Source organism: Callithrix jacchus, chromosome X, assembly GCF_049354715.1.
Source record: "Callithrix jacchus isolate 240 chromosome X, calJac240_pri, whole genome shotgun sequence".
Taxonomy (NCBI): domain Eukaryota; kingdom Metazoa; phylum Chordata; class Mammalia; order Primates; family Cebidae; genus Callithrix; species Callithrix jacchus.
The window spans coordinates 77,891,067-78,035,245 of NC_133524.1; the positions used below are offsets into that span (position 1 = coordinate 77,891,067).

Here is a 144,179-nt window from a genome sequence, read left to right on the forward strand (position 1 = left end):
TCCCTCCTTTTCAGCTCACAGCATCTTAAGCATCCTTTGCATATTTGAGGGAAGTAGAGTTTGGGACCAGAGAATCACAGCAAGATTATCAGAATTGAAAAGAACTTTACAGATAATTTGTCAATCCCCCTCATTTTACTGATGTGAAAACTGAAGTCCAGAGATGAATAACTGAGAAGAAATTGCCGAATATAAGAACAAGGAGGAATTCAAGTCCAGCTCAACTCTTATTGCCCTCTTTGCACTTTAACTTTCATAGGGAATTGCTCAGAATCGGCCCTCAAATGGAGTCAAATGATGAACCATAAACAATTGTTATATTTAATACATATTATAAAATACTTTACTGACTAGTCAGGCCATAAATTATAAGGCTACTGTCAAGTACATTTAAAAAGCAAATCTGAAATATTAATATCTTAGTCAAAATACATTTGTCAGCACTATAAAAGCCTCAGAGACTAAAAGCAATTAGTTCTGCTTTAGGATTTACAGTGATTCAGAAGATTCAAAATGGGTAACATATTTTTAAGGTAGCTGGCAATTTTGCCCACAACACAGTCTCAGCTGTCTGGGTGACTACAAAAGGAAATGATACCAATCTACAACATCCATCTCTCTACTCTCAGAATATCTATAGTACTTATTATCTACTCCGTTGGTTCTTAACTTTTTTCGAGTTAGAATCTCTTAGAGAAAGATGACAGCTATAGACAGTCTTCCCAAGAAAATGTACATGCTATCATAAAACTTTTTCACACAATTTCAGAGCATTTAGCAAGTCCACAGTGGGATCAAGAATTGCTGTTCTACAATTAGAACACATGGGCACAGGGAGGGGAACATCACACACTGGGGCCTGTTGGGCGGATGGGGGGGCAAGAGGAAGGATAGCAATAGGAGAAATACCTAATGTAGATGACGGGTTAATGAGTACAGCAAACCACCAGGACACATGTATACCTATGTAACAAACCTGCACGTTCTGCACATGTATCCCAGAACTCAAAGCATAGTTTAAAAAAAATTGCTGTTCTAGCATTCATCTCAGTTAATATGTGCTTTCTTGTATTGTTATTTATTCCCACCCATGTGTATCCTAGATTCACTAGATCCAAAGCTGCTCAAAGTTGGGGATGGATCTTATAACCCTCTGTGTATCCATAGCCTAGGTGCATTGTTTATTAAATTTTAATAAAAGTTCGCTTATTTTGTGCCCACTACAGGCCCAGTGCCATTCAAGGAAATGAGGATTCAAAGATTATAAATATAAAAGCCATTCTTCAAGAACTCACAGTCCAATGAAAGAGATAAATAAGTAAACATGATTACAATGGTGGGTTTGGGGATGCTACAGATGTTTAAAAATGGGGAAAAGAAGACAGAATAGAAACTGGTGGGAACTGATACTCTCAAATTCCTAGGTTTGGAGGGGATGATACTCTCAAATTCCTAGGTCAGGAGATTAGGAAGATGGAAAACTTGCTCTAAATGAAGCATGCTTGAGTTAAGTCCAACAACAACAAAATGAGTTATGAGTTACCCAAAAGAGAGGTAAAACTGTAAAGAAGCAAAAAAAGAGAAAGCAAGATAGAGAGAGCAACCAGGTGTGTGTCAGAGAGTGAGAGAGAACTTGGACCGGAAAAGCATCCTTTATTTTTCTACTATTGTTTCATCCCTATAGTTAATCTAACCCTAATCCCTAACACCTTGTGTAAATATTGCTCCAAAGACATTAGTCAGAATGATCACACGAATCGAATTGTGTCAGCATAGTTTTCTTATATACTATAACAAAGGTATTTTTGCATTTATAAAGGTGACAAGTGTTACTCAAGATTCAGCTCAACTTATTTATGGAAGACACCTCTGAATCCATATGTCATTCTCATGTTCTATACTCCAAGAAAAAGGTCTGGACTGAACATATTCCACATAAATGAACCAGGATTAATCACAGCCAGATGGTATGAGTCAAGTTAAATCTTATTATTATTATTATTTTGGTAGACTGAAGGGAATTTAAGTGTTTGTTTTTCTTGGGTATTAAACTATTGATAACGGTACCATTAACTTTGATTATAGTTAGGGATTCCTTTCAGTTAAAGAAAATTAGTCAGCATAATAGTTACCTTGTTACCAGAGATTACATAAGGTAGATTTAGAACAAACATAACTTGATTAGAGTAGGAAACAAAAACACTTTTAGAGCTATTACCTCAAATATTTCCAAAGGTTATGGGAAAAGGGATAACAATTTATAATTTATTTCCTCATACTTAAAAGCATGTTTAAAACTTTACAATTTAATAAGCACTTCCATTTCATCTTCACAACACCTTTATAAGGTTGTCAGATCAGTTATGCATTACAGATGAGTAAGCTTTGCATGAGAGGCTATGTAACTTGTCCCAACTCACAGACTTAAGAGAAACTGGGATTAGAAATGGATTTGACTCATAATCCAGTGCTCTTCCCTTTATTATGCTGGTACAACTACACTTCCTTTATTATCCTTTAAACTGTAGTGATAAGGAGGTCTTTTAGTCATCTCTGTTGATGAAATGACCTATCGGTGCCCCTCCTCAAGGGTTCATATTTTATTCTTGGCCAGTCCAGCACATGATACAATGTTAACAATATTCTCAGTGGGGCTTACATAATTGTTTTACCAAATGTCTTTCTATAATTTAGTGTCACCAACGAGTTAAACAAAAAGAGCTTGGACGTGAATTATCAAACAATTATTATTACTCGCATTTTATTATTTTGCCAAGTTTCATTTAATGGCAATATACCAAGCTATTCTATTTTCCATAATACCAATTCCTTAAAGAAGAGGAATTACAGTAACATTTCCGTTGTGGAAAACAATTTCATCCTTCAATTCAGGGCTTCACACAGCTTGGTTCTAAACCCGCACGTCATTTCTTAAGTGGAAACACAGGTGCAACTGATGAATTTTATAGCTTTAGGAAGCCGTTAAATCCTATTATTAAGCAAGCAATCATCTTAGTTTGGAGGCTTGGTGTTAAGCACTTTACCTGCTTACCAGTCACCTCCACCCAGGAAAAGAAGTGCAGTTCAACAAAAGCTATCTGGCCTCGTACTGCGATCAAAACCTACACCTACACCCTAAACCTCTGGCAAACTCCTGTCGCCTTGCCTCTGTTCCCGCACACTTCCCCAACAATTTCAAAGAGGACGAATTCACTAAAGGACAGGTGACAGAAGCTCTCAAAGAGAGAGGACTCGCGCTCTAAATTTCAAACCAGTGCGGCGACTCCCGTGACCATTAGCTAAAGCAGTCCCACCTTCCCTGATTCTAGGATGGCAGCGACTCCCAAGAAAACAAACAAAAAACAGAAAGACTAAAACCAAGCTGCTGGAGCCCACCAATCTGTGCCAGCGCTCTCACTCCTCCACAGCTAGACAAACAAGGTCACTAATAGGCACCTCCCAGGGTCCCAACCTCTGCCCTCCCCCGTTTCCGAATGCCCTAAGAGCAGCTTTTCAAACAGAGGAGGATACTCCCCATATTCGACATGGTCCCACGACGTTTCTCGGGAGGCGAGCGCACCGGGCAGCAGCACGAGCGGGATAGGAAGGCGCCCGGAGTCCAGCGCTAGTCCAGAACAGACGACAAGCGCAGCCACTAGGTTTGCAATCCCATTTCCTGTTTCGGCTCCTGGTCCGAGGGGGCGGGGCCGGGTGCCACCGACGGGCGGGGCTGGTGCAACTTCAAAATGGCTGCTGCAGGAAGCGGCAGTTAGGACCGGCTCCAGTCGCTTGGGGGCGTTAGCGGTACTCGAGGGCAAGAGGTTACGCGCCGTCCCTCCCATCTTGAGTCCTTCGCCTGCACCCAGTCTAACCTGACGCCTAAAGGTTTCGTCCCCCAGCCAACCTTCTAGTTCTTTCTTTTATCCTGCTCTAGAGTCTTCTTAACCTCCCGCCTCACCTCTTCCCTCAGATTTCGCTCTATCCTTGCCAGCTCACCATTGTCTCCGAGCTTAAGCCATAACGGATGAAGGAAAAAGGTATAGGGCTTTTAACGTATTTCTCAAAAATTTATAGTCGTATAAAATAAGGGCTGAAGGGAGTAGCGCGGGTGGTAAATTTGAGTTGTGAAGTTCACTGACGGTGTTAAAAAGGATCGTGATCCTTAAAGTTTAGGCTAGACTAATAGATGAAATTTATGTGAAATATATATTCGCACGAACCGTTTTTTTTTTCATAGATGATATACAAAAATTACTACAAAGTCTGTAATGGGCGAGGAGGTTAATTTAAATACTAGATAGTGGTTGGCGTTTATATGTGACTTTAAAATGTTCCAAAGTTATTAGACCCTATGGATTTATGGAAAAGAAGGGCATCCTGGAAATTGTTTCTTCATTTCAATTCAAAACCCTTGGAAATTCCAAGGAAGAACTGAGATTTTGTTTTGGGGAAAATAATTAGTATGTTATCTTACTAAGAAATTTAACAAGTTTGACGAAATGTTATTCCATCTTTAATATTTCAATGTATCGGGGAGATAAGCCTGTAATGGGATATGCTTCTTTTTATCTTTTTTTTAACCAAAAATGGATCTAAAAGATACTCTTTTACTCTTTTTTTTTTTTTTCTTGAGACGGAGTTTCGCTCTTGTTACCCAGGCTGGAGTGCAATGGCGCGATCTCGGCTCACCTCAACCTCCGCCTCCTGGGTTCAGGCAATTCTCCTGCCTCAGCGTCCTGAGCAGCTGGGATTACAGGCAGGCACCACCGTGCCCAGTTAATTTTTTGTATTTTTAGTAGAGACAGGGTTTCACCATGTTGACCGGGATGGTCTCCATCTCTTGACCTCGTGATCCACCCGCCTCAGCCTCCCATGTAATTGGTGGTAGGCTTCAGGCTGTTACCCTAATTGCAAGCCCTCGATGCTGGAAAAACAAGCCTGGTTTTTTTTTTATTTTATTTTAGTTTTAGTTTTAGTTTTTGAGATATCACTCAGTCACCCAGTCTGGGGTGCAGTGGTGCCGTGAACTTGGCTAACGGCAACTTCCACCTCCTGGTTTCAGGTGATTCTTCTGCCTCAGCCTCCCGAGTAGCTGGGACTAAAGGCGCATGCCACCATGCCCGGCTAATTTTTTTTTTTTTTTTTTACATTTTTGGTAGAGAAGGGGTTTCACCATCTTGGCCAGGCTAGTCTCAAACTCCTGACCTGGTGATCCACCCACCTAGGCATCCCAAAGTGCTGGGATTATAGGCATGAGCCACTGTGCCCAGCCAACAAGCCTTTTAAAATACGAGGTTCTAGGAAAGTACAACCTGGAAACCACTTCAGAAGGTGAAACTGTATAAAGATTGCTTTATTTTTGATGTCCCTATGTATTTGAGAATTAAGACTTACTTTATTTACAGAAAGAGATAAAACTTAGCAGATTTCATTGTTGTTTGATCAGTTTCTATACTAAACAATTTATTTCACTTTTGGAGAATTTCTTTTGGTAGAAAGATAAAAATCATTAAAAAAAAAAAGACTTTCCCTAGACACTTAATAGTTTTTCACACAGCTATTTCAAAACATTCATGTATAGATCAGAACAATCTGCTAAAACTAAACCATTTTCTAGTTTCATATAAAGATTAAATTCCTAGAGTTATATGTAGCTAAGCTCTAAGAATAAGCCTTTTAAAACAGTGTTTTGAAGAATGTTTTGTAGAATTTCTTAAGGAAAAGATCTTTAGGATAGGATCAGTTTTTTAGTAAAGTTAAGCTCTGAAGATATTTGTTTAGGGTATTTGTTGTTGATGTCCACCTTAACTAAAAAAAGAATCACAGCCTATGCGAACCACTTAGAAAATTAAGAAGTGGTTTTTATTTTTGTGAGTTATGAAGTAAATTTGACTCCAAAAATTTCCCTCATATTTTTTCTTGAATATCTGATTTCTTAAAGTGAGGTTTATATTTTTATTAAAACTTAGGCACAGGAATAGCATTATTTATTTAAAGTACATGTGTGTTCAGTTATAACTGCTGTTGTTAAAAGCAACAAACAAATCTATTAAAATAATAAAGCTGTTTATTATAGAGAAAATATAAAAAGGAAAGAAAATATAACATTTTAGTTGTATATTAAATATTAAATGCCTATAAAATATTTATAAAGTATGTATACAAAATAAAAGCAATACAACAAATATATACTTGTGAACTATCACCAAGTTTAAGCAAAAGGTTATTATATCCCTTAAATTCCCTGTGTACTCCTTTCCAATCAAATTTCTTTTCTTTGTTTTTTGGAGGCAGCTGCTGTCTAGAATTTATGTATAATTTTCTGTTTTATAGCTTTATCATAGTATTTGCATCTCTAACCAACATATTTTTTAGTGCTGCATGTTTTTGAACTTCATGTAAATGAAATGATACTGCTTTTCTTCTGTGAATTTTGTAACTGATAATATTCCTCAACAAGGTTATTGTACATAGGTATGGCTCGCTTATTCATTTTTATAGTTCTCGAGTTTTCCACCTTGTGAATATATTGTAATTTATCTGTTCTGATGGTGGACACTTGAGTTGTTTCAAGGTTAAGAATGTATTAGTGTTAATTTAACATGTACTCTGATTAAACACAATATCAGTGACTTATTTTGGTCCTCTAAATATGTTAGGATAAAATCTGGATATGCTTATTTTATCATAGTAATGATTAAGGTTACCTTTTAAAAAGTGAAATGTTATTTTTAAAAATATATGTTTCCTCTTTCACTGTAGGCACAATTATTCATTCAGTTTTCTTGTTTTGGATTATCTTAGATCTTAGCTTTGTTTCTTCCTGTCTACCAGATTTAGCAATACCTTCTACCTTGTTTCACCTAAATAGGCAGCTACCTTTTTCTCCTTTCACCCTTAGAACAGGGCTCCAATAATAGAGACAATAGGTGTAGGGTCTCCTAAATTGTTCTTTTGGGACCTAATTAACTCTAATTATGACAGCTTAACAAAGGTAACGTCGGTCACATATTGATAAATCAAATATGGTGGATACTTAGAAGGTTGTGAATTTGACTGGGATAATTGAAATGTAAAGAACCAATATACTATCTTAACTCAGCAGCTAATGAATATGTAAAAATTTGACATGAGCAAAGCTAATGTGGAAAATTATAATTTCTTAGTAAATTGAGTAATTTATGATTAATTATGCTTAGTTCTCTAAATGTTTTGAATGCAGCGTGTTACAGAGAACAGACTTTGTTTTTTTAAGTTAAAAACATTTATAGCACGATTGCAGTCAAGACTCTAAGCCACTTAATTTTTAATATTTAATTATGATTGTTTTGTGTTAAACATTTTTGTCATCTTCTAAGAATTATTTTTAAGATGATCAGAAAATCAAATGGTAATGGCAGTTAAACTCCCATTTAAGTGAAAAGAGTTCACTAAAAATGAAGAGAGCATAGTATATAATGTTTCTCAAACTTTGATGTCCTTATTAAAAATGCAGATGACTGGGCTTTACTTCTGTAGATTCTGATAAAGTAAACTTGGAGTGAGATCCAGGAGTCTATATTTTGCTTCTGTGTGCATAATGGAAATAAGTATTATAGAATTCTATAAATCCTTTATTGCATAAAGTAGCTTAACTGGGATGAAACTTAATAGTTTACAGAATGCCTTATATACATCATTTCATTTGATACCTAAAGTAATCTAAGGTAACCTAGCCAGGCATTGTCATCCTTTATTTTTAACCAATTAAAAAAAAATCAAAGCGAGGTTGTGGTTTGTGTATATAAAAAATATCCCCAAACAAGCGCAGTAACAACACCAACAACAAAAACAGAGGCTCAGAGAGATTATTTGGTTTGCCTAGGTATTGAACCTAGGTCTTCTTGATTCCCAGTTCCATACTTTTGAATGTGTGTAGCAGATAGACAAGGCAGAAACACAAATAAGACCACTTCTGTTGCTTGCTTTCTATAGCTCAGGTGCCCATTTAGTATAGAAGTAAAATGAGGAATTATTCCAGCTGACTGGCAACCTTTCTACTTTGTATAAGAAGAAATAGATGCAGTTTCCTAAAAATTTGAGAGAGGTGTAAAATGAGGGGGTCTTTCCTACTTAGAAAAACTTGTTTCCCCTGGGCAGGCAGAGTGCACTTTGCTGGTTTCATATTTCTGGCGTTTTAGATTTAATTTGAACATGAGCCTAGCCTAGAACTCTTCAAGTGACAGGTAAAAGAGGTTAGAGCTATGGAAGAGATAAAGCACTATTAGCTAAGGCAAATAGATGATATGGTAGGAAATAGAAGCTTAAAGACAAGAGGAGTGGGTTTGAATGGTTGTCACAGGTGACCTGAAAAACTATCCAATGTATAATTTGGAAGTACCAGATAAACATAAGGAGACAAGATGAAAAGCTGAATGTAGGATTCAAACAAATAGAATAAAATGAAAAAAAAAGTCTTGGAAAATTAGAAAAAAAATAAATCTACATGTTTACCATTTCTCAAAGTGCTAATATTTGATTTTTATTTTAATAATAAATGTCATGTTTGGTGATTATAATATATAGTTATCAGAATAAAAAAATATATAGAGTTATAAGAAAGATTGTATCTCTGAAAATCTTTGATTTTAATAGAGTATCCAATACTTATAATTTCTCTTTGACTGGAAACCTTTTCAAAACTTGAATAATAAAAATGAAGTTTTATTAGTACTCTAGTTGATTGATTATTAAAAGATGATTTGGTAAAAAATAAAACATTCGCTATTATTACAGAAACTTTAGGGATAATTCAAAATTAGGTTTGAGAATTATAGGATTCAAAAATTCTTTAATGTAAGCATAGTGCTCAGAAAACTCACTTTTAGTAAACATTTTCCTTATCTCTATGAATTTACTATCGAAAACTGTTTGAAAAAACTCTTAAGGAAAGAAAAAGCAAAAGTAAGGGACTTATCAGAAGGACAGGTGAGGGCAAGGTTAAAACGAACAAAAAAAATAGCTCTCTTAAAGGACTATGTTATTCTGCACTCCTGTATCTCATTTTGCTGACCATAGAGCCTACACATTTAATTTTAGAAATGGCTTTTATTTACTATTACTTTCTTACTACTCTTCGTCCTGGATTGTTCTTAAGTTTATGTGGTAATTGGTTAGAACAAAGTGTAGCATGCTTTGTAATTTCTCTGTTTTATTACCCACATTCTATGATTTTTTAATATTTTTTCTAAAACTTGCTATAGTGTGTACCAAAACTCTTACCTCCAGATCATAGTTTCTCAACCAGCACTGTAGACATTTTGGGCTGGACAATGTTTTGAGACTATCATGTGCAATGTAATACTTAGCAGTATCTCTGTCTTCTACTCACCAAATGCCAATAGCACCTTCTTTCCCAAGTTTTGACAGCCAAAACGTCTCCAGACATTGCCAAATATCCTCTGGAGAACAGAATCACCCCCATTTAAACAATATCTAGCCATGGAATTATCTAATGCTGCTTTTATATTAAACCAACAGACAAATGACGACAATAGCAACAGAAATATTTTCAGCCCACTCTTTTTCAGGATTAGCCATAACATCATCATTCCTAGCTTTTGAACCAGTTTTATAAAATTGGTAAAATAAGAATCCCAGACTTTGAAGTCATTGTAAAATTTTTCACTTTGGAGGCAGTGGAAATAACAGGGCATTTGGAATCATTTTTGTCTGTGCACATTTGTAAAAAACTCTGTAAGGTATTTACCAGAAGTGGGATTACTGAGACATAGGGTAGGAATAGCTATTTTACTATAAATTAAAGAAAATACTATTTTATATTTTAAAAGATTTTATATATTGCAAATAATGATTCAGAAAGGAGTTAAATTAGCATGCATGTTATGGAAGAGCTGGTTTTTATTTGGGATTTATGCCTTTAAAGTCAGATGTGACTGCTTATTTCAAGAACAGTTCAGTGAAATATTGACTGCCTACCATGTTCTCAGCATTGCACCTCTGACATATCAGGAACAGAATACTGAGCTGGATAGACTATGGGTCTGATCCCAAATGGCTTTTGTTATATTCTTGTTCAGTCAAAAGGAAATATTATCTACAGGACAAGAAGAGTGTATCAGGCAAAAGTTCATAAAGCATACCGGGTTAAATTCCTATCTGTTTTGCATCGCTAGCTCTGCCCTAGAAGGTTTGTAATATGCTTTCATCCTCTCTGAACCTCAGAATTGTAAAGACCATTGTTTGTCAGTTGTAGCTGAGGTATACTGAAAATAATTCTTTTCTTAAAGTGGGTATCGGGTAAGGCATGTGAAGATATATAGATGAAAAATATATATCATTTAACCTACCATGAAACTAAAATAAGAGAGACATTCCATTAAAAGACAAATTCAAAATAAGAATTTATAAAAAAAGGAAATATAAGAAGCCAATCTCATAGGTACCCTTGGCCTTAGATGACAGAAACATATTGAAATGATACTTATCAGATTTTTCACAGAACTTTTCATTAAGATGTTCACTTCCACCACTACATGTCTCAAATTCCATATTTGGCCCCAAAACCATACAATTTTGTTTCACAAATAATTGTGTGTCTAAGTTGCCTGAAAACAAAACAGTGAGAGTCTATGGTAACTGAGTTCACCTGGCCCATTTCTAAGTCAGGTCCTAAACTGAAGCTTAATAAGAATGATGTAATGATCCAGACTATACAGAAATTAATCAGTTTTTATTTCCTTTTTATTTAGATTAATTATTTGTGAAAAGAAATTATCCAATACTTCTCATCTATCTAACTGGAGTTACACCAGGTGGAGGTAAGATACCAAGGTTGGGGAGACATAAATTTATAAATTGCAGAAAAATGAGGGATTATTTAACTTGTTTAAGACTATACATCAGATTAGTGTGTATTAAGCCTTTCATTTTTTATTTCACCTTTCAGATAACATATAATTCAAGATGTATTTATGAATAGGGTAGAAAAGAGTATCCTGAAAACTCTCTTTGACAATTACATTAATAAATAATTATTTCAATAAGCAGTTCAGATTTGTAGACAGAGAAAATATGTACATGTATTTGGCAAGCACATCTTCTTTTATATGATTTCTGCTTTTTTTGTCTTTTGTTTTTCTGTTAGTTTCTCCTTTCTTAGTGGTCTATTTTTAATTCTTGTTTTTTTAATATATTACCATATTCATCCTCACTATAATTCTCTGGATACAGTTAAGTCAACTTTATAAAGGAAACTCTAGTTCAAACTGTTTTCTATACTTTAGACCCAGAATTGGGTCTATAGGAATTCATAGAATGCAGTGCAATTAAGATAAATATTTAGTTAATAGTCTCATATTATATAAAGGGAGCTCATTCCAGGTACAGGAGTGCATTAATGCTATTAAATATGTAGTATACGCCCCATGTTTCTTGATATTTACTAGAAGCCTATTAACTTCTGACAAGGTCCCATCTAAAAATTTGAGGTGCCATCTAAAAATTTGAACGTTCAGAGTGGTACAATCACTGTGGCATCCCCTAGTAAACAACTTTGATTAAAACATAAATTGTCAATTATATTTTAATATGTGTGCCTTATTTAATTAGTTTATAACTTTCTTTAGGACCAGGTCATTTTATTTCTTATATGACTTTGGACACCTGGAACTAACAGAACTCCTTGCAAATAGTTTAAACTTTGTATACTCTTAATGTTTTTTGTTTTTAATTAGTCACCTTTTATTTTAGGTTCAGAGGGTACATGTACAGATTTGTTACATGGGTAAATTGCAAGTTACTGAGGTTTGCTATACAAATTATTTTGTTACCTGGTAGAGTGAACATAGTACCCAGTAGGTACTTTTTTTTAATCTCACCCTCCTTCCACCCTCCACCATCAAGAAGATCCTATTATCTGTTCTCCTCTGAATCAATGGGTACTCAAGGTTTAGTTCACACTTATGGGTGAGAAAATTTAGTATTTGGTTTTCTTTTCCTGAATTAATACTTTTAGGATTATAGCATCAAGATGTATCCATGTTACTGCAAAGGACATGATTTTGTTCTTTCTTATGGCTGTGTAGCATACCATGGTGTATATGTACCACATTTTCTTTAACTAGTCCACCATTGATGGTTACCTGAGTTGATTCTATGTCTTTGCTATTGTGAATACTGTTGTAGTGAACAGAGGAGTACATATGTCATTTTGGTAGAACCATTTATATTTATTTGGGTATATACCCAGTCATGAGATTGCTGGGTCAAATGGTAGTTCTGTGTTAAATTAAAGTGTTTTGAGAAATGTTCAAACTGCTTTCCACAGTGGCTGAACTAATTTACATTCCCACCAGCAGTATATAACCATTCCCTTTTCTCTACAAACTCACCTAACATCTGTTATTTTTTGCTTTTTAATAATAGCCATACTGACTGGTGTGAGATGGTATATCTTACGGTTTTGATTTGCATTTCTCTGGTAATTAATGAAGATGAGCATTTTTCTTACTCTTGTTGACCATATATGTGTCTTCTTTTTCTCCTGATAACACTTTAGTTTAATTGTCACAAGGTTATTAAACTTCAATAACTTTGGTATTCATGGATCATAGCAGAACTTATAGTGCTTTGTAACTTTCCACAAGTAGCACTCCTCTAGGTTAAGCACACATTTCAAAAAGAAGTTTCAGAAATAGTTTCTTAAATAATGTTAAGAATGGAAATGTTGTATTCTCAATTAAATATTATTACTTGTTTTCTTAAGAAACCCCTTCCCAAGCAAAAGATTAATTTAGATACCTTCAAGCCTGTGAACACTAAGTTTAACCCAAGTTAATTTCCAGTGCTTTTGTTCATAGTGCAAACTCACTCAATGTCAGTGACTCTTACATTTGCTCTTATTCTTAGAAGATCTAGGTCTTTACCTGTAACCCTAGAATAAAGAAGACTCACTTTAAAAAAACAGAACTGCTCTCAATAAAATAATGTTTGTTTATAATGAGTGCTAGTACTCAGATATAGTGACAGTGTAAGAAAATAGTGTGGATGCTGGCACATCTGCTGGGGGGCTCTTGGCCAGCAAGAGGGTCCCAACCTGGAAAGGGGGGTATGCGGAAGAGAAGAAGAAAGAACAGACGAGGTCTGGAGGGTTGAGAAGTCAGATGCTTCACCAACAGCTTTATTGAACTCAGGGTCTGGTTATATACATTATGAGTAGAAGTGTTTATGTCATGGGATCAGTGTTTTGTGAGATTAAAGGGGAACAGAAAGTTTTACAATACAATCACAAGTCACCATATTTTGGATAAATATGCTGGGAACAGGGAGATACATAATCAGGTTAAAGCAGGGGGTGCAATTATCAGTCACAAGAGTCCAGGTGCAATATCTAAGTTTAGAAGTTTAAAAGAAATTATTTATCTAGGGCAGGAGTTTCACAAGAGAAATCACAGGCTACATTATAAATCATTAAGTCACAAGCAGTATTGTAAATACCACATCAAGGGTCCAGGTGCAGGAAAGACATAAACAAAGCAATTTTTACTATCAGCTTGCTTTGAAGATTTAAGTCGTAACTTTAAGAAAAAACTATAATGAATAGAGAACCAAAAGTGGACACCGTGAGAACCAAAAGGGGACACCGTGCCTCCCATCACCTCAGCACAATAGAGTAATAACTCATGTTATTTTTTTGTATATCACATAAGCTTTCTTGCAGTCCTCCTTCCCCATAGCTCGACTACCCCCAACAGGGGGCTCGTGTCCGGGATCAAGCTCAACCATATGGTGTGACCCACTACTGGGGGTCTCACATGGGAGCATTCCCACAGTTCCCCCTTTTTTTATTTTCAAATGCAACTCAAGAAGTTTGAGGCGCATTTTTTGGAGTTAGGAGAACACAAGGTGAAAGAGCACTGGAAGAAAGATTATGAGAAGGAGTACAATGACTCCAATGCCAATCAAGGAGAGAGATGGAAGGTGAAGTCCATGTGACCAGGAAAGTATAGCATTAACTATATCTTTTGCCACAGAAGAATTGTCAAGTAACTCTTTACGGGAGAAGTCAACAGCATTAATTTCTTGTTGTAATTTAAAAACATCCAGAGACAGGTCTAAGTAAAGGGGGTCAGGTACATATGCCCATAGTGTCTGGGAAGGTGGTGGCAAAGGAAAGGATAGAGCAGTAGGTACTTGACAGGACAAAATAGCCATTATAGCAACAAACATAATAATAGGAGTACGAGGAGAGTGCTGTCGATCAACCAGTCGAGCAGCTTCAGCACTGAGTCTTCTCAGTTATGCCCACGTCGGAAGATCGCAGCATCAGAAGGCAATCATCGTTCATCTGGTTCTCCATCTGCGGCGTGATGGTGGAGTTGTCAGGTACATTCACCGAAAGCGAGGAATCAGGGTGTTTGATCCGTCCATTGACAGGAAATCCATGCTTGACCAGTCATTCTGGAACCCACACAGGGGCGTCAGTGGACCTAGGAAAGACACAAACATGTCCTTGTCCCCAGATGAGGACTGGATCAGGCCCATTCCGTTTGTTAATGAGGACATCTTTCCATAGTACCCCTGGGTAAGCAGAGGCTTTCGAGTGCCAAAAGCGGTCAGCTGCTGAACGACCTTCAGAGTCAAGAGTTAAAAAATTAAGAACATACAAGGCATGTTTAAGCCAATTATGAGGCATCTTGTGCAATTCAATGCCAAGTTCTCCTTTGCGTAGTTTTTGTAAGGTTATTTTGATAATTGCATGAGTACGTTCAACAATTCCTTGACCTTGTAGGTTATAAGGGAATGCCTGTACGGTGCTGGATCTCAAATTGTGAACAAAAGGAAGAAAAACCTTTGCTAACATAGGCAGGACCATTATCTGTTTTCAATATTCTGGGTGGACCTATTATAGAAAAAGCAAGAAGGCAATGAGCAATGACATCTTTAGTTGCTTCTCCTGTATGCATAGATGCTGCAAGGAAATGAGAGAAGGTGTCAACAGTAACATGAATGTATTGGAGTTTACCAAAAGGAGAAAAATGAGTAACATCCGTTTGATAAATACAACCACTCTATAAACCACGAGGGTTAACTCCAACAGGAAAAGGGCTAGGCAAATGTGGAAGGCAAGCAGAACATTGTTTAACGATCTGACGTGCTTGTTCATGAGTAATTTTATATTGCAATCTAAGGCTATGAGCATTTTGATGATGCAAGGCATGAGAGGCTTCAGCCTGTTGCAATGGAGTCAGAACAGGAAAAATATTTTGTGTTAGTATATCAGCTCGACAATTTCCTTCTGTTAAAGGGCCAGGCAATATAGAATGAGCCCTAATATGTCCAATAAAAGAAGGATGTAATCTTTTTCGTATTGCTTGCTGTAGGGGATATAAAAGGTGAATTATTGGAGAAGAGTCAGAATAGGTTAAAGGACATGTTTCTGTATTTTGTACCAAGTGGACTACATATTGGCTGTCAGAGTAAATGTTCAAAGGAACGTCCCAATTAGAGAGGACATGTTGAATGGCTAGAAGCTCCACACGCTGGGCTGAAGATTCTGATGTTTTAAAAGAAAATGGATTAGCATCAACTGTGCCTGCTGCTATACCAGAAGAAGAGCCATCAGTAAAAGCTAAATAGGCATGTAACGTAGCCAGTGAAAGCAACTTGCCAGTTATCTGAAAATTGCCAAAGCCATGTTTGTTGAGGAGTATTGTAAGGAATAATAATTTCAGGTGGCTCAATTCCAAATAGAGCTAGGGCCCGAATACGACCCTTGGCCACCAAAGTGGCAACTAAATTATAATATGGAGATATAACTTTACCACGGCTTGCGGGAAGGTGAAACCATTCTAGTACACCTTGTTGCCAGAAAAGTCCTGTGCGAGTGTAAGAGGTACGTAAAATGCAAAGACACCAGGAAACATTAGGCTGAATTCTGGTTAATTTTTGATCCAAAAGGGCTTGATGAACTAGTTGTAATGCCTATCTTCCTGAGTCAGTTAATTTTCTGGGAGAAGATGGATTAGGAGAGCCTTTCAAAATATCAAATAAGGGTTTCAGTTGTCCAGTAGTAAGTTTTAAACTGGGTCTAATCCAATTAATATCATCAAGAAATTTTTGAAAATCATTTAAGGTGGTCAATTTTTCTGTAGACAATTTTGAGTTATAAAGGAAACTTGTGCTTCAGTAATCCTACCCAGATATTGATACAGAGTGAAAGCCTGAATTTTTTCAGGGGCTATAACTAAATGTGCTTGTTCCAAGCACTGTTTTAAATATCGAAACGCATTAATTAATAAAGGCTCATCAGGAGTGGCCAGCAATATATCATCCATGTAATGTAAAAGTAAAACATGTTCCAGCCTCTGAGTCATTAACTTGTCTCCCTATTGCTTGAAGCAGATGGGCTGCAAAGTCCTGATAAGGCTCATCAGGTCCTTGTCTTATTTTTGCTAATTCTTAAGTTTTTACTCCAGTGGATGGTAATTGTTTCCAAGCTCTAGTAGCAAGCAAATTAATTTGCGCAAAGGCTTCTGAGGGCAAAGTAGCCTGTGCTGCCAAGGGCTCATAAATTCCCTTTCCTATCAGCATGTCTACTGTAATAGGTATATTATCACACAATTTCTTTCAGCCTGTTCATAAGCAGCATCTTCATAATTAGCTCTCCATAATAAATAATCACCACCAGAGAGACATGCTTTAGTCATACGACCCCAGTCACAAGGAGGAAGAGCCGAAAAAGTCAAATTTTCAATAAGAGAAATAGTATTCGGAGCTGTGGGACCATATTGTGCAACCGCTTCTTTTATCTCTTTCAGAGTTTTTAGTGGGATAGGATCATAGTTTCTAATTGGATTTCCATGATTATCAATTACTTCTATAACAGGATAGAGAGCAGGAAACATATTATCATCTCTATGCAAAGACATTAGAGCATGAGTTAAAGGAGTTATCGGAGCAGCTGTAGTAGATCACAAAGCGACCGGCATGGCTCGGCAGGCACTGCTGCTTACTGCACTACTGGATAAAATTGTTGTTGATTATTAAGTGCTCACGAATAAAATGAAAGTAAATCCTGAAACTGACAAGCAAGATCAGGAGGTAAAGTAAAAGTGACTGGTCTAGGAACCCACTGAGGAGCAGCCTCAGGAGTGGGCATGGCAGAGCTAGGTTGAGTAACAATAACGTCAGTTAAAGGTACATCAGCCAAATTAGAATCATACTCATTATGGTGACTGTAAGATCTTCTTTCAGCAATTTCCTCCTGATCGGGAGGAACAGGCGGTAGGTCGGCACCTGGAGCACCTAAAGGTATGGAAGTATGGGAAGCTGACAATTTACGTAGGGAAGCATAAGATGTATAAGGCGGAGCAGAAGGTTGGGAGGGACAAACACAATCAGAGCTTGCTCCAAACAAATGCAAAATGGTGGCTTGAGGTACATCCTTATTGTAAAAACAGAATTGTTCAATCTTTTCCCCAATTATGGCCCAAGCAGACTCATCGAACGTACCTCCATCAGGAATCCGAGGGCGAATTTCCTGAATGATGTGTAAAAACTCCTCTACTTGTTTTAATTTTATTTCATGACCCTGAGTTTCCATCATTGAATGCAATACAATGATGCAATACAAACAAATTATACCTTTTTTATTTTAACTGCTCCATTTTTACTCCAGATGAAAATTATTCTTAACTTCAGAGAATGATTAAAATATATACAAAATCAACAATACTTGATAATACAGGCTTATTTCAATACTCACTACTGCAGTCTCTCACTGTTTAAGCATCATCGAAATCCCCAATATCCGGTCCCTTCATGGTTGCCAAACTGTGGGTGCCAGCATGTCTGCCAGGGGGCTCTTGGCCAGCAAGAGGGTCCCAACCTGGAAAGGGGGGTGCGCAGAATAGAAGAAGAAAGAACAGACAAGGTCTGGAGGGTTGAGAAGTCAGATGCTTCACCAACAGCTTTATTGAACTCAGGGTCTGGTTATATACATTATGAGTAGAAGTGTTTATGTCATGGGATCAGTGTTTTGTGAGATAAAGGGGAACAGAAAGTTTTACAATACAATCACAAGTCATCATATTTTGGATGAATATGCTGGGAACAGGGAGATACATAATCAGGTTAAAGCAGGGGGTGCAATATCTAAGTTTAGAAGTTTAAAAGAAATTATTTATCTAGGGCAGGAGTTTCACAAGAAAATCACAGGCTACATTATAAATCATTAAGTCACAAGCAGTATTGTAAATACCACATCAAGGGTCCAGGTGCAGGAAAGACATAAACAAAGCAATTTTTACTATCAGCTTGCTTTGAAGATTTAAGTCATAACTTTAAGAAAAAACTATAATGAATAGAGAACCGAAAGTGGACACCGTGAGAACCAAAAGGGGGCACCGTGCCTCCCATCACCTCAGCACAATAGAGTAATAACTCATGTTATTTTTTTGTATATCACATAAGCTTTCTTGCAGTCCTCCTTCCCCATAGCTCAACTACCCCCAACAGGGAGCTCGTGTCCGGGATCAAGCTCAACCATATGGTGTGACCCACTATTGGGGGTCTCACATGGGTGCATTCCTACAAAATAGCTGCTTCTTCAAAGAATAGTCAGGAAGGTTGGAATACCTTTTATTCTTATCATTTCCCCTTACGCCTTTATATAGTTATTTGTCATATGTCTAGTTTTTCTTGCTTTGTGAGCCCTATATCCCTACATCCCTATATCATCAATAGATTCTAGAGATTCCTTCCACTTTCCCTTGAGAGTCCCTTTGTAAAATGCCAAAGCATTTCCCCTTTATCCTCACCTCTTCATGTTGACTTCCTTAGAACTTAATTTTTAAGGGGATCTTGAAAGATCCACCAAACATTTGCATAGGTCTTCAAATTCCTTTTGGAGTGCAGATTATTTGACCTGAGACATTCTTCTTCATCACCTGGGGTTACAATCCAAGTGCATTTCAGGGATGAGGAGTTATGACATAATGATGAGGAGTCTACCTAGCAAATCATCACTGTGATAGAGTGGGAAAGGTCCTCCTGAGGTTTACCCTATTAGCATTCCTTCCTTACTTGTCCCACTTTAATTTCCTAAATAGATGAGTGATTGTTAGTAGAAGGATTCCCTTTTTCCTGCATACTCTCTGGAGCAATAGAAACTAGGATATCCATTTATCATTTTGTCTACAAGCCCTCTCTGAAGCAAATCTTGGCTCTCTCTTTAGCCAACGTAGCTGCTCCTCTTTTCTTTCTGTTGCCAGAGTTGCCTGGTCAGAGGTTCCAGTGGTAATCTGCAGAGTTTCCATAAGCATCCCTTTTGTCCCTGCTCTAATTCTCTTGTCACTCTGGCTTTCGCCATAACCAAACTCTGAAGAAAGACCATTTTGTCCTAATCCAGTGTCTTCTTTGCCTTTTTACGTCTTCCCTCCCCAGTTACTGAGGAGTAACTCCTATATTTTTCATTCATATTCTTGTCTATTTAATAACCCTGTGCATAGATCTGTTATAGTCATGCCCTTTTCATTGACTGATCCTGGAAATCACTGACAGTTATAACCCTTCAAGAATTGTCATTTAAATGGAATCATACAGCATGTAACGTTATGTGACTGGTTTCTTTTACTTGGCATAATTCCTTTGGAATTCATCTAAGTGGTTCCCTGTATAAAAAGTATATTCTTTTTTATTGCTGAGTAGTATTCTATTATATGAATATACCAAGTTTGTTTATCCTTACACCTTCTGAAAGATATTTTGGTTATTCCCAAATATCTTTGGGATATTTACAAATATAACTGCTGTATACATTGATATATCAACAGCCAGGTGTGGGATTACTGGGTCATATGATAAGTGTGCTTAACTTTATAAGAAACTTCAAAACTGTTTTCTGGAGTGGTGGTACCATCTTGCATTCTTACTAGCACTAAAGAAGAGTCCCAGTTGCCACATATCTTCACCAGCACTGAGTATTATTATCTTTTATTTTAGCTATTCTTACAGGTGTCTGCTTGTATCCCATCACATTTTTTATTTACATTTATCTAAAGGCTCATGATAGTACACAGCTTTAATGTGCCTATTTGTCATATTTACATAATCTTTAGACAAGTGCCTGTTGATTATTTTGTTTTCTTTTAGTTTAAGTTCTGGGATGCATGTGCTGAACATGCAGGTTTGTTACATAGGTATACATGTGCGATGGTGATTTGCTGCACCTATCAACTTGTCATCTATGTTTTCAGCCCCACATGCATTAGGGATTTGTCGTAATGCTCTCCCTCAGCTTTACCCCAACCTCCCAACAGGCCCTGATATGTGATGTTCCCCTCCCTGTGTTCGTGTGTTCTTATTGTTCAACTCCCGCTTATGAGTGAGAACATGTGGTGTTTGATATTCTGTTCCTGTGTTAGTTTGCTGAGGATGATAGTTTCTAGCTTCATCCATGTTCCTGAAAAGGACATGAACTCATTCTTTTTTAAGGCTGCATTTTATTCCATAGTGTATATATGCTACATTTCCTTTATCCAGTATATCATTGATGGGCATTTGGGTTGGTTCCAAGTTTTTGCTATTGTAAATATTGCTGCAATAAACATATGTCTAGTTGTATGGTACTTCACTTTGTGTTAGACACATTTTAATAAAGAAACTTTAAAGGAAGATTTTCATGGACATGAACATTATTTATTCTATATCACGACTTAAAGGAAAGAGAAGTTCCATAGCACATGCAAATGTTCTCAAGTAGAAATTCAAAACAAAAATCCAAATGTAAAGAGAATCATATTTAGATTGTACTTAAATTTTTATCTTTGTCCCAAAGAAACATTTCATTCTGAATGTGTAAAATAAAAGGAACTTTGAAAATACAACAGCAAAAGATCAAGACAGAAAAAGATGCTAGATCCCTAACATTTGAAATGAGTTAGCTAACATTTAGAAGGAAACTTTATATGTCAGTTGGTAAATTACAAAGAAAACAGATCAAAATACTGATAATCCCCAAGAGCTAATACGGTTACCTAGAGTATAGCTGACCTTTTCATAACATGGTTTGAATTGCACTTGTTCACTTCTATGTTGATTTAAAAAAAAAATAAATGTAGTTAACCCTCCATACTTGCAGGTTGTATCTATAATCAAATACAGATGGAAAACACAGTATTAGTGAGATGTGAAACCACAGATACATAGGGCCTACTTGTATATATATGCAGGTTTAGCAGCGCTGCTTGTAGGACCTGAATATTATGGATTTTGTTATCTGTGGGTGTTGAGGGGGCAGTGTCCTTGAACCAATTCCCAGCAGATACCAAGGGATTGACTATAGTTTCTTCATAAGCATTTATTTATTTTTATTTTTGTTTTTTAGAGACAGACTTCTGCTGTCACTCAGACTGGAGTGCAGTGACAAAATCAGACCATAGCTCTTTATGGCCTCAAACTACTGGGATCAAGGGATCCTTTCACCTCAGCCACCTGAGTGGCTGGGAAGATAGCCACATGCCACCACACCCAGCTATATATTTTAATTTTTTTAATTTGTTTTTGGTAGATACTCATTGTGTAACATATGCTGGTCTCAAACTCCTGGCCTCAAGTATTCTTCTTGCCTTGGGCTCCAAATGGTAGGATGATCAGTGTAAGCCACCATGCCTGGCCCATAAAACTTTATTAATTATAGGAGGCCAATAAAAAAAACAGCCAAATTGTTTGCATTCAACTATGATGTGGTATGCTACCTTTACATCTTCAGTAGATGATGAAATTATAATATATGTTTTTGACAAAGTACTTTTCTGATTATAAAATACATGTTAATTATTGAAAATACACAAAACCTCTTCTAAAATCACCACAAGATACACAATTTATATTTTTCCCAATAGTTTTCTACTCATATGTGTATATGAGTTTCCTACTTATATGTAAGCCATATATTTCATAATTTGAATAATACTATATGAAAAAGTGTGTGAGGGAGGACTCAAGATGGCGCTGTGAGAACAACCCAGGATTGAAGCTCTCACTGGATGCGCGGAGAGGGTGAGTCAAGGAAGCATTTCCAGATGGATCTTAGTTGCCCACAGAACGGGGAAATTCCCAGGTATAAAAGAGACGTGGGATGCCAGGCAGAGGTCTCGGCTGGGGCAGCCGGCAGCCAGTGCGGCTCCGGCCCGCGCCGGAGCGCAGAGGTGCTCCACAGTGCTCCATACAAAAGCGCACTGTTACGGGTGCCCTGTTGAACCGGCAAACTGAGACCCGAGAGGGCTGAACTTGAGACTGAATGGGTCTTGAACTGTAACCCAGCCCAGGGAATCCCAGAGACTCAGTGTTTGGGGGAGCACAGTGGGACAAACAAAACGATGATTCCAAACACTCCTGGTGAAAAGGTTTTCTTAAAGCGCAGCTCCGCGGGGGAGGGGCGTCAGCCATTACTGAGGCAATCAGCCCCTACAGAGATACACACCCATTGCTGATGCAGCCTGTGGTTGCCGAGGCAACCCGGTACAACAGAGAGACTCTGCCACAGGGTGTAGCCCGTGGCAACAGGGCGGAGACCACAGCAGAGGGGCAGAGCCTGCAGCAAAAGGGCAAACCTCACACCAGCAGGGCGGAGCCTCGGCAGGCAAAAAGTGATGAGACTGCCTCCTAGCTGGGCAGGACAGCAAGGCGGTCACTCATAAAGAAAGCCCAAACCCGCCCCCAGAGCATCTGAGAAAAAAGGGGGTTTTCTTACAAGTTAGGTTGCAGCAGAACTAAACATAACAGCCTAGCAGCCCTGAATGAACAACAGAGCTCACAGCTCAGCACTTGAACTCCTACAAAGTACAGACTGTCTCCTCAAGCAAATCCCTGACCCCTCTATACCCATAAGACTGACATTTGGCAGACATCATCCTGGGACAAAGATAGCAGAAAAATAAACTGGTAACATCGCTCGCTGTTCTGCAGCCGCCAGAGGTGCACCCCAGACAAGCAGGGCCTGGAGTGGACCTCAGCAGTCATACAGCAAAGGGGCTAGACTGGTAGAAGAAAAACCAAGTAACAGAAATACTCTGTCATCAACAATCTGGGTGTCCACTCAGAGACCCAATCAAAAAGTCAGCAACTACACAGACGACAGGTGGATAAATCCACAAAGATGGGAAGAAACCAGCGCAAAAAGGAGGAAAACACCCGAAACCAAAACACCTCACTGCTTAGAAAGGACCAAAACTCCTCACCAGCAAGGGAACAAAGCTGGATGGAGAATGACTGTGACGAAATGACAGAATTAGACTTCAGAAGGTGGATAATGAGAAACTTTTGTGAGCTAAAAGAACATGTTTTAAATCAACGCAAAGAAACTAAGAACCTTGAAAAAAGATGTGAGGAAATGATAAGAATGGATACCATAGAGAGGAATATGAATGAATTAAAGGAGCTGAAAAACACAATATGAGAACTTCGCGAAACATGCACAAGTTTCAATAGCCGAATTGACCAAGCAGAAGAAAGAATATCAGAAGTCGAGGATCAACTCAATTAAATAAAATGAGAAACCAAGATCAGAGCAAAAAGCACAAAAAGGAATGAACAATGTCTCCAAGAAATGTGGGACTATGTGAAGAGACCTAACCTACGTTTGATAGGTGTACCAGAATGTGATGAAGAGAATGAATCCAAGCTGGAACATACACTTCAGGACATTATGCAGGAAAATTTCCTCCACCTAGCAAGAAAGGCCAACACTCTATTGCAGGAAATACAGAGAACACCACAAAGATATTTTGCAAGAGAAACCCCAAGGCACATAATCGTCAGATTCAACAAGGTTGAAATAAAGGAGAGAATACTAAGGGCAGCCAGAGAGAAAGGTCGGGTCACCCACAAAGGGAAGCCCATCAGACTCACAGCAGATCTCTCGGCAGAAACTCTACAAGCCAGAAGAGAGTGGGGGCCAATATTCAACATCCTTAAAGAAAAGAACTTTCAACCCAGAATTTCAAATCCAGCCAAACTGAGCTTCAGAAATGAAGGAAAAATAAAATCCTTTGCGAACAAGCAACTACTCAGAGATTCTGTCACCACCAGCCCTGCTTTACAAGAGCTCCTGAAAGAGGCACTACACATAGAAAGGAACAACCAGTACCAGCCATTCCAAAATCACACTGAATGCTAAAGAGCATCAACATAATGAAGAATCTACAACAACTAACAGGCAAAACAGCCAGCTAGCATCAAAATGGCAGAATCAAACTCACGCATAACAATATTAACTCTAAATGTAAATGGACTAAATGCACCAATCAAAAGACACATACTGGCAAATTGGATAAAAAGCCAAAACCCATCCGTGTGCTGTATCCAGGAAACCCATCTCACATGCAAGGATACACAAAGGCTCAAAATAAAGGGATGGAGGAAGATTTACCAAGCAAATGGAGAGCAAAAGAAAGCAGGAGTTACAATCCTCATCTTTGATAAAATAGACTTTAAAGCAACAAAGATCAAAAGAGACAAAGAAGGCCATTACATAATGGTAAAAGGATGAATACAACAAGAAGACCTAACGATCCTAAACACATATGGACCCAATACAGGAGCACCCAGACACAAAAGGCAAGTTCTTAACGACTTACAAAGAGACTTAGACTCCCACACAATAATAGTGGGAGACTTTAACACTCCACTGTCAATATTAGACAGATCAACCGGACACAAAATCAACAAGAATATCCAGGGCTTGAACTCAGACCTGGAACAAGCAAACCTGATAGACATTTACAGAACTCTCCACCCCAAATCCACAGAATATACATTCTTCTCAGCACCACATCATACCTACTCTAAAATTGACCACATAATTGGAAGTAAAGCACTGCTCAGCAAATGCAAAACAACTGAAATCATAACAAACAGCCTCTCAGACCATAGTGCAATCAAGTTAGAACTCAGAATTCAGAAACCAACCCAGAACCGCACAGCCTCATGGAAACTGAACAACTGGCTCCTGAATGTTGACTGGATAAACAACGAAATGAAGGCAGAAATTAAGAAGTTCTTCGAAACCAATGAGAATGAAGACACAACATGCCAGAATCTCTGAGACACATTTAAACCAGTCTCTAGAGGAAAGGATATAGCAATAAGTGCCCATATGAGAAGAATGCAGAGATCCAAAATTTACACCCTATCGTCAAAATTGAAAGAGCTAGAGGAGCAAGGTCAAAAAAAACTCAAAACCCAGCAGAAGACAAGAGAAAACTAAGATCAGAGCTGAACTGAAGGAGATTGAGACACGAAAAACCCTCCAAAAAATCAATAAATCCAAGAACAGGTTTTTTGAAAAGATCAACAAAATAGACAGACCACTAGCCAGATTCATTAAAAAGAAAAGAGAGAACAACCAAATAGATGCAATAAAAAATAATAAAGGGGTAATCACCACAGATTCAACAGAAATTCAAACCATCATCAGAGAATATCACAAACAACTCTATGCACATAAACTAGTAAACCTGGAATAAATGGATAAATTCCTGGACTCCTGTGTCCTCCCAAGCCTAAACCAGGAGGAAGCTGAAACTATGAATAGACCAATAACAAGGTCAGAAGTCGAGGCAGAAATTAAGAGCCTACCACACAAAAAAAGCCCAGGTCCAGATGGGTTCACAGCTGAAATCTACCAGACACACAAAGTGGAGCTGGTACCATTCCTTCTGAAACTATTTCAAATAATCCAAAAAGAATGAATCCTACCCAAATCATTCTACGAGACCAATATCCTGATACCAAAACACAGCAGAGACCCAACAAGAAAGAAAACTTCAGGCCAATATCCATGATGAACATAGATGCAAAAATCTTCAATAAAATATTGGCAAGCCAATTGCAACAGCAAATCAAAAAACTTATTCATCATGATCAAGTAGGATTCATCCCAGGGATGCAAGGCTGGTTCAACAAACGCAAGTCTATCAACGTAACTCACCACATAAACACAACCAAAAACAAAAACCACATGATTATCTCAATTGATGCAGAGAAGGCATTTGACAAAATTCAACAGCCCTTTATGCTAAAACCCTCAATAAACTCGGTATCGATGGAACGTATCTCAAAGTAATAAAAGCTATTTATGACAAACCAACAGCCAATATCATACTGAATGGGCAAAAACTGGAAGCATTCCCTTTGAAATCTGGCACTAGACAAGGATGCCCTCTTTCACCACTCCTATTCAATATAGTACTGGAAATTCTAGCCACAGCAATCAGGCAAGAAAAAGAAATAAAGGGTATTCAAATAGGAAAGGTGGAAGCCAAAATGTCTCTATTTGCAGATGACATGATAGTATACCTAGAAGACCCCATCGCCTCAGCCCAAAAACTCCTGAAACTGATAAGCAACTTCAGCAAAGTCTCAGGATATAAAATCAATGTGCAAAAATCACAAGCATTCCTCTACACCAATAACAGATTTAAAGAGAGCCAAATCAAGAACGAACTGCCATTCACAATTGCTACAAAAAGAATAAAATACCTTGGAATACAACTCAAAAGGAATGTAAGTGACCTCTTCAAGGAAAACTACAAACCACTGCTCAACGAAATCAGAGAGGACACAAACAGATGGAGAAACATTCCATGTTCATGGTTAGGAAGAATTAGTATCGTGAAAATGGCTATACTGCCCAAAGTAATTTACAGAATCAATGCTATACCCATTGACTTTCTTCACAGAACTGGAAAAAACCACCATGAACTTCATATGGAACCAAAAGAGAGCCCACATAGCCAAGTCATTCTAAGCAAAAAGAACACAGCGGGGGACATCACACTACCAGATTTCAAACTATACTACAAGGCTACAGTAATCAAAACAGCATGGTAGTGGTACCAAAACAGATATAGATCAATGGAACAGAACAGAGGCATCAGAGGCAACACAACATAGCTACAACCATACGATCTTTGATAAACCTGACAAAAACAAGCAATGGGGAAAGGATTCCCTGTTCAACAAATGGTGCTGGGAAAACTGGCTAGCTGTGTGTAGAAAGCAGAAACTGGAGCCCTTCCTGACACCTTACACTAAAATTAACTCCAGATGGATTAAAGACTTAAACATAAGACCTGGCACCATAGAAACCCTAGAAGGCAATCTAGGCAAAACCATCCAGGACATAGGAGTAGGCAAGGACTTCATGAACAAAACACCAAAAGCATTGGCAGCAAAAGCCAAAATAGACAAATGGGACCTAATGAAACTCCACAGCTTCTGCACGGCAAAAGAAACAGTCTCTAGTGTGAATCAGCAACCAACAGAATGGGAAAAAATATTTGCAGTTTACCCATCTGACAAAGGGCTGATATCCAGAATTTACAAAGAACTCAAACAGATTTACAGGAAAAAAGCAAACAAGCCCATTCAAAAATGGGCAAAGTATATGAACCGACACTTTACGAAAGAAGACATATATGAGGCCAACAATCATATGAAAAAATGCTCATCGTCACTGGTCGTCAGAGAGATGCAAATCAAAACCACATTGAGATACCATCTCACGCCAGTTAGAATGGCGATCATTAAAAAATCTGAAGACAACAGATGTTGGAGAGGATGTGGAGAAAAAGGAACACTTTTGCACTGTTGGTGGGAGTGTAAATTAGTTCAACCATTGTGGAAGACGGTGTGGCGATTCCTCAAGGCCTTAGAAATAGAAATTCCATTTGACCCAGCAATCCCATTACTGGGTATATATCTAAAGGAATATAAATCATTCTACTACAAGGACACATGCACACGAATGTTCATTGCAGCACTGTTTACAATAGCAAAGACCTGGAATCAACCCAAATGCCCATCGATGATAGACTGGATTGGGAAAACGTGGCACATACACACAATGGAATATTATGCAGCAATCAGAAATGATGAGTTCGTGTCGTTTGTAGGGACATGGATGAATCTGGAGAACGTCATTCTCAGCAAACTGACACAAGAACAGAAAATGAAACACCGCATATTCTCACTCATAGGTGGGTGATGAAAAATGAGAACACATGGACACAGAGAGGGGAGTACCAAACACTGGGGTCTATAGGGGGGAAAAGGGGAGGGCTAGTGGGAGGGGGAGGTGGGGTGGGATTGCCTGCGGAGCAATGCCAAATGTGGGTGAAGGGGAGAAAGCAAACAAAACACACTGCCATGTGTGTACCTATGCAACTGTATTGCATGCTCTGCACATGTACCCCAAAACCTAAAATGCAATAAAAAATAATAATAATACTATATGCAATTTTGCATATAATTTTAACATCTTGACCGTTTTTTCAGTACTATTAATATTTTTCATACATTTATATATAACAATAACATTAATTCAATAAGTTTTAAGTAATTGTGTTTTCATACATTTTCAATACTATTAAGTAAATATTTTTAAATGCCTGCTTTAAAGTCTGTTATCTAAAATATATGTAACTCTTCTTGTATTAGAGGCTTAAGTTCAGTAAATATATTTGTGTGTAAATCTTTTTTTTTAAGGTTACAAAGGTTCCTCTGTTTATAGGGCAAATTAATTTCAAATTCTACAAATTTAACCCATAGATATACTTGCATATATAAACAAAGTATAGAAGAATACATAGTATATTCTTTACCATTTTTTTGCATTTTTAAAAAATTATTTTACTTTAGGTGCATACTATATCTGGCATTTCTCCCCATGTTATCCCTCCCTCCCCTCGCCTCTCTCTTCACCCCCGCTGTCTCTCCACTATTCCTCCAACCATAAATCTTTTATTTTTATTTTTTAATTGCTACTTTAAGCAAATTTGCTATCTCATTTTTTTTAGTATATTTACAGAATTAATACACATTGGCAATAAAAGATAAATAAGATACATTGTTACCTCTAGGACTTGAGGGTCTAATGAAGGAGACAGACATGCAAACTAATTATATGATAATATAATATGAAAATTTAACAATATGGAATAATATGTTTATGTCAAGGTGCTAAGCAAACCAGAGGAGGAAACAACTATAACCCTATATGAAACTATATAATTCTTTGATTTTACTTGCTCATATAAATTTCACAAAACTTATTCAGCAGTGATAGGGAGAATAATTTCTTGAGTATTTGGGAAATTATCATGAGGACCATTCCAAATGGAAGTGTATGATGATTCCATTTTGTTGAGCTTCTTCTCATCTCCTAAGAGAGATTTTCTCAAAGTATGATCCCTAGACTGACAATCTCAACAATACCTGGGAAGTGTGAAGTACTATTTTGAGAGAAATCTTTTTTTTTTGACCTGTAGGTCTTAACAGTGGGGTTAAAATATTCTCTAAACTGTAGTATAGAGATACAGGCTGTCATCCAGGCTTCTTTTTTTCTCCTTATGGGACACAGGAAGAGTATGTTTTTCATAATTAGTAAAGGTCCTATGATTTTCAGGATGGTAAAAGAGCATTGGCTTCAACTTGAAGTCACCAGCTGCATTATCCCCTAACAATGAGGAGTCAGCCTGTCCTTTGATGCTTTGAGGCTAGGCACTGACTTTTCTTCTTCAGCTGTTAAAGTCATAATTACATCTTCTTCCATTAGAAGGCTTTTTCATCTACACTGAAAATCTTTTGTTTAGTGTAGCCACCTTCATCAATTACCTTAGATCTTCCTGCAGCTTCTCTATCAGCACTTGCTTCACTTTGCATGTTTATGCTTTGGAGATAGCTTCTTTCCTTAAACCTCATGAACCAACTTCTTCTAGCTGCAAACATTTCTTCTGTAGCATACTCGCTCCTCTCAGCCTTCACAGACTTCAAGAGAGTTGGGGCCTTGCTTTGAATTAGGCTTTCAATTAAGGAAATGTTGTGGCTTCTTTGATCTTCTATCCAGACCACTGAAACTTTCTCCATATCAACAATAAGGCTCTTACTCTTTCTTATCATTGCATTTGAATTTCTTATTATTGGTGTGTTCACTGGAGTATCACTTTAATGTCCTTGAATAGCTTTTTATTTGCATTCACAAATTGGCTGTTTGGTGCAAGAGGCTTAGTTTACAGGAGCTTGGACCATCACAATTCCAAAAGACTCAATCCTGAATGCCATGATACCAAATGTTTATCAAAATCCTGAAATGTCAAATGCCCTGAAGTTTAAATTACTAAAGTCTTCAATTTCTGTCATCTAAAATTCCAATATCCCAGTCACAAGATAGTTGCATTATGTTAGGCATAACTGTAATTTTTTTGTTGTCTTTATATGTAAATTAAGTATAGTTTAAGAAGATGTGTAAGGGTGTCAAGTTGATAAGGGGTGAACTTGTGGGTTTAATTTTAGCTGTCAACTTGACAGGAATCAGGAATACGTAGAAACCTGGTAAAGCAATTTGCCTATACTATGTATTTCATCTTCACATTATTTTCAATACTATAGTTATAAATTGGGTAGACTTAGTTGTAATTCATTTCATGTATTTATTTTTGCAAATTTAATTTCACAAAAGTGTCTTTTCACAACACTGGCTGTGTGTAAGCATTGTGGATATATGTAAAAACATTGAAACTTCTTCAATAAATAAAGAAGTCTTTTTTGCATACTGCATTTGTAAGAAAGATAAAATTTCTAGAGATCTTATCTCTTTGGGCAATTGCATATGTAGTGTTGACCTATCATGGTTTTTGATTGATCTCATAAAAAGGATTAGGTTGCTTGTTACTGTATTTCAGATTACCAAAATTATAAAGCTAGGTGCACACAATTATCAACCATAGTGAATGAATTTATGTATTCCACTTTTTGTTTATATCTTAATGAATACAATTTGTCTGCTCCTGTTATACCTACATGACTGTCATTAGTATTGCAAAAATATGTATGTTGCTGTTGCCTATTTCATTATGTAAAGTGGCCTCTGAAGTGTCCTGTCATGTGTATGTTTCTCAAATAAGTTTTTCTTTTAAAATGTAAATATATATATTTTTACAAGAATCTTTAAAATTATTTTTTTCAGAATTACGTTTCCAGGATTTTGATCATTCAGGATTGCGATTTTCTGGACTTTGTATTTTAGGGATTTTGATTTCTCAGAATTTCAATATTTGGCATCTTGGCATTTGGGATTGTGTCTTTTTGGATTACGATCTGCTTCCACTTGTCAACCTGCTGTAGCTTTTGAAATGCCTTCTTCACTAAGCTCAATTGTTTTTAGCTTGTGATTTAAAGTGCGAGACATGTGACTCTTCGTTTTGCCTGACAATTTAGAGACCATTGTAGGGTTATTAATTAGCCTAATTTCCATTTTTATTTTAGTCACAAGGCTGGACTTAGATTTGGATTTTGAGTGAACTCTGGAGAATCTTCTTATAATAGATAACGAAAATGAGACACAGGAAGGTTAAACAATTTGACCAAAGCTATAAATCTATTCCTCTTGGTTAATCCTTTTCTTTACATCTCCTATATATATTTAGTCATGTCATCAAGTGCAATTGATTCTAAAGCCATAATTTTTGGCATTTTCCAATTTTTCTGATTTCTCTTTGCTGTTATTATGCTCCTGGGATCTTATCTGTTACCTCTCTAATATATTTTATATACACTTTTTAGATTAGTCTTCGCGAAGGCATTTTTTTAACTTTTAAATTCAAGGGTACATGTGCAGGTTTGTTATGAAGGTAAATTCATATGTCATTGCATTTGTTTTGCAGAATATTTTGTCACACAGGTATTAAGCCTATACTGATTATTTTTCTGATGCTCTCCCTCCTTCCACCCTCTGAAAGGCCTCATTGTGTGTTGTTTCCCTGTGTGTACATGTGTTCTCATCATTTAGCTCCCTCTTGTAAGTGAGAACATATATTTGGTTTTCTCTTCCCACATTTGTTTGCTAAGGGTAATGATCTCCAATTCCAACCATGTCACTGAAAAGGACATGATCTCATGCTTTTTTTGGCTGCACACTATTTTATGGTGTATATACACAACATTTTCTTTTTTTTTTTTTTTTGCCATCAGTTTGAGCTTATGAGGTTACTCAGGTTAGCCTTGAACTGATGACCTCGCCTTCGCAAGTGCCATGACCTCCGGCGGGAGCCACTTTGGACCCCACAACATTTTCTTTATCCAGTCTACTATTGATGGGCAGGCATTTTGGTTGATTCCATGTATTTTCTATTGTGAATAGTGCTGCAATGAACATATATGTGCATGATAGAAGATTTCTGTTCATATGTACCCAGTAATGGGATTGCTGGGTCAAGTTGTAGTTGCGTTTGTAGATTTTTGAGGAATCACCACACTGTTTTCAACAATTGTTGAACTACTTTACTCTCCCACCAGCAGTGTATAAGTATTCCTTTTTCTCCCCAACCTTGCCAGCACCTGTTTAGTGACTTTTTTTTTTAACTATTTCATAATAGCCATTCTGACTGGTGTGAGATGGTATCCCATTTTGGTTTAATTTACATTTCTCTCATGATTGGCAATGTTGAGGTTTTTAAAATATGCTTATTGGTGGCATATATGTCTTCTTTTGAAAAGTGTTCATGTCATTTGCCCACTTTTTAATACGATTATTTTTTTCTTGTAAATTGAAGTTTCTTGGTATTATATCTATGTCATATGCATAGTTTGCAAACAATTTCTTTCATTCTGTAGGTTGTCTGTTTTCGCTGTTGATAATTTCTTTTGCCATGCAAAAGTTTGATTCAATATCATTTGTCAATTTTTGCTTTCATTGCAGTTAAAAGCATCATTCTTAATGGCTCACCTTCATACTGAGAAACTTTAGATTTCCTGTGACCTACAAGATGAAACCTAACATATAGATACAGAGGTTGAATATCCCTCATAAAAAATGCTTAGGACCAGAAGGGTTTTGGATTTCAGATTTTTTGGACTTTGGAATATTTGCATTAAACTGATTAAGCATCCTAAATCTGAAAATAAGAAGTGCTCTACTGAGCATTTTTGAGTGGTCATGTCAGTTCTCAGAAAGTTTTGGATGCTACAGCATTTCAGATTTCAGATATCAGATTTTTGGATTTTGGATAATCAACCTATATTTTAAACAATTATTCTATTGTCTATATAAACCTGTCTGATTTTTTCATTTTCTCTCAACTGCATTCTTTGTGTGTTCCATTTCTGTTGTTTCATTGCTATTGTCTTGCATTCTGCTTCTACTTCTAGTTTAAAATTTTTTCTTTTCTAGAATATTCACTTCATTCCTGTTATCCATTTACCAGAAATCTACCTATCATTCGAAATAAACCTTTTTCTGATCATACTCAGTCTCTCTGTTTTCTTAGTTGTTATTCTCATTTTCTGTGCAGTTAATCCTATATTGAATTGTATACACTGCTTGTGTTGCTAGTTGACTTTTTTTTTTAATTGCATTTTAGGTTTTGGGGTACATGTGAAGAGCATGCAAGCAAGTTGCCTAGGTACACACATGGCAGTGTGTTTTGCTGCCTTCCTCCCCTTCACCCACATTTGGCATTTCTCCCCAGGCTATCTCTCCCCAGCTCCCCCCCTGTGCTGTCCCTCCCCTATTCCTTCCAATAGACCCCAGTGTTTAGTACTCTCTTCCCTGTGTCCATGCGTTCTCATTTTTCATCACCGTCCTATGAGTGAGAATATGCGGTATTTCATTTTCTGTTCTTGTGTCAGTTTGCTGAGAATGATGTTCTCCAGATTCATCCATGTCCCTACAAAGCACACAGACTCATCATTGTTGATTGCTGCATAATATTCCATGGTGTATATGTGCTACATTTTCCCAGTCCAGTCTATCGTTGATGGGCATTGGGGTTGGTTCCAGGTCTTTCCTATTGTAAACAGTGCGGCAATGAACATTCATGTGCATGTGCCTGTACACTAGAACGATTTATAGTTTTTTGAATATATACCCAGTAATGGGATTACTGGGTCAAATGGAAGTTCTATTTCTAAGGCCTTGAGGAATCGCCACACTGTCTTCCACAATGGCTGAACTACTTTACACTCCCACCAACAGTGTAAAAGTGTTCCTATTTCTCCACATCCTCTCCAGTATCTGTTGTCTTCAGATTTTTTGATGATCGCCATTCTAACTGGCGTGAGATGGTATCTCAATGTGGTTTTGATTTGCATCTCTCTAATGACCAGTGATGATGAGCATTTTTTCATATTTTTTGGCCTCATGTATGCCTTATTTTGTAAAGTGTCTGTGCATATCCTTTGCCCATTTTTGAATGGGCTTGTTTTTTTTTTTTTCTATAAATCTGTTGGAGTTCTTTGTACATTCAGGATATCAGCCCTTTGTCAGATGGGTAAACGGCAAAAATTTTTTTTCATTCTGTTGGTTGCCGATTCACACTAGAGACTGTTTCTTTTGCTGTGCAGAAGCTGTGGAGTTTCATTAGGTCCCATTTGTCTATTTTGGCTTTTGTTGCCAATGCTTTTGGTGTTTTGGTCATGAAGCTTTTGTCTACTCCTATGTCCTGAATGCTTTTGCCTAGATTTTCTTCTAGGGTTTTTATGGTGCCAGGTCTTATGTTTAAGTCTTTAATTCATCTGGAGTTAATTTTAGTGTAAGGTGTCAGGAAGCGGTCCAGTTTCTGCTTTCTGCACATGGCTAGCCAGTTTTCCCAACAACATTTATTAAACAGGGAATCCATTTCCCATTGCTTGTTTTTGTCAGGTTTATCAAAGATTGTATGGTTGTAGATATGTTGTTTTGCCTCTGATGCCTTTGTTTTGTTCCATTGGTCTATATCTATGTTTTGGTACCAGTACCATGCTGTTTTGATTACTGTATCATTGTAGTATAGCTTGAAGTCTGGTAGTGTGATGTTTCCCGTTGTGTTATTTTTGCTTAGAATTGACTTGGCTATGCAGGCTCTTTTTTGGTTCCACATGAAGTTCATGGTGCCTTTTTTCAGTTCTGTGAAGAAAGTCAATGGTAGCTTGATGGGGATAGCATTGATTCTGTAAATTACTTTGGGCAGTATAGCCATTTTCACAATATTGATTCTTCCTAACCATGAACATGGAATGTTTCTCCATCTGTTTCTGTCCTCTCTTATTTCTTTGAGCAGTGGTTTGTAGTTTTCCTTGAAAAGGTTCCTTATGTTTTTTGTGAGCTGTATTCTTAGGTATTTTATTATTTTTGTAGCAATTGTGAATGGCAGTTCATTCTTGATTTGGCTCTCTTTAAGTCTGTTATTGGTGTAGAGGAATGCTTGTGATTTTTGCACATTGATTTTATATTCTGAGACTTTGCTGAAGTTGCTTATCAGTTTCAGGAGTTTTGGGGCTGAGGCGATGGGGTCTTCTAAGTATACTATCATGTCGTCTGCAAATAGAGACATTTTGGCTTCCACATTTCCTATTTGAATACCCTTTATTTCTTTTTCTTGCCTGATTGCTCTGGCTAGAAATTCCAGTACTATATTGAATAGGAGTGGTGAGAGAGGGCATCCTTGTCTAGTGCCGGATTTCAAAGGGAATGCTTCCAGTTTTTGCCCATTAAGTATGATATTGGCTGTTGGTTTCTCGTAAATACCTTTTATTACTTTGAGATACGTTCCATGGATACCGAGTTTATTGAGGGTTTTTAGCATAAAGGGCTGTTGAATTTTGTCAAATGCCTTCTCTGCGTCAATTGAGATAATCATGTTGTTTTTGTTTTTGGTTCTGTTTATGTGGTGAATTACATTTATAGACTTGCATATGTTGAACCAGCCTTGCATCCCCAGGATGCAAAAGCTACTTGATCATGGTGGATCAGTTTTTTGATGTGCTGTTGCAATCAGCTTGCCAGTATTTTATTGAAGATTTTTGCATCTATGTTCATCATGGATATTGGCCTGAAGTTTTCTTTTCTTGTTGGGTCTCTGCCGGGTTTTGGTATCAGGATGATGTTGCTCTCATAAAATAATTTGGGAAGGATTTCCTATTTTTGTATTATTTGAAATAGTTTCAGAAGGAATGGTACCAGCTCCTCTTTGTGTATCTGGTAGAATTCGGCTGTGAACCCATCTGGACCTGGGCTTTTTTTGTGTGGTAGGCTCGTAATTGCTGCCTTGACTTCAGACCTTATTGGTCTATTGATAGTTTCAGCTTCCTCCTGTTTTAGGCTTGGGAGGACACAGGTGTCCAGGAATTTATCCATTTCTTCCAGGTTTACTATTTCATGTGCATAGAGTTGTTTTTGATATTCTCTGATGATGGTTTGAATTTCTGTGGAATCTGTGGTGATTTGCTTTTTATCGTTTTTTATTGCATCTATTTGGTTGTTCTCTCTTTTCTTTTTTATCAGTCTGGCTAGTGGTCTATTTTGTTGATCTTTTCCAAAAACCAGCTCTTGGATTTATTGATTTTTTGAAGGGTTTTTCGTGTCTCTATCTCCTTCAGTTCTGCTTTGATTTTAGTTATTTCTTTTCTTCCACTAGGTTTTGAGTTTTTTTGATCTTGCTCCTCTAGCTCTTTCAGTTTTGACAATAGGGTGTCAATTTTGGATCTATACACTCTTCTCCTATGGGCAGTTATTGCTATTTATTTTCCTCCAGAGACTGCTTTAAATGTGTCCCAGAGATTCTGACATGTTGTGTCTTCATTCTCATTGGTTTTGAAGAAGTTCTTTATTTCTGCCTTCATTTCATTGTTTATCCAGTCAACATTCAAGAGCCAGTTGTTCAGTTTCCATGAAGCTGTGCAGTTCTGAGTTAGTTTCTGAGTTCTGAGTTCTAACTTGATTGCACTATGGTCTGAGAGACTGTTTGTTATGATTTCAGTTGTTTTGTATTTGCTGAGGGGTGCTTTACTTCCAATCATGTGGTCAATTTTAGAGTAGGTGTGATGTGGTGCTGAGAAGAATGTATATTCTGTGGATTTTGGGTGGAGAGTTCTGTAAATGTCTATCAGGTTTGCTTGTTTCAGTTCTGAGTTCAAGCCCTGGATATCTGTCTTAATTTTCTGTCTGGTTGATCTGTCTAATATTGACAGTGGAGTGTTAAAGTCTCCCACTATTATTGTGTGGGAGTCTAGGTCTCTTTGTAAGTCATTAAAAACTCTCCTTATATATCTGGGTGCTCCTGTACTGGGTCCATATATATTTAGGATCGTTAGCTCTTTTTGTTGTATCAATCCTTTTACCATTATTTAATGACTTTCTTTTTCTCTTTTGATCTTTGTTGCTTTAAAGTCTATTTTATCAGAGATGGGAATTGTGACTTCTGCTTTTATTTTGCTCTCCATTTGCTTGGTAAATCTTCCTCCATCCCTTTATTTTGAGCCTTTGTGTATCCTTGCATGTGAGATGGGTTTCCTGGATACAGCACACTGATGGGCTTTGGCTTTTTATCCAATTTGCCAGTCTGTGTCTTTTGATTGGTGCATTTAGTTCATTTACATTTAGGGTTAATATTGTTATGTGTGAATTTGATACTGCCATTTTGATGCTAGCTGGCTGTTTTGCCCATTAGTTGTAGATTCTTCATTTTGTTGGTGCTCTTTAGCATTTGGTATGTTTTTGGAATGGCTGGTACTGGTTGTTCCTTTCTATGTGTAGTGCCTCTTTCAGGAGCTCTTGTAAAGCAGGCCTGGTGGTGACAAAATCTCTGAGTACTTGCTTGTTCGCAAAGGATTTTATTTTTCCTTCACTTCTGAAGCTCAGTTTGGCTGGATATGAAATTCTGGGTTGAAAGTTCTTTTCTTTCACGATGTTGAATATTGGCCCCCACTCTCTTCTGGCTTGTAGAGTTTCTGCTGAGAGATCTGCTGTGAGTCTGATGGGCTTCCCTTTGTGGGTGACCCGACCTTTCTCTCTGGCTGCCCTTAGTATTTTCTTTTTCATTTCAACCCTGGTGATCTGACGATTATGTGCCTTGGGGTTGCTCTTCTTGTGGAATATCTTTGTGGTGTTCTCTGTATTTCCTGGATTTGAATGTTGGCCTGCCTTGCTAGGTTGGGGAAATTTTCCTGGATAATATCCTTAAGATATTTTCCAGCTTGGATTCGTTCTCTTAGTCACCTTCTGGTACACCTATCAAACGTAGGTTAGGTCTCTTCACATAGTCCCACATTTCTTGTAGACTTTGTCTATTCCTTTTTGCACTTTTTTTTCTAATCTTGGTTTCTCATTTATTTCATTGAGTTTATCTTTGACTTCTGATATTCTTTCTTCTGCTTGGTCAATTCAGCTGTTGAAACTTGTGCATGCTTCATAAAGTTCTTGTGTTGTGTTTTTCAGCTTCTTCAACTTATTTCTATTTCTCTCTAAGTTATCCATTCTTGTTATCGTATCTTCGAATGTTTTTTCAAATCTTTTTTCAAGATTCTTAGGTTTTTAATTGATTTAAAACATGTTATTTAGCTCACAGAAGTTTCTCATTACCCACCTTCTGAAGTCTAATTTTGTCATTTCATCACAGTCATTTTTTTTCCAGCTTTGTTCCCTTGCTGGTGAGGAATTTTGGTCCTTTGTAGGAGGCGAGGTGTTTTGGTTTTGGGTGTTTTTCTCCTTTTTGCGCTGGTTTCTTCCCATCTTTCTGGATTTATCCACCTGTCGTCTGAGTAGTTTCTGACTTTTCGATTGGGTCTCTGAGTGGGCATCCAGATTGTTGATGAAGAATTATTTCTGTTACTTGGTTTTTTTTTTTTACCAGTCTAGCCCCTCTGCTGTATGACTGCTGATGTCCACTCCAGGCCCTGCTTGTCTGGGGCACACCAGTAGCAGCTGTGGAACAGTGAGGGATGCTACCACTTTTTTCTTCTGCTATCTTTGTTCCAGAATGATGCCTGCCAAATGTCAGTCTGATCAGTTTTTTTTGTGGTGACTTTTTGGATATACAGGGGTCAGGGAGCTGCTTGAGGAGACTGTCTGTACTTTATAGGAGCTCAAGTGCTGAGTTGTAAGCTCCGTTGTTCATTCAGGGCTTTTATGCTGCTACATTTACGTCTGCTGCAGCAAAACTCATAAAACCCCTTTTTTTCTCTGATGCTCTGTGTCGGGGGGTTGGGGCTTATTTTATGAGTGTCCATTGCAGTGTCCTTCCCAGCTAGGAGGCAGTCTAGTCACTATTTTCCTGCCGAGGCTCTGCCCTGCTGCTGTGGTCTTTGCCCTGTGGTGGAGTCTCTCTGTTATGGCGGGTTGCCTCGGCAATGGCAGGCTGCATCAGCAATGGGAGTGTACCTCAGTAGGGGCAGATTGCCTCGGTAATGGCAGACGCCTTTTTCCCACCGAGCTGCACCATCCTGGGTTCAGCTGTTCCCGCCATGAAACTCTCCACCTGGAGCATTTTGAGTCGCCGTTTTGTTTGTCCCTGTGGGGGTTAAACCCACCGAGCCTGCTCACCTGGCTTCCAGCCTTAGAGAACCTTTTTTTGTTTTTTTTTAAGTTGAATGGTTGACTTTATCCCAGGTATTTTAGTTACCTGCTGTTAGGGCACAGGGATCTGTGTGATTTCCCGTGCAGCGACCCACTGCCCTGGCTCAAATGCCACTTTCCAGGAATCTCATGGTCTGGCTCACTCCAAGTCCCATTTAATCAGATGGATATGCTAATCTGCCCTCCCAAGTCTCAGATTGCTGGTTTAACAGGACACCCGGACCAGTGTTTTTTGTGCGGAGTGTTGTGGAGTGCCACTGCACTGCGGTGCCACCCGAAGTGACCACACCAGCCAAAACAGCTGTGCTGGCATCCCGTGTCACTCCTACACCTGGGAATTTTTTCATTCTGTGGGCAACAAAGATCTGTCGGGAAATGCAGCTTATACTCACCCTTTGCGCATTCACTTAGAGCTGCAATCCTGGGTTGTTCTTACCGTGCCATCTTGAATTTCTGCTACACACTTTTAAACAACTAGATTTTACGATAACTCACTCACTCACTATCACAAAACAGCACCAAGGGGATGACCCTAAACCATTCCTTTGGACTATTTTATATATTTCTGTTTGGTTCATTTGGTCAAGTGTCTAGTTATGTCCCAAATATCTTTGTTAGTTCTTTGCCTCAGTGACCTGTCTCATAGTCTCGGTGGGGTTCTGAAGTCTCACACTATTGTGTGTTGATGTAAGTCTCTTTGGAGGTCTCTTAGAACTTGCTTTATGGGCCGGGCATGGTGGCTCACGCCTATAATCCCAGCAGTTTGGGAGGCCGAGGCAGGTGGATCACAAGGTCAAGAGATCGAGACCATTTTGGTCAACAAGGTGAAACCCCGTGTCTGCTAAAAATACAAAAAAATTAGCTGGGTGTAGTGTCGTGCACCTGTAATCCCAGCTACTCAGGAGGCTGAGGCAGGAGAATTGCTTGAACCCAGAAGGCAGAGGTTGCAGTGAGCCGAGATAGCGCCATTGCACTCCAGTCTGGGTAACAAGAGCGAAACTTGTTCTCAAAAAAAAAGAACTTGTTTTATGAACCTTTATGCTCTAATGTTAGGTTCATACTAAGTCTTCTTCTTGGATCGAAATCTTTTTCATTATGTAATACTCTTGTTTGTCATTTTCTATAGTTGTTGGTTTAACGTCAGTTTTGTCTGAAGTTTGTATAGCAAACTCTGCTTTTTCCTCTTTCTGTTTGTGATAGGGTTTTTGCTATCTCTTTTCTTTGAGCCTGTGGGTTTCATTGCATGCGAGATAAGTCTTTTTTTTTAATCTAATCAAACTCTATTTATTCACACAGCCAAAGAATTAAGAAACTCTCACTTTTCATTACATAAAATTACAATACTCTCATTAAGCCTTCTGCTAATGTTTCAGAAATAATTTTTACATAGATTACATCACAGCCTGTGTCCTAATTCAGATCTAGCTAAGTATTATAATCACTAATAGGAAGTCGCCAGATCCAAGTTTTCATGAGATGGTAAGAAACAACATAAACTTTTGTAAAATTATTTGTATAAAACTTACCACCACAATGTCGAGAAGGATCACAAGCCAGAGTATGGACAATATCCACATCTATTAGGTAACTTCTTAGTAAAACAAAAATAGAAGTTTTTGGCACAAAATCGAAGATATCATTTTGAAATAAACAAGATTGACAGAAGAACAATCAAGGCTTTAAAATTTAAATGATCAACCTGAAAACTTTCTAAACAAATTTCTTCATTTAATGTTTTGAAGATTGAGGATAAATATTACTTCAACTAAAAATCTATTTTCTATTACTTTACCATATAATTAACAGTTTATAATGGACAGGGTAAAGTAAAATTGAAATTGTTTAAAATATAGTTTTCATGGATTTGGGATTATTTTATTTTTTTCTAAAGTCTGTAGTGTTCAAATATTATTCTAAAATACATAATTTAAAAAAAAAACTATTTCTTTAAACTTGATAATTCGTGGGGGGGGGGCTTCAAAAATACAGCTATATATTTTTTTTCTTTCAACTTTTAATTCTAGGGGTGCATATGCAGGATGTGCAGGTTTGTTAATAGATAAACTTGTGCTATGGTAGCTAACTGCATAGATCATCTCATCACCCAGGTAGTAAGCCCTGCATCTATTAGCAGTTATTCCTAGTGCTCTCCCAATTCCCACCACAGGTGCCCAATGTGTGTTGTTCCCTTTCATGTGTCCATGTTTTCTCATCAATCAGCTTTCATTTAAGGGAACATATGGTGTTTGGTTTTCTATCCCTACATTAGTTTTGTTCAGGATAATGCTTTCAATTCTATTCATATGCCTCCAAAGGATCTTGTTTTTTTTTATGGCTTCATAGTATTTTTTTGTGTATATGTACATATTTTATTTATCCAGTTTATAACTGAAGGGCATTTAGGTTGATTCCCTTACTTTTCTATTGTGAATAGTGATACAATGAACATACACAGGCATGTATCTTTATAATAGAATGATTTATATTTCTTTTTTTTTAATTTTTTAGTGGATTATAGGTTTTGGGGTACATGAGCAGAGCATGCAAGACAGTTGCGTAGGTACACACATGGCAGTGTGCTTTCTTTTCTTCTCCCCTTCACCCACATTTGGCTTTTCTCCCCAGGCTATCCCTCCCCACCTCCCCCTCCCACTGGCCCTCCCCTTTTCCCCCCAATAGACCCCAGTGTTTAGTACTCCCCTTTCTGTGTCCATGTGTTCTCATTTTTCATCACCCACCTATGAGTGAGAATATGCGGTGTTTCATTTTCTGTTCTTGTGTCAGTTTGCTGAGGATGATGTTCTCTAGATTCATCCATGTCCCTACAAACGACACGAACTCATCATTTCTGATTGCTGCATAATATTCCATGGTGTATATGTGCCACATTTTTCCAATCCAGTCTATTATCAATGGGCATTTGGGTTGATTCCAGGTCTTTGCTATTGTAAACAGTGCTGCAATGAACAAAACAGAGGCACCGGAGGCAACACAACATACATACAACTATACAATCTTTGATAAACCTGACAAAAACAAGCAATGGGGAAAGGATTCCATGTTTAACAAATGGTGTTTGGAAAACTGGCTAGCCATGTGCAGAAAGCAGAAACTGGACCCCTTCCTGACACCTTACACTAAAATTAACTCCAGATGGATTAAAGACTTAAACATAAGACCTGGCACCATAAAAACCCTAGAAGAAAATCTAGGCAAAACTATCCAGGACATAGCAGTAGGCAAGGACTTCATGAATAAAACACCAAAAGCATTGGCAACAAAAGCCAAAATAGACAAATGGGACCTAATGAAACTCCACAGCTTCTGCACGGCAAAAGAAACAGTCACTAGAGTGGATCGGCAACCAACAGAATGGGAAAAAATATTTGCAGTTTACCCATCTGACAAAGGGCTGATATCCAGAATTTACAAAGAACTCAAACAGATTTACAGGATTTATATTTCTTTGGCTGTATACCTAGTAGTCAGATTGCTGGGTCAAATGGTATTTCTGCCTATACATCTTTGAGGAATCACCAAACTGTCTTCCACAGTGGTTGAACTACTTTACATTCCAATGAAGAGTGTATAAGTATTTCTTTTTCTGCACAACCTCACCAGCATCTGTTCTTTTTTGATGTTTTAATAATAGCCATTCTGATTGGGGCAAGTTGGTATCTCATCATGGTTTGATTTGTGTTTCTCTAATGATCAGCGTTTTTGTGCTTTTATTCGTATGTGTGTTGGCCACATGTATGTCTTCTATAGAGAAGTGTCTGTGTCCTTTGCCTAATTTTTAATTGGTCTTTTTTCTTGTAAATTTGTTTAAGTTTCTTGTAGATACAGGATATTAGACCTTTGTCAGATGGATAGATTGAAAAAATTTCTCACATTCTGTAGGTTGTCTGTTCACTCAGCTGATAGTTTATTTTGCTAAACAGAACCTTTTTAGCCTTTTTAGTTTAATTAGGTCCCATTTGTCCATTTTTACTTTTGTTGCAATTGCTTTTGGCATTTTTGTCGTGAAATCTTTGCACATACCTATATCCTGAATGGTATTGCCTAGATTTTCTTCTAGGGTTTTTATAGTTTTGGATTTTACATTTAAGTCTTTAACCTATTTTGAATTCATTTTTGTATATGGCCTAAGAAGTTTCCAGTTTCAATTTTCTGCATATTGGCTAGCCAATTCTTCCAGCACCATTTATTAAATAGTTAATACTTTCTGCATTGCTTGTTTTAGTCAGGCTTGTTGAAGATCAGATGGCTTTAGGTGTACAGTCTTGTTTCTGGGTTCTCTATTCTGTTCCATGTGTCTGGTTTTATACTGGTAGCTTGCTGTTTTGTTTACTGTAGCTTGTAGTATACTTTGAAGTCAGGTAGCATCATGCCTCCAGCTTCATTACTTTTGCTTAGGAGTGACTTGGCTATTTTGACTTTTTTTAGGTTCCATATGAATTTCAAAATAGTTTTTTTTTTCTATTTCTGTGAAGAATGTCAATTGTAGTTTAGTGGGAATAGCATTGAATCTATATATTACCTTGGGAAATATGGCCATTTTCTCAATATTTATTCTTTCTATTCATAAGCACGGAATGTTTCTCTATTTGTTTGTATCTTCTCTGATTTCTCTGAGCAATGATTTGCAGTTCTCCTTGAAGAGGTCCTTCACTTCCCTTCTTAACTGTATTTTTAGGTATATTGTTATTTTTATAGCAGTTGTGAATGGATGTTCATTCATGATTTTGCTCTCTGCTTGCCTGTTGTTGTGTATAGGAATGCTAGCCACTTTTGCACATTGATTTTATATTCTAAGACTTTGCTAAATTTGCTTTTTCCCTTAAGAAGCTTTCGGGCTGAGACAATGGCATTTGCTTGATATAGGATCATGTCATCTGCAATCAAAGACACTTTGACTTCCTCTTTTTATTTGAATATCCTTTATTTCTTTTTTTATTTCTTACTTTTGTTTGATCGCCCTGTCCAGAACTTCCAATACTATGTTGAATAGAAATAATAAAAGAGGATATCCTTGTCTTGTGCTGGTTTTCAAGGAGAATGCTTCCAGGTTTTTTTCATTCAGTATGACATTGGCTGTAGTTTTGTCCTATATGGCTCTTATTATTTTGAGACATGTTCCCTCAATACCTAGCTTATTGAGAGTTGTAAACATAAAGGGGTGTTGAATTTTATCAAAACTCACAATCAGGATAGAAGGAAAAGGAGTGGGTGCCTTCTTCACAAGGCGCCAGGAGAGAATGAGTTGAGATGAGTCTTTTGAAGACAGCATAGAGTTGCATATTTCATTTTTATCCAACTTGCCACTCTTTGGCTTTAAGTAGAGTGCTTACCCCATTTACATTAAAGGTTTATATTGATACGTACAGATTTGATCCTGACATTATGTTGTTAGCTGGTTGTTATGTAGTTATTCTGTAGTTGCTTTACAGGCAGGTAAGTGGGTTTCGTTGTTATTGTTGCTGATTTTTTGGTGGCTGACAACGGTCTTTTGTTTCCATGATAGCAGACACTTAAGGACTTCTTTTAAGGCGGGCCTCGTGGTAATGAATTCCCTTAACATTAGCTTGTCTGGAAAATATTTTATTTCCCCTTCACTTATGAAGCTTAATTTGGCTGGATATGAAGTATTTGGTTTAGATATATTTTCCTTGAAGATTCTGAATATAAGTACCTAATCTCTTCTGGATTGTAGCATTTCTGCTGAAAGATCAGCTGTTATCTTGATGGGGTTTCCTTTGTAGGTGACTTGTTCCTTCCCTCTAGCTGTGCTTAATATTTTGTGTGTGTGTTGACCTTGGAAAATCTGATGACTATGTTTATGATGATGGTTGTCTTGTTTAGTGTTTTACAGGGTTTCTTTAAATTTTCTAAATTTGAATGTTAACTTCTCTAGCAAGATTGGGGAAGTTTTCATGAACAATATCCTCAAATAGGTTTTCCAAGTTGCTTTCTCTCTCTCTCTCTCTCTCTCTCTCTCTCTCTCTCTCTCTCTCTCTCTCTCTCTCTCTCTCCCCTCTCCCTCTCTTTCAGAGATGCCAATGAGTCATGGTTTAGTCACTTTACATAATCCAATATTTCTCCTAAGTTTTGTTTATTGTTTTAAAACCTTTTTCTTTATTTTTATCTGACAGTTGATTCAAAGAAATGGTCTTTTAGCTATGAGGTATTTTTCTCAGCTTGATCTATTCTACTGTTAATAATTTTGATTTTATTATGAAATTCTTCTAATGAGTTTTTCACCTCAGTTACATCAGTTTTGTTATTTCTTAAAATGGCTATTTTGTCTTTCGGCTCTTGTTTCATTTGACTGAATTATTTAGATTCCTTAGATTGAGATTGAACCTTCTCCTGAATCTTGATGATATGTGTTGCCATCTAGGGTCTTAGTTCTATGTCTGTCATTTCAGCCATTTTTGTCTGGTTAAAAAATATCACTGAGGAGCTGGCCCACTCATTTGGATCTAAGAAGACACTCTTCCTTTTTGAGTTTCCAGAGTTATTGAGCTGTTTCTTTCTTATCTGTGTGAGCTGATGTTTTTTAAATTTCTTCCTGGTTCAGTCTTGGTATGTTGTATGTGTTTAGGAATTTGTTCACTTGTTTTAAATTTTCCAATGTGTTGTTATATAGTTGCTCAAAGTAGCCTCTGTTGTTCCTTTGAATTTCTGTGGTATTGATTATAATGTCTCTTTTTTTTTCTCTGATTTTATTTATTTGATTTGTCTCTTTTATTCTTAGTCTGGGTGAAGGTTTGTCAATTTAGTTTATCTTTTCATAAATACAGCTTTTTCATTTTTTTTCATCTTTATATTGTTTTATTTGTTTCAGTTTCATTTATTTCTGCTCTGATTTTTATCATTTATTTTCTTCTACTAATTACGGGTTTGTTTTTCTCTTGTTTTTCCAGTTATTTAAGATACATCATTAGATTTTTCATTTGAATCTTTTCTACTTTTCTGACATGGTTACTTGTAGCTATAAACTTTATAAACTTTCTTCTTAGCACGCCTTTTTCTGTATCCCACAAGTTTTTTATTGTTTTTCCATTAACATTCGTTGCATGAAATTTTTCAATTTCCTTAAGTTCTTCACTGACCCGCAGATCATTCAGGAGCAATTTTTTAAGTTTCATGTGCTTGCATATTTTCAAATGTTGCTCTTGTTCTTGACTTCCAGTTTTAGTCTCGAGATCAGAGAAGATTTTTACATGTTTTAGGACTTGTTTTGTTGCCCAGTATATGGTCCGTCCTTGAGAATGATCCACACACTTAGGAGAAGAATGTGTATTCTGCAAGTGTTGAATGAAATGTCTGAAAATATCTATTAGATTCATTTGGTTTATAGTGCAGATTAAGTTTGATGTTCCCTGGTTGATTTTCTGTCTGATCTATCCAATGCTGAAAGTGGAGTGTTGATGTCTCCTGCAATTATAGTAGTGAGGTCTGTTTCTTTAGCTCTACTACTGTTTATATATCTGAGTTCTCCAATATCGGGTGCATGTGTATTTAGAATTGTTATATCTTCTTGGTGAATTGACCCCTTTATTATTATATAATTATTTTCTTTGGCTCTTCTTATAGTGTTTGTCTTGAAATCTATTTTTTTCTGATATAAATATAGCTACTCTTATTTTTTGTAATTTCTGATGGCATGAAATATCATTTTTGATCCCTTTATTTTCAGTCTATGTGAATCTTTATCAATGTTGTGTGTTTCTTATAGGCAAAAATTCATTGAGGCTTTGTTTTTATCTATTCATCTACTGTATGTCCTTTGATTGGAGAGTTTAGTTCATTCACATTTACTTTTATTGAGTACAGACTTACTCTTGACATTTTGTTTTTTCTTCTGTTTGTTTTGTAGTCTTAGCCTCCTTCCATTTCTCCTTTCTTGTTCCCTTTTAGTGAAGGTGATTTTCTCTCTTAGTGTGGTTTAATTTATTACTTTTTATTTTTTGTGTATCCATTGTATGGGGTTTTTTTTATTTGAGGTAACAATGAGACTTGCCAATACTATCTTAGAATCTGTTATTTTAAACAGATGACAGCCTAACACTGATTGTATAAACAAAGAGAAAAGTAATAGAAACCTTATACTTTAATTTTGTCCCTCTGTTGTTTCTATTTATATCTTGTTGTACTATGTCTTCAAATGTTGTTGTAGTTATTATTTTTGATAACTTCATCTTTTAGTGTTTCCACTCTAGACAAGGGTAGTTTACACAGCACAATTACAGTATTATAATAGTTTTTGTTTTTCTGTGTATTTATTATTACCAGCGAATTTTTAATACCTCAAGATGATTCCTTGTTACTCATTAATGTTTTCTTTCATATTGAAGAATTCCTTTTAGCATTTTTTATAGGACAGGTCTAGTGTTGCTGAAATCTTTCAACTTGTGTTTGCCTGGGAGAGTATTTTTAATTCATGTTTGAAGAATATTGTTGCTAGATACACTATTCCAGCCTAAAAGTTTTTTTCCTTCAACACTTTAAATATGTCATGCCACTCTCTCCTAAACCTATAAAGTTTCCATTGAAAACTCTGCTGACAGATGGACTGTAGATCCATTGTATTTTATTTATTTTCTCTTGCTGCTTTTAGGATCTTCATCTTTGACCTACAGGAGTCTGATTAATAAATGCCATGAGAAAGTCTTCTCTGAGTTAAATCTACTTGGTGTTCTTTAACTTTCTTATACTTGTGTATTGATATACTTCTCTAGGTTTGGGAAGTTCTCTGTTATTATCCCTATTAATAAACTTTCTTCCCCAATCCCTCTACATTCTTCTTAAGGCCAATGATTCTTAGATTTTTCCCTTTTTGTTATTTTTTAGATCTTGTAGGTGTGCTTCATTTTTTTTTTTTAATTCTTCTAACGTTTTCTCTGACTGTGTATTTTCAAATGGCCTGTTATTGAGCTCACAAATTGTTTATTCTTCTTGATTAATTCTGGTCTTAACAGACACTGATTCATTATTCAGCATGTCAGTGGTATTTTTCAACTCAAAAATTTCTGTTTGGGTCTTTTATTTCAATCTCATTATTAAACTTATCTGACAAAATTCTGAATTCCTTCAGAATGGAAAGAATTATCTTGAATTTATTTGAGTTTCCTTCAAACAGCTATTTTGAATTCTATATCTTAAAAGTCACACATCTCTCTCTCTCTTGGATTGGTTCCCAGTGCCTTATATACCTTTTGCAGTGAGGTCAGATTTTACTGATTGCTCTTGATGCTTGTAGATATCCACCAATTTCTGGGCATTGCAGAGTTAGGTGTTTATTGTAGTCTTAGCATCTGGGCTAATTTGTATCCAACCACCATGGGAAGGTTTTTCAGATATTTGAAGGAACTTGGGTGTTGTGATCTAAGTTTTAGTTACTGAAGCCTTATCTTTGTTAGGGAACACCCCAAGCCCAGTAACACTGTGGTTGTTGAAAACTTGTGTATGTACCAGCTTGCTGGTCTTGGATATGATCCCAAAGTATTATCTGGATTACCAGCCAGAGACTCTTATTCTCTTCCTTTAATTTCCCCCAAACTAAGACTTGTGCTGATCTCTTTGGATCCGGTGGAGGGGTGACACAATCACCCTTCTAGTCACCACCACTGAGACTGCTCTGGGTCAGACCTGAAGCCAGCACTGCACTGGTCTCACTCAAGGCCTAGTATAATCACATCTGGCTACCACCTAAATTTTCTCAAGATTTTAGGTCTGTACAGTCAGTGAATGGCAAAGCTGGTGAGGCTTCTGTTCTTCCCTTTAGGGCAGTAAGTTCCCATATTCCCCAGGCAGGTCCAGAGAACCAGGGCGTAGAGTTGGAAACCACAGGAATATATTCTATTCTGTATTCTACTCTGGCTGAATTTGGACCCAAACCACAAGACAAAGTTTTTCCCCCTATTCCTTCCTCTTTATAGACACAGGAGTCTCCCCTGCTGGCCACCACTTACCCAGGCCCACAGGGAGTACTTCCAGGCTAACACTGATGTTCATTCAAGGATCAAGGGCTCTTCATTCAGTTTTTGGTTAATGCTTTCAGGCCTGGGTCTCAACCTTCAGGGCTTTAGGCTACCCTCTGGCTCAAGGAAGGACCATAAATGGTCCTAAGAGCCAAGGCCTGGAACCAGGGACCGAAAAAGCCCACTTGATGCTCTCTCGTACTGTGGCCAAGCTTACATCTAAGCTGAAAAACAAAGTCCCCTTTACTTTTCCCTCTCCTTTTCTCAAGCAGAGGGAGTCTTTCTGGATAGCCACCACAGCTGGGAATGTGCTGGATCACAACTGAAGTCAACATGTCTCAGAGTCTCACCCAAAGCCCATGATGTGTACTAGCAACTACCACTGCTTACTAATCAGAGCTCAAGGGCTCTTTAGTCAGCAGGTGATGAATCCTGCTAGGACTGGGTTTTTCTCTTTAAGGCAACAAAGTTCCCTTCTGGCCCAGTATGTTTCTAGAAATTTTGTCCAGATTCTAAGGCTTGGAAAGGGAGCCTCACAACTCTGCCTGCTGCTCTATTCTACTGTGGCTGAGCTAGTGTCCAAGTTTTAGGATGAAGTTCTGTTTACACTCTCCTCTCCTCTCCCCTCCCCTCCTCTCCCCTTTCCTCCCCTCTTCTCTCCTCCCCTCCGCTTTTCTCCCCTCCCCTCCCCTCTTCTCCCCTCCTTTCTTCTTCCCTCCCTTCCCCTTCCCTCCTCTCTTCTCCTCTCCCCTTTTCTCCCCTCCCCTCCCCTCCCCTCCCCTCTTCTCCCCTCCTTTCTTCTTCCCTCCCTTCCCCTTCCCTCCTCTCTTCTCCTCTCCCCTTTCCTCCCCTCCCCTCCCCTCCCCTCCTCTCCTGTCCTCTCCTCAAGGGGAAGAAAGGAGTCTGTCCAAGAATTGCTAGTTACACTGCCTGTAGTTGGTAGAGGGGTAGTACAATTACTTTCTTGGCTGCTGCAATTAGTGTTTCACATTCCCCTCAACCCCCAAGTCCACTGTTCCTGAGGTTAGCACACAAGGACTTGCCTAGAATTTGCAGTCCTGTGACGTAGACTGCCTTTCAAGTTTATGTAGGACCCCAGAGCATTTTACCTCACAATGGCAAGGCTTGCTTTAACTTAGTTTCTAGCCACTGGAATGGGCAATTTCCATCTGGCTAGGGCTGGATCAAATGCCCCTTTCATGATCTTCTTGGGGTTGCTTTCTGCTGTGATAGGGCAGCACTGAGTTCCAATTCACCATTCCACAGTTTGTGCATTCTCATTCTGTCAAGAACTGAGATACTCTGCACCATGTGGCCACTACTAAGGGCTGGGGGAGTAGCAGCATCAGCAATTGAAGATGCTACCCTCTTCAGTGCCTCTTTCAGTGACATTAAGACCAGATACTGTGATCACTTGTGATTTTTGGTTCTTATGAAGATTTTTTTTTGTATGTAGATACTTGCTGTATTTGGTGATCCTATGGGAAAGACAAATGTTGGAGGCTTCTATTCTGCCATCTTGCTCTGCTTTGGGTTCTGTAAGCATTAAATTTGAGAAGCAAATTCAATATTAAAGTAGATTTTCTAAGTAGGCAGTTAGATGTAGAAGTCTGGAGTTCAGGGGATGGTTTCACCCTAGAGTTTTCATTGAGGAGCCATCACCCCATAGTATGAAACTCATAAGATCACCCAAACAATAGGCATAACAAAATAAAAAAAAATCCTAGTCCTGAAGACACCTCAAATTTATAAAGTCAAAAACATACAAATGAAAGATTGAGTAGGAGTGGCCAAAAAGGTAGAAAAGCAGATATTTGTGGGTCCTAGAAACAGAGAAGACATTGTTTAGAAGATGAGAGGTTGACCAAATGTGGCAAATGCTGCTAATATTACCAGTAATATGAGGACTGAGAAATAAATATTGGATTTAGCAACTTGGAGGTCACTGGGGAAGGTTTCAGTGGAGTGATGTGATGAAATAAAATGGAGACAAGACATATACCTTACTTTACAAAGGATATTTTTATAAAGGGAAAAATAGAAATAGGATAATACTAGAGAAGGATATTAAATCAGGATGGTGTTTATTGAGAATAACAGGAAGATTCTGTTTTGATGAAAATGATATAGTAGAGTGGGAAAGGGTAAAACTTCAGGAGAGAGGAGGGAATTGGCAGAACAAAACTTTTGACTATTTTAGAGGATGGGATATGATACACAGGTGGAGGGATTTGTTTTGGCCAAGAACGTAGGCAATTCATTCATTGTTAACAGAGAGAGCCATGAATGAAGATAAGTGAGTAGAAGTAGGTTGTAGGAACTTGTCGAAATTCTCTTCTTACTGGTTTTATTTTATTATTGAAATGGGAAAAAAGTGCTCAGATAAGGAGGACTGGGGAGGTGTTGAAGAATGAGCAGAGAGGAGAAGGTATATGTAATTGTCTAGGAAAGTGGAAGAGAGAATAAACTATAGAAATTCAGTATGATTGCTTAGCAACATTATAATTTTATTCACTTAGTGGTTATTAATATTAAAGTGAGACCTATAAGCATAGTTGTGTTATTCTCTAGACACACTCATGCAGATGAGTTTAGTCAAGGAGTAGACAGAGACTTGCTATCATCTGGGGTTGTGGCATAACCAAGTATGTATGATGCAGTGAGATAGAAGTTATGATAACTGAGGTCATATATAAGGCACTGATTATAATGATTGAGCATGAAATTTAGGCTCAGTATGTGGAGAAGGGAGGATATGAACAAGTTGAGGAACAGTGAAAATGTGGTAAAATCAATGATTTGTAGATCTAATGGGAACATAGGACTGTTGGAATCAGGATACTATAACATATGAGCTTGAAAGACAAGGTGCTCAGAGAGTATTGTACTGGAAATTGTGATTATGGAGGAATTGCAGTTATTTGACAAGAATGACCATGGGAATAAATATCCTCTACAAGGTAGAAGACAAGATCATTTGAGAAGGACAGATACTGAGAGGAAAGGATATTGGAAGAAGTCTTCCATTGTGAATATTGAGATCTCCAACAATGATGAATGTCCCTGGGTGTACACTGTTTACCAAGATAGAAACAAATATACTTACCAAACATATTCCTTTAACAGAGTTGCATCTCTTAGGAAAGAGCAACTATGAAATGAAAGAACTGAGTTGTAGCTTGGCTCTGTTGTTTGCTAATAGTTCTCATGATCTTTGGAAAATTAATATTTAATTACCTTTCTAAATGTTAGTTTTCTAAAATTTATTCACTCATTTATTCATCAAAAATTTCAGTATCTTTTATATGCCAGCCATGTATTAGGTGTTATGGAATATAATGGTAAGAAAACATGCAAGGTCTCTGCTTACATAGGGCATTCAGTCTGACAGTGTGATAATGGAGAAATTGCCAAAGAAAGCAGAAATACGTAGTTACAAAGAGACAGAGTCCTTGCTTTAAGTAATACACAGCTGCAGTATACTAAGGAGGTGAAATTAATATAATTTTATTATTTTTAACTGAAATATATTTATGAAAAGATAAAATCAAATAAACAGGAATTAATCTTACATGATATACTTTAATATTTTGCTACTTTTCTCTTTAAACATTATTAATTCTGAATTATGGCATAATATAAAGCTTATTACTCCAAATTAAAGCAGAAACTTCTTTCTAAATCATCATGCACTCTTCATTTCTTAAAATTCTGGCCATCTTGCTGTAAAAAGCCTGCTGGTGTATGTTACTTACCCTTGTGTATGAATGATATGGGAATCTTCTCTCCTATGATAGTAAAAATATATGATGTCTGAAAAGTGAACCTGAAAAATATAAAGTATACATACATTATTTCCAAACTATCAGAATTTTGTACTAAAGCAGCTATCGAAACTTAAAAGTGGTAGTAAAAAAGTTTAAGTGAGGGCACAGACTAGAAATATAGTGAGAAATTATGATGTGAGTCTCTTTAGGTAGTGTTTATTATATTTGTATTTGGGATAATCTTAGACCCCATTTGGGGAAGTTTAGTTGACGTGCCACTAGGCAGTAGGTTCCTTCACTTTTAAAGTAATCTTATCTTGGTTTAAATTAAGTATGGGATAGTATAGTAAACCTCTTGAAAGGCAGATTGGTATAGTTGAAAGAGAATGGTTTTTGGAACCAATTACACCTAGGATTTTTGTCCTACCTATAGCACTTAAAAGCAATGTTACATGGAAAGAACTACTTTATTTATTTAACTCTCATATTCCTCATCTTTAAAATGTAGATAATAATATCTACCTCAAATAATTGCTACAGTTAAATGGTAGAAAGAATATAAATGGCCTAATAATCCCTGATGCTTGGTAAGAGCTTGGCAAGTTTTAGTGCTCTTTACTTTTCAGTTTTTTCTGATGCGTTTAAGAAGGATTTAGGTGAATTAGCTTTAAATAAGAACACTTTTACATTTTTAGTGGGAGTGTAAATTAGTTCAACCCTTGCGGAAGACATTGTGGCGATTCCTCAAAGACCTAGAAATAGAAATTCCATTTGACCCAGCAATCCCATTACTGGATATATATCCCAAGGATTATAAATCTTTCTATTATAATGCACACGAATGTTCATTGCAGCACAGTTTACAATAGCAAAGACCTGGAACCAACCCAAATGCCCATCGATGATAGACTAGACAAGGAAAATGTGGCACATATACATCATGGAATACTATGCAGCCATAAAAAACGATGAGTTTGTGTCCTGTATAGGGACATAGATGAACCTGGAAACCATTATTCTCAGCAAACTGACACAAGAACAGAAAATGAAACAACGCATATTCTCACTCATAGGCAGGTGTTGAACAATGAGAACACATGGGCATAGGGAGGGGAGCATCACACACTGGGGTCTGTGACAGGGAACTAGAGGAGGGAGAGCAGGGGTGGGGTGGGGAGGTGGGGAGGGCTAACATGGGAGAAATGCCAGATATAGGTGATGGGGTGGAAGGCAGCAAACCACATTGCCATGTATGTACCTATGCAACAATCTTGCATGTTTTTCACATGTAACATGAAAACCTAAAACGCAATAAAATATATAATAATAATAATCTCTTAAAGAAACCTATAAATCTTTGTGGTTTTAACCTTAACACATTGAAGTAAACATTATTCTTCTGCACAAATAACTTTGAGGCACTATTGGAGACCATTCTTAATGGGCCAATTTCTGTGATCTTACTTGGTTTAGAATTTTTAATATTTTATAGCTTTATTCTCATTTTATTCTTAAAATTTATCTTCTCTAAACTTCTTTTTTTGTCCTACAATATGATTAAGATTTTAGTGATGTCCATCATTTACATGATAAAAACTCTTATTTTTCTTCACTTTATGCTTTCTAAAGCCCAGTTTCCACAGTCACATATATGTCTTTAAAAGGATTTGATAAAAACTATTACTGGTCCAAGAAGCTACAAGAACCTCTGTTTGAAACTGACCCACTGTTCAGGAGGCATATATTCAGGAAAAAACTATATTTTTTTGTTCTTTATGAATTATTTGACAACCAACTCGTTGGTTGAACATAACATGTCTCGGTGTGTATGTGCGTGTTTAAGTTTATTCTGTTTTGGGTTCTCTGACATTCTTAAATCTGTGATTTGATGTATTTTCTTGCTTCTGAAAATTATTATCCACCATCTCTCCAAGTATTTCTTCTTTCACTATTTTTCTTCTGAGATTCCAATCACATTCATATTAAACGATTAAGTATTGTCTCACAGGTATTAGGTATACCATTCTCTCATTCATTCATATTCCTCCTCTCACCCCTCCATTTTTCCCTTTTTTCTCCCCTCCCATTGGGTTTAAGTTGGGGTAATTTCCTTTTTTAGTGCATATTAAAATCTTATAGTTGTATATATTTATGGGGTACAAAGTGATTATGTAATTTTTGAATACAATGTGGGATGACTAAACCAAGTGAATTAACATATTCATTATTTCAAGTATTTAACATTTTTTGCGATGACGAATTTTGAAATTTACTAGCAATATTGCAATATAAAGTACTCGATTATTAGCTATATTCAACATGCTTTGCAGTACATTTAAGAATAAATCAAACATATTCTTTTTATCTGAGACTTTGTAACCTTTGACTATCATTTCTTTATTCCCGTCACTTCCCAGCCTCGGGTAACCACCATTTTACTCCCTGCTTTTATGAGCTTCATTATTCTAGAATCCCTATATAAGTGAAACCATGCAGTATTTTTTTCTGTTTGTGTGTTTTACTTATACCACTTACCATAATATTCTGCAATTCTATCCATATTTTTGCAAATGACTGAATATCTTTTATTTCAAGGCTGAATAATAATGTTCCATTATTTGTATATACTATATTTTTTACCCACTCATTGATGGATGAACATGTAGGTTATTTCCACATCTTGGTTATTGTGAATAGTGCTGCAATGAGCATTACAATGCAGACATCTCTACAACATATTGATCTCAAGTCTTTCAGGTAAATTCTTATACGTGAGATTGCTGCATCGTGTGGTAATTCTATATTTAGTTTTTTGAGGAACCTCAATACTGCTTTCCATAGTGGTTGTACTAGTTTATATTCCCACCAATGCTGTACAATGATTCCTTTTTCTTCATATCCTAACTAACACTTGTTATCTTTCATCTTTTTGGTAGTAGTTGTTCTAACAGGTGTAACATGATATTTCATTTTGCTTTTGATTTTCATTTCCTTAATGATTAGTGATGTTGAGCAGTTTTTCCTTATATTCATTGGCCATTTTTATGTCTTCTTTTGATAAATGTTTATTCAGGTCCTTTATTTATTTATTTTTGAGATGGAGTTTTGCTCTTGTTGCTCAGGCTGAAGTGCAATGGTGCAATCTCAGCTCGCTGCAACCTCTGCCTCCTGGGTTCAAGCAATTCTTTTGCCTCAGCCTCCTGATTAGCTGGGATTACAAGCATATGCCAACAGGCACAGCTAGTTTTGTATTTTTTTTTTTTTTTGTAGAGATGGAATTTTTCCATGTTGGTCAGTCTGGTCTGGAATTCCTAACCTCAGACGATCTGCCCACCTTGGCCTCCCAAAATGCTGGGATTACAGGCGTGAGCCACTGCATCCAGCCTGCTTATTTATTTTTTATCACCAATTCTTTATTATAATCTTAATTAACACATAATAATTGTACATGTTTGTATGTTTCAATGTGCATTTTTGATTCCTGTATACATTGTGTAATGACCATATCAGGATGATTAGTGCATCTCTCATCTCAAATTTAACATGTCTTTGTAGTGAAAATATTCAAAATTTTCTTTTCTAGCTATTTAGAAATATGCAATGCATTATTGTTAACTATAGTCACCGTAACGTGCAATGGGATACCAGAACTTATTTCTCCTACCTATCTAATTGTAACTTTGGACCTGTTGACCAATCTCTCGCCATTCTCTCCTGCTCTCTTTCCTCCCAAATCTCTAGCAAACACTTGTATTTGCTAATTCTATGAGAATAACTTTTTAGATTTCACATATGAATGAGATCATGTAGTATTTTTCTTTGTGTGTCTGGCTTATTTTACTTAATATAAGCTTTTCAGGCTCATCCATGTTGTTGCAAATGACAGAGTTTCATTTGTTTTTTATGGTTGAGTCATACTCAATTGTGTATATAATGGCACATGCTTTTTATCCCTTTGTTCATTTATGGAAACAATTTGATTCTTTATCTTGGCTATTGTGAGTAGTGCTGCAGTAAACATGGGAGTATAGATATCTCTTTGACACATTGGTTTCATTTCCTTTGGATATATATACACCCAATAGTAGAATTGCTGGATAATATGGTAGTTATATTTTTCATTGGAAGATCCTCTATACAGTTTTTTATAATAACTGTACTAATTAATATTCTCACCAACAGTGTGTGTTTCCTTTTTCTCCATGTCCTTCCCAACACTTGTAATCTTTTGTCTCTTTGATGCTAATCATTATTTTTTCAATTGTAAATTGATAAGTAATAATTGTACATATTTATGGAGTACATACTGATGTCTTGATACATATAATGTATAGTGATCAGATCAGGGTAATTAGCATATCCATCATCTCAAACATTTATCATTTTTTTGTGTTAGGAATGTTCAATATCCTTTTTCTAGTTATTTGAAGCCATATAATATGTTATTGCTAGCTATATTCATTCTACAGTAGTATACAAAACTAGAACTTATCCCTCCTATTCAACTGTAATTTTTTAGCCTTTAACAAATCTCTTCCTATTCTTCACTTCCCCCTGCTCTTCCCAGCATCTAGTATCCTCTGTTTTACTTTTTGCTTCTATCAGATCAACTTCTTTTTAGCTTCCATATATGAGGGAGAATCTGCAGTGTATGTTTCTGTTCCTGGCTTAGTTTTCTCAGTACAACATCCTCCAGTTCCATCCATGTTATTGCGAATAACAGAGTTTCTTTACTCTTTGTGGCTGAATAGCATTCCATTGAGTATATATACCACTTTTTCTTTATTTATCAGTTATTGGAAACTTAGGTTGATACCCTATCTTGGCCATTGTGAATAGTACCATTGGGAACATGGGGGTGCAGAGGTCTCTCTGATGTAATAATTTCATTTCCTTTGGATTGATTCCCAGTACTCAGATTTCTGGATCGTACTGAAGTTAGTTTTAGTTTTTGAGGAAACTTTATACTGTTCTTCATAATGGATGTACTAATTTACATTTCTACAACAACATATAGAGATTCTCTTTTCTCCATATGCTCACCAGCATCTGTTATTATTTGTCTTTTGGATAATAGTCATCCTTGCTGGGGTGAGATGATATCTTATTATTATTTTGCTTTTCATTTCCCTGATGATTAGTGATGTTGAACTTTTTTCATATATCTGTTGGCCACTTGTTTGCCTTCTATTAGAAATGTTTGTTCAGCTCATTTGTCCACTTTTTTTTGTTTGCTGTTGAGATATTTGAGTTCCTTATATGTTCTGGATATTAATCCCCTGTCAGATGAGTAGCTTGCAGATATTTTTTCCTTTTCTGTACATTGTCTTTCTACTCTATTATATATAATATTTCCTTTGCTATGAAGAAGTTTTTGGTTTGATATAATCCTGTTTGTGTTTGCTTTTGTTACCTGTATCTTGGGGTCCTTAGTTATACAATTTCTTCCCAGACCCATGTTTTGAAACATTTCACCTGTGTTTTCTTCCAGTAGCCCTACCATTTCAGGCTTTACATTTATGTTTTTGTTCTATTTTGAGTTTATTTTTATATAGGGTAAGGGGTGGTAGCCTAGTTTCATTCTCATGTATATGGATATCCAGTTTTCCCAGCACCATTTATTAAAGATACTATCTTTTCACCAATGAGTTTTCTTGGTACCTTTGTCAAAGATCAATTGGCTATAGACGTGGATTAATTTCTAGATTTTCTATTCTGTTCCATTGGTGTATGTGTCTTTTTTTTTTTATTCCAGTGCCTTGCTGTTTTGGTTACTACAGCTTTGTAGTACATTTTGGGGTGAGAAAAAAATCGTAAGATTTCTTTGGAACCACATAAGACCCTGAATAGCCAAAGAAAACCTGACCAAAAATAACGAAGTTGCATGTATCATACTACCAAACCTTACTCATTTTTTAGTTAGTTTTCATTCTGTAATGTTACATTCCCTTTATATTTTGGACAATACTCGCTTCTCATATGTATGGCTTGCAGATATTTTCTCCCAATTTTTAGGTTGTCTCTTCATTTTGTTAATTGTATCCTTTGTTGTGCAGAAGCTTTTTCTTTTGATGAAATCCATTTGCCTATTTATTGCTTTTGTATCCTGACCTTTGGGGATCAAATGTAAAAGATCATTGCCCAGAACAGTGTCATGTAGTTTTCTCCCCTGTGTTTTTCTACTAGTTGTCTTATAGTTTCTAGTCTATATTTAAGTCTTTAATTCATTTAAATTGATTTTTATATATTCTGTGAGATAAGAGTCCAATTTAATTATTTTGCATGTGGATATTGGTTTTGCCAACATTACTTATTGGAGAGACTACCCTTTCAGCATTGTACATTCTTTACAGCTTTTTAGAAAATCAAGTGACTAGAGATATGTGGATTCATTTCTAGGCTCACTTTTCTTTTCCACTGGTCAATGTGCCTATGTTCATGCCTATGCCATGCTGTTTTAATTACTATCACTTTGTATTGGGTTTTGGGCATAATCCTGACAGACAAAATCTGAATGCCATTATACTGAATTTTGAAACCTTAAAAAATCAAAATCCTGAAAATAAATACTGTAAAAAATTTATTTATTCAGAAGACATTTATTAACATTTTAAAGGGGAATTATTTGAGAAGCAAAATTATGACAGAACACTGCATAGACTGCTTTACACAATAAAATTGCAATTAAGTGATTCTCTGCTTTCATAGCACCAATAATGATTAGCTTTTAAACTTTTTTTTCACTGTTAAGTATCCTTATACCCTTAACTTATTACATCCCTTTTGTAAGGAAACAATTTTACAGATCTCCTCCATTGTGTTGTAGGGAATACAGTAAGAAGAAATGATATTTGAATTTCCAAACACCAAATATATATTAGTAAGGGTTCTCCAGAGAGATAGAAGCAATAAGATAAGCATATAGATATTTGGGAGGGAATATATTAGGGGAATTGGCTTAGATGATTAAGGTAGCCAAGGATCTCATGACAGGCCTTCTGCAAGCTGAAGATCCAGGGATGAAGGTAGCATGACTCAGTCCAAGTCTAATGGCTCCAGAACCTGGAAAGCTAGAAGATGGTATAACTCTCAGTCCAGGGCCAAAAACCTCGGGACACAGAGAGGGATACTTTTTTTAAATCCTGTACTCCAAAGGCCAGTTAAGCTAGAGTTCTGATGTCCAAGGCAGCAGAAGAAAAGTCTCAGCTATCAAAAAGAGACAAATTTGCCTTCTGAATGTGTTCTTTTTTTATTTATTTATTTATATGTTTTTTATTCAACTTTAGGTTCTGGAGTACTGCAGAACATGCAGGATTGTTGCATAGGTGCATACATGGCAAGATGGTTTGCTGCCTCCATCACCCCATCACCTATATCTGGCCTTTCTCCCCATGTTATCCCTCCCCAACCTCCCTATGGCCCGCTGCCCCTCCCCCAGTTCCCTCCAACAGACCCCAGTGTGTGATGCTCACTTCCCTGTGTCTGTGGGTTCTCATTTTTCAGCACCTGCCTATGAGTGAGAACATGTAGTGTTTGCTTTTCTGTTCTTGTGTCAGTTTGCTGAGAATACTTGTTTGCAGATTCATCCATGTCCCTACAAAGGACACAAACTCATCGTTTTTTATGGCTGCATTGTATTCCATGGTGTATTTGTTCCACATTTTCCTTGTCCAGTCTATCATTCATGGGCATTTGGGTTGGTTCCAGGTCTTTGCTATTGTAAACATTAGCACAGTGAACATACATGTGCATGTGTCTTTATACTAGAACAATTTATAATCCTTTGGATGTATACCTAGTAATGGGATTGCTGGGTCAAATGGAATTTCTGTTTCTAGGTCCTTGAGGAATCGTCACACTGTCTTCCACAATGGTTGAACTAATTTACACTCCCACCAACAGTGTAAAAGTATTCCTATTTCTCGACATTCTCTCCAGCATTTGTTATCTCCAGATTTTTTAATGATCACCATTCTAACTGGTGTGAGGTGGTATCTCAATGCGGTTTTGACTTCCATTTCTCTAATGACCAGCAATGCTGAGCATTTTTTCATATGTTTTTTTGGCCTCATATATGTCTTCTTTTGAAAAGTGTCTGTTCATATCCTTTGCCCACTTTTGTATAGGTTTAGGCTTGGGAGGGTGCAAGTGTCCAGGAATTTATCCATTTCTTCCTGGTTTCCTGGTTTATGTGCATAGAGCTGTTTATAGTAATCTCTGATGGTAGTTTGTATTTCTATGGAATTGGTGGTGATATCCCCTTAATTGTTTTTTATTGCATCTATTTGATTCTTCTCTCTTTTCTTTTTTCTTAATCTGGCTAGCAGCCTGTCTATTTTGTTGATCTTTTCAAAACACCAGCTCCTATATTTATTAATTTTTTGAAGAATTTTTTGTGTCTCTATCTCCTTCAGGACTATTCTTATCTTAGTTATTTCTTGTCTTCTGCCAGCTTTTGAAATTTTTTTGATCTTGCTTCTCTAGCTCTTTTAATTTTGATTATAGAGTGTCAATTTTAGATCTTTCCTTGCTTTTCATGTGGACATTCATTGCTGTAAATTTCCCTGTAGACAATGTTTTAAATGTGTCCCAGAGATTTAGTATGTTGTGTATTCGTTTTCATTTGTTTCCAAGAACATCTTTTTTTTGCCTTCATTTCATTGTTTATCTAATCAGCATTCAAGAGCCAGTTGTTCAGTTTCCATGAAGTTGTACAGTTCTGAGTTAGTTTCTTAATCCTGAGTTCTAATTTGATGGCACTGTGGTCTGAGAGACTGTTTGTTATGATTTCCGTTCCTTTGCATTTGCTGAGGAGTGATTTACTTCCAATTATGTGGTCAGTTTTAGAGTATGTGGTTCTGAGAAGAATGTATATTATATGGATTTGGGGTGGAGAGTTCTGTAGATATCTGTTATGTGTGCTTGGTTCAGATCTGAGTTCAAGTCCTGGATATCCTTGTTAATTTTCTGTCTCATTGATCTGTGTAATACTGACAGTGGAGTGTTAAAGTCTCCCACTATTATTGTGTGGGAGTTTGTCTCTTTTTAGGTATATAAGAACTTGCTTTATGTATCGGGGTGCTTCTATATTGGGTGTTTATATATTTAGGATCATTAACTCTTCCTATTACATTGATCCTTGTACCATTATATAATGCCCTTCTTAGTCTCTTTTGATCTTTGTTGGTTTAAAGTCTATTTTATCAGAGGCTAGGATTGCAACTCCTGCTTTTTTTGGCTCTCTATTTGCTTGATAAGTCTTCCTTCATCCCACTATTTTGATTCTATGTATATCCTTGCATGTGAAATGGGTTTCCTGGATACAGCACATCAGTGGCTTTTGACTTTTTATCCAATTTGCGAGTCCATGTCTTTTGATTGGGGCATTTAGTGTATTTACATGTAAGGTTAATATTGTTATGTGTGAATTTGAGCCTGCCATTTTGATGCTAGCTGGTTGTTTTGCCCATTAGTTGACACAGTTTCTTCATTGTGTCGGTGCTCTTACCGTTTGGTACATTTTTGGAGTGGCTGGTACTGCTTCTTCCTTTCTATGTTTAGTGCTTCTTTCAGGAGCTCTTGTAAGGCAGGCCTGGTGGTGACGAAATATCTCAGCAATTGCTTGTACATAAAGGATTTTATTTATCCTTTGCTTATGAAGCTTAGTGTGGCTGGATATGAAATTCTGGGTTGAAAGTTCTTTCTTTAAGGATGTTGAATACTGGCCCCCACTCTCTTCTGGCTTGCAGGGTTTCTGCCGAGAGATTCACTGTGAGTCTGATGGACTTTCCTTTGGGGATAACCCAACCTTTCTCTTTGGCTGCCCTTAGGCTTTCTTTCTTCATTTCAACCCTGGCGAATCTGATGATTATGTGCCTTGGGGTTTCTCTTCTTGAGGAATATCTTTGTTGTGTTCTCTGTATTTCCTGGACTTGAATGTTGGTTTTGCTTACTAGGTTGGGGACGTTTTTCTGGATAATATCCTGAAGAGTGTTTTCCAGCTTGGATTAATTCTCTCCATCACATTCAGATACACTTATCAAACATAGATTAGGTCTTTTCACATAATGCCATATTTCTTGGAGGCTTTGTTCATGTCTTTTCACTTTTTTCTCTAATTTTGCCTTCTCATTTTATTTCATTGAGTTGATCTTCAATCTCTGATATTCTTTCTTCTGCTACGTCAGTTCAGCTACTGAAACTTGAGTATGCTTCATGAAGTTCTTGTGTTGTGTTTTTCAGCTCCATCAATTCATTTATATTCTTCTCTAAGCTGTTTATTCTCATTAGCATTTCATCAAACCTTTTTTCAAGGTTCTTAGTTTCTTTGATTGGGTTAGAACACTTTCTTTTAGCTCAGAGAAGTTTCTTATTACCCACCTACTGAAGCCTGTTTCGGTCCATTTCTCAGACTTATTCTCCATCCAGCTTTGTTCCCTTGCTGGTGAGGAGTTGTGTTCCCTTGGAGGAGGAGAGGCATTCTGGTTTTGGGTGTTTTTATCCTTTATGCACTGGTTTCTTCCCATCTTCGTGGATTTATCTACTTGTGGTCTTTGTAGTTGATGACTTTTGGATGGGGTCTCTGAGTGGATGTCCTTTTTGTTGAGGTTGAAGTTATTTCTTTCTGTTTTTTGTTTGTTTGTTTTCCTTCTAATAGGCCCCTATGCTGTAAAACTGCTGGAGGTCCACTCCAGACCCTGCTTGCCTGGGGATCACCTTTGGTGGCTGCAGAACAGTAAGGGATGCTGCCCATAAGTTTTTCACCTTTGAGTGTAATGTTAGCAGTGGTCTCATTATATCTGGGTTTTTTGTGTTGAAGTATGTTCTTTCTATACCTGTTTTTTTAGTGTATTTACTATAAATGGATGCTGAGCTGGGTGCAGTGGCTCACGCTTGTAATCCCAGCACTTTGGGAGGCTGAAGTGGGTGGATCACAAGGTCAGTGGTTCAAAATCAGCCTGACCAACATGGTGAAACCTGGTCTCTCCTTAGCAATGCAAGAATTAGCCAGGCGTGGTGGTGTGCACCTGTAATCCCAGCTACTTGGGAGGCTGAGGCAGAAGAATTGCTTGAACCTGGGAGGCAGAGGTTATGGTGAGCTGAGAGTATGCCATTGCACACTAGCCTGGGTGACAGAATAAGACTCTGTCTCAGAAAAAAAAAAAGGTGCTGAATTATGTCATTTTTTCTACATTTAATGAGATGATCATATGATTTATATCTTTCATTCTTTTAATGTGATATCTCACATTTATTAATGTATGACTGTTGAAATATCCTTGCATCTAGGGATAAATCCACTTGATCATGGTGAATGATTCTTCTAATATGTTGTTGAATTTAGTTTGCTCATATTTTGTTGAGGATATTTAAACTATGTTAATCAGAAATACTGGCCTGTAGGTTTCTTTTCTTGTGATGTTCTTTGTCTGGCTTTGCTATAAGAATAATTCTGGCCTTATATAAAGAGTTTGGAAGTATTCTCTTTGGAATTTATTGATAAATCTTGTGGAGAATTAGTATTAGCTCTTCTTTAAATGTTTGGTAAAAATCAGCAGTGAAACCATCAGGATTTGGGCTTTTCTTTGATGGGAGACTTTTTATTACTGATTCAATCTTCTCACTTTGTTATTTATCTTTTAAGAATGTTTGTATTTTTCAGGATTCAATCTTGGTAGGGGTTTTATGTGTCAAGAAATTTACGTTTTTTGCCTAGGTTGTCTAATTTTTGGGATATAATTATTATAGTAGTCTCCTAGGATCCTTTGTATTTCTTTGGTGTCAGCTGTAATGTCTCTTATTTTATTTCTGATTTTGTTTATTTGAGGTCCTTCTTTTTTTCCCTTGGTTAGTCTAGTTAAAGTTTGTCAATTTTGTCTTTTCAATAAACTAACTCAGTTTTGTAGATTTTTTATATGATTTTTCTAGTTGTGTGCATTTATTTTTTCTCTGATGTTTACTATTTTTTCCTTCCGTTAATATTGGACTTACTTTGTTATTTTTTTCTATTTCATTAACATCATAGTAAGTTGTTTATTTGCAATCTTTTTTGATGTAAGTATTTATTGCTAAAGACTTCTTTTAGAACTGCTTTTGCTGCAGCCCATAAATTTGGTATGTTGTGTTTCCGTTTTCATTTGTCTCCAGAAATATTTTTCTTTTATTTTATTGCATTTTAGCTTCTGGGGTACATATGCAGAGCATGCAATACAGTTGCATAGGTACACACATGGCAGTGTGTTTTGTTTGCTTTCTCCCCTTCACCCACATTTGGCATTTCTCCCCAGGCTATCCCTCCCCACCTACCCGTCCCACTGGCCCTCCCCTTTTCCCCCCAATAGAGCCCAGTGTTTAGTACTCCCCTCTCTGTGTCCATGTGTTCTCATTTTTCATCACCCGCCTATGAGTGAGAATATGCGGTGTTTCATTTTCTGTTCTTGTGTCAGTTTGCTGAGAATGATGTTCTCCAGATTCATCCATGTGCCTACAAACGACACAAACTCATCATTTCTGATTGCTGCATAATATTCCATGGTGTATATGTGCCACATTTTTCCAATACAGTCTATCATCAGTGGGCATTTGGGTTGATTCCAGGTCTTTGCTATAGTAAACAGTGCTTCAATGAACATTCGTGTGCATGTGTCCTTATAGTAGAATGATTTATACTCCTTTGGATATATACCCAGTAATGGGATTGCTGGGTCAAATGGAATTTCTATTTCTAAGGCCTTGAGGAATCGCCACACCGTCTTCCACAATGGTTGAACTAATTTACACTCCCACCAACAGTGCAAAAGTGTTCCTTTTTCTCCACATCCTCTCCAACATCTGTTGTCTTCAGATTTTTTAATGATCGCCATTCTAACTGGCGTGAGATGGTATCTCAATGTGGTTTTGATTTGCATCTCTCTGACGACCAGTGACGATGAGCATTTTTTCATATGATTGTTGGCCTCATATATGTCTTCTTTCGTAAAGTGTCTGTTCATATTATTTGCCCAATTTTGAATGGGCTTGTTTGTTTTTTTCCTGTAAATCTGTTTGAGTTCTTTGTAAATTCTGGATATCAGCCCTTTGTCAGATGGGTAAACTGCAAATATTTTTTCCCATTCTGTTGGTTGCTGATCCACTCTAGAGACTGTTTCTTCTGCTGTGCAGAAGCTGTGGAGTTTCATTAGGTCCCATTTGTCTATTTTGGCTTTTGTTGCCAATGCTTTTGGTGTTTTGTTCATGAAGTCCTTGGCTACTCCTATGTGCTGGGTGGTTTTGCCTAGATTTCCTTCTAGGGTTTTTATGGTGCCAGGTCTTATGTTTAAGTCTTTAATCCATTTGGAGTTAATTTTAGCGTAAGGTGTCAGGAAGGGGTCCAGTTTCTGCTTTCTGCACATGGCTAGCCAGTTTTTCCAGCACCATTTGTTGAACAAGGAATCCTTTCCCCATTGCTTGTTTTTGTCGGGTTTATCAAAGATTGTATAGTTGTAGATATGTTGTGTTGCCTCTGATGCCTCTGTTCTGTTCCATTGGTCTATATCTCTGTTTTGGTACCAATACCATGCTGTTTTGATTACTGTAGCCTTGTAGTATAGTTTGAAATCCGGTAGTGTGATGCCCCCCGCTGTGTTCTTTTTGCTTAGAACTGACTTGGCTATGCAGGCTCTCTTTTGGTTCCATATGAAGTTCATGGTGGTTTTTTCCAGTTCTGTGAAGAAAGTCAATGGGTATAGCATTGATTCTGTAAATTACTTTGGGCAGTATAGCCATTTTCACGATATTAATTCTTCCTAACCATGAACATGGAATGTTTCTCCATTTGTTTGTGTCCCCTCTGATTTTGGTGAGCAGTGGCTTGTAGTTTTCCTTGAAGAGGTCCCTTACGTTCCTTATGAGTTGTATTCCAAGGTATTTTATTCTTTTTGTAGCAATTGTGAATGGCAGTTCATTCTTGATTTGGCTCTCTTTAAGTCTGTTATTGGTGTAGAGGAAGGCTTGTGATATTTGCACATTGATTTTATATCCTGAGACTTTGCTGAAGTTGCTTATCAGTTTCAGGATTTTTTGGGCTGAGGCGATGGGATCTTCTAAGTATACTATCATGTCGTCTGCAAATAGAGACAATTTGGCTTCCACCTTTCCTATTTGAATACCCTTTATTTCTTTTTCTTGCCTGATTGCTGTGGCTAGAACTTCCAGTACTGTATTGAATAGGAGTGGTGACAGAGGGCATCCTTGTCTAGATCCGGATTTCAAAGGGAATGCTTCCAGTTTTTGCCCATTCAGTATGATATTGGCTGTTGGTTTGTCATAAATAGCTTTTATTACTTTGAGATACGTTCCATCGATACCGAGTTTATTGAGGGTTTTTAGCATAAAGGGCTGTTGAATTCTGTCAAATGTTTTCTATGCATCAATTGAGATAATCATGTGGTTTTTGCTTTTGGTTCCGTTTATGTGGTGAATTACGTTCATAGACTTGCATATGTTGAACTAGCCTTACATCCGTGGGATGAATTCTACTTGATCATGATGAATAAGTTGTTTGATTTGCTGTTGCAATTGGCTTGCCAATATTTTATTGAAGATTTTTGCATCTATGTTCATCATGGATATTGGCCTGAAGTTTTCTTTTCTTGTTGGGTCTCTGCCGGGTTTTGGTATCAGGATGATATTGGTCTAATACAATGATTTGGGAAGGATTCCTTCTTTTTGGATTATTTGGAATAGTTTCAGAAGAAATGGTACCAGCTCCTTTGTGTGTCTGGTAGATTTCGGCTGTGAACCCGTCTGAACCTGGGCTTTTTTTGTGTGGTAGGTTCTTAATTGCTGCCTCAACTTCTGACCTTGTTATTGGTCTATTCATAGTTTCAGCTTCCTCCTGGTTTAGGCTTGGGAGGACACAGGAGTCCAGGAATTTATCCATTTATTCCAGGTTTACTAGTTTATGTGCATAGAGTTGTTTGTAATATTCTCTGATGATGGTTTGAATTTCTGTGGAATCTGTGGTGATTTCCCCTTTATCATTTTCTATTGCATCTATTTGGTTGTTCTCTTTTTTCTTTTTAATCAATCTGGCTAGTGGTCTGTCTATTTAGTTGATCTTTTCAAAAAACCAGCTCTTGGATTTATTGATATTTTGGAGGGTTTTTATGTCTCAAACTCCTTCAGTTCAGCTCTGATCTTAGTTATTTCTTGTCTTCTGCTGGGTTTTGAGTTTTTTTGATCTTGCTCCTCTAGCTCTTTCAATGTTGATGATAGGGTGTCAATTTTGGATCTCTCCATTCTCTTCATATGGGCACTCATTGCTATATACTTTCCTCTAGAGACTGCTTTAAATGTGTCCCAGAGATTCTGGCATGTTGTGTCTTCGTTCTCATTGGTTTCAAAGAACTTCTTTATTTCTGCCTTCATTTCGTTGTTTATCCAGTCAACATTCAAGAGCCAATTGTTCAGTTTCCATGAAGCTTTGTGGTTCTGGGTTGGTTTCTGTATTCTGAGTTCTAACTTGATTGCACTATGGTCTGAGAGGCTGTTTGTTATGATTTCAGTTGTTTTGCATTTGTTGAGCAGTGCTTTACTTCCAATTATGTGGTCAATTGTAGAGTAGGTGTGATGTGGTGCTGAGAAGAATGTATACTCTGTGGATTTGGGGTGGAGAGTTCTGTAAATGTCTATCAGGTTTGCTTGCTCCAGGTCTGATTTCAATCCCTGTACTTTATAAGAGCTCAATTGCTGAGCTGTGAGCTCTATTGTTTAGTCAGGGCTGTTAGGCTTCTCTGTTTAATTCTGCTTCAACAGAACTCATAAAAAAAAAACCTTTTTTCGTAGCTGCTCTTTCTGAAGGGGTTGGAGCTTTATTTTTGAATGTCTGCTGTGCTGTCCTGCCCAGCTAGGAGGCAGTCTAGTCCCTATTTGCCTGCCGAGGCTTCGCCCTGCTGGTGTGAGGTTCGCCCTGTTGCTTCAGGCTCTGCCTTTCTGCTGCGGTTTCCTCCCTGCTGCCATGGGCTACACCCTGCGGCGGAGTCTCTCTGTTGTACCTGGTTGCCTCAGCAATGGCAGGCTGCGTCAGCAATGGGCGTGTACCTCAGTAGGGGCTGATTGCTTCAGTAATGGCGGACGCCCCTCCCCCACTGAGCTGCACTTTAAGGGAACCGCCTCACCAGGAGCGTTTGGAATCACCGTTTTGTTTGTCTCACTGTGCTACCCCAAACGCTGTGTCCCTGGGATTTCCTGGGTTGGCTTACTGTCCAATTCTCGTTCAGTCTCAAGTTCAGCCCTCTCAGGTCTCAGTTTGCCGGTTCAACAGGGCACCCGTAACAGTGCAGTTTTGTATGGAGCGCTGTGGAGCGCCTCTGCACTTCGGTGCAGGCCGCAGCCATACTGGCTGCCAGCTACACCAGCCAAAACCTCTGCCTGGCGTCCCACGTCTCTTTTATACCTGGAAATTTCCCCGTTCTGTCGGCAACTAAGATCCATCTGGAAATGCGTCCCTGACTCACCCTCTTCATGCATCCAGTGAGAGCTTCAATCCTGGGTTGTTCTCACAGTGCCATCTTGAGTCCTCCTCCCGTCTCCAGAAATATTTAAGTCTCCCTTTTCTTAATTGGCTCATTGTATCTTTCAGGAGCATGATCTTTAATTTTCATGTATTTGTGAATTTTATATAATTTCTCCTGTTATTCATTTTTGGTTTTATACCATTATGGCTGGAAAAGTTACTTGATACAATATCAGTCTTCTTAAACTTGCTAAGACGTGCCTTGTAGGCTAACATGATCTGTCCTGTAGAATGTTATGTATGTGCTTAAGAAAAATGTGTATTCTCTGGCTATTAGATAGAATGTTGTGTATATAACTGTTAGGTCCATTTGTCCTAAAGTATTTTCACATCTATTGTTTGCTTATTAATTTTATGTCTGGATGAACTTTCCATTATTGAAAGTGAGATGCTGAAGCCTCCTATTATTATTGCATTGCAATCTATCTTTCCCTATGGAGTAAAATTATTTATTTCTAATCTTCATATGATGCATGCACAGTGAGAGCAAGGTGCTCCAGAGAGTGGTTTCTCAAATGATGATGCTAGTAGGATTCAAGGTTATTAGTTTCTCTCATATTTGTATTTTTTTACTGTTGCTCAAATATTTTCAAGTGAATATGTATCAATGATATTAAAATACAGTCCCTCTTATAAACAATAAATTGAATACATTTCAAGTAAAAATTTAAAATAGTCTGGTTGTTTTTTAAGGTTTAGAAGTTGAATCTTCCACAAAAATAAGCCAGATTATGAAGCAAAATGCCCTTAATATGTTATTTACCTGATAACATGCTATTAATTTTTCTTCTTAAACCAGCATTTTTTCACAGTTTTACAAAGTGATATCTGATGGTTTTAGAGACTGGCATCTTTTACTAGCAATACATTTTATTGAATCTGAGCATATATCAGTTCTTTCTAATAACACTGGGTTTCTCAACCTTAGCACTGTTAACATTTAAGCTGGATAATTCTTTGCTGTGGCAAGCTTTCCTGTGCTTCATAAGATATTTAGAGTATCCCTAGCTTCTATCCAATAGATGGCCAGTAGTAAAGAAAACTTTATTTTTTAAGGAGAAATTTAAGCTGGCTACAGAAATGTGCATAAGTAGCAAAGAGCCTAATGTTAATCCCCAATACCATGGGGAAAATATCTCCAGGCCATGTCAGAGACCTTCATTGCAGCCTCTTCTGTGACCATTGGGTCACAGACCCTGAGGCCCAGGAAGAAAACATGATTTTGTGGGCCTCTTATGTCACAGGCCCCGAGGCCCAGGAGGAAAACATGGATCCAGGGTCCTTCTGTTGTATACAGCCTAGGAACTTGGTGACCTGTGTCCTAGCCACTCCAGCTATGGCTGAAAGAGGCCAATGGGAAACTCAGGGTGTGGCTTCAGAGGGTGGAAGCCCCAAGCATTCGTAGCTTCCACATGGCATTGAGCCTGCAAGTGCACAGAAGTCAAGAATTGAGATTTTGGAATCTCCACCTAGATTTTAGAAGATGTATGGAAATGCCTGTATACCCAGGCAAAAGTTTGCCGCAGGGGTGAGGCTTCCCTGCTAGGACAGTGTGGAAGGAAAATGTGGAGTCAGAGCTTCCACACAGAATCCCTACTTGGGCACTGCCTAGTGGAGCTGTGAGAAGATGGCCACCGTCCTCCAGACCGAGGAATTGTAGATCCACTGCCAGTTTGCACCATGTGCCTCAAAAAGCTGCAGACACTCAAAGCCAGTCAGGAGAGAGGTTGTACCCTGTAAAGCCATAGAGTTGGAGCTGCCCAAGATCATGGGAACCAAGCTTTTTGCATCAGCATGACCTGGATATGAGACCTGAAGTCAAAGGGGATCATTTTGGAGCTTTAAAATTTGACTGATCTGCTGGATTTCTGACTTGCATGGGCCCTGTTATTTCTTTATTTTGGCCAATTTATCCCATTTGGAATGGCTGTATTTACCCAATACCTGTAACCCCATTGTATCTAGGAAGTAACTAGCTTGCTTTTGATTTCGTAGGCAGAAGGGACTTGCCTTGTATCAGATGAGACTTTGGACTGTGGACTTTTGGGGTAATGGTCAAATGAGTTAAGCCTTTTGGGGACTATTGGGAAGACATGATTGGTTTTGAAATGTGAGGACATGAGATTTGGAGAGGACAGGAGTGGAATGATATAGTTTGGCTTTGTTCCCACCCTAATCTCAACTTGAATTGTATCTCCCAGAATTCCCATGTGTTTAGGGAGGGACCTGGTGGAGGTAATTGAATCATGAGGGCTGGTCTTTCCTGTGCTATTCTCCTGATAATGAATAAGTCTCACAAGATCTGATGGGTTTATTAGGGTTTTCTGCTTTCACTGCTTCATTTTTCTCTTGCCACCACCACATCAGAAGTGTCTTTTACCCCCATGATGATTTTGAGTCCTCCTCAGCCATGTGGAACTAAGTCCAATTAAACCTCTTCTTGTTCTGTTTTGGGCATGTCTTTATCAGCAGCATGAAAATGAACTAATACACCCATAATTTGAAGCTTTTTTTTGAATTTGATCAAGTCAGATAGAGTTGGTCAAACCCAATGGGAAAAAGAAAAAAAAACAACAACAACAAAATCAGAAATAAGCAAACAACAAAAATAGTGAAGCAAAGCAAACAATTGCACAATTTATATGATTATTAGCACTCCAGTGGTAAGGAGAAATTAAAACCAGCTGGTTGTTAATCTTAACTTGAGTGAAAACAAAATCCCAATTCAGGTATTTACCTAAGGATGAGTCTCAGGCTGTTCTCTATCCTCCTTGAAGCAGGAAAAATCTCAAACTCTCCTTCCCTGTTGGAAGCAAACTCAAACTCCAGAAAGGAGTTACCTACCTTTTATTGTTATGAAAGCAAGAATACTTGCCTTTGTTGTTGGAAGCAAGTAAAACTCAAAAAGGAGTTGTACAGCAAAATAAACTTTAGATCTTGACTAAAGTTTGGGAGGTCAGGGATTCTTTGGAGGGGAAGCTTCCAGGCCTCAGAAAATTGTTATATTTGTTTTAACTATAAAGATGGCTCAAGCTTGTACCGATAAGAGATTTGACAGAAATCAGGGGCACCTCCGCTCAGAATCCCTTTGCAGCCACCAAAATGTGAACCCCAAATACCTGCAACAGGTCTTAGTCATTTTAGGTTTATTTGCCAAGGTTAAGGATGTGCCTGTAAAAACTTCAGGAAGTCCTGGGACATCTGTTCAAGGTGGTCAGGATTACAGTTTGTTTTTATAAATTTTAGGGTTACATAAGACAGGTCTTACAGTCTGTTTTTATAAATTTTAGGGAGACATAAGACAGGTCTTACAGTCAGTATGTATAAGACTTACATTGGTTCAGTCTTGTACGGTGGGACAACTCAAAGTAGGTGTTTTCAGGTTAGAAGTAGATAAGAGACAAAAGGTTGCATTATTTTGAGTTTTTGATCAGCCTTTCACTGAATACGTAATTTAGTCTGGCTTAGTGAATCTGCATTTATACATTAAAAAATAGGGGAGAGGAAGCAATGAGATATGGATTTGTCTCAAGTGAGCCTCAGAGGGATGACGTTGAATAGAATAGAAAGCAGGTTTGCCTTAAGCAGTTCCCAGCTTGACTTTTCCCTTTAACTTAGTGATTTTGTGGTCCCACATTTTTTCTTTCTCACAATACTGATTTTTTCTATTTATTAGCATAAAATGATTTTCCTTTTTTTTATGATCTCTGATATTTTTCTCAGTGTTTTGTAATTCTCATTGTAGCTATCTTTTACCTCCCTGCTTAGATGTATGCCCAGGTATTTTATTCCTTTTGTGGCTATTTTGAATGGTATTGCATTCTTCATTTGGCTCTCAGCTTGGATGTTGTTGCTGTATAGAAATGCTACTGATTTACATACATTAGTTTTGTTTCCTGAAGCTTTGATGAAGTGGGTTTTTTTTTGTTTGTTTTATTTTGTTTTTTATCAGATCAAGAATCTTTTGGGCAGAGCCTATGGAGTTTTCTAGGTATAGAGTAACATAATCTACAATCAGTGATAGTTTGAAATCCTCTTTCTTTTTGGATACTCTATTTTTTTCTGTCTTTACTGATTTTTCTAGCTAGGACTGCTAGTACCGTGTTGAATAGGAATCTTGAGAATGGGCATACTTGTCTTGTGGTTTTCAAGGGAAGTGTTTCCAGCATTTGCCCATTAAGTGTGATGTTTGGCTTTGGGTTTGTCATATATGACTGCTATTACTTTGAGACTTGTTCCTTCAATACCTAGTTTAAGATTTTTAACTAAATGGATGTTAAATTTTATCAAAAGCCTTTTCTGCATCTATTGTGATCATGTTGTTGTTTTTAGTTTTGTTTGTGTGATGCATCACATTTATTGATTCACATATGTTGAACCAACCTTGCATCCCAGGAATAAAGCCTACTTGATCATGATGGATTAGCTTTTTAATCTTTTGCTTGATATGCTTTGCTGATGTTTTGATGAGGATTTTTTTTTGGATCCATGTTTATTAAGGATATTAGCCTGAGGTTTTATTTTTTGTTTAGACTCTGCCATTTTGTGGTTATCAACATGTTGCTAACCTCATAGAATGAGTTAGGGAACAGTCTCACCTCCTTCTCAGTTTTTGGGACTGGTTTCAATAGGAATGGTACCAGCTCTTATTTATACATATTATAAATCCAGCTGTGAATTTGTGTCATCTTGCTATTTTCTGATTTTTAGGCTTTTTATTACTGATTTAATTTTAGAACTCATTATTGGTTTCTTCAGGGATTTAGTTTATTTCTGGTTCTATCCTGGTTGTTTGTATGTTTATAAGAATTTGTCCATTTTTTCTAGGTGTTCTAGTTTGTGTGCATAGAGCTACTCAGGTTTGTTGTTGTTGTTGTTGTTGTTTGCATTTCTGTGGGGTCAGTGGTAATGTACCCATAGTCATTTTTTATTTTGTTTATTTGGATCTTCTCTCCTTTTTCTTTACTAATCTAAGTAGTTGTCTATATTATTTACTCTTTCAAAGAACCAACTCCTGGCCCCATTGATCTTTGAATTTTTTTTTTTTTTTTTGCATCTGAATATCCTTCAGTTCAGCACTAATTATGGTATTATCTTCTGCTGTTTTGGAGGTCGATTTGCCCTTGTTTTTATTTTTTTCAATATATGTTCTGTTAGTTTGTTAATTTGAGATCTTTTTAATATTTTGGTGTCATTATTTAGTGCTATAAACTTCCCTTTTAACACTACTATAGATGTATCCGAGGGATTCTGGTGTGTTGTCCCTTTTTTTTTTTATTAGTTTCAAAGAATATCTTGATTTCTGCCTTAATTTCTTTGTTTACCCCAGAGTCATCCAGGCACAGGTTGTTGAGTTTTATGTAACTATATGATTTTGAGAAATTTCTTAGTATTGATGTCTATTTTGGGGGGCCTGTGGTCTGAACATGTGGTTGGTATGATTTTGTTTTTCTTTCATTCTTTCTTTCTATCTTACTGGAATTTGCTGAGATTGTTTTACGCTGATTGTGTGGTCAATTTTAGAATATGTGCCATGTGCAGCTGTGAATTTATATTCTGTTGCTTTTCAGTGGAGAGTTCTGTAGATGTCTATTAGGTCAGTTTGGTCAGGTGTTGAGTTCAGGTCCTGAATACCTTTGTTAGTTTTCTGCCTCAATGATTTTTCTTATACTGTAAATGGGGTATTGAAGTCTCCTATTTTTGTGTGGTTATCTAAGTCTCTTTATAGGTTTTTAAGAACTTGCCTTCTGAATCTGGGTGCTCCTGTTTTTAGTTCATGTATATATTTAGAATAGTTAGGTCTCCTTTATACACACACACACATACACACACACACACACACTTTAAGTTGTACTTGTGCAGATGATGCAGAATTGTTACATAAGTATATACATGCCATGGTGGTTTGCTACGTCCATCCCCCTGTCATCCACATTAGGTATTTCTCTTAATGTTATCTCTCCCCAATCCCCCCACCCCCTGCTATCCCTCTCCTAGCTCCCCCACCCCCCAACAGGGCCTGGTGTATGATGCTCCCCTCTCTATGCCCATGTGTTCTCATTGTTCAACACCTACTTATGAGTGAGAACATGAGGTGAACATGCTGGGCCTATGTGTGTCATTATATGTGAGATTGGTCTCTTGAGGACAGCATACCATTGGGTTTTGTTTCTTTATTCTACTTTCCAGTCTGTACATTTTAATTAAGGCATTTAAGCCTTTATGTTCAAGGTTAATATTGATATGTGCAAAGTTTATTCTGTCATATTGGAAGCTACTAATTATGCAGACTTGTTTTTTTGGGTGACTTTAAAAAAATGTTCATTTGGGGGTAAAAATTAAAAATGTCAGCCAGTTTCATTAACCAGCAATAAATAATTCTGCAAAGCACTAATGGTAAAAATAATTTGCTTCCTATATCTAATTACTTGCTTACCTTCATAATCTTGATATTCTCATTAAAAAGGTTATGGAATAGTTTCTATAAATTGGGCATACTGTAACAAAACATTATGTTGGGAAAACTCTGTCTTTTAAATGTTCTTTTTAAAATTATTGTTGGCACTTAAAACAGTTATACTTATCAATCATAATGCATTTTTAACTGTTTCTTTTGAGACGGTCTTGCTCTGTTTCTCAGGCTGAAGGGCAGTGATATGACCATGGCTTACTGCAGTCTTGACCTTCTGGGCTCAAGCAGTTCTCCTACCTCACCCTCCTGCATAGCTGAGATTAAAGATCTGCACTGCCACACCGAGCTAATTTCTTTTTAATTTTTTTATAGAGTCGAGGTCTCTCTGTATTGCCCAGGCTGGTCTTGAATTCCTGGGCTCAAGCAATTCTCCAGCCTCAGCCTTCCAAAATGCTGGGATTGCAGACAGGAGTCACCACAATCAGCCTCTTTTTTAATTGCTTAAGGATTTTTTTTAAAGCATGTTCATTTGGGGAAAAAATTAAATAGAAAATATTTCCCCAAAGACTGTATTTCAAAATAACAATTTAATTTTGAAGTCACATGTAGGCATTTATAATAATTACAAAACAAATATATTTGTGTATCTATGTGAATCTGCATGGTTTTTCTGGTTATCTTCACTACTTTTTTTTTCTCCTCCCTCTTCACTATTTTTTAACTTAAGTTCCAGTATCTTGAGGAACTTGTTTTTAATCTGTAATATGTTCAGTATAACACTGTCTTTTTTGAGATTTGGGGATCAAAATTGTTCTATTTAAATTTGCTTTTTAAAAACGTCCCCATCTATGACACTATTAATGATGCAATAGTAACATTCCTTGTCTCCTAGCAACAGAACCCCTGGTATTGCAGAACTCCCTATATGGAGAATATGGGGAGATCAGCTGATGAGGAATGCTAGAGAAAGAAATTAGTCTTCAGAGTAGGACTTCTGCTAAATTCAACGAAGTCTACTGTCAGAAGACACAGTAAGAAACCTTGAAAGTGAGTTTTACTTTTCCTTTTAGTTTTCACTTTAAACAAACATCAAAATTGATGTTCTGGGGTACATGTGCAGAACATGCAGGATTCTTGCATAGGTACATACATGGCAATATAATTTTCTGCCTCCATCACTCTATCATCTATATCTTGAATTTCTCTTCATGTTATCCCTCCCCAACCTTCGTACCTTCTGCTATCCCTCTGCTAGTCCCACCCAACAAACCCCAGTGTGTGATGCTCCCCTACCTCTGTCCATGTGTCCTCATTGTTCAATACCTGCCTATGAGTGAGAACATGTGGTGTTTGATTTTCTGTTCTTGTGTCAGTTTGCTGAGAATGATGGTTTCCAGGTTCATCCATGTCCCTACAAAGGACACGAACTCATCATTTTTTATGGCTGCATAGTATTCCATGGTGTATATGTTCAACATTTTCCTTGTCCAGTCTATCATCAATGGGCATTTGGGTTGGTTGCAGGTCTTTGCTATTGTAAACAGTACCACAATGAACATACATGTGCATGTGTCTTTATAATAGAAAGTTTTATAATCCTTTGGATATATTCCCAGTAATGGGATTGCTGGGTCAAATGGAATTTCTATTTCTTGGTCTTTGAGGAATCGCCACACTGTCTTCCACAATGGTTGAACTAACTACACTCCCACCAACAGTGTAAAAGTGTTCCTATTTCTCCACATCCTCTCCAGTATCTGTTGTCTCCAGATTTTTTTAATGATTGCCATTCTAACTGGTGTGAGATGGTATCTCAATGTGGTTTTGATTGATTTGCATTTCTCTAATGACCAGTGATGATGAGCATTTTTTCATTTGTTTTTTGGCCTCATATATGTCTTCTTTTGAAAAGTGTCTATTCATGTCCTTCACCCACTTTTGAATGGGGTTGTTTTTTTCTTGTAAATCTCTTTTAGTTCTTTGTAGATTCTGGATATTATCTCTTTGTCAGATGGGAAGGTTTTAAAAATTGTTTCCCATTCTCTTGGTTGCTGGTTCACTCTAATGATTGTATCTTTTACTGTGCAGAAGGTCAGGAGTTTAATTAGATCCTATTTGTCTATTCTGGCTTATGATGCTAATGCTTTTATTGTTTTAATCATGAACTCTTTGCCTATGCCTATGTCCTGAATGGTTTTGCATAGGTTTTTTTCTAGGGTTTTTATGGTGTTAGGTCTTATGTTTAAGTCCTTAATCCATCTGGAGTTAATTTTAGTGTAAGGTGTCAGGAAGGGGTTCAGTTTCTGTTTTCTGCACAGGGCTAGCCAGTTTTCCCAACACCATTCATTAAACAGGGAATTCTTTCCCCATTGCTTGTTTTTGTGAAGGTTGTCAAAATCAGATGGTTCTAGATGTGCGGCATTGCCTCTGAAACCTCTGTTCTGTTCCATTGGTCTGTATCTCTGTTTTGGTACCAGTACCCTGCTGTTTTGAATACTGTTGCCTTGTAGTATAGTTTTAAGTCAGGTAGTGTGATGCATCCAGTTTTGTTATTTTTGCTTAGGATTGTCCTTGCTATGCAGGCTCTCTTTTGGTTCCATATGAAGTTTAAGATGTTTTTTTTTCCAGTTCTTTGTAGAAGGTCATAGGTAGCTGGATGGGCATAACATTGAGTCTATAAATTACTTTGGGTAGTATGGCCATTTTCACAATATTGATTCTTCCTAACCATGAGCATGGAATGTTTTTCCATCTGTTTGTGTCCTCTCTCATTTCCTTGAGCAATGGTTTGTAGTTCTACTTGAAGAGGTCCTTTACATCCTTTGTTAGTTTTATTCCTAGGTATTTTATTCTCTTTGTAGCAATTGTGAATGGCAGTTCATTCTTGATTTGGCTCTCTTTAAGTCTGTTATTGTTGTATAGGAATTCTTGCAATTTCTGCAAGTTGATTTTGTATCCTTAGAGTTTGCTGAAGTTGCTTATCAGTTTCAGGAGATTTGGGTCCGAGACAATAGGGTCTTCTAAATATACAATCAATGTCATCTGCAAATAGAGACAATTTGACTTCCTTCTTTCCTATACTGAATAGGAGTGGTAAAAGAGGGTATTCTTTTCTAGTGCCAGATTTCAAATGTAATGCTTCCAGTTTTTGTCCATTCAGTATGATATTGACTGTGGGCTTGTTGTAAAGAGCTTTCATTGTTTTGAGATATGTTCTGTCAATACCTAGTTTACTGAGAGTTTTTAGCATGAAGGGCTGTTGAATTTTGTTGAAGGCCTGCTATGCATCTATTGAGATAATTATGTGGTTTTTCACTTTGGTTCTGTTTATGTGGTGGATGACATTTATAGATTTGCATATGTTGAGCCAGCCATGCATCCCTGGGATGAAGCCTACTTGATCATGATAAATAAGCTTTTTGATGTGATGTTACAATCTGTGTACCAGTATTTTCTTGAATATTTTGCATCTATGTTCATCATGGAGATTGGCCTGAAGTTTTATTTTTTTGTTGTTGAGTGTCTGCCAGGTTTTGGTATCAGGATGATGTTGATCTCATAAAATGATTTGGAAAGCATTCCCTCATTTTGGATTGTTTGGAATAGTTTCAGAAGGAGTGGTACCAGCTCCTCTTTGTATGTCTGGTAGAATTCGGCTGTGAAACCATTGGGACTGGGCTTTTTTTGTGTGGTAGGCTTTTAATTGCTGCCTCAACTTCAGCCCTTGTTATTGCTCTATTCAGGGTTTCAAATTCTTCCTGGTTTAGGCTTGGAAAGGTATAGGTGTCCAGGAATTTATTCATTTCTTCCATGTTTACTGGTTTGTGTGCAGAGTTTTTTGTAGTAATCTCGGATGGTTGTTTATATTTTTGTGGAATCAGTGGTGATATACCCGTTATCATTTTTTATTGCATGTATTTTATTCTTCCATTTTCTTTGTTTTTGTTTTTCTTTTCTTTTTAATTTTTATTGGATTTTAGGTTTTGGGGTACATGAGCAGAGCATGTAAGACAGTTGCGTAGGAACACACATGGCAGTGTGCTTTTCTTTCCTTCTCCCCTTCACCCACATTTGGCATTTCTCCCCAGGCTATCCCTCCCCACCTACCCCTCCCACTGGCCTTCCCCTTTTCCCCCCAATAGACCCCAGTGTTTAGTACTCCCCTTTCTGTGTCCATGTGTTCTCATTTTTCATCACCCACCTATGGGTGAGAATATGCGGTGTTTCATTTTCTGTTCTTGTGTCAGTTTGCTGAGGATGACGATCTCCAGATTCATCCATATCCCTAGAAACGACACGAACTCATCATTTCTGATTGCTGCATAATATTCCATTGTGTGTATGTGCCACCTTTTCCCAATCCAGTCTATCATCGATGGGCATTTGGGTTGATTCCAGGTCTTTGCTATTGTAAACAGTGCTGCAATGAACATTCACGTGCATCTGTCCTTGTAGTAGAATGATTTATATTCCTTTAGATATATACCCAGTAATGGGGTTGCTGGGTCAAATGGAATTTCTATTTCTAAGGCCTTGAGGAATCGCCACACTGTCTTCCACAATGGTTGAACTAATTTACACTCCCACCAACAGTGTAAAAGTGTTCCTTTTTCTACACATCGTCTCCAGCATCTGTTGTCTCCAGATTTTTTAATGATCGCCATTCTAACTGGCGTGAGATGGTATCTCAATGTGGTTTTGATTTGCATCTCTCTGATGACCAGTGACGATGAGCATTTTTTCATATGATTGATGGCCTCATATATGTCTTCTTTCGTAAAGTGTCTGTTCATATCCTTTGCCCAATTTGAATGGGGTTGTTTGTTTTTTTCCTGTAAATCCATTTGAGTTCTTTGTAAATACTGGATATCAGCCCTTTGTCAGATGGGTAAACTGCAAAAAATTTTTCCCATTCTGTTGGTTGCAGATCCACTCTAGTGACTGTTTCTTTTGCCGTGCAGAAGCTGTGGAGTTTCATTAGGTCCCATTTGTCTATTTTGGCTTTTGTTGCCAATGCTTTTGGTGTTTTGTTCATGAAGTCCTTGCCTACTCCTATGTCCTGGATAGTTTGGCCTAGATTTCCTTCTAGGGTTTTTATGGTGCCAGATCCTATATTTAAGTCTTTAATCCATCTGGAGTTAATTTTAGTGTAAGGTGTCAAGAAGGGGTCCAGTTTGTGGTTTCTGCACATGGCTAGCCAGTTTTCCCAACACCATTTGTTAAACAGGGAATCCTTTCCCCCTTGCTTGTTTTTGTCAGGTTTATCAAAAATTGTATAGTTGTAGATATGTTGTGTTGCCTCCAGTGCCTCCGTTTTGTTCCATTGGACTATATCTCTGTTTTGGTACCAGTACCATGCTGTTTTGATTACTGTAGCCTTGTAGTATAGTTTGAAATTCGGTAGTGTGATGCCCCCCGCTGTGTTCTTTTTGCTTAGAATTGACTTGGCTATGCCAGCTCTCTTTTGGTTCCATATGAAGTTCACGGTGGTTTTTTCCAGTTCTGTGAAGAAAGTCAATGGTAGCTTGATGGGGATAGCATTGATTCTGTAAATTACTTTGGGCAGTATAGCCATTTTCACGATATTAATTCTTCCTAACCATGAACATGGAATGTTTCTCCATCTGTTTGTGTCCTCTCTGATTTCTTTGAGCAGTGGTTTGTAGTTCTCCTTAAAGAGGTCTCTTACGTTCCTTGTGAGTTGTATTCCAAGGTATTTTATTCTTTTTGTAGCAATTGCGAATGGCAGTTCGTTCTTGATTTGGCTTTCTTTAAGTCTGTTATTGGTGTAGACGAATGCTTGTGATTTTTGCACATGGATTTTATATCCTGAGACTTTGCTGAAGTTGCTTATCAGTTTCAGGAGTTTTTGGGCTGAGGTGATTGGGTCTTCTAGGTATACTATCATGTCGTCTGCAAATAGAGACAATTTGGCTTCCACCTTTCCTATTTGAATACCCTTCATTTCTTTTTCTTGCCTGATTGCTCTGGCTAGAACTTCCAGTACTATATTGAATAGGAGTGGTGAAAGAGGGCATCCTTGTCTAGTTCCAGATTTCAAAGGGAATGCTTCCAGTTTTTGCCCATTCAGTATGATATTGGCTGTTGGTTTGTCATAAATAGCTTTTATTACTTTGAGATACGTTCCATCGATACCGAGTTTATTGAGGGTTTTTACCATAAAGGGCTGTTGAATTTTGTCAAATGCCTTCCCTGCGTCAATTGAGATAATCATGTGGTTTTTGTTTTTGGTTCTGTTTATGTGGTGAATTACGTTTATAGACTTGCGTATGTTGAACCAGCCTTGCATCCCCGGGATGAATTCTACTTGATTATGATGAATAAGTTTTCTGATTTCGTGTTGTAGTCGGCTTGCCAGTATTTTATTGAAGATTTTTTCATCTATGTTCATCATGGATATTGGCCTGAAGTTTTCTTTTCTTGTTGGGTCTCTGCCGGGTTTTGGTATCAGGATGATGTTGGTCTCGTAAAATGATTTGGGAAGTATTCCCTCTTTTTGCATTGTTTGAAATAGTTTTAGAAGGAATGGTACCAGCTCCTCTTTGTGTGTCTGGTAGAATTCTGCTGTGAACCCATCTGGACCTGGGCTTTTTTTGTGTGGTAGGCTCTTAATTGCTGCCACGACTTCTGACCTTGTTATTGGTCTATTCATAGTTTCAGCTTCCTCCTGGTTTAGGCTTGGGAGGACACAGGAGTCCAGGAATTTATCCATTTCTTCCAGGTTTACTAGTTTATGTGCATAGAGTTTTTTGTAATATTCTCTGATGATGGTTTGAATTTCTGTGGAATCTGTGGTGATTTCCCCTTTATCATTTTTCATTGCATCTATTTGGTTGTTCTCTCTTTTATTTTTAATCAATCTGGCTAGTGGTCTGTCTATTTTGTTGATCTTTTAAAAAAACCAGCTCTTGGATTTATTGATTTTTTGGAGGGTTTTTCGTGTCTCAATCTCCTTCAGTTCAGCTCTGATCTTAGTTATTTCTTGTCTTCTGCTGGGTTTTGAGTTTTTTTGATCTTGCTCCTCTAGCTCTTTCAATGTTGATGATAGGGTGTCAATTTTGGATCTCTCCATTCTCCTCATATGGGCACTTATTGCTATATACTTTCCTCTAGAGACTGCTTTAAATGTGTCCCAGAGATTCTGGCATGTTGTGTCTTCGTTCTCATTGGTTTCAAAGAACTTCTTTATTTCTGACTTCATTTCATTGTTTACCCAGTCAACATTCAAGAGCTAGTTGTTCAGTTTCCATGAAGCTGTGCGGTTCTAGGTTGGTTTCTGTATTCTGAGTTCTAACTTGATTGCACTATGGTCTGAGAGGCTGTTTGTTATGATTTCAGTTGTTTTGCATTTGTTGAGCAGTGCTTTACTTCCAATTATGTGGTCAATTGTAGAGTAGGTGTGATGTGGTGCTGAGAAGAATGTATACTCTGTGGATTTGGGGTGGAGAGTTCTGTAAATGTCTATCAGGTTTGCTTGCTCCAGGTCTGATTTCAATCCCTGGATATCCTTGTTGATTTTCTGTCTGGTTGATCTGTCTAATATTGACAGTGGAGTGTTAAAGTCTCCCACTATTATTGTGTGGGAGTCTAAGTCTCTTTGTAAGTCATTAAGAACTTGCCTTATGTATCTGGGTGCTCCTGCATTGGGTCCATATATGTTTAGGATCGTTAGCTCTTCTTGTTTTATCGATCGTTTTACCAGTATGTAATGGCCTTCTTTGTCTCTTTTGATCTTTGTTGCTTTAAAGTCTATTTTATCAGAGATGAGAATTGCAACTCCTGCTTTTTTTTTTCTCTCCATTTGCTTGGTAAATATTTTTCCATCCCTTTATTTTGAGCCTTTGTGTATCCTTGCATTTGAGATGGGTTTCCTGGATACAGCACACTAATGGGTTTTGGATTTTTATCCAATTTGCCAGTCTGTGTCTTTTGATTGGTGCATTTAGTTTATTTACATTTAGGGTTAATATTGTTATGTGTGAATTTGATACTGCCATTTTGATGCTAAGTGGCTGTTTTGCCTGTTAGTTGTTGTAGAATCTTCATTATGTTGATGCTCTTTAACTTTTAGTGTGATTTTGGAATGGCTGGTACTGGTTGTTCCTTTCTATGTGTAGTGCCTCTTTTAGGAGCTCTTGTAAAGCTGGCCTGGTGGTGACAAAATCTCTGAGTACTTGCTTGTTCGCAAAGGATTTTATTTTTCCTTCACTTCTGAAGCTCAGTTTGGCTGGATATGAAATTCTGGGTTGAAAGTTCTTTTCTTCAAGAATGTTGAATATTGGCCCCCACTCTCTTCTGGCTTGTAGTGTTTCTGCTGAGAGATCTGCTGTGAGTCTGATGGGCTTCCCTTTGTGGGTGACCCGACCTTTCTCTCTGGCTGCCCTTAGTATTTTCTCCTTTATTTCAACCTTGTTGAATCTGACGATTATGTGTCTTGGGATTGCTCTTTTTGCAGAATATCTTTGTGGTGTTCTCTGTATTTCCTGCAATTGAGTGTTGGCCTGTCTTGCTAGGTGGGGGAAGTTTTCCTGGATGATGTCCTGAAGAGTATTTTCCAGCTTGGATTCATTCTCTTCGTCCCCTTCTGGTACACCTATCAAACGTAGATTAGGTCTTTTCACATAGTCCCACATTTCTTGGAGACTTTGTTCATTCCTTTTTGTGCTTTTTTCTCTAATCTTGGTTTCTCGTTTTATTTCATTGAGTTGGTCTTCGACTTCAGATATTCTTTCTTCTGCTTGGTCAATTCGGCTATTGAAACTTGTGCGTGCTTCACGAAGTTCTCGTATTGTGTTTTTCAGCTCCTTTAATTCATTCATATTCCTCTCTAAGTTATCCATTCTTGTTATCATTTCCTCATATCTTTTTTTAAGTTCCTTAGTTTCTTTGCATTGATTTAATACATGTTCTTTTAGCTCACAAAAGTTTCTCATTATCCACCTTCTGAAGTCTAATTTCATCATTTCGTCACAGTCATTCTCCGTCCAGCTTTGCTCCCTTACTGGTGAGGAGTTTTGGTTTTTTCTAGGAGGCGAGGTGTTCTGGTTTTGGGTGTTTTTCTCCTTTTTTCGCTGGTTTCTTCCCATCTTTGTGGGTTTATCCGCTTGTCGTCTGCGTAGTTCCTGACTTTTCGATTGGTTCTCTGAGTGGACACCCAGATTGTTGATGATGAAGTATTTCTGTTACTTGGTTTTTCTTCTACCAGCCTAGCCCCTTTGCTGTATGACTGCTGAGGTCCACTCCAGGCCCTGCTTGTCTGGGGTGCACCTCTAGCAGCTGTGGCACAGTGAGGGATTCTACCCGTTTCTTTTTCTGCTATCTTTGTCCCAGGATGATGCCTGCCAAATGTCAGTCTTTTGGATATAGAGGGGTCAGGGAGCTGCTTGAGGAGACAGTCTGTACTTTTTGGAGCTCAATTGCTGAGCTGTGAGCTCTGTAGTTCATTCAGGGCTGTTAGGCTGCTATGTTTGATTCTGCTGCAACAGAGCTCATTAAAAAAAACCCTTTTTTTCTCAAATGCTCTGTGTTGGGGGGTTCGGGCTTTATTTTTTGGTGTCCGATGACGTGTCCTGCCCAGCTAGAAGGCAGACTAGCCACTGTTTGGCTGCCGAGGCTCTTCCCTGCTGTTGTGTGATTCGCCCTGTTCCTGCAGGCTCTTCTGTGGTCTCCGCCACGCCCTGTATCGGAGTCTCTTTGTTGTAGCGTGTTGCCTCAGCAACGGCAGGCTGCGTCAGCAGTGGGCGTGTATCTCAGTTGGGGCGGGTTGCCTCGGTAGTGGTGCACGCCCCTCCCCCACAGAGGGTCTCGGACCGTCTGCTCAGGATAGTTTGAAATCGCAGTTTTGTTCATCCCACTGGGTGTCCCAAACGATCTGTCCCTGCAATCCCCTGGGCTGGCCTACTGTCCAAGTCTCATTCAGTCTCAAGTTTAGCCCTCTCAAGTCTCAGGTTGCCAGTTCAACAGGGCACCCGGACAAGCGCTCCCTGTGGGGATTGCTGGGTAGGGCCGGCCACTGCCACCCCAGCTGCCGGCTTCACCAGGCAGACCTACTGCCTGGCGTCCCGTGTCTTTTTTATACTTGGGAGTTTCCCTGTTCTGTGGGCAACAAAGATCAGTCTGGAAATGCAGCTCCAACTCACCGTTTGCGGATTCAATGAGAGCTCCAATCCTGGGTTGTTCTCACAGCGCCATCTAAAGTCCTCCCCTGTTTTTGTTTTCTTTTGTTTTGTTGATCTTTTCATAAAACCAGCTCCTGGATGTATTGATTTTTTTAAAGGGTTTTTTGTGTCTCTATCTCCTTCACGTCTACTCTTATCTTACTTATTTCTTGTCTTTTGCTAGCTTTTGAGCTTTCTTTGATATTGCTCCTCTAGCTCTTTCAATTATGATGATAGGGTGTCAATTTTAGATCTTTCCTTGCTTCTCATGTGGGCATTTATTGCTGTAAATTTTCTTCTAGACACTGCTTAAAATGTGTCCCAGAGATTCTAGTACGTTGTGTCTTCGTTCCCATCGGTTTTGAAGAACATCTTTATTTCTGTCTTCATTTTATTGTTTTTCCAGTCAACTTTCAAGAGTCAGTTTTTGAGTTTCCATGAAGTTTTGCGATTCTGAGTTAGTTTCTTAATCCTGGCTTCTCCTTTGATTGCACTGTGGTCTGAGATATTGTTATGTAGGATTTCTATTTTTTTGCATTTGCTGAGAACTGATTTACTACCAATTTAATATTCAGCTTTACAGTAGGTTTGATGTGGTGCTGAGAAGAATGTGTATTCTGTGGATTTGGTGTGGAGAGTTCTGTAGATGTCTATTAGGTTTGCTTAGTCCAGATCTCAGTTCAAGTCCTGGATATTCTTGTTAATTTTCTGTTTTGTTGATCTATTATTGACAGTGGAATGTTAAAGTCTCCCACTATTATTTTGTGGGAGTCCAAGTTTCTTTGTAGGTCATTAAGAAATTGCTTTATGTATCTGGGTGCTCCTGTATTGGGTACATATATATTTAGGTTCCTTAACATTTCTTTTTGCATTGATCCTTTTGCCGTTATGTAATGCCCTTCTTTGTCTCTTTTGATCTTTTTTGGTTTAAAGTCTATTTTATCAGAGTCTAGGCATGCAGCACTTGCTTTTTTTGCTCTCCATTTGCTTGGTAAGTCTTCCTCCATCTCTTTATTTTGAGTCATTGTGTGTCCTTGCAATTGAGATGGATTTCTGGATACAGCACACTGATGGGTTTTGACTTTTTATGCAATTTGCCAGTCTGTGTCTTTTGATTGGGGCATTTAGCCCCTTTACATTTAAGGTTAATATTGTTATGTATGAATTTGATGCTGCCATTTTGATGCTAACTGGTTGTTTTGCCCATTAGTTTAGACAGTTTCTTCATTACATTGATGCTCTTTACCATTCGGTACATTTTTGGAGTGACTGTTACTGGTTGTTCCTTTCTATGTTTAGTGCTTCTTTCAGGAGCTCTTGTAAGGCAGGCCTGGTGGTGATGAAATCTCTCAGCAATTGCTTGTTCAAAAAGGATTTTATTTCCCTTTTGCTTATGCAGCTTAGTTTGGCTGAATATGAAATTCTAGGTTGAAAGTTCTTTTCTTAAAGAATGTTGAATATTGGCCCCCACTCTCTTATGGTTGTAGGGTTTGTGCTGAGATCTGCTGTAAGTCTGATGGGCTTTCCTTTGTGGGTAACTTGACCTTTCTCTCTGACTGCCCTTAGGATTTTTTTCCTACATTTCAACCCTGGTGAATCTGATGCTTATGTGCCTTGGGGTTGCTCTTCTTGAGGAATATCTTTGTGGTGTTCTCTGTATTTCCTAGACTTGAATGTCGGCCTGCCTTGCTAGACTGGGAAAGTTCTCCTGAAGAGTATTTTCCAGCCTGTATTCATTCTCTCTGTCACATTCTGGCACACCTATCAAACATAGATTAGGTATTTTCACATAATCCCATATTTCTTGGAGGCTTTGTTCATGTCTTTTCACTTTTTTCTCTAATCTTGCCTTCTCATTTTATTTCATTGAGTTGATCTTCAATCTCTGATATCCTTTCTTCTACTACATCAATTCAGCTATTGAAACTTGTGTATGCATCATGAAGTTCATGAAGTTCTTGTGTTGTGTTTTTCAACTCCATCAATTCATTTGTATTCTTATCTAAACTGTTTATTCTCATTAGCATTTCATCAAACCTTTTTTCAAGGTTCTTAATTTCTTTGCACTGGGTTAGAACATGTTCTTTTAGCTGAGAGAAGTTTGTTATTACCCACCTACTGAAGCCTATTTCTGTCAATTCCTCACTCATTCTCCATCCAGCTTTGTTCCCTTGCTGTGAGGAGTTATATTCCCTTGGAGGAGGAGAGGCATTCTGGTTTTAGGTGTTTTTATCCTTTATGTGCTGGTTTCTTCCCATCTTTGTGGATTTAACTACTTTTGGTCTTTGTAGTTGATGACTTGGATAAGGTCTCTGAGTGGACATCCTTTTTGTTGAGGTTGAAGTTATTCGTTATGTTTTTTAGTTTTCCTTTTAACTGTCAGGCCCCTCTGCTATAGGACTGCTGGAAGTCCACTCCAGACCCTGCTTGCCTGGGGTTCACCTGCAGTGGCTGCAGAACAGTAAAGGTTACTGCTGGTTTCTTCTTCTCTTAGCTCTTCCCAGAAGTATACGTGCGAGATGTCACCCTAAGCTGTCCTTATGAGGTGTCTCTTTGGGTATATGGGGGTTGGGGAGCTGCTTGAGGAGACAGTCTCTCCCTTATAGGAGCTCAAGTGCTGAGCTATGAGCTCTGTTGTTCCATTCAGAGCTGCTATGCAGGTACATTTAAGTCTGCTGCAGTAGAACTCATAACCACCTTTTTTTCTGGGTGCTCTGTCCTGGGTACATGGGGTTTTATTTATAAGTTCCTGACATGCTGCTGCCTTTTTTCAGAGATGCCTTTTTCTGCAAGGAGGTAGCCTTGTCACAGCCTGCCAGCAGAGGCGTTGCTGAGCTACCATGGGCTCTGCCCAGCTGTTCTGTGAACTTCCTCGTGGTTTTTTTTTTTTATAGTTGTATAGTTAGAACTGCCTCAGTAATGGCAGACTGCCTCTGTAATGGTGGACTGCCTCAGTAATGTCAGACTGCCTCGTTAGTGGTGGACTGCCTTGGTAATGGCAGGCTCTCCCCCCCACAGAGCTTGACCATCCTGGTTCCAGCTGTGATTGCTGTGAAACTCTCAATCCACAGTGTTTCAGATTGCTGGTCTTTATGGGGGTGGGACCCGCCAAGCCAGATCACCTGGCTCCCTGTTTCAGCCCCCCTTTTTTTAGTTGAATGGGTGGCTCTGTCTTCTAGGCATTCCAGGCACCAGTTGAAACAGTCGCCCAGATTTATGGGAGTTTTTGTACAGATACCCGCTGTGCCAGTTGAAACAGCTGTGGTGGAAACTCATGGCACTTTTCAGTCCAGGAATCTCCTGGTCTGTAGGCAGTAATAACTTGTTTGGAAATGCAATGATCACTCACCCTCTGCCTTATTCTCACTGGGAACTGCCCTCCAGAGATGTTCCTATTCAGCTATCTTGGATCCCTTTCCTGTTTCCTGACTTTTTAGTGATCGGCATTCTAACCAGCATGTCATTGTGGTTTTAATTTGCATTTCTCCAATGATGAGTAATGATGAGCTTTTTTTCATATGTTTCTTGGCCACATAAATGTCTTCTTTTGAGAAGTGTCTGTTCATATTTTTTGCCCATGTTTTGATGAGGTTGTTTGTTCTTGTCTTGTAAATTTGTTAAAGTTCTTCATAGATTCTTTAAAGTTCTTTGTCGTTATTAGCCCTTTGTCAGATGGATATATTGGAAAAAATTTTCTCCCATTCTGTAGGTTGCCTGTACATTATGATGATAGTTTCTTTTGCTGTGCAGAAGCCTTTTAGTTTAATTAGATCCTGTTTGTCTGTTTGACTGTCATTGTTATTGCTTTTGCTGTTTTAGACATGAAGTCTTTGCCCATGCCTATGTCCTGACTGGTAATGCCTAGGTTTTTTTCTAAGGTTTTTATGGTTTTAGGTCTTATGTTTAATCTTTAATCCATCTTGAGCAAATTTTTGTATAAGGTATAAGGAATGAGTCGGGTTTTAATTTTCAGCATATGGCTAGCCAGTTTTCCCAACACCATTCATTAAACAAGGAATCCTTTTCTCGTTGCTTGTTTTCCTCAGGTTTGTCAAATACCAGATGATTGTAGATGTGTGACATTATTTCTGAGGCTTCTGTTCTGCTCCATTGGTCTATATATCTTTTTTGGTACCAGTATTATGCTGTTTTTGTTGCTTTAGCCTTGTAGTATAGTTGAAGTTAGGTACTGTGATGCCTCCAGCGTTGTTCTCTTTGCTTACAATTGTCTTGGATATGCAGGCTCTTTTTTCATTCCATATGAAATTTAAAGAAATTTTTTTCTCATTCTATTAAGAAAGTCAATGTCATCTTGATGCAGATAGTATTTAGTCTATAAGTTACTTTGGGCAGTGTGGCCATTTTCACAATATTAATTCTTCCTATCCATGAGCATGGAATGTTTTTCCATCTGTTTGTGTTCTCTCTTATTTCCTTGAGCAGTAATTTATTGTTCTCCTTTAATATTTCCTTAACATTCCATGTGAGTTGTATCCTAGGTATTTAGTTTTTCTTGTGGCAATTGTGAATGGGAGTTCACTCATGATTTGGCTCTCTGTATATTGTTGGTATACTGGAATGCTTATGATTTTTGCATTGCTGAAATTGCTTGTCAGATTTAGGAGATTTGGGGCTAAGACAATGGGGCTTTCCAAACGTACAATTCTGTCATCTGCTAACAGAGACAGTTTGATTTCTTGTTTTTCTATTTGAATACCCTTCTTAGAGAAGTCTGATTGCTCTGGCCAGAACTTCCAATACTATGTTGAATAGGAGTGGTGAGAGAGGGCATCCTTCTCTTGTGCCAGTTTTCAAAGGGAATGCTTCCCGTTTTTGTCCATTCAGTATGATATTGGCTGTGGGTTTGTCATAAATAACTCTTATTACTTTTAGATATGTTTCATCAATACCTAGTTTATTGAGAGTTTTTAGCATGAATTTTAGTTGAATTTGTCGAAGGATTTTTTTTCTGTTGAGATAATGATGTGGCTTTTGTCATTGGTTCTGTTTATGTGATGGATTACTTTAATTGATTAGATTATGTTGAACCAGCCTTGCAGCCCTGGGATGATGCTGACTTGATTGTGCTGGATAAGCTTTTTGATGTGCTGCTGGATTCAGTTTGCCAGTATTTTATTGAGGATTTTCACATTGATGTTTATCAGGGATGTTGACCTGAAATTATTGTTGTGTCTCCACCAGGTTTTGGTGGCAGGTTGTGTCTCTGCCAGGTTTATCAGGATGATGCTGGCCTCATGAAATGAGTTAGGAAGGATTTCCTCTTCTTCTATTGTTTGGAAGAGTTTCAGAAAAAAGCATATCATCTCTTTTTTTTTTTACCACTGGTAGAATTCAGCTGTGAATCTGTCTGGTCCTGGACTTTTTTCAATTGGTAGGCTATTAATTACTGTTTCAAATTCAGAACTTGTTATTGGTCTATTCAGGGATTCAACTTTGCCCCAGTTCAGACTTGGGAGGGTGTATGTATCCAGGAATTTATCCATTTCTTCTAGGTTTTCCAGTTTATTTGGGTAGAGGTGTTTATGGTATTCTCTGATGGTAGTTTGTATGTGGGATCAGTGTTGATATCACCTTTATCATTTTTTATTGTGTCTATTTGATTCTTCACTCTTTTCTTTCTCATTAATCAAGCTAACAGTCTATCTATTTTGTTGATCTTTTCAAAAACCAACTCCTGGATTCATTGATTTTTTGAAGGGTTTTTCCTGTCTCTATTTCCTTCAGTTCTGCTCTTATCTTTGTTATTTCTTGTCTTCTGCTAGCTTTTGAATTTGTTTTCTCTTGCTTCTCTAGTTCTTATAATTGTGATGTTAAGGTGTCAATTTTTGATCTTTCATGCTTTTTCTTGTGGGCATTTAGTGCTGTAGATTTCCCTCTAGACACCGCTTTAAATATATCCCAGAGATTCTTGTATGTTGTACCTTTGCTCTCATTAGTTTTGAAGAACTTATTAATTTCTGCCTTAATTTCATTATTTACCCAGTAGTCATTCTGGAGCAGGTTGTTCCGTTTCAATGTAGTTGTGCAGTTTTGAGTGAGTTTCTGAATCCTAAATTCTAATTGGATTGCACTATGATCTGAGAGACTTTTTGTTATGATTTCTGTTTTTTGCATTTGCTGAGGAGTTTTTTACTTCCAATTATGTGGTCAATCTTAGAATAAGTGCGAACTGGTGCTGAGAAGAATGTATATTCTGTTGATTTTGGGTGGAGAGTTCTGTAGATGTCTATTAGGTCTACTCGGTTTAGAGCTGAGTTCAAGTCCTGAATATCCTTGTTAATTTTCTGCCTTATTGATCTGTCTAACATGGACAATGGAGTGTTAAAGTATCCCACTATTATTGTATTTGATTCTAAGTCTCTTTGTAGGCCTCTAAAAACTTGCTTTATGAGTTGAAGTGCTTCTGTATTGGGTGCATATATATTTAGAATAGTTAGCTCTTTGTTGCATTGATCCCTTTACTATTATGTAATACTCATCTTTGTCTCTTTTTATCTTTGTTGGTTTAAAGTCTGTTTTATTAGAGTCTAGGATTGCAACCCCTGCTTTTTTTTTTTTTTTTTTTTTTGGCTTTCCATTTACTTGGTAAATATTCCTCTATCTTTTTATTTTGAGCCTATGTGTGTCTTTGCACATGAGATGGGTCTGCTGAATACAGCACACTGATGGGTCTTGACTATCCAATTTGCCAGTCTCTGTCTTTTAACTGGGGAATTTAGTCCATTTACATTTAATGATATCATTATGTGTGAATATGATCCTGTCATTATGATTCTAGCTAGGTATTTTGCACATTAGTTGATGCAGTTTCTTCATAGTGTCAGTGGTCTTTACAGTTTGGTATGTTTCTGTGGTGGCTGGTACCAATTTTTCCTTTCCATGTGTAGGGCTTCCTTAAGGAGCTCTTGTCAGGCAGGCCTGGCGGTGACAGAATCTCTCAGCATTTGCTTGTCTGAAAAGGATTTTATTTCACCTTGGCTTATGAAGCTTACTTGGACTGGATATGAAATTCTGGGTTGAAAATTATTTTCTTTAAGAATGTTAAATGTTGCCCTCTACTCTCTTCTAGCTTGTAGGGTTTCTGCAGAGACATCAGCTCTTACTCTGATGGGATTCCCTTTTCAGGTAACCGAACCTTTCTCTCTGGCTGCCCTTAATATTTTTTTCTTTTCTTCATTTCAACCTTGGTGAATCTGACAATTATGTGTCTTGGGGTTGCGCTTCTCAAGGAGTATATTTGTGGTGTTTTCTGTATTTCCTGAATTTGAATGTTGGTTTAACTTGCTAGGTTGGGGAATTTCTCCCAGATAATATCCTGAAGAGTGTTTTCAACTTGGTTCTATTTTCCCCGTCACTTTCAGGTACACCAATCAAACATAGGTTTGATCGTTTCATAGTCCCTTATTTCTTGGAGGTTTTGTTCATTTCTTTTTATTATTTTCTCTTTAATCTTGTCTTCTTCCTTTATTTCAAGTTGATCTTGATATCTTCAATCTCTGATATCCTTTCTTCTGCTTGATTGATTTGGCTATTGATACTTGTGTGCACTTCACAAAGTTCTCATGCCATGTTTTTCAGTTCCATCAGGTCATTTATGTTCTTCTCTAAACTGGTTATTCTAATTAGCAATTCATCTAACCTTTTTCCAAGGTTCTTAACTTCTTTCCATTGGGTTATAACATGCTCTTTTAACTTGGAGGAATTTGTTATTACCCACCTTCTGAAGCCTACTTCTTTCAGTTTGTCAAACTCATTCTCCATCCAGTTTTGTTCCCTTACTGGCAAGGAGTTGTGATCCTTTGGAGGAAAGGAAGTGTTCTGGTTTTTGGAATTTTCAGCCTTTTTTCACTGCTTTCTCCCTATCTTCGTGGATTTATCTATCTTTGGTCTTTGATGTAGGTGACCTTCGGATGGGGCCTCTGAGTGGACATCCTTTCTGTTGATGTTGATGCTATTTCTTTCTGTTTGTTAGTTTTTCTTCTCACAGTCAGGACCCTCTGCAGCAAGTCTGCTGATTTTTGCTGGAGGTTCACTCTAGACCCTGTTTTCCTGTGTATCACCAGCAGATGCTGCAGAGCAGCAAAGATTATTGCCTGTTTTTTCTCTGGAACCTTTGTTCCATAGGGGCACCTGCCAGATGCTAGTCAGAGCTCTCCTGTATAAGGTTTCTGTTGGCTCCTACTCAGAAGTGTCTACCAATCAGGAGACATGGGGGTCAGCGGCCCACATGAGTCAGCAGCCAGAACCTTAGTAGAGCTTTCACACTGTGCTGGAAGATTCACTTATCTTCAGAGCCATCAGGCAAGGATATCTAAGTCTACTGAACTGTGCTCACAGCTGTCCGTTTTTTCAGGTGCTCTGTACCAGAGAGATGGGGGATTTATCTGTAAGCCACTGACTGGGTCTGCTGCCTTTTGTTTTCAGAGATGGCCTTCCCAGAGAGGAGGAAACTAGAGAGGTAGTGTGGCCATAGCAGCTTTGCTAAGCTGCAGTGGGCTCCACCCAGTTTGGTCTGCAAGGTGGCTTTGTTTATCCTGAGAGGGTAAAACTGCCTATTCAAGCCTCAGCAGTGGTGGATGTCCCTCCCCCCATGAAGTTCTAGCATCCCAGGTTGAGCTCAGACTGCTGTGCTGGCAGTGATAATTTCAAGCTAGTGGATCTTAGCTTGCTGGGCTCCATGGTGGTAAGACCCACTGAGCCAGACCACTTTGCCCCCTGGCTTCAGCTTCCTTTACAGGGAACAGTTCAGTCCACTGGCATTCCAGGCACCACTGGGATATGGAAAAAAGATCTCCTAGAGCTATCTCAGTGTCTCCCCAAACAGCTGTACAGTTTTGTGTTTGAAACCCAGGGCCCTGGTTATGTAGGCACCAGAGGGAATCTCCTCTTCTGCACATTGCAAAGACCATGGGAAAAGCACAGTATCTGCCAGAGTGTATTGTTTTTCACAGCACAGTCCCTAATGGTTTTCCTTGGCTAGGAGAGGGAATTTCCTGATCTCTTGTGCTTCCCAGGTGAGGCAACACCCCACCCTCCTTCAGCTCGACCTCTATGGGCTGCACCTACTGTCCAACCAGTCCCAAAGAGAGGAATCAGGTACCTCAGTTGGAAATGCAGACATCACCCGATTTCTGCATTGATCTCACTGAGAACTGCATACCAGAGCTGTTCCTATTCAGCCATCTTGCCAGCAATCCTCTGAGGGAGAATTTAATACTATCTCTGGCTTCCCTTGCTATGGTCCCAGTGAAACATTGGAATTCTAGAGAATGGAACCAATTGATTTCCAAACATAAAATTCCATTTTTGTTTAAATGCCAATGTAGTTGGTTGCAGAGCATGTGCCTTAAAAGAACACAAGGATTGAATGGCTGTTTTTCTTTTGATGGGGACAGTACCAACGCTGGTGTCTGTCTTGCCAGTATGGCTTCTTTCTGGCTATTGAAAGTGGAGTTTTTCTGACTACAAATAGGTTACTGGACCTGATGACTGATAGAGGCATGTAAGAGGGAAAAGAATTGGGGAACTAGGGATTAGGGGCAAAGAGCTGACAATGCTCCCCATGGAGAAAAATTCCATCCCACTGGAAGGCACTGTAGGGTCTGAAATGTTAGGTAAAAACCTTGACTCCAAATTCTTCTTAGACAAAAGTTAGAAAGAGAAGTTTAGGGCTTGTAAGGCTGTGTTACAAAATTAGAAAGAAAATTAACTTGTGCATTAGTCCATTTTCATGCTGCTGATAAAGACATACCTGAGACTGGGAAATTAATAACAGAAAGAGGTTTAATTGGACCCACAGTTTCACATGACTGGGGAAGCCGGACAATCATGTTGGAAGGCAAGGAGGGGGCAAGTTATGTCTTAAATGGATGGCGGCAGGCAAAGAGAGAGAGCTTGTGCAAGGAAACACTCTATTTAAAACTATCAGATCTCATGAGACTCACTGTCATGAGAACAGCACAGGAAAGACTTCCCCCATAAATCAATTACCTCCTACCAGGTCCCTCCCACAACACGTGGGAACTCAAGATGTGATTTGGGTGGGAATGTAGCCAAACCATATCAACTTGTTTCATAGAAAAGTGTTTTAGTTCTGCTGGGCAGTGCTGGCTGCTCACATGGAAAAAGGAACAGCTTAAATGAAAGAGGGGATAGTTGCTTGAGGAGAAATAACTCCCTATTTAACTCCATTGTATGCTGTCATTGGGAGAGAAATAAGTTTTCAGATCCAGTTCTTGGAATCCCTCATTTTAAGGAAACCACAGAGACAATAATTCATTGAATTACATTTCCAAGGCTCTGGCTGACTTTGCCCAGTAAGACTGTATCCCCAGGTTGTAAAAACCCCCACAACATTGCATACAAAGAAAGGATAGGAAACATGATATTTTCAAAAATAAAGAAGGAAAATGTGATAGAAAAAGGCTAAGTCCTTGTGGCAATTCCCTGTTGGGATGTTAGGGACTGGCATTAGTCCAAGGGCCTTCAGGTAATGCTGAAGTATAGTCTCAGCCAGACACCTTCAGTTGCCCCAGGATCTCCTTCTGGCCTCGTGTGACAGCTAGGTCCTTTGTGAAAGGAAACTGGATTGGAACAGAGTTAAATTTTTCAATACATGAGGACAAAAGGGGATTCAAAATGTTCTCTCCAGCAAGCCTGTACCCTGAGTCTTAAGGCTGGCAGCCACACTCTTAGTTTTTAACTGGTTAAAAGGAGCCCACCATTTTTGTTTGCTCCTGAGAGAAAAAACTGAGGACAACACACCTTAGAAATGAAAATAAAGAGTTAATGGTCTGCTTTTACTCACTCTTTAGATGAATCCCTTTCTTCACAGTTAATACAACAAAATATGTTGTATTTCTGCCAATGCACCAAAATATGTATCAGTATCACATTGTCTGAGATAGTACCTGGAGTTCTTTTTCTCATATCCAGGAGAATTAAGGAGTGCCGAAACAAGGGTGAGATTGGAGCAAAAGTTTAATAAGTGAAAGAAGAAAGCTTTTTGCAGCAGAGAGGGGGGCCCAAATTGGTTGCCCACCATGAGGTTAGGGTCTGGGTCTTTTATGGACTGGGAAGGAAAGGAATGTGCTTAGTCTGTAGGCTTTCTTACACAAAGTGTGATTTAGTTTGACTTGGGACCTTGGTTTGGGACCAATCAGGAGCTGAAGTGATGATTCATAGGGACTACTTAGCTAGGCCTGGACCTATCCCTGGGACAAATTAGGAGCTAAAGTAATGATTCATAGAGGCTCGGCTCACAGACCAAAGTGTGTCCAAAAAAGGAAAGGTAAGTGCCCACCAGAACCCACCAGAACCGACCATGTACATGCCCACAAAAGGAGAAGAGACAATTTCCTGTAAGCCTGCTGGTTATGCAAAGGACAAAAGCATTTCTATGTTAAGCCTTGTTCCCTTATTACAGTGGCTGTGGGAATATCATAGGCACAAAGAACAAAGGCATTTCTATGTTGGGCCTTGTTCCTTTATCTGCGTGGACCAGAGGTTTGTGCAAGTTTTCTTATCTGTGCCTGCCGCATGATGTTTCAGACTGTATCTGTTTAAAGGAGTTTTACCAAGGACCCACCCTCACTGCCTAACTTTTCTCTCTTATTGCCACACTGTGGGATTGGTGCTAAACCTGAAAAGAATCAGGTGATGATTTTCTTAGAACAGTGTACATTTTTATCTTTAGAACCGATAGACAACAGCCATAGCAATACAAACAAAATGAACACAGCAAGAAGTGTATTTATCTGGTTTACGGCAGAGTGAGAAGAATGTGGTAAGATTTCTCTGGGATTAGGGGCAGAAGTTTAGCCTGCGGAAAGCTTCTGAGAACAAAACTTTTAATTTGAGAAATTTTCCTTTTTGGGACCTGTATGCTATTTTCTGTAGATGTTTAGGTGCCTGGCATGTTTATCGTGATTGTTCCTATTAATCTTTCACCTAAACCCCTTAAGTCAAGGACGTTTTAATATGGTTCCACCTAAATATAAGTATTTAACGAAGTTATTTCCCTATATAACAAATGAGAGGAAACTGGGAATTTGTGTAAATCTTAGTCAGTAAGAACACTTTGACTCTTAAAGTGGGAAATGGAGGCCGGGCATGTTGGCTCATGCCTGTATTCCCAGCACTTTGGGAGGAAGAGGCAGATGGATCACTTGAGGTTAGGAATTCGAGAACAGCCTGGCCAACATAGTAGAACCGCATTTTTTCTAAAAATAAAAAGATTAATTGGGTGTGGTGGCAGGTGCCTATAATCCCAGCTACCTGGAAGGCTGAAGCAGGATAATGACTTGAACCTGGGAAGCGGAGACTGCAGTGAGCCAAGATGGTTCCACTGCACTCCAGCCTGGGTGACAGAGTGAGACTCTTTCTCAAAAAAGAAAAAAAAAAGGGAAATGGAGCTAAGCATACTATTTTAAAAGAGATGATCATAAAGTAAAAAGAATGACAGACCAGAATATAAATAACACTAACATGGAAAGTATATGCCTGCCTCCTCGTAGGTCTGAATAGAAACTAAAACCTTTAACATTCCCATCATTTTTTTGTACAATATAAATTGATGTTCTCCTCCTCCCAGCATGGGTCAGTTGTGATAAGAGTTGCCTACTTATATCTCTGAGCATTACCCCATATATAGTAGTTAAAAGTATGTGTGAAATAACTTTATTTTAAATATAAAGACTTTTTAGTTAAGAAAACTTAAAAATATAAGTCTCTTTTTCAAGCTTTACAATTATCTAAGGTACATTTGTGAGGGGCTATAAATTTTGAAAATGAACATATTCATTAGAATATTATTAAAGTCAAGCAACAAATTTTACTCAAGTTATCTATTTGAACATATTATAAAATAGCTGCCTATTTAGAACAACTGATAAACACATTCTGATTATGGTATTTGTAAAAGAATCTTCATAGGTTGTCTACCAAGCTTAATGTTAATACAAGTTTTTATTGAGAACAAAGTTCCTTTAAATATTTTGCATCTACAATTGGACTCTAAAACACAGATTTGGTTCTTTCTTTTGAAAGCAATACTTATCCAGATGATAATGGAGGAAAAAACTAATGAATCTAATTGAAAGTAAAAACTGGCTCTTTGTAACTTCTCTTCAGGGTATTCTACAATCTTACTGAACACAGCATGGAAACATCAAATCGATATTATTTGATAAGCATAATCTCTTTTTGATATAAGAAAATAATTTTTTCTGAAATAAGTATATATATTTTAAAGGCATAACAGTTGGTTATGAGTAAATTATTGTTTAATTAAATACTGAACTGTTATTTCTCACCATTTTTCACAGACATTAATATTTTCTCTTGGAAACAAATGCAATATGTTAAAAAATATCTAATAACTCTTTCCAACAGTCAAATTATATTTAATACTTCTTTAGACTGGTAAAATATAACATATTCTTACCAAAATCTTGTTTGTTTGTCTATAGGTAGGTATAAATGCATATATATCTTGAAAGTTTCTAAAGTACAGGAATTTATTTTTATATACAATCTTTTTTTATTGCATTTTAGGTTTTGGGGTACATGTGCAGAACATGCAAGATAGTTGCATAGGTACACACGTGGCAGTGTGATTGGCTGTCTTCTTTCCCTTCACCCACATCTGGCATTTCTCCCCATGCTATCCCTCCCCAGCTCCCCCCCTTCGCTGTCCCTCCCCTATTCCCCCCAATAGACCCCAGTGTGTAGTGCTCCCCTCCCTGTTTCCATGTGTTGTCATTGTTAATCACCCACCTATGAGTGAGAATATGCAGTATTTCATTTTATGTTCTTGTGTCAGTTTGCTGAGAATGATGTTCTCCAGATTCATCCATGTCCCTACAAAGGACACGTACTCATCGTTTTTGATTGCTGCATAATATTCCATGGTGTATATGTGCCACATTTTCCCAGTCCAGTCTATCATCGATGGGCATTTGGGTTGGTTCCAGGTCTTTGCTATTATAAACAGTACTGCAATGAACATTCGTGTGCATGTGTCCTTATAGTAGAACGATTTATAGTCCTTTGAATATATACCCAGTAATGGGATTGCTGGGTCAAATGGAATTTCTATTTCTAGGTCCTTGAGGAATCACCACACTGTCTTCCACAATGGTTGAACTAATTTACACTCCCACCAGTAGTGTAAAAGCGTTCCCATTTATCCACATCCTCTCCAGCATCTGTTGTCTCCAGATTTTTTAATGATCGCCATTCTAACTGGCGTGAGATGGTATCTCAATGTGGTTTTTATTTGCATTTCTCTAATGACCAGTGATGATGAGCATTTTTTCATATGTTTGTTGGCCACATAAATATCTTCTTTTGTAAAGTGTCTGTTCATATCCTTTGCCCATTTTTGAATGTGCTTGTTTGTTTTTTTCCTGTAAATCTGTTTGAGTTCTTTATAAATTCTGTGTATCAGCCCTTTGTCAGATGGGTAAACTGCAAAAATTTTTTTCCCATTCTGTTGGTTGCCGATTCACCCTAGTGGCTGTTTCTTTTGCCGTGCAGAAGCTGTGCAGTTTTATTAGGTCCCATTTGTCTATTTTGGCTTTTGCTGCCAATGCTTTTCATGTTTTTGTCATGAAGTCCTTGCCTACTCCTATGTCCTGAATGGTTTTGCCTAGATTTTCTTCTAGGGTTTTTATGGTGCCAGGTCTTATGTTTAAGTCTTTAATCCATCTGGAGTTAATTTTAGTGTAAAGTGTCAGGAAGGGGTCCAGTTTCTCCTTTCTGTACATAGCTAGACAGTTTTCCCAACACCATTTATTAAACAGGGAATCCTTTCCCCATTGCTTGTTTTTGTCAGGTTTATCAAAGATTGTATGGTTGTAGATATGTTGTGTTGGCTCCAATGCCTCTGTTCTGTCATCTGCAAATGGAGACAATTTGACTTCCTGTTTTCCTAATCAAATGCCTTTTATTTTTTTTTTTTCTTGCCTGAATGCCCTGGCCAGAACTTCCAATACCATGTTGAATAGGAGTGTTGAGTGAGGGCATTCTTGTCTTATGTCAGTTTTTTATGAGAATGCTTTCAGTTTTGCTCATTCAATATGACATTGGCTGTGAGTTTGTGATAAATAGCTCTTATTATTCTGAGGTATGTTACATCAGTACATATTTTATTGAGAGTTTTTAGCATAAAGCACTGTTTAATTTTGTCAAAGGCCTTCTCTGCATCTATTGAGATAATCATGTGGTTTTTGTCTTTGGTTCTCTTTATGTGGTGTATTACAATTATAGACTTGCATATGTTGAACCAGCCTTGCATCCATCAGAATGAAGCCTACTGATCATGATGGATAAGCCTCTTGATGTGCTGTTGCAATCAGTTTGCCAGCATTTTATTGAAGATTATTGCATCTATATTCATCCTGGATATTGGCCTGAAGTTTTTTTTTTTTAGTTGTGTCTCTGCCAGGTTTTGGTATCAGGATGATGTTAGTCTCATAAAATGAGTTAGGAAGGATTCCCACTTTTTGTATTGTTTGGAATACTTTAGGAGGGAATGGTATCAGCTCCTCTTTGTACCTTTGGTAGAATTCAGCTGTAAACTTGTCTGGTCCCGGAATTTTTTGTTTGTTTGTTTGGTAGGCTATTCATTGCTGCCTCAATTTCAGGCCTTTGATTGAGGGATTCAACTTCTTACCTGGTTTAATCTTGGAAGGGTGTGAGTGTCCATGAATTTATGCTTTTGTTTTAGATTTACTGGTTTATTTGCATAGAGGTGTTTGTACTAATCTCTGATGGTAGTGTGTATTTCTATGGAATTCGTGGTGATATCCCCTTTATTATTTTTTATTGCATCTATTTGATTTTTCTCACTTTTCTTTTTATTAGTCTGACTAGCAATCTATTTTGTTGATCTTTTCAAAACACCAGTTCCTGGATTTATTGATTTTTTGAAGGGATTTTTGAGTCTCTATGTCCTTCAGTTCTGCTCTGATCTTAGTTATTTCTTCTCTTCTACTAGCTTTTGAATTTGTTTCATCTTGCTCCTCTAGTTCTTTTAATCATGACATTAGAGTGTCAATTTTAGATCTTTCCCCATTTCTCTTATGGGCATTTAGTGCTATAAATTACCGTCTAGACACTGCTTTAAATGTTTCCCAGAGATTCTGGTACATTGTGTCCATTCTCATTGGTTTTGAAGGACACTTTTATTTCTATTTTCATTTCATTTTTTATCCAGTAGTCATTCAGGAGCAGGTTGTTCAGTTTCCATGTGGTTGTGCGGTTTTGAGTGTTTCTTAATTCTGAGTTCTAATTTGATTACACTGTGGTCTGAGAGACTATTTGTTGTGATTTCCATTCTTTTGCATTTGCTGAGGAGTGTTTTACTTCCAATTATGTGGTCAATTTTAGAATAAGTGCGATGTGGTGCTGAGAAGAATGTATATTCTGTGGATTTGGGATGGAGAGTTCTGTAGATATCTATTAGTTCCATTTGGTCCAGATCTGAGTCCAAGTCCTGGATATCCTTGTTAATTTTCTGTCTCATTGATTTGTCTAATATTGACAATGGGGTTATATACAATCATTTATTATAGATAATGTAACTAATTAGATTTAGAACCACAATACAAACTTTAGAAAGACTTTCTAGTAGCCTTAATGTCCAGCTGAGAAAACAATATGGCACTGTTAAAATGTTTTGAAAGTTTATCATTTAAAAGAACATTCAGTTTGATTAGAATTTTCTGTATTATTTAATGTAATGTTTTAAATTTAGTGGAAATAGCCAAAATATGAGGGACAAGGTACTGCTATTGAGACTACTTTTCCTTTACCATTTTTTCTCACTTTTCTTTAGCAGTTTTTAAAGTGTTGTTCCCCTCAGCATCATCTTGGAAATTATTAGAAATGCAGATTTTCTGACCCCTCATCTGACCTGCTGAAAGAGAGAATCTGGAGATGGGACCCAGAAATCTGTGTTTACACACAGATAAAATGATTCTCTAAAATAGTGGTTGTCAAATTTCAACATGCATTAGAGTTGCAGACCATCTGTGTAACTCTAATGCATGTTAAAATTTGGGAATCACTATTTTAGAGCAATCATTTTATCATTTCTTCCATGTACATTTATGTATCTGTGTATGCATGTATGTATGTATATATATATAATTTGCAGGACTCTTGTCCATGGAGAATCATTATTTTATTTGCATATAATACCTTTTAAAGAACATTATTCTTGCTTTTATTATCCTTGCAGTTTTTCTCATTGGTTGACGACTTTAATCAGTGATTATATGAAAATTATTATCTTCACTGAAGGATCTACTGAATAATCATTTTAACTCAACTATATCGCATTATTGAGAGCAATCCTTTTAATGTAAGTATGACGTCTTTTCTCATTTTCTTTGAAAATATAGTTATAATATTAACATAGACAGGTAAAGAGTAGCTGACTTCCCATTTTTCCCATAGTCAGATGGACCATAGAGTTTTGATAGGCAGAGCAATTACATTTTTTATTGTATAAACATCCATTCATATTCCTTTGTGAAATCTTGGCAAATTGCTTGCTTTGCTTTGCATTTCTAGATAAACTTATTTATTTTTATTTTTATTTTTATCTGCATTTCTTGATAAATTTAACCAGTTGAATATTAGCAACCACTTTTTTTATTTTGGTGTTTACTATAGTCAGATACACTGCAGGCATACTAATAGGTTAAGCTAGATGGGAAAAGTGTTAGCTTAAAGGATAAGTCAATTGGGAGAAGACGAGCCAAAGCAAGATTTAAATATTGTCCAATGTGAACTACTGCTCATCTCCACATTTTGAAAACAATAATTAGAAATTTCATGTTCTGTTCTCCTGTTGAGGTTTATGTGGAAAATTATTGAAGAGTTTCTGCCTTGAATTTTGACTTTTAACTCATGAAAATGCAGGTTTATAGTTCATACTCAATAAACACACTTTCAGTAACTAAGAGCTGGATTGTATTCAAGATAGTATTAAAAGCAATGTGGGTGGCTTTCTTGCAGTTTTTCCACCTTTACCATGTCATTCATCCAAAGTTTCTATTTGGCCATAATTTGTGGTTCAGAAAATTCAAATTAAGTTTCCCCACAAGTTTTCTAATGTGCTATTTTGATATATGGTGATTGACTCTACTATATGTAGTTAAGTATTGAGTCATAATCTACATATTAAGATAAGTCCTTCTATTTAATGCCCTAATTGAAAATTGTACTAATAACATTACATTCATACTGTACGTTATATGAAAATGAGCAGTAGCTGTGCCAAAAGAAGCATAACATTATTATCAAATCTTGATTATTCATGTTAGTAGAGATCAGCATTGTTGGAGGTATGTATAGATTCCAGATCAGTACAAATCACTTATATTTACTCCACTGTGACATATATTGTATTGTATTTTGTGCTTATGTATATCTATATGTGTATATATGTTTGAATGTATGTTTATTACAAAGTATAATTATGCTTTTCTCTAGGGCTAATTTTAGTGATATGATAACTCAAAATTTGTCAGTTAGTAATGATATGTCAATAAAATAGACTTGATTTTGAAAACAAGCTTACATAGTTATGGCTAGAGAAAGGTTGAAAAATGCCCTAACTGGTTATTAAAGCCCTGATTTTGACAATTGAATAATATGTTGCTCATGCAAGGACACCATTTCCCCACATCCTAGCAAGTTGTCTTCACTGTTTCTGTAATTATGAAGAAATATTAGGCCTAAACTATTTTATATATGTTTATATGTGTGTTTATATATTTTATATGTGTGTTTATATATTTTATATGTGTGTTTCTAAAGCTCATAGATAATTGAAAAGACTAGAATGTCTGGAAATCACTAGCATGGATAATTAAGTGGCAATTGGAAAGTTGCACACCAATGTACAGCTTTTCTACACCATTTTCCTGGTGTAAAGTGAAGTTAAATTTTGGGCCTCTTTCTTATCTTTACAAGATCTTACTATGATTCTGTTTGGGAAACAAAATCCTGTCTTCTCCCTTCCCTGATGTATAGAAACAGATCCAAGGTGTTAAGTAGGGCTTCCTATTTCTTGGTTTGAAGGATAACTTTTTGATCAAGGACTTCTGCATTTTGGCAATTATTTATTTTAGTTATGTCTCTGGATGGTTTTATTTGTATATAAAGGTCCTGTCAACTTTTGTTTGGGGAAGAATTTGTAATTTCAGTAATGTTCCATTATTTTCAGATCAGAAATGATTTACTTGGAGATTGTAGGTCTAGAATTAGACCATTGAATTTTTTAAAATTTTTACTCATATCGACAATGAAAATTTGCCATTAAGGAAAGCAAAATTTATATTTGCAGAACAAATTTGACGTGAAGAAAGAATTTTAGAACTTTTGCTATATCAATTAAAATCTTACAGTTCGTGTGTGATATTTAAAAAATATTTATGAGGTAAACTGTTTTTCTTCCTAAAACCTTTACATGAAGCCAGCCAGTGTTATGAACTATTCCTTTTCTAGATTGATAATTTGAGCATAACAAACTGTTAACTTCTAATAATTCAGTGATAATTTCAGGAGAAGGAGTTAGAAAATAAGATTGCCAGTTCTCATTGCATGCTGTATTACCTCATGTAGCATCTTGCTCTTTCCAATGCCCTAAAGATACTATATAAATAATTTCATTCAATAGATGAATTACCAAATTCTGAGACCCTGATATGTAGTCAATTTGGTCCATCTATCTTTAAGGATTCATATAGATATTCACATAGCTGATCAAACTGTACAAACATTAGTTATTAAAGTGGCTTAAAACAAGCATCCAGTTTCATGGGTCATTTCATTGTATAAAAAAAGGAAATATTCAGTCTGTAATTCATATTTGTAGGGCTTATATACAGAGAAACAGAATAGGTTTAATTTTTGCTTCTCACTAACACAGATATGCTGCTGCTTAATTGACCTTTTGCAAAATGCATGGATTATCAAAGTAGTCCATGTAGATGTCAAATAAGATGATTCTTTTTGCTCTAGTTCTATTAGCGAAATATATAATACTAAATTTCAAATATTTATATACTGTTTTTATAGGCAAAATATGAATGCTGTCTACACAAATCTGTCTTAAGCTTCATATTGTCTTTTATTTCTGGAAGTCAAGAACAAATGCCTAACCCAAAACTATGTCCATGTTGCATGTTCTTTACTTTCCGAGATTTATTTGTTTAGACAGCTTATTAGCATACATGAAGATCCATGTAATCACTCAGATTGTACATAATTATATCTACTTGCATTTATACTGTTTATACACATTATTAAATGTTAACTTCCTAACATTCCCTAAACTATAAAATTATCTGAGCATATTATTATATTGCACATCTGCAATGACCATTTTTTAAAGCTCAGGAATCTTGTGGGTTTATATATTCTTATTCTCATTTCAGGTACAAATTTAGTAGTCTCATCTGTTTTTTATTTTAAATTGACATTCCTTCAACTAACATTTTTAAAGGGCTGCTGGGCATATAGAAGAGGTAATAAATTAGGTACTTTCCTTATTCTTAAGGAATTAAATGAATTTATACTCTAATAGAGGACTTCAGTAATATTCTTTAAAGTAAGAGCAGTTATATATATGAAACTGAAAAGTATATGAGAGAGTGATCTGATGCTTATGGATTCAAGATTATATATATTGTTTGTAAACACTATGCTATTAAGTCCCTTGGTTCTAACACAGAAACATGCTATCTGGTCTCACTTTAAATTCATGATAATTAATCTCAATGACAGATTATGGTTATTCTATGTATAAAATTTATATCACCAAATAAATACCATCATGATAATAGTTACATGAAAAATGATTGAAAAAGGCCACAATTTATATCAACAGTAATTACAACTCCAGAAAATTCCTGAGAAATCTGTTTGTATTCATCAATGTGTCTAACATCTTTGACATAATAATTATGGCTTTTATTTCACTTTTAGATTTAAACATGATTAAATACATTGGTAATTTCCTTCCTACTATTATCATGATTTATGTCGAGGGTAAGTCTATTTTTAAGTTTTTCATATGCTTTAGCATTGGTTTTAAGGTACTGACATATTTCCTCCTAATATTTTGCTTGCAGTCTAGGTGATCGACTGACTTCACAATGTCTGAAATTAGATTCAGCAATCTAACTTGGGATCAAGTTATAACACTGGATCAAGTGTTAGATGAAGTAATTCCAATTCATGGAAGGGGGAATTTCCCCACAATGGAGGTAAAACCAAAAGATATCATTCATGTTGTGAAAGACCGACTCATAGAGCAAGGAATTATTGTTAAAGATTCCAGATTGAATGGTTCCATAGCAAGTTACATACTTGCACGCCGTAATGGAATCAGCTATAAGGATCTGGATGTTATTTTTCGTGTTGAACTTCCCAGTTACCAAGAATTTCACATTGTTAAGGATGCAGTTCTAGGTTGTCTACCAGACTTTTTACCAAAAGGTGTTAAAAAGGAAAAGATGACCCCATATATTATGCAAGAGGCTTATGTACAGAAGTTGGTTAAGGTCTGCAATGAGCATGATCGTTGGAGTCTTATTTCCCTTTCAAATAACACTGGGAAGAATTTAGAAATGAAATTTGTGAGTTCACTCAAACGCCAATTTGAATTTAGTGTAGATTCCTTTCAAATTATTTTGGATCCCATGTTAGACTTCTACAGTGACAAAAATGCCAAGCTAACCAAAGAGTGCTGTCCTGCTGTAATAGCTGAAAGCATGTATGGAGACTTCCAGGAAGCAATGACACATTTGCAATACAAGCTTATATCTACCAGAAAACCTGAAGAAATTAGAGGTGGTGGCCTTTTGAAGTACTGCAACTTGCTGGTTCATGACTTCAAGCCAGTTTGTGTACTTGAAATGAAAAAACTGGAGCGTTACATGTGCTCTAGATTCTTTATTGATTTTCCTGATGAAGTAGAACAGCAAAAGAAAATTGAATCATATCTCCACAACCATTTTATAGGTGAAGAAAAGAGCAAGTATGACTACCTTATGACCTTGCGTGGAGTTGTGAATGAAAGCACTGTTTGCCTCATGGGTAATGAAAAAAGACGGGCTCTTAACCTAATTACCATGACGGCTTTAAAAGTACTTGGTGAACAGAATTTTTTGCCCAGTACAGAAAAAGTAACTTGCTTTTATCAGCCTGCTCCACACTTTGCAGCTGAGGCAGTGTACCCTAATTATTTAACATCTGGGCCACCACCCATTTTCTTTCAGCCATACCACCCACTGCACTTTCATGGGTCAAATGGTATGGCTTAAAAAACATACATGCAACAACGGAAACTTTGCTTTAATTAAACACTTCTTAAAAGCAAGTTTCCAAATTACGTAAAATTCCAGTATATTCTTATTTTTGTACAGTTGCCAATTACTTTCAATTAACTACAGTTGATAGAATAGCAGTTACCAACTATTTTTGATCAATAAAGCCATCATAGTAAATACAGTGTCTGTAGACCAACCACTTTAAATGGTTTTCAAATGTTATTGACTGTAATAACTTTCAAATATTGTTTTCCTCTTGAAATGATTTTTAAATTTTCTGACTACTTAAGACTTTCAAATTTACTGTGAAAAATACATTATAGATGCCTGCATCTTTGACTAAAATATAAAAAAAAGATTCACGTTTTAAAATTCAGATGTACAGTGAAGTACCAAATTTTTTATATTCAATCAGTTCCTTTGCTACATTTAGTTCTTTTTTTTATATCAAATATACCATCATTGAAATTTTCAGTACTTAACAAAAATGCCTAATTTCAAAAAAATAGATTCAGAAGACATTAAAACCCTGGACTTTTCAAGATTTTTTTTTTTTTTTTACAATTAGGTTGGATACAAAAATCCTACTATAGCTTAAAGGAATGCTGGGAAAAATGATTCTGTAAAGCACTGGACATTAGTAATTTGTCATCTATATGACAAAGCATTTAGTTAATTTGTGAATTTGAATAATAATATACTGCTGTGCAGCTGCTACTGTGATCAGATACAAGGTCTTCTGCCCCTTAAAATAAGTTAAAACGAATGAAAATGACCAACTCTGAATGTGAAAGCTTTCTATTATCATCTACTACAAAGAGATTCTAAATGGCAAACAGAAAAAAACAGGCAGAGGTTTATAGCCATAGCATTTACTATTTTATAGCGTATTTGAAAAATATTTTTATTGTGAGAAATATAACATTTCAGTAAGTTAAAATATTTTCATTATAACTAAATGAAGCAGATTTTCCAATTTGCCTTTACCAAAGATCGTTTTCTAACATGCCACTCAAGTGCCTACTCATGTGACTTTTTGCATAACATGATAATTTATTCAACAACTGTGTACATTTACAGTATCTCTAAATACGTACTTAATACATCAAGTATGGTGCTAGAAAATCTACCAGTGGGATTCAAATGTATTTTCTTTCCATAATGAAAATAATCCATGACTAATGTTATCTGAAGTGTTAGAAGGGGAGCTGTCTTGAATTAGTATGGAGCAGGCCACTGGAAAACTTCAGTATTTCCACTTGCTTATGAATTTTTGTGAGTATCCATTTCAGTTTATATTGGCCATCACGTTTTCTATCACAACATGGCCCAACAGTTGTATCCTGATAATTTGTCAATTATAGACTTGCTTAACCTATCTTCACTGTATTACAATATTGAACACAAGAAGTACATCAAATATGGCATTTTCAAATAACCAATATTTCTTAGGTATTTTATACCACAGCACAAGTGGCCATGAGTATATTTTTAAAGAATTATATATCACAGAATCCTGAGGCTTTAAAACACTATAGACTTACCACTTTCTTGACAATTAAAGAATTTATAAATACAATATTAAAACGAAATTTCAGCAACCTATTTACTCATTGTATTGGCTAAAGATGGTTTATACGTTCAGTATTTTCCAAAGTAGCATTTGACACTGAGTAGCAGAATTCTGAAGATTTTCAAAAACAATTTACATTGTAAATTAACAGTAAAACAAGATTGAGAGATATGTGGAACTACGATTTGGTAAACATTTTCATGAAGACCATTTTGATAAAACTTCAAACCCAACATTTTAACCTAATCTGGTATTTATTTGCTATACCATTATAAAATAAAATGTATTTAATTTTTTTAGTTGCACTGTCCATTTTGTGGTTATATTATATTCTGTAAGTTATAATGTTGAAATTTATGTAATATGCATTTGGAAATTGTATTGCTGATCCACTGTTCCATTTAATGAATATTTCTTCAGCACATATAACTGGAAGTAGCAAATCTGTTGGAATTTCAGTGTTTTGCTCTTAAGTGCTTCATTAAGGAAACAGTTTTTCTTGAATTTTGTGAGTTTTAGCAAAAAACATAGTATTCAGAATATACGCTAATTTGAAACCAATTTAGGATGAAACTGGTGATCTTTGAGCATAACACATTATACTTTCTTTTGTTTTTTGATGGAGGAATGTAAGGTGATTTTTTTTCAAAATTTTCCTATTTAAGGCAGTGCTACATTGATGTATTTGTTTTAAACAACAACAAAAACACTTTTTGTCTATATGTAACTCTTGAAAGAGCAACAGATAAACAATAGATGAACAGAACAATTTTATATATGTGTATTTTTATGACTCTTTAAACCAATCAAACCTCCCTGTCCTAGAAAAATAGTGTCATACAGATATACATGTTAGTAACTAAGAGCAAAATAACTGGTTCCTGTAAATGCATAAAATTACCTTTCTAAGAAAGATTTTCAGTGGACTCTCTTTGAAAAATGTTTTCTTCATTTCCAAATTAAACTTGATGAGTTGAATAACACAACCCAAGGAATATCATGGCAATTTATGACAATTCACTTGTTATAAATTGTATATGATAGAATTTGAACCATTCTCTAAAATGCTAATAAGTAGTCCACCTTATGTTATGAATAGACATGGTGCAGTCATACCTGGTCCTTTGGCTCAACTAGAGAACCCAGAAACATGGGATTGAATTCTTTTTTTTTTTTTTTTTTTTTTTCTCTGAAACGGAGTCTTGCTGTGTCGCCAGGCTAGAGTGCAGTGGTGCGATCTCAGCTCACTGTAACTTCCACCTCCCAGGTTCAAGCAATTCTCCTGCCTCAGCCTCCCATGTAGCTGGGACTAGAGGCATGCGCCACCATGCCCAGCTAGGTTGTTTTTTTTTTAGTAGAGATGCGGTTTCACCATGTTGGCCAGGATGGTCTCGATCTCTTGACCTCGGGATCCACCCACTTCGGCCTCCCAAAGTGCTGGGATTATGGGCGTAAGCCACCACGCCCAGCCTAATTCTTTTTTTAGTATTTGTATAGCCCTGGAAATATCAGTGGGGAAGGTTAGTCTCCATGAAAATGACAGTAGAGAGTCGTATGAGTGTTCACACTAATATTCTATTCAGTAATTTCACTTTTATTATAGGAGGACCACATAAATAGAACTTGTCTATATAACAGATACTTTAATCTAAAAAATAATAATACAGATATTGTCATATTTTTAACTTGTAAAATCAGAGTTAAAAAGGACATTCTTCTATTATGTGTAGAAGACACTTCCAATATTTTTAAAATAAAAATTGATATTAGATAGCCATTACATTTATGTATTTTTATTTTAAAAGGTATTACAAATGTTCACTTCTCCCCAGTAAAATTAGATTCAACACAAACATACATTTACAGATATTTGAACAAACAGAATTGTAAATAATTTTCTCTTAAGTTTCACATGTAACCTTTTGGAGGACAAAATATTTCTACATAAATTATTTTCTTTATGGTTTTGGGAGTTTTGTAAGATAGCTTTGGGCATTGAGAATTAAATGCCTTCCAAAACCAATGGTTGTTAAGGCAGTGAACTTCAAATATCTACTGTCTTATTGCAAGATTTGCTATCAGGTAAAATGCATTTAATAATGTCAACAAGTAAAAAGTATAAATTTTAGCAGTTTTAAGGTTAAAAATTGACGTTCCTTAAAAGCACCTAAATACATATTTCAAGTGAAAGGCATTATATTCTTCTAGGTAACTAATATATATATACCAAAACAGAAACCATGCCTGGGAAGTTATCTGATTTAGAAATATAGAGGACTACATTCAACATGCTGTAAATAGATTTGTATGAATTTCATCAACTATTTACTAAGTTAGGGAAAGTACCTCTATAGGAGATACATAAATTCTAGTAATCCTGACAGTTTCCAAAAGGGGAGCATGTAATCCATTTTCCTGAGGACCAAGTTTTTAATTCCTCCCATTTTGCTTCCTCATTTTCTTAATTTAGTGAAATGATACCTCTTTGTGCTCACAATGATAAGATGCAAAAAAAAATGACATCTGGGGACAATTTAGTACTGTTTATATTACCAAAAGACAAAATGACACTATGCCATGTTTATTTATTACTGAGGGAGAGTCTGTAAATGTCATGATTATTAGGTAGAATTGTGTTTGTGGATGGTCCCATTCTAGAAAAGAAAGCTTCCGTGTGTGCATTGTAGAGAGTACAATTTTAGGAGCTCTAATATTTCAAGATTTCCCTTAACTACATACACTAACAACACTTTAATTCAGGAGCCATGATTCTAGAAATAAAAATTCACTTTTCAGTTCTTGCAGAACCCAGGAATTCCAGGCAACTAAATGTGAAGAAATGACTTAATTGGCTTACTGTATCATTTAGAGCTCAGACTGGTATAAATTATAAAATATCATTTTTTAGTAAGAAGTGGTCAAAATTATCTTAAGCATTGTTACATGATATTGTGTAATTGGGAATGTTTCAAAGATAAGTTGCATTTCAGTTTAAATTTGAATATATAAAAGTTATAAGTAAAAACATTTAAACTTTTAAGAAATGAAAGCCACATATCAATTTAGATTTTATACATAAAATTATATAAAATCATACAAATTTACACATTGAAAATTCCTACAGACTTAATAGTACATTACAATGTAAAATTTTTTCTAGATTCGTCTTCATAAAGTATAATGCAATATCATATTTACTGAATAAAGTTCAATATATTTTATGTATTTTATTCGAAAAGCTTAAATACTTTTCAATAAAGATTAGAAATAACCCAGGGGATTATTGGAATTTTCCAAATTTCAATTCATTTTAATTGGATGATGATGTTATATGAATATGTTTTCAATTTGCCTTTAAGTCCTTTGACACAGTTTAGTTGTTTAATTTATAGAAGACTGATGCTAAACTATAAGGTGACATGGAAAACTCTTACTTGATCTTTAAATAAAAGCATTTAAGTATTTTTAAAACAAATCCCATATATCTCTGGAAACTACATCCACTTTATATTAATACACTGCCACTAGATTAAATTGAAAAGTAGCATTCTCTTTGGTAGCTCTTGGCTGTTTAATCTCACATAGTCTCTGTTTAGATTGAGTGAAATCAGCGTTAGTAATTTTTCCTTCTAGTTTGAAAATTATAAGCAGCTACAACATTTTCTTTTAGGAAATTTTTATTGTGGATATGTTTATACATTCACAAAAATAGACAGCATGAGCTCTCTCCTGTACCCGTGCCTCAACTCAGGTTGTCGACATTTGCCGGTTCTGTTTTACCTATCTCAGCTCTTAAACACACACTCATACACATGCTTTTCCCCCTCTGAAGTATTTTAACGTGAATTTCAGACATATAATTGCACTGTAAATTTTTCAGCCATGTATCTCCAACTGGTAAAGTTTAAAAGAAAAATAATCACTTTATCATTATCACATCAAAGAAAATTATTAATGCCTTTATATCATCTTATACCTCAATCGATGTTCAGATTTTCCCCAAAAGGTCTCAGAAATGTCATTTTACCATTGAGTTTTATACAAATCAGTATCCAGAAAGATCCACACATTGCTTTTGGTTTATTTGTCTCTCAAGCTTCTTTCAATATTGTCAGTAGTTCCATTGCCCCTACCTCCCCCATTTCTGTTATGCCATTTGTTTTGAGAGGAGACTGGCTCTCTGCTCTGTAGAGCTCCCCAGTTCTGAATCTTTTTGCATCCTCTTGGTGCCCCCTAATACATTTTTTAAGGTTCTTCTGGGCATAGAGTTAATGTCTCAATCTACAAAACAGATGATTAAGAAGAATTAAGGCACTTATCCAGATAATTCACATCAGTAACATGTTGATGTGTAATAAACAATGAAACATATATACCTACATTATTTGTGATCCAAGTCATTGAATAACTATGTTTTCTTATGTAAAGCAGACCAAAAATAACTAATACATATGGCACAAGTTTTACAATACTATTTCACCATGTGTAAAACAATTAATCTGTTAAAGAATAAAGTGAGAAGGAAGTCTGACTTCAAATCTAAGCACATAAATGGGATCCATTGGTATTTATCTTAAAGATGTGTCTGAAGTTTCAATTAATTCAAATTCAATTATATAGAGAGAGTTAAGGAGAGTATTAGTGAAAGGAATTATGGTCACTGAGTGGAAAATGAAACAGAAATATCTAATATGTTTGCCCAGAACCCAGTGAAACTGCTGACACGATTTCCTACACTATTACATTAAGAACTACAGTTTAACATTAAGCAATTCAACTTTTTAGGAAAAGAGTGACTATAAATATAGGTTTATAAAAATTTTAGGTACCTTTTTAGCCTTCTAGTTTACATCACCAGTTCTTGTTTTGTAGTGCAAAAAATTTTAAGTATTCTAAAGAACTTATTGTGCTTCTGCAAATGAAAATTTTGAGCACTATTTCAGTAGTGAGGCATCTAAGAGATAACTGAAACTTCCAAGGTTGAGTTAAATGTCAGTCTTTGCTTTCCTGTTGACTGTATGTTTGTCAAAGCAGAATGGTTTCTTACCATGTTATTATTCATTATATAGTTCTGAGACATGTAGCTACTATTTTGGAAAATGTATTTTACTGTTAAAAAATTAATGTTATATAAGCAGTGTGGATCTTTTTGGCGAAAATTATTTTTAAAAGGATTATAATTATAACTGTACTTTTTATTATTTATCTAATATTTTTTATACCTGTTTTGTTTGTTTTGTCTTCTGCTTTTGTACCTTGTAAGGAAAAACACTGCAAAAACTCTGTTATTAGATTAAAACAAGTTTTGAAATAAAATTACTGTGAAACATACAGCAATATGCCACCTCCAAAATGGATAAATGCCTCTTATTTCAAACATCGTCAAATTGCTTACAGTGTGTTCAGAATAGTACTTCGGAAGAAAATTTACCCTGGAATTTTTACAGAAACCCCAGTGATTTCATTAGAATATGTAAACATGGAGCATGCAAAGAGACTGATCTTCAGTATATTATGGCTTTATATAATTGACTTTTACCAGGTACCAAAAGATAACACCATCCACATAGCTTAAGATAATTATCATATTCTTGTAGGTTTCTAATGCCTGAGTAGATTCTAAAAAAGACCCAAACTCCTTTAGTTCACCTCACGTGAACAACCCTTGCCTCTGGAAAAAAAAAATGCTTTTTTTCTAAACTCACTCAGTAACCACTATCCCTGAAAACATAATTGTCTTCACTGATAGCTTAATCATACAAATGGTTTGTATTCATTCATTTCCCAAACTTCATTTGATTTTACCTTGGTAAAGTTTACTTAAAGTTTTCTCCCTCTCAAATAAATGTTACCTACAGTACATTGAATAATAACATAATTGGTGATGAAATCAATAAAATAACAACATATTTCAGGGAAATCTGTCAAAACATTATGACTTAGCATTGAATCCACCACCTACACACATTAGCATCACACGTGTAGCAGAGCCAGATAGTGTATCTAGTCGGGTCTACATGTGCTGAACACATATCCAAGCAGTTATCATAAGTGATCACTCTAGTGAAAAAAATAGGTTTGAATAGAAGCTTTATTAGAAGAATAAAGAAATATGGTAAAAGAAATTGTGAAAATAGCACAACATTCAATATAGTTTGCTTGAAATTTAAACAGCTTTAGCAATAGCCTAGGAACTCTGCAGAAGATTATCTTATGTGAGATATGGAGCAATGTATCTTTTTTTTTTAACTTTATGTTCTAGGATTCATGTGCAGCATGTGCAGGTTTGTTACATAGATATACATGTGTCATGGTGGTTTGCTGCACCTATCAACCTGTCATCTAGGTTTTAAGCCCGGCATGCATTAGGTATGTGTCCTAATGCTCTCCCTCCACTTGCACCCTACCCTCCCACAGACCCTGGTCTTTAGTGTAAATAACCTTACACTGAAGATGGTGCATTTTCTCTATATAATGTAAATCACCAGATGACTGAGGCTTGAAGTAAAAGATATGATTACAATAAAAAGCCAGGTGATCCACCAACACTATCAAGATGGTTTATTCTTTAATATGGAAATATAAATTGTGCCTTGTCTGGTACTTCAAACTGTACCAGAAAGCATAGATACTGTCCACATTTACTTAAAAATAGCCAACTGAAAATTTAGTAATAAATTGTACTAAATAACAAATTCAAGCGAAAAATATTCCTGTGTTTCTCCAATGGTGTTTTGTTTGTAACATGCCAGTGAAATCATGAGTAATATTTTTTAACTACCGTTTATTTATGTGGTATATTTTATCAAATATTGTAACATCTTTGTGTTCTGCCTATTCATCCCTACCTGCTCCCTAACCTCGGGCAACCACTGATCTTACTGTAACCATAGTTTTGCCTTCAAGAATTTCATATAGTTGAAATAATACAGTATGTGGCCTTTTCAGATTGGTTTATTTCACTAATAATCATGTATTTATGTTTTCTCCATGTCTTTTCATAAATTTATAGCTCCTTTTTAGTGAAGAATATTATGTCTAGATGTACCACAGTTTATTTATCCATTCACTTACTGAAGGCCCTGTCAGTTGCTTCCAAGATTTGGCAGCTATGAGTAAAGCTGCTGTAAACATCTGTGTGCATGTTTCAATGTCGCCATGTTTTCAACTCATTTGAGTAAATACTAAGGAGTATTATTCCTGGGTCCTATGATAAGAATATTTTTAAGTTTTTAAGAAACTGTCAAACTGTCTTCCAAAGTGGCTTGGCTGTACCATTTTGCATTCCCATTAGCAATAAATGAGAGTTACTGTTACTACACAGCCTCAGCTGAAATTGGGTATTTTGGATTTTTGCCATCCTAGTAAGTGTGTAGTGATATTTTTTATTGTATTAAATTACAGCCCAGGGACAAAGGAAACACTCAGCAGAAAATATTTTCTTTTCTTTAAACCTGCCACTCACACTGCATGTGCTGGTCACCCTCATCATTGTTTGTGTCAAGTGGATGGAAGGCAGCTCATTTCCAGTTTGAAGCATTCATCTTCCTATGCAAAGCTACCACATGGATAATTCAGACTTGGTATTTTTCCTGAGAGCCACCTGCCACATATTTTCATGAGGTTATAAGGACCATACACTTCCAGGCCACTTCGTCACTCCACCCCCTTCAGGACAGATACCAACAGTGCTCATTACTCATGGGTCTCAACAGTTTTCTTTGACTCCTGAGTCTTCTTGATCAGGCAAGAAGAACTCGAGCATTTTCATTGCTGGATTTTTGTGAGAGCATAAGGGACTTTTGGGCTTCTTCACTCCAAAAATCACTGAGCCCACTTCAGTGTGGTACTGGGTCTAACCAGTCCAATTATTGTGTGCTTATTTTTCCATATTTCTTGTTTTTTTTTTTTTAATTTTCTACACATTTTCTTAAGTGGTAGGTATTCTACCCCACCCTCAACAAAATAAAATTTTTAAAATACTATACTTTGGGAAAGACAAAAAGAGCAATACTTCTACAAGTAAAAATAGGCTTGAGGAGCATGAGGGTATTAATGCTTACACGACCAGTCTCACTGAGTATGTTCAGGAACAAAATGTTATCACTGATTTGTTTTGCCTTTTTTAATCCTTAGAAATTAAACACAATTTTTAACATAGAACACAATGAGTGTAACATTATATGTCAATACTGTTGTACAGATTGGAGGTGAATGGCTTAGTTCAGAACTAACTACCCTGACATTAATCCATGGCACCAAAGAGTAACTATTTTCATCTGTTATTAACATTTATTCTCAGCAGCAGTAAATTATGAAATGACCACTCCTTTTTCATTTACATCTCCAAGGGAAATATAGCAGGCTGCAGGAACCCAGTGAACTTTAAAGAGGGCTGTGGCCTGGCATCCTGATGCCACCTACATTTCCCTTTCACATCCCAGGTCCTCTTAAGCAGCACAAGATAATGCCCAGCAAGTCCACTCACTTTTGCCCGTTCTTTCCCAGAAACTTGATGGGGATGCTGAGAATAGCACACATGTTCTTTATCAGATTGTACCCCCACTCCTCATTCCCCATTCCTGGCAGAGGAAAAAAGAAAATGTCTTTTGACTTGAATATGTGCCCATTTCCAAAAGCAACACCATCACCATGTAAACTTCAAAAAATAAATCAAAATATTGTGTTCACTGGGTTGACACCCAATCCATTTCAAGTGTCCTCTAAGTATGTTTTTTAAAACCAGTGTATCATGCTTGAGACTCTTTTTAAAAAAAATGTATTACAAAATTTAGAAAAACTACCAGAAATTCTGCTTTGGATGTAGTGCTAACTAAAAGAGTGATAAGTAAAACAAAAATAAATGTGACTTCTGAGATAAATTGATCATGTTAGAGCCAGTACAATGACAGGTCAATTATGTGTTCATTGGATTGAATTCAAAACAATTTTCAAAGCAGAATTTTGACCATTTATGTAAGATAATCACTTCGTTAACTCCCAAGAAAGAACAAGTTTTCATTTTATTTTTCAGTAATGTCAACTCCACTTCCAGCAGCATTATCTATGAAGGTAGTAGTGATGTGGCTTCTGTATTCAACCAAAAATCTTTACTGGGTATTCTAATTGTATTATTTAGGACTCTCCAGGAAAAAAATCATAATGATTTTACAGACTCTTTCTAGATAAATAGATAGATAGATAGGTATAGAAATTGGTTTAGGTGATTATTGAGGCTGAGAAGTCCCAACATTTGTAATATAAAAGTCTGAGAGGTAGAGGAGACATTGATGTAAGTTCCAGCCAAAGTCAGAATGCAGGAGAAGACTATGCAAAGAAAGAGTAAGAGAAAGATAGAGACTCTCACTTCATCCACCTTTTCCTCTGTTTAGGTTTTCAGGAGATTGGATAATGCCCATCCACACTGGCGAAAGCAATGTGCTTTACAGAGTCTCCTGAGACACTGATTCAAATGCTAATCTCATTCAGAAACATCCTCACAGACCACAGATACATAACATTTCACCAAATATCTGGACACCCCATGGTGCAGTAAAGTTGATACTTACAGTTAACTATTATACTTATTTTATAACCATCATAGCAATGATCTGTATTAGTGGCTTACAATCTTTAACTTTTACTAGAATCACCAATGAATCTTATGGGCCTCCAGAAACACATGGGCTAATTCTCGTAATAAATCTCCTTACATATATTTTTATATTCTACTGGTTTTCTTTATCTGGAGAACTCTCACACGGATTTTGGTACCAAGAGTGGTTCTAGAGAAACAGACATACAAGAATGAGGTTTTTCTTTTTTTTCTAACTTTTATTTTAGGTTCAGTTGGGTACATGTGCAGGTGTATTACATAAGTAAATTGTGTATCATGGGGTTTGGTGCACAAATTATTTTGTCACTTAGGTAACAAGCAGAGCACCCAACATGTACTTTTTTGATATTCACCCTCCTCTCACTTTCCATCCTCAAGTAGGCCCTGGTGTCTCTTGTTTCCTTCTTTATGTCCATGTGTACTCACTGTTCAGCTTCCACTTATAAGTGAGAACATACAGTATTCGGTTTTCTGTCCCTATATTAACTTTCTTAACATTATAACCTCCAGCTTCATCCATGTTGTCACAAAAAAAACATGATTTCATTCTTTTTATATGGCTATGTGATATTCTATCATGTATATGTACCATCTGTTTTTTTCATTTTTTAAATTATTATACTTTAAGTTCTGGGGTACATGTGCAGAATGTTCAGGATTTTTACACAGGTATACATGTGCCATGGTGGTTTGCTGCATTCATCACCCCATCATCTACATTAGGTATTTCTCCTAATGCTATCCCTCTCCAATCCATTCACCAACTGCTATCCCTCCCCTAGTCCCCCACCCCACTACAGGCCCTGGTGTGTGATGTTCCCCTACCTGTGTCCATGTGTTTTCATTGTTCAACAACCAATTATGAGTGAGGACATGTGTGATTTGGTTTTCTGTTTTTGCATCAGTTTGCTGAGAATGATGGTTTCCAGCTTCATCCATGTCCCTGCAAAGGACATGAACTCATCCTTTTTTATGGCTGCATGGTATTCTGTGGTGTATATGGGACACGTTTTCTTTACCCAGTCTATCATTGATGGGCATTTGGGTTGGCTCCAAATCTTTGCTATTGTAAACAGTGCTGCAATAAGAAACATATGTGTGCATGTATCTATATATTAGAATGATTTATAATCCTTTGGGTATATACCCAGTAATATGATTGCTGGATCAAATGATATTTCTTGTTCTAGATCCTTGAGGAATTGCCACACTGTCTTCCACAATGGTTAAACTAATTTACACTCCCACCAACAGTGTAAAAGCATTCCTATTTCTCCATCCTCTCCAGCATCTGTTGTCTCCTGATTTTTTAATGATCACCATTCTAACTGGTGTGAGATGGTATCTCAGTGTGGTTTGGATTTGCATTTCTCTAATAATTAGTGATGATTAGCTCTTTTCAAATGTTTGTTGGCTGCATAAATGTCTCCTTTTGAGAAGTATCTGTTCATATCATTCACCCACTTTTTGATGGGGTTGTTTTTGTCTTGTAGATTTAAGTTATTTGTAGATTCTGGATATTAGCCCTTCGTCAGATGGGTAGATTGCAAAAAAAATTTTACCCATTCTGTTGGTTGCTAGTTCACTCTAATGATAGTTTCTTGTGCTGTGCAGAAGCTCTGAAGTTTAATTAGATCCCATTTGTCTATTTTGGCTTTTGTTTCCCTTGCTTTTGGTGTTATTATTATTGGTCTATTCAGTGATTCAGCTTCTTCCTAGTTTAGTCTTGGGATGATGTTAAGTGTTCAGGAATGTATCAATTTCTTCTATTTTCATAGAAGCATTTTTGGTAATCTCAGATGGTAGTTTGTATTTCTGTGGGATCAGTGGTGATATCCACTTTATCATTTTTATTGCATCCATTTGATTTTAATTATTCTCTCTTCTTTATTAGTCTGGCTAGTGGTCCATCTGTTTTGCTGATATTTTCAAAAAAGCTACTGGATTTATTGATTTTTAAAGGGATTTTTGTGTCTCTATCTCCTTCAGTTCTGCTCTGATCTTAGTTATTTCTTGTCTTCTGCTAGCTTTTGAATTTGTTTGATCTTGCTCCTCTAGTTCTTTTAATTGTGATGTTAGGGTGTCAACTTTAGATCTTTCCTTGTTTCTCTTGTGGAAATTTAGTACTATAAATTTCCCTCTATACACTGCTTTAAATGTCTCCCAGGGATTCTGGGATGTTGTGTCTTCACTCTTATTGATTGCAAAGAACACCTTTATTTCTGCCTTCATTTTATTATTTATCCAGTAGTCATTCAGGACCAGGTTGTTCAGTTTCCATGTAGTTATGTGGTTTTTAGTGAGTTTATTAATCCTGAGTTTTAATTTGATTGCACTGTGTGGTCTGAGAGACTGTTTGTTATGATTTCCATTCTTTTGCATTTGCTGAAGAGTGATTTACTTCCAATTATGTGGTCACTTTTAGCGTATGTGTGATGTGGTGCTGAGAAGAATGTATACTATATGGATTTGGAGTGGAGAGTTCTGTAGATGTCTATTAGTTCCACTTGGTTCAGATCTGAGTTCAAGTCCTGGCTATCTTTGTTAATTTTCTGTCTTGTTGATCTGTCTAATATTGACAATGGGGTGTTAAAGTCTCCCACTATTATTGTGTGGGAGTCTAAGTCTCTTTGTAGGTTATTAAGAACTTGCTTTATGTATCTGGGTGCTCCTGTATTGGGTGTATATATATTTCAGATAGCTCCTCTTGTTACATTGATCCCTTTACCATTATGTAATGCCCTTCTTTGTCTCTTTTGGTCTTTGTTGGTTTAAAGTCTGTTGTTTCAGAGACTAGAATTGTGACCCCTGCTTTTTTTGCTTTTCATTTGCTTGGTAAATCTTCCTTCATCTCTTTATATTGAGCCTATATGTGTCTTTGCACATGAGATGGGTCTCCTCAATACAACACACCAATGGGTCTTGACTCTTTATCCAATTTGTTAGTCTGTGTCTTTTGATTGGGGCATTTAGCCCATTTACATTTAAGGTTAATATTGTTATGTGTGAATTTGATGCTGCCAATTTGATGCTAGCTGGTTGTTTTGTGCATTAGTCAATGCAGTTTCTTCATAGTGTTGATGGTCTTTACAATTCATTATGTTTTTGCAGTGGCTAGTACCTGTTGTTCCTTTCCATGTTTAGTGCTTTTTCTCAGGAGCTCTTGTAAGGCAGGCCTGGTGGCTGTGAAATTTCTCAGCAGTTGCTTGTCCATGTTTGATTTCTCTTTCACTAATGAAGCTTAGATTGGCTGGATATGAAATTCTGGGTAGAAAATTCTTTTCTTTAAGGATGTTGAATATTGGCCCCCACTCTCTTCTGGTTTGTAAGGTTTCTGCAGAGATCTTCTGTGAGTCTGATGGGCTTCCCTACAGAGTACCAACTTGGTCAGGAGACCCCCACCCAGGCAGCACTGAAGGTAATAAGAGGCAGACATCCAGATAGAACAACAGAGTGGATCTATCTAGAGGCCCACCAGTCTATTGAGCTGAGAGCCTCAGGAGCTGACAGCATTCCAGGCTGAAGGCCCCGAGCAGATTCTGCTCCACATATTTATTCTCTCTTAAACAGGTTTCTTATTAATAGACAAGTGTTCTGTATTTACTCAAAACTCATAAATATTCCAAGTAGTCAGCTGTTACCTGCCTACCACCAATTACAAACTAAAAGGTCGTCTCCACAAAGGAGCCACAGAGGCAAGGTAAACTTAATGTTTCTCAACATCTTCCCCTTTCTTTGTTTTAACAAAGCCAAGTAAGCAAACACAGCTCTATCTTGGTGAACCATTTCTCAGAGGATTCTGGATCCGCACTTGCAACTACACAAAGAGAAACAAAACAGATTAATAACATAATCACAGCAGCAATCTTAGATCCTCAAAGTGTTTTCATCCAAATTTTAGGGCCGCCAATCCATCAGCAGCTTCCTCAAGCACCACAGAGTCTGACTAACTAGCCATTCTTACATTTATTCCTTAAGAAGTTGGGATCCAGAAATCTTTTGTGAAATGGGGTGCAGGTCATTTATCTGTAACTGCTTTCTGCTGAAAGAGGCATCAAGGGTCTTCTGGGTCCCTCCTCCTTACTTACAGTCTAAGGCTTTTCCAGGTACTGTTTTATTCTCTCCTGATTATGTTCAGTCTCATTATACTTTTTAGAGTTACTAAAATTTGTCTATAACTCTCTCACCACCAAAAGATATGGGGGATTCAACAGAGCTCTGAATCTAAAGAGCTTTTATTTTGTGTAGACTTGTAATGAATAAGAATTAGGGCCTGATTATCTATTATATTTTTCTTCCCAGACTTTTATTGGTTTTAGGGCCATAGATATTTTTCAAAGTTCTTTTTATTCAGCTCTTAACATTGGCCATACTATTTTTGGTTGTGGTTCTCTTAATCCCCCATCTCTCCAGACAATAGAGTTGTTGATCTCAGTATATATGAATTCTTAAATAATTGTAGTTCTTTATCTGCCATCTGAATTCCATATTACTACAAGAGGACTGACCAGTGCAATCACTGCTAAGTATTCCAGAGGACCAATAATCAGTAATAATTTCATAGGAATCGTTGCACATCACCTCAGCCTCTATCACAACACAATCTATCCAGATTAATGTGCTTAACTTAGGGGACCATTATTTACTTTATTTGTATTCAGGTTTTGATGGCCAAAATATTGTTACTTTATTTCCTAAATTATTACAGAAAATACTAAGGTCAGAAATCATTAAAGGAAGGGAAGAATATATGCCCAATGTGTGAAACTTTCTTTTACTTCTATACCAATACTAAATATACTAAAGTGAGAAATACTCACTTTAATCATAATAACTGTCTCTTCAGGTTTTCCTCTGCTATTTGTGAAAGTTTCTTACTTTGACCCCAAGTCTGTGGTGATGTTTGGTGTGTTCTCCTTATGGAAACAGTACTCCACCTCGATGTTGGTCTCGCCATCTCTGCTACTGCGGGGTTCTCTGCAAACCTCTTTCTGGGTATCTGGCTCATAGTACAGCTTTAAATGTCCAGACGGTACCCACAGTGGTTGTCAATTTGGACCTGCAGAAATACAAGCAAATTCTCTGTCCCATTTTATTACATTGCCTTTTTCCAATTCCACCCAGATGCATAGCCATTGTCCTGCATCATTTGGTGGCTTGAGGGACTATATGATTGTTCAGATATTAAAACCTGAGCTCCCCCCAATGCTGTAACAAATCTCTTCCCCATAAATTAACAGAGATTTGCATCACAATAGGCTGAATAGTTCTAGGCTGTCCCTCAGGCCCCTTGCAAGTTAAAATGTGACCGCTTTGATACATTTCAGAGGCCTGCCGTACTTTAAGCACATTGAAGTGAGCATTTTTCATGGGCCAAGAAAGTGGCCAATGTTGGAAAGAAATAATAGAAACATCTGCTTTAGTATCTACCAGTCCTTTAAATTTCTTCCCCTGAATCGTAACCTCACACATAGGACATTTACCAGTAATTTGATTTACCCAATATGCTGCTCTGTCTTATTTGTTTGTACCTCCAAATCCTCTTGTTCTTTTAATTTCACTTTTTCCTATTTTCTCATATGGTATAATTAAAATCTGTGCCATGAATTCCCCAGGCTCAGCACTCCAAGGAATGGAAGAAGACACTGCAATTTGAATTTTCCCTATAAAGTCCACATCAATAACTACTGTATGAATTCTAACTCCTTGAGCAGTAAGACTAGATCTTCCTAGAAGTAAACCCACAGTTCTGGGGGATAAAGGGCCACAAACTCCTGTAGACATTTTTGCAATTGCTCTCCAAGTAAAATTCTTACCTTCTGAGAGCTGCACAAATCTACTGCTGTGCTTCAAACTGTGGCAGGGAACAAGCATTGTATAGGGCTGAGGGAATAGCTCATACTTAATAGGCCCCTGTTGGGATTGGGATCTGAGACAGGCCCCTCAACCCATTTCCTGAAATTACATTTCCTTCCTTGTCGAAGTTTGAATGAAATTGAATTGCCCAATGCCTTCCATTTCTACATCTGGGACACACTCCAGGCTCAGTACCCTTTTGCTTTAAAAAAGATAAAAGCCTTGTTTTTTGTCCTTTTCTACATTCTTTTCCTGTATAATCTTTTTTCCGACAATTGTAACACACCCCAGGGAAAACCACATACCATTTATTTATTTTAAGTTCATCCATAGCTTGTGCTAGCAAAGTAGCTTTATGCAAACTTCTCCCTATTCCATTACATGCCTTGACATAATCCACTAAGTGAGCTTTCCCTTAAAGTGGCCATAAAGCAGCCTGGGCTTCACAATTAGCATTGTCAAACGCTAGTAAGTGTAAAACACTATCATGAACCTCTGTGTCTGATATGGCCTCTTTAAACTCCTTCAGCAATTTTAAGGAAAAAGGTTCAAAAGCAACCCCTACTTTACCCTGTTGATCTTGAGGGTGTGCAACAACTGGAAACTGCCATGCCTCCAAATCTCCCTCTTTTCTCGCTTGTTGAATTCCAGCTTGGATGGAACCAGTTACTGTAATTCTAGGAATACACAGGTGAATAGAAGCAGCAGTAGAAATATTGGGAGGATCTGGCCATCCCTTGACAAGATACTGAGTGGGGGCTGACAGGCACAACTTTTCCTTGTTGGACTTCTCATCCTTTTGCTCTATAGTTTCTCCACATACTTTATCATACTCCTTCTCTCCTGAATCCTCTTCTGAATCATCTTCCTCCTCATCTCTCTAAAACAACTCTAGGGCAGACCACACCTAAGCCCAAACAGACCATACTAAATAAACCCTGCATTTGCTTGATCTTTGTCCCACGTTACCCTAATATTACCTACTGAGCTCCCTGAGCTCACCTTGGGAGGGTTTTCTTCAAGAGTTCTTGGGCTAATTCTGAGCTCCCCCAACTTACCCTGAGAGATTTCTTCAAGAGTTCTCAGGCTACGTCCAGGCTCCCCCTAACTAACCTGGGGGATTCTTTTCAGAGTTCCTGGGCTACTGTCCAAGCTCTCCCAACTAACCCTGGGAGATTTTTTCACAAGTTCTCGGTCTACTTCCAGGTTCCCCCTTACTCACCTGGGGGATTTTTACTAAAAGTTCCTGGGCTATTTCTGAGCTCCCCAAGTTACCCCGGGGATTTTTTCCAATAGTGCTTGTGATACCTTCGTTTTAGCCTCTCTTCTCTCCATTACGCAGGCAACTCTTCATCCTGAGTTTGAGTCCCCACATATGGGTGCCACTTATCAATTACTGGCTCGATCAGTAGACCACCCCCACCCAGGTGGCGCTGAAGGTAATGAGAGGCAGACACCCAGATAGATCAACAGAGTGGATCTATCTAAGACCAGCAGCCTACCAAGGTGAAAGCCTCAGGGGCTGACAGCATTCCAGGCTGAAGACCCTGAGCAGATTTTGCTCCATATAGTAATTCTCTCTTAAACAAGTGATTCTTATTAATAGACAGGTGTTCTATATTTACTAATAACTCATAAATATTCTAACTAGGCAGCTGTTACCCACCTACCACCAATTACAAACTAAAAGGTATTCTCCACAAAGGAGCCACAAGACCAGAGTAAACGTAACGTTTCTCAACATTTCCCTTTGTGGGTAACCTGACCTTTCTCTCTGGTTGCCCTTAGCATTTTTTCCTTCATTTCAACCCTGGTGAATCTCACAATTAAATTCTTGGAGTTGCTCTTCTCAAGGAATACCTTTGTGGTGTTCTCTGTATTTCCTCAATTTTAATGTTGGCCTGCCTTGCTAGGTTGGGGAAGTTCTCCTGGATAATATCCTGAAGAGGGTTTGCAACTTGGTTTCATTCTCCCCATCACATTCAGTTACACCAATCAAATGTAGATTTGGCCTTTTCACATACTCCCATATTTCGTAGAAGTTTTGCTCATTTATTTTCACTCTTTTTTCTCTAATTTTGCCTTCTCACTTTATTTGAGTTGATCTTCAATCTCTGATATCCTTTCTTCTGCTTGATCAATTCAGTTATTGAAACTTGTGTATGCTTCACAAAGTTCTTGTGCTGTGTTTTTCAGCTCCATCAAGTCGTTTATGTCCTTCTCTATGCTGGTTATTGTAGTTGGCATTTTGTCTAACCTTTTTTCAACATTCTTAGTTTCCTTGCCTTGGGTTAGAACACGCTCCTTTGGCTTGGAGACATTTGTTATTACCCACCTTCTGAAGCCTGCTTCTGTCAACTCATCAAACTCATTCTCCATCAAGTTTTGTTCTCTTGTGGGTGAGGAGTTGTGATCCCTTGGAGGAGAAGGGTTATTCTAGTTTTTGGCAACTTCAGCCTTTCTACACTGGTTTCTTTCCATCTTTGTGCTTTGTTAATTTATCTACCTTTGGTCTTTGAAGTTGTTGACTTTTGGATGAGGTCTCTGAGTGGACTCTTTATGTTGATGTTGAAGCCATTTCTTTCTATTTTGTAGCTTTTTTTTAACAGTCAGGCCCCTCTGCTGCAGGTCTGCTGGAATTTGCTTCAGGTCCGCTCCAGACCCTGTTAGACTGGATATCACCCATGGGGGCTGCAGAACAGCAAAGATTGCTGCCAGTTCCTTTTTCTGGTAGCTCCATCCCAGAAGGGTACCTGCCTGATGTTAGCCAGACACCATGAGGTGTCTCACTTGAGGAGGCAGTCTGTCCCTTATCAGCACGCAAGTGCTGTGCTGGGAAATCTGTTGCTCACTTCAGGACTGCCAGGCAGGGACGTTTAAGTCTACTGAAGCAGAAACCACAACCACCCCTTTACCCAGGTGCTCTGTCCCAGGAAGTTGGGGGCTTTATTTATAAGTCCCTGACAGACCGCTGCCTTTTTTCAGAGATACGCTGCCCAGCAAGAAGAAAGTCTAGTCACAGTCTGCCTGCAGAGTTCTTGCTGGGCTGCTGTGGGCTCCACTCAATTGTGTAAACCTCCAGGCAACTTTGTTTACACAGACAAGGTTAAAAACACCTACCAATGCCTCAGCAATCACGGAAATCCCTCCATTTCTTTTCACTTTTTTTCTTTAATTTTGCCTTCTCACTTTATTTCATTGAGTTGATCTTCAATCTCTTCTTTATATATATATATATTTTTTTCAATGTACTTTAGGTTCTGGAGTGCATATGCTGATCATGCAGGATTGTTGCATACGTACATACTTGGCAAGGTGGTTTGCTTCCTCCATCCCTCTGTCATCTATAACTGGTGTTTCTCCCCTTGTTACCCCTCCCAGCCTCCCAACTCCATGCTGTCCCTCCCTTAGCCCCCCACCACCAACCCCAGTGTGTAGTGCTCCCCTCCCTGTGTCCATGTGTTATCATTGTTTAACACCCACCTATGAAGGAGAACATGCAGTGTTTGATTTTCTGTTCTTATGTCAGTTTGCTGAAATAATGGTTTCCAGATTCATGCATGTTCCCACAAAGGACATGAACTCATTCTTTTTAATGACTGCGTAGTTTTCCATAGTGTACATGTGCCACGTTTTTTTGTCCAGTCTATCATTGATGGGCATTTGGGTTGGTTCCATGTCTTTCCTATTGTAAACAATGCCACACTGAATACATGTGTGCATATGTCTTTATAATAGAACAATTTATACCATTTTGCTTATATATTTAGTAATGGGATTTCTGGGTCAAATGGAATTTCTATTTCTAGATCCTTGAGGTATCACCACACTGTCTTCCACAATCGTTGAACTAATTTACACTCCCACCAACAGTTTGTAAGTGCTCCTTTTTCTCCACATCCTCTCCAGCATCTGTTGTCTCCTGACTTTTTAATGATCTCCATTCTAATTGGTGAGAGATGGTATCTCAATATAGTTTTGATTTCCATTCCTCTGATGACCTGTGATAATGAGAATTTTTTCATATGTTTGTTAGCCTCATAAATGTCTTCTTTTGAAAAGTGTGTATTCATATTCTTTCACCCCCTCTTGAATGGGTTCATTCATTTCATCTTGTAAATCTGTTTTAGTTCTTTGTAGATTCTTGATATTAGGCCTTTGTCAGATGGGTAGATTGCAAAGATTTTTTCCCATTTTGTTGGTTTATGCTTCACTCTAATGATTGTTTCTTTTGCTGTGCAGAAACTCTTAAGTTTAATTGGATCACATTCATCTACTATGGCTTTTGTTGCCAATTCTTTTGCTGTTTTAGTCATGAAGTCCTTGCCTATGCCTCTGTCCTGAATGGTTCTGGATAGGTTTTCTTCTAGGATTTTTATAGTGTTAAGTTTTATGTTTAAATATTTAATCCATCTGGAGTTCATTTTAGTGTAAGGTGTAAGGAAGGGGTCCAGTTTCTGCTTTCTGCACATGGCTAGCCAGTTTTCCCAACACCATTTATTAAACAGGGAATCCTTTCCTCATTACTTGTTTTTGTCAGGTTTGTCAAAGATCAGATGGTTGTAGATATGTGGCATTGCTTCCGAGGCCTCTGTTCCATTTCATTGGCCTATATCTCTGTTTCGGTACCAGTACCATGCTGTTTCGATTGCGGTAGGCTTATAGTATACTTTGAAGTCAGGTAGTGTGATGCCTCCAGTTTGTCTTTTTTGCTTAGGATTGTCTTGGCTATGTGGGCTCTCTTTTGGTTCCATATGAAATTTGAAGTGTTTTTTTTCCCAGTTTTTTTCCCAGTGTGAAGAGGGCCATAGGTAGCTTGAGGGTGATAGGGTATAATCTATAAATTACTTTATGTATATGGGTGCTCCTGTGTTGGGTGCATATATATTTAGGACAGTTAGCTCTTCTTGTTGCATTGATCCTTTTGCCATTATGTAATGCCCTTCTTTGTCTCTCTCTTTTTTTTTTTTTTTTTTGAGATGCAGTTTTGCTGTTGTTACCCAGGCTGGAGTGCAAAGGCGTGATCTCGGCTCACCACAACCTCCACCTCCTGGGTTCAGGCAATTCTCCTGCCTCAGCCTCCTGAGTAGCTGGGATTACAGGCACATGCCACCATGCCCCGCTAATTTTTGTGTTTTTAGTAGAGACGAGGTTTCACCATGTTGACCAGGATAATCTTGATCTCTTGACCTCATGATCCACCTGCCTCAGCCTCCCAAAGTGCTGGGATTACAGGCATGAGCCACCGTGCCCAGCCTTTTTGTCTTTTTTGATCTTTGTTGGTTTGAAGTCTGATTTATCAGAGACTAGGATTGCAACCCCTGCTTTTTTTTTCTCTCTCTCCATTTACTTGGTAAATCTTCTATCCCTTTTTTGAGTCTATTTGTTTCTTTGCACATGAGATGGGTTTCCTGAATACAGCACACTGATGGGTCTTGACTTTTAATCTGATTTGCCAGTCTGTGTCTTTTTTTTTTAATTTTTTATTGCATTTTAGGTTTTGGGGTACATGTGCAGAATGTGCAAGACAGTTGCATAGGTAAACACATGACAGTGTGTTTTGCTTCCTTTCTCCCCTTCACCCACATTTGGTATTTCTCCCAGGCTATCCCTCCCAAGCTCCCACCCGGCCCTCACCTTTTCTCCCCAATAGACCCCAGTGTTTAGTACTCCCCTCCCTGGGTCCAAGTGTTCTCATTTTTCATCACCCGCCTATGAGTGAGAATATGCGGTGTTTCGTTTTCTGTTCTTGTGTCAGTTTGCTGAGAATGATGTTCTCCAGATTCATTCATGGCCCTACAAACGACACAAACTTATTGGTTCTGATTACTGCATAATATTCCATGGTGTATATGTGCCACATTTTCCCAATCCACTCTAACATCAATGGGCATTTGGGTTGATTCCAGGTCTTTGCTATTGTAAACAGGGCTGCAATGAACATTCGTGTGCATGTGTCCTTATAGTAGAAGGATTTATAGTTCTTTGGATATATACCCAGTAATGGGATTGCTGGGTCAAATGGAATTTCTATTTTTAAGGACTTGAGGAATCGCCACACTGTCTTCCACAATGGTTGAACTAACTTACACTCCCACCAACAGTGTAAAAGTGTTCCTTTTTCTCCACATCCTCTCCAGCATCTGTTGTCTCCAGATTTTTTAATGATCACCATTCTAAATGGTGTGAGATGGTATCTCAATGTGGTTTTGATTTGCATCTCTCTGATGACCAGTGACGATGAGCATTTTTTCATATGCTTGTTGGCCTCATATATGTCTTCTTTCGTAAAGTGTCTGTTCATATCCTTTGCCCATTTTTGAATGGGCTTGTCTGTTTTTTTCCTGTAAATCTGTTTGAGTTCTTTGTAAATTCTGGATATCAGCCCTTTGTCAGATGGGTAAACTGCAAAAATTTTTTCCCATTCTGTTGGTTACTGATTCACTCCACTGACTGTTTCTTTTGCGGTGCAGAAGCTGTGGAGTTTCATTAGGTCCCATTTGTCTATTTTGGCTTTTGTTGCCAAAGCTTTTGGTGTTTTGTTCATGAAGTCCTTGCCTACTCCTATGTCCTGGACGGTTTTGCCTAGATTGCCTTCTAGGGTTTCTATGGTGCCAGGTCTTATGTTTAAGTCTTTAATCCATCTGGAGTTAATTTTAGTGTAAGGTGTCAGGAAGGGGTCCAGTTTCTGCTTTCTGCACATGGCTAGCCAGTTTTCCCAACACCATTTTTAAACAGGGAATCCCTTCCCCATTGCTTGCTTTTGTTGGGTTTATCAAAGATTGTATAGTTGTAGATAAGTTGTGTTGCCTTCGATGCCTCTGTTTTGTTCCATTGGTCTATATCTCTGTTTTGGTACCAGTACCATGCTGTTTTGAGTACTGTAGCCTTGTAGTATAGTTTGAAATCCAGTAGTGTGATGCCCCCCGCTGTGTTCTTTTTGCTTAGAATTGACTTGGCTATGTGGGCTCTCTTTTGGTTTCATATGAAGTTCATGGTGCATTTTTCCAGTTCTGTGAAGAAAGTCAATGGTAGCTTGATGGGGATAGCGTTGATTCTGTAAATAACTTTGGGCAGTATAGCCATTTTCACGATATTAATTCTTCCTAACCATGAACATGGAATGTTTCTCCATCTGTTTGTGTCCTCTCTTATTTTGTTGAGCAGTGGTTTGTAATTTTCCTTGAAGAGGTCCCTTACGTTCTTTGTGAGTTGTATTCCTAGGTATTTTATTCTTTTTGTATCAATTGTGAATGGCAGTTTTTTTTTTTTTTTATTGGATTATAGGTTTTGGGGTACATGAGCAGAGCATGCAAGACAGTTGTGTAGGTACACACATGGCAGTGTGCTTTGCTTTTCTTCTCCCCTTCACCCACATTTGGCGTTTCTCCCCAGGCTATCCCTCCCTACCTCCCCTCCCACTGGCCCTCCCCTTTTCCCCCCAATAGACCCCAGTGTTTAGTACTCCCATTTCTATGTCCATGTGTTCTCATTTTTCATCACCCACATATGAGTGAGAATATGCGGTGTTTCACTTTCTGTTCTTGTGTCAGTTTGCTGAGGATGATGTTCTCCAGATTCATCCATGTCCCTACAAACGACACGAACTCATCATTTCTGATTGCTGCATAATATTCCATGGTGTATATGTGCCACATTTTTCCAATCCAGTCTATTATCAATGGACATTTGGGTTGATTCCAGGTCTTTGCTATTGTAAACAGTGCTGCAATGAACATTCGTGTACATGTGTCCTTATAGTAGAACGCTTTATAGTCTTTTGGATATATACCCAGTAATGGGATTGCTGGGTCAAATGGAATTTCTATTTCTAAGGCCTTGAGGAATCGCCACACTGTCTTCCACAATGGTTGAACTAATTTACACTCCCACCAACAGTGTAAAAGTGTTCCTTTTTCTCCACATCCTCTCCAGCATCTGTTGTCTCCAGATTTTTTAATGATCGCCATTCTAACTGGCGTGAGATGGTATCTCAATGTGGTTTTGATTTGCATCTCTCTGATGACCAGTGACGATGAGCATTTATTCATATGCTTGTTGGCCTCATATATGTCTTCTTTCGTAAAGTATCTGTTCATGTCCTTTGCCCACTTTTGAATGGGCTTGTTTGTTTTCTTCCTGTAAATCTGTTTGAGTTTTTTGTAAATTCTGGATATCAGCCTTTTGTCAGATGGGTAGACTGCGAAAATTTTTTCCCATTCTGTTGGTTGCTGATCCACTCTAGTGACTGTTTCTTTTGCCGTGCAGAAGCTGTGGAGTTTTATTAGGTCCCATTTGTCTATCTTGGCTTTTGTTGCCAATGCTTTTGGTGTTTTGATCATGAAGTCCTTGCCTACTCCTATGTCCTGGATAGTTTTGCCTAGATTTCCTTCTAGGGTTTTTATGGTGCCAGGTCTTATGTTTAAGTCTTTAATCCATATGGAGTTAATTTTAGTGTAAGGTGTCAGGAAGGGGTCCAGTTTCTGCTTTCTGCACATGGCTAGCCAGTTTTCCCAACACCATTTGTTAAACATGGAATCCTTTCCCCATTGCTTGTTTTTGTCAGGTTTATCAAAGATTGTAGTTGTATGTATGTTGTGTTGCCTCCAGTGACTCTGTTTTGTTCCATTGGTCTATATCTCAGTTTTGGTACCAGTACCATGCTGTTTTGATTACTGTAGACTTGTAGTATAGTTTGAAATCCGGTAGTGTGATGCCCCCCGCTGTGTTCTTTTTGCTTAGAATTGACTTGGCTATGCGGGCTCTCTTTTGGTTCCATATGAAGTTCATGGTGGTTTTTTCCAGTTCTGTGAAGAAAGTCAATGGTAGCTTGATGGGGATAGCATTGATTCTGTAAATTACTTTGGGCAGTATAGCCATTTTCACGATATTAATTCTTCCTAACCATGAACATGGAATGTTTCTCCATCTGTTTGTGTCCTCTCTGATTTCGTTGAGCAGTGGTTTGTAGTTCTCCTTGAAGAGGTCTCTTACGTTCCTTGTGAGTTGTATTCCAAGGTATTTTATTCTTTTTGTAGCAATTGCGAATGGTAGTTCGCTCTTGATTTGGCTTTCTTTAAGTCTGTTATTGGTGTAGACGAATGCTTGTGATTTTTGCACATTGATTTTATATCCTGAGACTTTGCTGAAGTTGCTTATCAGTTTCAGGAGTTTTTGGGCTGAGGCGATGGGGTCTTCTAGGTATACTATCATGTCGTCTGCAAATAGAGACAATTTGGCTTCCACCTTTCCTATTTGAATACCCTTTATTTCTTTTTCTTGCCTGATTGCTCTGGCTAGAACTTCCAGTACTATATTGAATAGGAGTGGTGAGAGAGGGCATCCTTGTCTAGTGCCAGAATTCAAAGGGAATGCTTCCAGTTTTTGCCCATTCAGTATGATATTGGCTGTTGGTTTGTCGTAAATAGCTCTTATTACTTTGAGATACGTTCCATCGATACCGAGTTTATTGAGGGTTTTTAGCATAAAGGGCTGTTGAATTTTGTCAAATGCCTTCTCTGCGTCAATTGAGATAATCATGTGGTTTTTGTTTTTGGTTCTGTTTATGTGGTGAATTACGTTGATAGACTTGCGTATGTTGAACCAGCCTTGCATCCCCGGGATGAATCCTACTTGATCATGATGAATAAGTTTTTTGATTTGCTGTTGCAATCGGCTTGCCAATATTTTATTGAAGATTTTTGCATCTATGTTCATCATGGATATTGGCCTGAAGTTTTCTTTTCTCGTTGGGTCTCTGCCGGGTTTTGGTATCAGGATGATATTGGTCTCATAAAATGATTTGGGAAGGATTCCCTCTTTTTGGATTGTTTGAAATAGTTTTAGAAGGAATGGTACCAGCTCCTCCTTGTGTGTCTGGTAGAATTCGGCTGTGAACCCGTCTGGACCCGGGCTTTTTTTGTGTAGTAGGCTGCTAATTGCTGCCTCAACTTCAGACTTTGATATTGGTCTATTCATAGTTTCAGCTTCCTCCTGGTTTAGGCTTGGGAGGACACAGGAGTCCAGGAATTTATCCATTTCTTTCAGGTTTACTAGTTTATGTGCATAGAGTTGTTTGAAATATTCTCTGATGATGGTTTGAATTTCTGTGGAATCTGTGGTGATTTCCCCTTTATCATTTTTTATTGCATCTATTTGGTTGTTCTCTCTTTTCTTTTTAATCAATCTGGCTAGTGGTCTGTCTATTTTGTTGATCTTTTCAAAAAACCACCTCTTGGATTTATTGATTTTTTGAAGGGTTTTTTGTGTCTCAATCTCCTTCAGCTCAGCTCTGATCTTAGTTATTTCTTGTCTTCTGCTGGGTTTTGAGTTTTTTTGATCTTGCTCCTCTAGCTCTTTCAATTTTGATGATAGGGTGTCAATTTTGGATCTCTCCATTCTCCCAGAGGTTCTGGCACGTTGTGTCTTCCTTCTCATTGGTTTCGAAGAACTTCTTTATTTCTGTCTTCATTTCATTGTTTACCCAGTCAACGTTCAAGAGCCAGTTGTTCAGTTTCCATGAAGCTGTGCGGTTCTGGGTCGGTTTCTGAATTCTGAGTTCTAAATTGATTGCACTATGGTCTGAGAGGCTGTTTGTTATGATTTCAGTTGTTTTGCATTTGTTGAGCAGTGCTTTACTTCCAATTATGTGGTCAATTTTAGAGTAGGTGTGATGTGGTGCTGAGAAGAATGTGTATTCTGCGGATTTGGGGTGGAGAGTTCTGTAAATGTCTATCAGGTTTGCTTGCTCCAGGTCTGAGTTCAAGCCCTGGATATCCTTGTTGCTTTTCTGTCTGGTTGATCCGTCTAGTATTGACAGTGGAGTGTTAAAGTCTCCCACTATTATTGTGTGGGAGTCTAAGTCCTTTTGTAAGTCATTAAGAACTTGCCTTATGTATCTGGGTGCTCCTGCATTGGGTCCATATATGTTTAGGATCGTTACCTCTTTTTGTTTTATTGATCCTTTTACCATTATGTAATGGCCTTCTTTGTCTCTTTTGATCTTTGTTGCTTTAAAGTCTATTTTATCAGAGATGAGAATTGCAACTCCTGCTTTTTTTTTTTGCTTTCCATTAGCTTGGTAAATCTTCCTCCATCCCTTTATTTTGAGCCTTTGTGTATCCTTGCATGTGAGATGGGTTTCCTGGATACAGCACAGTGATGGGTTTTGGATTTTTATCCAATTTGCCAGTCTGTGTCTTTTGATTGGTGCATTTAGTCCATTTACATTTAGGGTTAAGATTGTTATGTGTGAATTTGATACTGCCATTTTGATGCTAAGTGGCTGTTTTGCCTGTTAGTTGTTGTAGATTCTTCATTACGTTGAAGCTCTTTAGCATTCAGTGTTATTCTGGAATGGCTGGTACTCGTTGATCCTTTCTATGTGTAGTGCCTCTTTTAGGAGCTCTTGTAAAGCAGGCCTGGTGGTGACAAAATCTCTGAGTACTTGCTTGTTCGCAAAGGATTTTATTTTGCCTTCACTTCTGAAGTTCAGTTTGGCTGGATATGAAATTCTGGGTTGAAAGTTCTTTTCTTTAAGAATGTTGAATATTGGCCCCCACTCTCTTCTGGCTTGTAGTGTTTCTGCTGAGAGATCTGCTGTGAGTCTTATGGGCTTCCCTTTGTGGGTGACCCGACCTTTCTCTCTGGCTGCCCTTAGTATTCTCTCCTTTATTTCAACCCTGTTGAATCTGACGATTATGTGCCTTGGGGTTGCTCTTCTTGCGGAATATCTTTGTGGTGTTCTCTCTATTTCCTGCAATTGAGTGTTGGCCTGTCTTGCTAGGTGGGGGAAATTTTCCTGGATGATGTCCTGAAGAGTATTTTCCAGCTTGGATTCATTCTCTTCGTCCCCTTCTGGTACACCTATCAAACGTAGGTTAGGTCTTTTCACATAGTCCCACATTTCTTGGAGACTTTGTTCATTCCTTTTTGCGCTTTTTTCTCTAATCTTGGTTTCTCGTTTTATTTCATTGAGTTGGTCTTCGACTTCAGATATTCTTTCTTCTGCTTGGTCAATTCGGCTATTGAAACTTGTGTTTGCTTTGTGAAGTTCTCGTATTGTGTTTTTTAGCTTCTTTAATTCATTCATATTCCTCTCTAAGTTATCCATTCTTGTTATCATTTCCTCGAATCTTTTTTCAAATCTTTTTTCAAGGTTCTTAGTTTCTTTGCATTGATTTAATACATGATCTTTTAGCTCACAAAAGTTTCTCATTATCCATCTTCTGAAGTCTAATCACGTCATTTCGTCGCAGTCATTCTCCATCCAGCTTTGTTCCCTTGCTGGTGAGGAGTTTTGGTCCTTTCTAGGAGGCGAGGTGTTCTGGTTTCGGGTGTTTTCCTCCTTTTTGTGCTGGTTTCTTCCCATCTTTGTGGATTTGTTTGCTGGTCGTCTGCGTAGTTGCTGACTTTCGATTGGGTCTTGTTTGCAGATTCAACTCGAGCTCCAATCCTGGGTTGTTCTCACAGCGCCATCTTGAGTCCTCCCCCGGCAGTTTGTTCTTGATCTGGTTTTCTTTAAGTCTATTATTGGTGTATAGGAATGCTTGTGATTTTTGCTCATTGATTTTATATCTTAAGACTTTGCTGAGGTTGCTTATCCGTTTCAGGAGTTTTTGGGCTGAGGCGATGGGTTCTTCTAGGTATACTATCATGTCGTCTGCAAATAGAGACAATTTGGCTTCCTCCTTTCCTATTTGAATACCTTTTATTTCTTTTTCTTGCCTGATTGCTCTGGCTAGAACTTCCAGCACTATATTGAATAGGAGTGGTGAAAGAGGGCATCTTTGTCTAATGCCGGATTTCAAAGGGAATGCTCCCAGTTTTTGCCCATTCAGTATGATATTGGCTGTTGGTTTGTCGTAAATAGCTTTTATTACTTTGAGATATGTTCCATCGATACCGAGTTTATTGAGGTTTTTAGCATAAAGGGCTGTTGAAATTTGTCGAATGCCTTCTCTGCGTCAATTGAGATAATCATGTGGTTTTTGGTTTTGGTTGTGTTTATGTGGTGATCTACGTTTATAGACTTGCGTATGTTGAACCAGCCTTGCATCCCCGGGATGAATCCTATTTGATCATGATGGATAAGTTTTTTGATTTGCTGTTGCAATTGGCTTGCCAATATTCTATTGAAGATTTTTGCATCTATGTTCATCATGGATATTGGCCTGAGGTTTTCTTTTCTTATTGGGTCTCTGCCGGGTTTTGGTATCAGGATGATATTTGTCTCATAAAATGATTTGCGAAGGATTCCCTCTTTTTGGATTATTTGGAATAGCTTCAGAAGGAATGGTACCAGCTTCTCTTTGTGTGTCTGGTAGAATTCGGCTGTGAACCCATCTGGACCCGGGCTTTATTTGTGTGGTAGGCTCTTAATTGCTGCCTCGACTTCTGACCTTGTTATTGGTCTATTTATAGTTTCAGCTTCCTCCTCGTTTAGAATTTGAAGGACGCAGGAGTCCAGGAATTTATCCATCTTTTCCAGGTTTACTAGTTTCTGTGCATAGAGTTGTTTGTAATATTCTCTGATGATGGTTTGAATTTCTGTGGAATCTGTGGTGATTTCCCCTTTATCATTTTTTATTGCATCTGTTTGGTTATTCTCTCTTTTCTTTTTAATTAATCTGGCTAGTGGTGTGTCTGTTTTGTTGATCTTTTCAAAAAACCAGCTCTTGGATTTATTGATTTTTTGAAGGGTTTTTCATGTTTCTATCTCCTTCAGTTCAGCTCTGATCTTAGTTATTTCTTGTCTTCTGCTGGGTTTTGAGGTTTTTTGATCTTTCTCCTTTAGCTCTTTCAATTTTGATGACAGGGTGTCAATTTTGGATCTCTCCATTCTCCTCATATGGGCACTTATTGCTATATATTTTTTTCTAGAGACTGCTTTAAATGTGTTCCAGAGATTCTGGCATGTTGTGTCTTCGTTCTCATTGGTTTTGAAGAACTTCTTTATTTCTGCCTTCATTTCATTGTTTATGCAGTCAACATTCAAGAGCCAGTTGTTCAGTTTCCATGAAGCTGTGAGGTTCTGGGTCGGTTTCTGAATTCTGAGTTCTAACTTGATTGCACTATGATCTGAGAGACTGTTTGTTATAATTTCAGTTGTTTTGCATTTGCTGAGGAGTGCTTTACTTCCAATTATGTGGTCAATTTTAGAGTAGGTGTGATGTGGTGCTGAGAAGAATGTATATTCTGTGGATTTTGGGTGGAGAGTTCTGTAAATGTCTATCAGGTTTGCTTGCTCCAGGTTTGAGTTCAAGCCCTGGATATCCTAGTTGATTTTCTGTCTGGTTGATCTGTCTAATATTGACAGTGGAGTGTTAAAGTCTCCCACTATTATTGTGTGGGAGTCTAAGTCTCTTTGTAAGTCATTAAGAATTTGCCTTACGTATCTGGGTGCTCCTGTGTTGGGTCCATATATGTTTAGGATCATTACCTCTTCTTGTTGTATCGATCCTTTTACTATTATGTAATGGCCTTCTTTTTCTCTTTTGATCTTTGTTGCTTTAAAGTCTATTTTTTTAGAGATGAAAATTGCAACTCCTGCTGTTTTTTGCTCTCCAATTGCTTGGTAAATCTTCCTCCATCTCTTTATTTTGAGCCTTTGTGTATCCTTGCATGTGAGATGGGTTTCCTGAATACAGCACACTAATGGGTTTTGGCTCTTTATCCAATTTGCCAGTCTGTGTCTTTTGATTGGTGCATTTAGTTCATTTACATTTAGGGTTAATATTGTTATGTGTGAATCTGATACTGCCATTTTGATGCTAGCTGGCTGTTTTGCCTGTTAGTTGTTGTAGATTCTTCATTATGTTGATTCTCTTTAGCATTTAGTGTAATTTTGTAATGGCTTGTACTGATTGTTCCTTTCTATGTGTAGTGCCTCTTTCAGGAGCTCTTGTACAGCAGGCCTGGTGGTGACAAAATCTCTGAGTGCTTGCTTGTTCGCAAAGGATTTTATTTTTCCTTCACTTCTGAAGCTCAGTTTGGCTGGATATGAAATTCTGGGTTGAAAGTTCTTTTCCTTAAGAATGTTGAATATTGGCCCCCACTCTCTTCTGGCTTGTAGAGTTTCTGCCGAGAGATCTGCTGTGAGTCTGATGGGCTTCCCTTTGTGGGTGACCCGACCTTTCTCTCTGGCTTCCCTTAGTATTTTCTCCTTTATTTCAACCCTGTTGAATCTGACGATTATGTGCCTTGGGGTTGCTCTTCTTGCGGAATATGTTTGTGGTGTTCTCTGTATTTCCTGCATTTGAGTGTTGGCCTGTCTTGCTAGGTGGGGGAAATTTTCCTGGATAATGTCCTGAAGAGTATTTTCCAGCTGGGATTCATTCTCTTCATCACATTCTGGTACACCTATCATACGTAGGTTAGGTCTCTTCACATAGTCCCACATTTCTTGGAGACTTTTTTCATTTTTTTTTTTGAGCTTTTTTCCCTGATCTTGGTTTCTCGTTTTATTTCATTGAGTTGATCTTCGACTTCTGATATTCTTTCTTCTGCTTTGTCAATTCAGCTGTTGAAACTTGTGCATGCTTCGCAAAGTTCTCGTATTGTGTTTTTCAGCTCCTTGAATTCATTCATATTCCTCTACGGTATTCATTCTTGTTATCATTTCCTCGAATCTTTTTTCAAGGTTCTTAGTTCAGTCTTTGTGTTTTGATTTGAGCATTTAGGCCATTTACATTTGACGTTAATATTGTTGTGTCTAAATTTCATCCTGCCATTTTGTTACTGGCTGGTTTTCTTGCTTGTTAGTTGACTCGGTTTCTTCATTGTATGTATGGACTTTGCCATTTGGTATGTTTTTACAGTGGCTGATACTGGTTGTTTTTTTCTATGTTTAGTGTTTTCTTCAGTAGCTCTTGTAAGGCAGGTCTCGTGGTGATGAAATCTCTCACTAATTGCTTGTCCATAAGGATTTTATTTCTCCTTCACTTGTGAAGTTTTGATTGGCTGTATATGAGATTCTGGGTTGAAAGTCCTTTTCTTTAAGGATGTTGAATATTGGCCCCCACTCTTTTCTGGCCTGTAGGGTTTCTGCTGAGCCATCTGCTGTCAGTCTGATGGGCTTCCCTTTGTGGGTGAGCCGACCTTTCTCTCTGGCTGCACTTAGTATTTTTTCCTTCGCTTCAAACCTGATGAATCTCACAGTTATGTTCCCTGGGGTTGCTCTTGTTGAGGAATATCTTTGTGGGGTTCTCTGTATTTCTTGGATTTAAATGTTGGCCTGCCTTGCTAGGTTGAGGAAGTTCTCCTCAATAATATCCTGGAGAATGTTTTACAACTTAGATGCATTCTCCCCATCACATTCATGTACACCAATCAAGCATAGATTAGGTCATTTTACATAATCTCATATTTTTTGAGGCTTTGTTTATTTCTTTTCACTCTTTTTTCTCTAGTCTTGCCTTCTCATTTTATTTTATTGAGTTGATCTTCAATCTTGGTAACCTTTATTCTGCTTGATCAATTCAGCTATTAAAACCTGTGTTTGCCTCACATAGTTCTTGTACTGTGTTTTTCAACTCCTTCCAGTCACTTATGTTATTCTCTATGCTGGTTATTCTAGTTAGCATTTTGTCAAACCTTTTTTCGAGTTTGTTAGTTTCTTTGCATTGGATTAGAACATGTTCTTTTATCTCAGAGAAGTTTCTTATTACCCACCTTCTGAAGCCTGATTCTGTCAAATAGTCAAACTCATTCTTTGTCCTGTTTCGTTTCCTTACTGGTGAGGCATTGTGATCCCTTGAAAGGAGAAGAGGCGTCCTGGTCTTTGATGGTTTCTTTTTTTTCTATTTTCTTCCTATCTTCGTGGATTTATCTAGCTTTGATCTCAGGGAGCTTCTTGATGAGGTCACTTGTCTGACTGTTAAGGCGCTGCTGAGTTGCCAAGGACTCAGTCCAGTTGCTACAAAGGCTTCCCATTTTTTTTGTTTTCACAGGAAAATTAGGTCTGCCTATTTAATGGTGGCCCTGCCCTCCACCAAGCTCAATCTTTCAGGATTAAGCTCATACTGAGGTGCTGGCTGAGGAACCCTCAAGCAAAAGAGTTTTAGACTGCTGGGCTTTGTGGTTTTTTTTTTTTTTTGTCTTACTAGCTGCTTTCATTTCCCTCTTTCTGTAGGGGGTGGAGCAAAAGTCCATAGGCTCTCCCAACCAGTTTTTGCATATGCTTAGATCTGTGCCAGCAATCTGCAGCACCAGCCCAGATTGTTATTAAACTCTGCACTTGTAACTCCTAGTGCTTGACTGGCAAAGATCCTCTGTTCTGTGGGTTGTGGTTATTCTAGTTAGCATTTCATCTAATTTTTTTTCAAGGTTTTTAGTTTTTTTATATTGGTTTAGAACATGTTCCTTTAGCTTAGAGAAGTTTGTTATTACCCACCTTCTGAAGCCTTCTTCTGTCAATTTCTCAAACTCATTCTTTGTCCAGTTTTGTTCCCTTGTTCATGAGGAGTTGTGATTCCTTGAAGGAGAAGAGGTGTTCTGGTTTTTAGCAATTTCAATCTTTTTGCACTGGTTTCTTCTCATCTTCATGGATTTATCTACCTTTGGTCTTTGAAATTGGTGACCTTTGGATGGGGTCTCTGAGTGGACATCTTTTCTGTTGGTGTTAAACCTATTTCTTTCTTTTTCTTAGTTTTTCTTCTAACAGTCAAGACCCTCTACTGCTGGTCTGCTGGAGTTTGCTGGAGGTTCACTACAGAGTCTATTTATCTGGGATCACCAGCAGTGGCTGCAGAACAGCAAAAATTGCTACCTGTTCCTACCTCTGGTAGCTTCCTCCCAGAATGGTACCCACCAGATGCCAATCAGAGCTCTCCTATGGGACATGTCTGTCAACCCCTGCTGGAAGGTGTCTCCCAGACAGGATACACATGTTTCAGGGAGCCCCTTAATGAGGCAGTCTGTCCTTTATCAGAGCTTGAACACTGTGCTGGGAGATCTGCTGCTTCCTTGACAGCTGCCAGGCAGGAATGTTTAAGTCTGCTGAAGCTGTACCCACAACCACCCCTTTTCCAAGGTGTTCTGTCCCAGGAAGGAGGGGGCTTTATTTATAAGCCCTTTTTCAGAGATGCCCTGCCTAGCAAAAAGTGAGTCTACTGACACAGTCTGCCTGCAGATGCCTTACTGAGCTGTCCTTTGCTCCATCCAGTCACTGTGTAAACTTCTTGGTGACTTTGTTTACACAGGTGAGGTTAAAACCACCTACCTACGCCTTAGCCATGGTGGATGCCCCTCCCCCAATGGAGCTTGACCATCTCAGGTCAAGCTCAGGCTGCTGTGCTGGCTGGGAGAATTTCAAGCCAGTGAGTGGATCTTAGCTTGCTGGTCTTTGTGCAGGTGGGATATACCAAGCCAGATCACTTGGCTCCCTGGCTTCAGCCCCTATTTTCAGGGGAATAAGCAGTTCTGTTTTTCTGGCATTCCAGGCATTATTGCAGTATTTAAAAAAAAAAACTGCTGT

The 144,179-nt window shown here is 37.5% G+C and overlaps 1 protein-coding gene across 2 annotated transcripts; it reads left to right on the plus strand.

Annotated features, from left to right (window-relative positions):
• The first annotated feature begins 3,732 nt into the window (after nt 1–3,732).
• On the plus strand, nt 3,733–109,015 carry TENT5D (terminal nucleotidyltransferase 5D). 2 transcript variants are annotated; one of them, XM_035288648.3, is made up of 4 exons: nt 3,733–4,037; nt 10,752–10,820; nt 103,556–103,678; nt 107,460–109,015. In XM_035288648.3, the coding sequence occupies exon 4, from the start codon at nt 107,484–107,486 to the stop codon at nt 108,651–108,653; it is 1,170 nt and encodes a 389-aa protein (XP_035144539.1). In that variant the 5' UTR covers nt 3,733–4,037; nt 10,752–10,820; nt 103,556–103,678; nt 107,460–107,483; the 3' UTR covers nt 108,654–109,015. The 2 variants fall into 2 exon arrangements, with proteins under 2 accessions (XP_035144539.1, XP_035144538.1); XM_035288647.3 differs by lacking the exons at nt 3,733–4,037; nt 10,752–10,820 and adding an exon at nt 77,039–77,158 and having other exon boundaries at nt 107,460–109,009.
• The last annotated feature ends 35,164 nt before the right edge of the window (nt 109,016–144,179 follow it).

Coding starts and splice junctions, on each gene's coding strand:
- TENT5D (XM_035288648.3), top strand. CDS start 107,484: ATGTCTGAAATTAGATTCAGCAATCTAACTTGGGATCAAGTTATAACA.